Source organism: Nycticebus coucang, chromosome 16 (genome assembly GCF_027406575.1).
Source record: "Nycticebus coucang isolate mNycCou1 chromosome 16, mNycCou1.pri, whole genome shotgun sequence".
Lineage (NCBI taxonomy): Eukaryota > Metazoa > Chordata > Mammalia > Primates > Lorisidae > Nycticebus > Nycticebus coucang.
In genome coordinates, this window is record NC_069795.1 from 3679354 (window position 1) to 3791023 (window position 111670).

At 47.8% G+C, this 111670-nt stretch overlaps 2 protein-coding genes across 4 annotated transcripts; one reads left to right on the forward strand and one right to left on the reverse strand.

Annotated features, from left to right (window-relative positions):
• Positions 1-12295: 12295 nt before the first annotated feature.
• Positions 12296-77684, reverse strand: SLC37A1 (solute carrier family 37 member 1). Its single transcript, XM_053564386.1, has 20 exons — positions 77391-77684; positions 73749-73982; positions 66980-67061; positions 60519-60651; positions 59832-59910; positions 57687-57822; positions 55725-55801; positions 55192-55358; positions 50294-50331; positions 46258-46338; positions 32064-32195; positions 29469-29559; positions 27822-27884; positions 27288-27373; positions 26275-26323; positions 25088-25161; positions 23379-23457; positions 17766-17863; positions 12849-12913; positions 12296-12349 (listed from the first exon to the last, which is right to left on the reverse strand). The coding sequence occupies exons 2-20, from the start codon at positions 73802-73804 to the stop codon at positions 12334-12336; spliced, it is 1602 nt and encodes a 533-aa protein (XP_053420361.1). The 5' UTR covers positions 73805-73982; positions 77391-77684; the 3' UTR covers positions 12296-12333.
• A 14139-nt stretch (positions 77685-91823) lies between these two features.
• RSPH1 (radial spoke head component 1) lies at positions 91824-108540 on the forward strand. Of its 3 annotated transcripts, XM_053564394.1 has the most exons (9): positions 91824-91958; positions 94244-94357; positions 94460-94565; positions 100680-100770; positions 101274-101409; positions 104321-104392; positions 105019-105178; positions 106034-106183; positions 108420-108540. In XM_053564394.1, exons 1-9 carry the CDS (start codon positions 91905-91907, stop codon positions 108452-108454), a joined length of 918 nt encoding a protein of 305 aa, XP_053420369.1. In that variant the 5' UTR covers positions 91824-91904; the 3' UTR covers positions 108455-108540. The 3 variants fall into 3 exon arrangements, with proteins under 3 accessions (XP_053420369.1, XP_053420368.1, XP_053420370.1); XM_053564393.1 differs by lacking the exon at positions 108420-108540 and having other exon boundaries at positions 106034-107761; XM_053564395.1 differs by lacking the exon at positions 108420-108540 and having other exon boundaries at positions 106040-107761.
• Positions 108541-111670: the final 3130 nt, after the last annotated feature.

Consider the following 111670-nt stretch of genomic DNA (forward strand, 5'->3'; position numbering starts at 1 on the left):
AGGTAAGTGTTTGTGGAAAAAATACCAGCTTCGTCCACTAAGTAATGGTAACGGTTTGTGGCAAAAAATGGCAGCCTGCTGTGCAAGCCACGGGCTTCGAGGAGTTGTTGGAGCTGATGTGTCTTGTGAACCAGCGGCGACGTGCACATGGGCAGCGGCTCGGGACGGTCCCTCTCCCCTCTGCTACAGCCAACAGCACGTTACTTTTTCCAGACGACATGATAATCAATTAAAAGAAGGCCCCTATGTGACAAAGGTCTCTTCCATGTCCACTGGGGAGTAACAGAAATTGACCCTGGTCTTAAGGTTGGTTTGAAGCCTAGAAATTGAAGCAGACCCGCCTATTTTAGCGTGTCGGTGAGACTGTGCCCATGAAGAGAGGGCCCTAGTCAGGGAATCGGCTGCTGGGACAGTCTGCAGTGACAAGTGCTTATACACTAGGTGTCCATAAACCTGGGGTTCTCTGGAGTCATGTTTTTTAAGATTTCTACCTCAAATAAATAAGAACCCCCCCCTTTTTTTGACACAGAATCTTACTCTGTTGCCTTGGGTAGAGTGCCATGGCGTCACAGCTCACAGCTACCTCAGACTCTTAGGTTTAAGTGGTCCCCTTGCCTCGGGGTCCTGAGTAGCTGAGTCTATAGGTGCCTGCCACAACGCCTGGCTAGTTTCTCTGTTTTTAGGAGAGTCAGGGTCTTACTTTTGCTCAGGCTGGTCTTGAACTCCTGAGCTCAAGCAGTCCACCTGCCTCAGCCTCCCAGAGTGCTGGGATCTCAGGTGTGGCCACTGAGCCTGGCTAAGGCATCCCTTAATGTAAGCTGAGGACCAAGAACAGCTAAGTAACTATCTTGTTAGAGGCTGAGAATGTGGTCTAAATAGGAGGCTTTTGATAGCATAGCATGATTTAGGAGTTAAAAGCATGGATGTCTAGAGAGAAACATGAATTTCATTTTTTCAAAACAATTCCCAGAAATAAAATTCTTTTCGAATGGCTTCTGATAGAGTGATCCAGCTAATAGTTTGGAAGTGTCTCTGGCAAGGAAAAATTTCTTGATTAAGAGCAGACTCTGTATTTTAAAAATCAACCAACTGAATAGCAGGGTTAACACTCCTGGGAAAATTAGACCAAAAATCAACACTACTTATTGAACAGACGGACACCCAGTCTCCACGCTGACACAGGTCAATAGACCAGGCAGGTCTGAGAGTTCTCTGAACCATTTTTTAGCATCTGGGGCAGATTTTGAAGTGGAAAAGGAATGGATCCTAAAGGAGGCTTGAAAATTTGCAGATGGCCTTCATCGCTAAAATGAAAAATACCCCATGGGGAGCATAGCTGGGTCTGCAGCTGATTCCGACTGGGATTGTGACGACCAATCTCAATGGTAGGAATGGGATCATGTGTAAAATATGGTCTATGCATGGCTAGAAAGTCGTTAATCATGGAGCAGTGGCTGCTGTCACACAGACCTTGGAAGAAAATCCTGTTACTTTCCTTCAGTGTCTTAAAGACGCGCTGGCCAAGCGTACTATGCTAGACCTGAGAGTTCAGAGGGGAAGGCCACTGTAAGAGACAGGTTTTTAACTCAGCCTCAGACACCAGGAGGAAATGCCAAAAGCTCTTGTCTCAAGATAATGAGGCGCCTGCACTGGAGGGCCCAGGTGGGAGCGAGAATCCATCCTTTGGGCCAAGGTAAGTGGTGCACAGTGGTCCAGCTGTTCATGGGGGTTAGTTTCATACACAAGGGCAGCTTTCTGTTGTGAATCCTGATCCCAGGGGTAACCAGCATCTGCAAGCTGACAGCCTCACCGTGGGGGGGAGGAATCTTATTCAATTGAAAACACACTAATTCTAACTTTTGGCTCCTGTAAGTATAATCATAGGGGTCACAATTTTTCATAGGAGTTGAAGATGTTTCAAAGGTTCTCAAGAGTCAGCAGGAGCTTGTTTGTGGTCTTCAGCAGGGGACAGTGTGGCCCCAGGCTGCCCTCAGGAGCGCTGCGTCCTGAAGGAGGCTCCAGGCAGCTTAACCACAGTGGGAGCAGACATCACAGCGGAAAGGCCCCCTCCCAACTGAGGTTGGGGATTATTATCTCTGTGGGTTTGTATAAGAACCTGGCTGCCTGGAGGATAAAAGGAGTTTCTATTGTACTTGGTCTAGAAACTACAAGGTTGGAAGCGGCTTGGCGGAGCATCTGAGGAGGAGCAGAAGCCCGTTAGACAGCCAGTGACTCAGGAGCTGTTAGAGGGTGTCCTGAGAGGATCTCAGGTGTGCTGTGAAAATGTTTTAAAGATCATTAATTAAATTTCTTTTGAAGGAAGTTCAAAGCACAGTAAGTATATTCTTTTTTTAATACTCTTTTTGTGATCAACATAATTTAAGTGTGCCATGAGATAAAAAAGTTGAAAAACACCGTATTAGAGAATGCCATGGGAAAAAGAGCGGTCTGTACAAAATTTCAAAGGGGCCGAAAGTTGGAGCCTGTTGGGGTACAGTCCTGGTTCTCAGTATGGCAACAGGTATCACCTGGAAAGTGAAGACACGTGTCTGCTCTCTGCTCTGAGGGGGAGCTGTCGGGCCATAATGGTATGATCCAAGCATCTGCTTAAAAATACACCGTGTGTTAAAATAAATCGAAGGCTCACGTGGGGCAGGGTGGAGACAAGAAGTGCGTATTGTGGAATTCACTGAGGCTGGGGAGGGACACGGGGGGCTAGGTGACTGTCTATGTTTGTGTGCCCTTGAGAATACCACAATCCATAGAGCACCATCACATCACAGGGAAGCCTGGTCTGCTGCAGCCTCATCTGGGTTGGACTCGGCGAGTCTGGCCTTCCAGCCTGCTGGACAAAAGGGCAGGGGTGTCTACTCAGGGCCTGAACCCTGACCCTGAGCCCTGTGGACTCAGGCGAGGGCCTGAGCACGTGGCACTCTCTGGGCCGCAGTTTCTCCATTCTTATTAGGAGGGTGACAGAGCTGCCATAGTCCTGGGGGAGTAGGTGGCACACTAATGGGAGTGCTCTCCATGTGGGGTCCAGTGGCTGTCCCTGGTCTGGGTCTCTGCCCCAGCTGCCTGGTAACCCCACCCCCCTTCACTTCTGCCCCAGGCCTGGCCCATCCCACTGCCCAGGCTGGCTCCCCAGACATAAGATTTCTCCTTAAATGAGACGAGTGAAGCCAGTGGACCCTCCGACACCCAGACCATGTGTGCAACTCCAGAAGGGTCTGCCGGGAGAGGATGAGGCTGGGGTGGGGGCTTCCGGAGCACCAGTGTTTGGGACTGCGCTCTTCCACCTGGAGGGCCTTCCCTGATCGGGGCTGGGAGGCCCTCTGGTGGCAGCTAAGAATCAGAGTTGTATGAAACAAAACAAAACAAAACAAAACAAAAGCCAGGTCCTAAGGCCGCCAGCCCACAGGCTGCAGGGGAGCCCCTCTCCACGGTACAGCCCCTGACTAGACACTGTGGCACCAGCCAGTGTCCACTCTGCAGTCTATGGCGATAGCTGAGGTCAGAGGAGCAGGGCCAGCTTGCCTCGTTTTGGAGGGTGCAGTAGCACAGCCAGTGTTCTAGCTGAGGCTCTCTGATGACCACACGCCTTGTTCTGGGGTCCTGGCAGTTGAGCAGAATGGGCAGCTGCAGACCATGGCTGCCTCTGGGAGAAAGCACGGAGCAGTGGCCGAGCCCCTGCGGGTCTCCACTGTTTCCTTATCTGTCAAGTGGCCTCTGAAGACACCCTCAGCTCTTAAACTCACTTGCCCCAAATTGGACCAGGTTTTCTTCTACCGAGAGCTTCTACCTGCTGGCCCCACGCTCCTGACTTCTCTCATTTCCTCTAGCTCCACAACTTTCCAGCTTCCCCTCCCTGCACCGTTGTCAATTCCTTGTCACCAAGTCATACCCTAGAGCAGGGGTCCTCAAACTGCGGCCCATGGGCCACATGCGGCAGTATGATTGTATTTGTTCCCATTTTGTTTTTTTACTTCAAAATAAGATATGTGCAGTGTGCATAGGAATTTGTTCATAGTTTTTTTTTTTAAACTATAGTCCGGCCGGTGGTGCCTGTGGCTCAAGGAGTAGGGCGCCGGTCCCATATACCGGAGGTGGCGGGTTCAAACACAGCCCTGGCCAAAATAAATTAAAAAAAATAAAATAAAAAATAAATAAATAAAAAAAACTATAGTCCGGCCCTCCAACAGTCTGAGGGACAGTGAATTGGTCCTCTGTTTAAAAAGTTTGAGGACGCCTGCCCTAGAGCCTACCATCAGCAACACCCGTGGTGTTGTCTCCAGAACCTCTGCTCTGAGACCCCCATGGCAACCACCTCCTGTCTCCCCAGGTGGGCCCCGACCCTCCCTTCCCATTCCACCCTCCGCCTCTTCACCAATGTCCCTGGCATCCCTGGGACATCGCCCCCCCCACCTCTGCCCACCTTTCCTTGCTCTCCTTTTTCTCTGGTCCCTTCTTCCTACAGCCCCACTTGTCAAAAAAGCCCAATTCCAATTAAATTGTTGACCCTGTATGGCCCATGCTTGCTGAACACACCTGGATCTGCCCCTCACACCACCGAGATCTCTGCTGGACCACCCCTTCCGAGGGATGGCCATCAGTATACAGAAACGCAGTCCCCGCTCCTGCCCCCTTGCTGGCTTAATTTCTTGGTGGAACTTGCCTCTGTGACCCCATGAGGGCAGACTGGGCTTGCCTGTTCATCACCTAACCCCTGTATCTGTCCTTGGTGACAAGTGTGCTGAATGAATTTGTGAACGAATGGATTTTTGAATGAATGAATGACACTGTTCCACAGTCAGGGTTGAAGTCATGACTCTGCCTCTGGATTTGGGTAAATTTTATGACGCCAGACACCCGAGAGGTATCTTCCTGAGGCTGGGCTTCAGTGTGGGTGTCTGAAGGCAGAACTGCTAGAGGTGGTGACATTTGATGTCACCAAAGGTGTGACAGGATGCTGGGCTCAATATAGAGGTCCTATCGCATCATCTCTTGGAAAAATGTGCTCCAAACACACCTGTCTCAAGAAGCAATAGGCCCTGGTAGAGAGTGTCCACTCTCCAGTATCACCCCAACTCGTAACATTGACTTTGTCACACCGAGTAACATAGACAGTACAGAAAGGTGGTGCCGGGGCCCCCAGGGGACAGGACCTGTAGAAGATGTCTCTCCCGGGCTGTCTCTCACGTATCCTCACACACACATTCACATATACACACCACACACACTCACATACATGTATACTCACCCACACACACACTCTCACACACAGATTTGTTTCAGGGAAGCATCCTCCACCCCATGGTGCTGGGTGGGGAAGTCTGACGCCGGCAGGGTGGACAGCACATGGGCCCGTCAGGCCGGAGCCGAGGCTGAGTCCAGGAAGGTGGGATTTCTCCTTTCTCAGGGAAACCTGAGTTTTGCTCTAAAGGCCTCTGATTCTGGAACCAGGCCCTACCCCAGCTCTGTTGTGACTCTCCTTTACTTATAGCCAACAGACCGAAGTGTCACACACATTTATAAAATTGCTTCACAGCGACAGCAGAGTCAGTGTTAGATGAAACCTTCAGGTGCTGCAGCCCGGCCGGGCCAACACCCACAGCTAACCTCAGGTCAGTCACAAGGGGACACACAGCCCATAGGAAAATGGGCAAAGGCTGTGAGGAGGAATCTGCGTGGCCAGAGGAGTGGGGAGACACGTGCTGGGTGACACTCAGCAAACCAGTTAAAGCCACCAGCGCCAGAAAGTTCCTAGTCATAGGGGCTGTTTCCTGAGTGCTGGGGACTTCCATTTCAGCCATGGCCACACGGCCATGCAGGTCACAATTAGCTGTTTAGTTAACTGGCTACGCAGGCTGCAAGGGCATCCCAGGACGGGAGCAGGCAGGGCCAGCACTCGCCCTCTGGGCAGACCCATGGCATGGCGGGGAGCAAGGACTTTGCCCTCGTAACAAGCTGCCTATTCTCAGGGTTTGCCAAAGTACGTGGGGTTTGCGGCCCAAACACAACTGATACAAGTGACACTGGTGACTGGTGCCAATGGCCAAACCTGCCAACCAAGGCCAAGGCCAAAAGTACCTTCGGCAAGGCGGGAAGGCGTCTGTGCCGGGGGCCAGGGTTGTCAGTGTCAGCATGCCTCAGGTCATGAGCTTATCTTAACTGGAAGCAGTCAAATTAGAGTCTGTTTTTAATTCTAGTGGACTCACGTGCACCAATGCACATGACTACATCAGAGCTGTAACTGAGCCGCTCGGTGCTGCCAGGAAGTCATCGATAAATAAATCCAAAGAGAAGAGGAAAGGAAAGGACGCTCAGGCCTCTGAAGGGAAAAGGGAAGCAGGAGAATGAATGTACAAACTTAAACAGGACGGGGAGGGTGTACGCAGGCACCTGTTTGTCAGCTTGTCCTGTGGGCTATCCCTACTCAACCCAGGCCAGCTTATCCTGTGAGCTATCCCTGCCCCGACACAGGTCAATGTGCTGAGCTTGTCACACACATTGTGTGTGACCCATCCTTTTCCGCTGCTGTCAATGGCAAAGTCTAGCATCAGTTCAGATCCTCCCATTGGGGCCCAAATCACCTCCTGGTACCCCAGTATCCCATTTACTGGGAGGTGCTACTCCCATAGCTGCCTTGTGAAAGAACCATAAGGTTTGCCAAGTGCTGCGACCAGTGCAGGAAGACTCTTAAGGCCCTCGGATTCCCTGTCGGACTCCGTGTCAGCATGTTTGGAAAGATGTGCCCCCTCCAAGTGGCTGTCCGATGCCTGACGGCTCCTGGTGCAGCCAAGGCTGAAGCCAAGGTCTCTGCCCTCACCAGACGTAACTGCAAAGGACTTCTAGTAACCTGCTGGGAACCCAGGATGATGACCGTCAGCAATGTGCCTGTTCCTGCCCATCTGTGGATGTGTGTGTGGCACACCACAGGACCCCCACCCCCCGATCTGCTGCCAAGAGCAGGTGGATGTGGAAGGGGACATGGGGACGTGGAGGCAGCAGAAGAAAGCCACACGGGAGGCTGGTGGGAAAGGAAGAGAGAAACCAAAGCTGACCCCACACGGCCTGCCGGCAGGGAGACCCGCACTGTGGTCTGGTGGCTCTGGGACAGACCCAGGCTTAGTCGTCTCCAGACTACTGAGTCCTGGAAGACTTCCTGGAGGTGTGGTCCCTGGCGTGGTGGCTCTGTGACGATTTGCAATCCGCAGGCTTGCTTCTATCTCAGACATGCCGGTTCCCTCATGCCTCTGCTGAGAAAATGAATCACACGCAGTAGAACAGCTGCCAGTTTTCACTGAGGACGGCATGCAGTGCTGCCCGACACCCTCATTCTAAATGGAAGGCCTTTGTGTGGAGGGTGATTCAGCAGTGGGTGAGGGGGCTTCTGGGGTGAAGAGAAAGTGTTGACCTAGGGGTGGTGGCCACATGGTGTTGTGACGCACCAAGTGCCACTGAGTGCACACTCTAAATGGCTAATGGTGTGTTTTGTAAATTTCACCTTGATTTACAAAATGAAGCCCTTGTGAATAGGAGAAGCTGCTCCTCTGGGGCCAGCCAGCATTGTGGGGATCAAGGACATTTTGGGATGTAGCAGCCACATCCGAGGACCCTGAACCTCTTGGAGATGCAGGGTGCAGCGACTCCTTATAAGCATATCCCACTTCTCGGCTTCTCTACCCAAAGTGCTGTATAGGGACAGAAGGGGTATGAATTGGACCAATAATAGAATGTCCAATCCATGCCTCATGTTAGAACTTCAAAAGACAGGACTGTCTTGGTTACTGACAAGTCAGGGAGGAAGGTAATAGTCAGCTTGGGTGCAGGAAGCTACCGAGCCAGTGTCTGTTGTAAGTAAGTTACATGTGGTGACCTTCACACAACCTTGTTAACTGTCTTCTGAAGGGTGTTGCCGAACACCAGTCCAATGCCAGCGACCAGGAATTCTCCCCGACAGGCATCCCATTGCCTCTGCCTTTCCTCCCATGGGTACTGGAGCAGTCTGGGCCACAGCAGGGCGACGGTGTCAGGACCGTGGTGCTCACTCTGTCCCTCACTCTTTGGACCTTCCCTGCTGTCCGGGAGTGGCCTGCTTTGCCCGCAGTACCTTTGCTGCCACAGTGGCCCAAGCCCCACACCTACCCACTGCCCTGGAGCGCACAGGCCCCTGGAGTGGGGTCAGCAACGAGAAACACCTGGTCCAGGCTATGTCCTCAGGCTGGCCCTGTGTGTGGAGATGGCACACGCCAGTTCTCGGGGGTGGGGTGTGTTGGAACGCACTGGACAAGGAGGCCCAGGTAGTGGGAGTTAACCCAAGCTGAGTGGGGGCACTGCTGGGGAAGGGGGATGCTCAGCTGGGCCGTCAGCTCCCACCTCAATCCTTGATGGAGGGACTGGCTCCAGGGCTGCATGACCAGTGCTGTCACTTGGGCCTGCACTCAGAGGGCCAGCGTGGGTTTAGGGCTGCAGTGATGACATTCTGAGTGGTGCCATCTTTGCACCTATGGTTTGTACGAGACACCCAGGTAACGTTGGAGCTGGTACTGCAGGGCCAAAACCTCAGCTCTCAAGTGACACTGACCCCACTGCCTCCCTGGGCACCTTGCTGTCACTCCCACCCTGGCATCCCAGCCCCTATAGCTTCCCTCTCCCCACCCTGCCCCCTACCTGGGGAAGCAGCTGGTGGGGAGGTGAAGGTGGGGGAGGAGGGAGAAGCGCTCTGCCCCCAGGTGGCCTGAAGAGAACAGGAGAGATCGGGCCCAGCCAGGTGGGACCCAGTGGGTGTTTCTTTTGCTTGGGGACAGAGCCAGGCACCTGTGCACAGCTGAGTGGACGTCCCTAGGCCTGAGGGAGACAACCTGCACAGCAGAGAGAAAGACAGCAGAGGAAGAGGAAATGTTTTATGTTTTAGCACCTTTAACAGCACTTTTTAATGGGGTTTGAACAGGCCCCACCTTTTCCAGGCCCTGGGCCCAGCTGGAGACAGAAATCTGTGAGTGGGTCAGCCCAGGGCGCTCAGAGCCAGGCTGTGGGGGCACAGTGCAGGCTCCTGCCCCCCTGCTGGTGCAGCCCCACCCACCCCGGTGACCCCTTATGCCTGTGTGGCCTACACAGGCGGTGCGGGGGCTGAGCAGCAGTGTTTATACACTCTTGCCTCCTCGGCGGAGTGGTTCTATGTCTGCTGAATCCAACACTAAAAGTTGGGGCTTATATCTTTTCACTTTATCTTTTCGAGCAGTTTAGCCTTCTTAGATCTTATAAGCTGGCAGTGGGAAGGCTGGTCTGGACCCTCCATGGGTATTTGGAGTGACACTTACAGGACAAAAGCTACCGGGCACCTTGGCACCTGTTGGTGGCTCTTTGTCTCCGAGGGGCTTTACTTGAGGCGTCCAGGAGAGGTTCTTCTGCCTCTGGGAATGGACAGCCAGAGTCCTGTGTGGCCTTTTTCACTGACCCTGCCATGAGCTTGTGTCCCATCATCCCGGCCTTTCTTGATTCTCAGGGACTTTCCTGTGTGTCCTGAGGGTGCAGCTGCACTGCCAGAAGCAGGCAAGTGTGCGAGCATCAGAGCCAGCTGTCTGCAGGTGATGACCTTAGTCACCGCTCCAATGAGGCGAGGCTGTGCTTTCACAATGACATCATACACTTTTTCCCTAAATGGCATGATGAAATCTTCCATTCAATAATCGAGATGTGTTTCAGCTAAACTGTTTAAAAAATAGCTGTGTGTATATTCTTCATTTTCAAAAATATCAATTATCCATCTCAAAAGGCGCTATCAGTGTTTAGCTCAGAAACACAAACCTGTTCTTTCTTTCTGATTTTCTCCTAAGAGCTCAGGTCCCCCAGTAGGGAAACCCACACTGCCCTCTTCAAGGCTGCTGCTGAGCACTGGACGGTGGCTGTGGGGTGGGGGTGCTCTGGGGACCACCTCCTTGGGAGTCTGACTAGATGAGGCCCCAGACAGAGCAGCTCTGGAGGGAGGGGAAGGCCAAAGCTGGGTACATGTATGTCCTCTGTGCAGGGACACATTTCTTTCTGCCCTGTCCCTCCACTTGTCCAGGTGAATATAAAAGTGCACACTTGGCTTGGCGCCTGTGGCTTAAGCAGCTAAGGTGCCAGCCACATACACCTGAGTTGGCAGGTTCAAATCCAGCCCGGGCCTGTCGAACAATGACAACTGCAACCCCCAAATGGCCAGGCCCTGTGGCAGGCGCCTGTAGTCCCAGCTACTTGGGAGGTAGAGACAGGAGAATCGCTTTCCCAGGAGTTGGAGGTTGCTGTGACCTGTGATGCCACGGCACTCTACGCAGGGCGACAGCTTGAGGCTCTGTCTCAAAAAAAAAAAAAGTGCACACCTGCTAGAAAGAGGTGACGTGTGGCAGGCAAGGGGCATGCCCATCTTTAGGGATGGCAGCCTGCAGGGTGAGGAGCGTGGGGTGAGAGGCCACCCAGGCCATTGCAGGTCTGGGGAGGGAGGAAAAGAGGCGGCTCCCTTGGCATGTGGGCTCTGGCAGGAAGCGGAGGAGGTGGGAGGAGGAGGAAAAAGAGACAGCAAGAGCTGAGGAGACCGCATCTGTGGGAAGCATAGATGGCCACGTGGTGCTTACAGGACCCCGTGTGTAGTAATGGAAAAAAATTGTAAGTAAATGTGTAAATAACTGTCATTAAAAAGAAAAGGAGGCAGATCTGGTGAGGAGGTGGGTGTGCAGAAGCCCCCGCAGCCAGTCTGCCTCCTGTTTGTCCCTCCTCCTGGGCACTGGGGGCAGGACCTGGGCCTCCTGAGACGCCTGGCGGGCCGTGTTTCTGACTGCTGCCAGCGGCTGTGAAGGAGCCCCCACCCGACCGGCTTTTCAGGACACACGGTACTCCATCTCTGGGGAAACTCAACGCCACGCAACTTGCAATGTCTCTGTGCCTAAGGAGCAAGCTTGGAACCTGGACGTCCCCTCCCTGGGAACTCCCAACTGCAGCATCTAACCTGCCCCCAACCCCTGCTTTGTGTGACATTTCCCAGGCAAGGACAGATCTTGGAATAGTCATTGCAAGATACATAAAATATCCAGACTGCTCTTTTTGCTAGGGCCTAGGCCTGGCCCTTCATGTAATGGAGGGGTCCCTGCTCAAGAGGGAGGCCCCTTTTCTGCTGAAATTGGTCTCAGCTTCCAGCTGCAAGACACCAAATGTGTCCCATCTTGAGAAAAACCAAAAACATTCAACTCTATTTGAAAATTTCCTTTGTTTAACAAATTGGAAACACGAGCAGAAATAACTGGCATTCTCTGAGCGTTCTGCTTGAGTTTTTTAAGAAAACAATTTATTTCAAAGGGCAGATAAATGTTTTCCCTCAGAGACAACTGAGAAAAATGGCCGGAGAACAACTAGAGTTTGTTTAATAAATAATAAAACGCATTTATATTTCTTATACTTCATATAACACATCACACGTTTTAAATAAATAATCCATTCCGCTACTGTGTGTCTGGACAGGGTGTAGACACCTGTAGACACGCTACAGGTGTCTGTGTGTGGTGCAGTGACTCGCTGGGCTGGAGACCAGCCACTCCCAGCACCAAGGTGAGGCCCTCCGCCTCTGGACCCAGCAGTGGACCAGGAGTGTCTTGGCCCTGGAGGACAGCAGGGACAGCAGGCACTGGGGTGACAGGGGCCACGGGGTGTCCTGGGGCTGGCTCTCCAGGTGCCCCCATCCGTGGGCAGGTTTATTGCTTCACGGCCACACACTACTTGCTATTAGTTCTGAGGTCAGTACAGAATCCGGGAAGTGCTGGAAGAGTCTCTGGGATGGTGTGACGGGTCTGCGTTCTGTCTTGGTTTCTGACCCAGCTGTTACGTGGAGGCTGCCTCCTTGCTTGCTGGCATCACCTCCTATGTTCCAGTGTCCTGTTTCTTCACGTAGTACAGTCAGGTTCTCTGGAAACAGCAGCACGCTGCTGCCAGAGGTCCTGCCAGCAAGGCCCTGGGACACATTAACGTTCTGTTGCTGAAGTACCTGAGAGAGACGGGGGCTGCCTAGGCACCACGTGCACCTGAGTGGCCAGCTGGGCACACGCCGTTGAGCCTCGTCTGGCTCAGTCAGGCAGCTAGACAGCAGTTCCCAGGGGAGTTTTCTATTTCTGCCCTGAATCCCACATCTCGTTTAAACTGTAATAGTACCAGAAATTTTCATGTTGGATTTTGTGTCTTTTCCAGGTGTGTGTGCAAAAGGCAAGGGTAAATCATTCTTTTCAACATGGATCCTTTATTTGAACTTTTCCTTGAAGGACAGTGTGTGAAGGATGTGCCCAGACTCCCTCCATGGGGCTCGAGCGGTCATTGTTCCTTAAACCTGCAAGACAGGATAAAATAACAGCTGGTTCAATAGCTGGCAGCAGTTTAAAGAGAGCCGCTGAATTTCAAACATGGTGAACAGTCCCAGGAGAGCCAGCAGACTCTCCCCCTGCACAGAGGAGGGTTTCTTTCCTGCAGGGGACCTGGAAGGTGGGTGAGCCTCAGGGTGACCAGCAAGGAGAGAGGGGAGGGAGGGAGGGAGCTAGGGGATGAGGAGAGGAGGGAGAGCTCTTGGAGCTGCAGCTCACAAAGCACAGCAAAGGAGGTGATGTCCTCACATTTTTCTGATATGAGGAGAGATTTTACCACCAGCATATCCACACAGAGGCATTTATTAGAAAAGAAAAAAAGGAGCGTGAAGGAGGGAGAGTGAAGGAGGTGTGCCTTGGAAGGGCAATGAGTTTCTTCCTCCTCTAGGGAAAGGCAGGCAAGCAGGCTGGAAGGGCGCTCCAGGCCGAGCAGTGACTGTGAGTGGAGAGGGCCCGGGTGGGACTTACGGAACTTGGTCCCCTGCCACTGACCCCGCACAGCTCAGCTCCTTGTGGATGAGGCGGATCAGGAACTGCACCCAAAACAGACAAGATCGCCAGTCACTGCCGGTGGAGACCAAGCTGACACATGCTGTGGTCACTGTGAGGCTGGCCAGTGACTCCCCCACAGCACCTGCCGGGTGTCCATCCACTGGCAGGTCTCTCCTTGCAAAAGCTCCAGGCTGAGACTGCACCCCTGCCTGAGGGCTCGGTCTCCATGGGCAGGGTTGATGTGCTCCTGAAAACAGGCTTTCATGACAGATTTAGGTTGCCTCAATTACCTCCAGGGTCCAAGTCACATTTAAAATAACATTAATCCAATCATAAATGTCCAAACTGGACAAAAGACAGAAAATAAATACAAGGTGCCCCCAAATCCTAGTGACTTTGGGGGAGGACTAACAGCTCTTGTGGGGACGAAGTGTTCGTGCCACAGCCTTCCCAGCAGCGCTGCCTTCCCCGGCTCCCCTCCCCCAAGGCTTTCACTGGTGCCTTTGCAGATCAAAGGGCTAAAAGTCAGCTTACAAATTCAGACTCACAATCAAGGGGCACGCCACATTTAAACTAACGCTTTTTGAACTGTCAAGTGTGGATCTAGAGAGGAAAAGAGGGGCTGCGCCTGACCACACACACAGGTGCACCACCGACTTTGGGTCAGAGTGTCAAGAAGCAGAAACAGCTTTATTTTCTTAGATGCTTACGGCTGAAGTGGGAGCCTAGAAGGCTCTTGTACGATATGAGTTAAAGCTAAAAAGAATAGGTATTCCTCCTATAGGTAAAATGGAAAGCAGCTGCTTTGCTTGGTCCATGAACAGTGTTTGCTGCACTTAGGTGGTCAAAGTGGGGGTGGGGAGGATGGGGGGTAGGGCAGGTGCTAACAATGGTGCTGGTGGCAACAGCAGGACTTTTGCTAAATAAATTTATCACCATGACTTTGAATCTCTAGCTCCAACTACTAGTACAGGCTTGACAAGTTCAAGCCAGTACCTTACCAATATCTAAATCTCACCAAGCGCAATGTGTGAAAAGTGTTAGGAGGCCTAGGATTATGAAAAGCAGATCATTCAGAGTAGCGGTTCTCAACCTGTGGGTCGCGACACACGGGAACTGTATTAAAGGGCTGTGGCATTAGGAAGGTTGAGAACCACTGATTTAAAGAAAAGAAAAAGAGGAATAAAATAGCAAGTGTCACCTATGGGAATGGGATTAATTTTAAATAGTGGTAACAATTCTGAAAGGCAGAGATCAAACTCAAAACAGTTCTGAAAGGCAGAGATCAAACTCTAAAACAAAAGTGCTGTGCCCGTGCACGGCACCAGTGTAACAAGTATTGGAGAGGGTGGAAACCCCGGATGTGAGGCCAGGGCCCCTGCACTTTGCTAGCCTGCATAGCCAGTCCCTGGGGGCCCAGAGCTACCCACAGCGGTGTGGGTGGCGAGGCAGGGAGTGTGGCTCCTGCCAGGTCTCCTGCTTTAACTCATATACAAGAGACGTCTAGGCTCCTACTTCAACCATAAGCATCTAAGAAAATAAAGCTGTTTCTGCTTCATGAAGCTGTTTCTGCATCCTGAGAGACTTGCTCACATCACTGAGGTTCTCAGTCCCAGACATGGGAGAAGAAACTGGTCTATTTTGGGGAAAAGGTGGCATAAAGCACATTAATCAAAAAAGAGAAACAGGTTTATCTGCTACCTATGTCTGAAAAGACATCTCGGCCACCAGCGGTCTTGCTGTCCTGCCTGATGACTATTCCTCTTCCACCAGAGCAAACCTCCCTCTCCCACTGAGCTTGGGTTTTAGGTCCCTTTCCTCCAACACAGCCAGTCCAGCTTCCTCTGGTTATTATTTACCTGTTACGTATGCATTTTCCTATTCTTTTACTTTTGTCATTTCTGAATTCTTACATATTAGGAACATTTCTTATAAATAATCAGAGTCTAGATTTTTAAAGCCAGCCTGACAATCTCTGCTCTTAACTGGTAAATCTAGTCCATTTATAGTTACCATGGTTACTGGTATGCTGGGATCATTTCCATCTGTGTCACTCTCTGTTTCATATTTGCCCTGTTTTGTCCGCACTGCAGCTGGTTCTTCCTGCCCTCGGTTCTCTGAGATTGATTAGGTCTTTACGTCTCCATACTGCTCTGAAAGCCACACACTGTACTTGTATTGACAAGATGAAAGCTGTGAAGTTCATTGATGTCCCACTTGTGCCTTATATTTTGGTTCTTTTTTATAATGCTAAAAATAGTTACTATTGTTTAAACCAAGAGTCAAGCTTTTTCTGTAAAGGTCCAAATAGCAAATATTTCAGGCTTTGCAGCCATACAGTCTCTGTTACATAGAGCCCAGATACCACAATGGTAAAACAAAGCAATAAAGTTCTACGCAACAGGATGAACAGAACTATGTACCATTTACCAACTGTCTCAATAAATCTGAATGGTTTACGCTCCCCATTGAAGAGACACAGGCTGGCTGAATGGATAAGAAAATATAAGCCAAGTATCTGCTGTCTCTAGGAAACACATCTAACCCACAAAGACTCACTGAGACTTAAGGCAAAGGGTTGGAAAGCAATATTCGTATAAATGGAAACCAAAAGAAAGCTGGTGTAGCCATTCTCACATCAGATAACACAAACTTCAACTCATCAAAAGTAAAGAAAGATAAAGACAGTCATTATAAAATACTGAAGGTAACAAGTCAACAAGATACAACAATCCTAAATTTCTATGCACCTGACACAGGGGCACCCAGAGTCATAAACCAAATTCTACTTGATCTAAAGAAAACATCAGTGTTGTAGCAGCTGGGGCTTCAGCATCCACTGACAGAATGGGACAGGTCCTTCAAGCAGGAAATGCAGAGAATATACAAAGAAACGACAGACTTAAACAGGACTCTAGAACAAATAGGCCTATGGGCCTTTACAAAACATTCTACTCCCAAACTACTGAACATACATTCTCATCAGCTTACAGAACATTCTCTAAGACGGATCACATCCTAGACCACAAAACTTGTCTCCACAATTTAAAAAAGTAGAAATTATACCATGTGTCTTGTCAGACTACAGTGGAATAAAATTAGAAAGCAATTCCAACAGAAACATTCCTCCACACACAGTCTTGGAAACTAAATAACCTATTGCTAAGTGATAGTTTGGCCAAGGAGGAGATCAAGAGGGAAATCAAAAGATTCTTTGAGCTAAATGATAATGGGAACACACGTTATCAAAATCTGTGGGATATAGCAAAAGCAGTGCTGAGAGGAAAACTCATAGCCTTAAATGCTCATGTCCAAAAGACAGAAAGATCACAAATCAACAATCTAACTGGAAAAAGAAGAGCAAACCAATTCTAAACCCAACAGCAGAAGAGAAATAACCAAGATCAGAGCAGAACTAAATGAAATAGAGAATGAAAGAATTATACAGAAGATTAATGAAACAAAAAGTTGGCTCTTGAAAAGATAAACAAAATCGACAAACCTCTTGCTGGATTAACCAGAAACATAAAAGACAAGAATCTAATAAGTTCAATCAAAAATGAAAAAGGAGAAATCACAACTGATGTCATGGAAATACGAAACATAATCTTTGAATACTATAAAAATCTCTATGCTCATAAACTTGAAAACATGGAGGAAGCAGACAAATTCTTAGAAATGCACAACTTCCCTAGGCTCAGTCAGGAAGAAACAGAACTCCTGAACAGATCAATATCAAGTACCAAAATTGAAGCAGCAATAAAAAAATATTCTGCCAAAAAAAAGTCCTGGACCAGATGGTTTCATATCTGAATTTTAGCAAACCTACAAAGAACTTATACCTATACTCCAGAATATTTCATAGCATTCCCCATTTTGTCCTATGAAGTCAGTATCACCTTGATGCCAAAGCTAGGAAAGGACACATCACAAAAAAACTACACACCAATATCCCTTATGAATACAGATACAAACATTCTCAATAAAATCTCAGCTAACAATTCAGCTGCACATTGAAAAACAGAATTCACCACAACCAAGTGGACTGCATCCCAGAGATGCAAGGATGGCTTACCATATGCAAATCTGTAAATGTAATTCACTGCCTAAACAACAAACAAAATCCCAGTCTATCCTCTTCTGGGACTCCTATTAGATATTATTAGGACATCTCATTTGTTCCTCCATTTAATATTTAGTTTCTCTTTGTAGATAAAGCTAATTTATTCATACCTATATTCTACTTCAGTAATTGTCTCTTTAGCTGTATCTAATCTGCTTTTATCTTTTCAACCTATTCACTGAGCTTTTTCCAGCTAAACACACTTTTCATTTCTAGAACTTCCACTTGGTTATTTACAACCTGCTCTGTCTTTCTTCATGGGTCAGCTCCCTTTTTTACATTTTCAGTAATGTTGAACACATTTATTTTTAGTTAAATTGATAACCTCTATCTGCAGTTTTTTTGGGGTCCAATTCTGCTATTTGTTATGTCTGTACTGTCATTCAAAGTAGATTATTTGCCTATGTTTCAGAATTTGGAACTGTGAGCTCATCTTCACTAGGGTGTTAGCTATAGGAATCTCATGCAGCTGTGTGAAGACTGTTTCTATTTGCTTTTTGCCTAAGAACCAGGTATATTATCATCTAAGAATCAATTGTATTTATTTTTGTATTTATATAAGTTCAAAAATTGAAGCTCACTGTGGGAAGGTCTATGGCTAAAAACACTCAGGGAAGATTTTCCCCCCATAGGTATATTTAGGAAAAATAAGAGGACCCAAACCTCCCTGACAACTGCAAGAGTCAACAGGAAAAAGTTTTTCCAGTGTTTTGTCAACAACCACAGAGATGCTCATTAAAAGAGGCTTATATGAAAAACAGACAACTTACCAATAAGGCACAGGCATCTGCAAACATCAGCATGTAAAATACATTGCTCCATCCAGAGGGGGAGATGAGCCCAGCCAGCAAAGGGCCCAAGGCTGCTCCTGAAACAAGGCAAATGGATATACTTGGTGCTGTTCAGGAAAACTCTGGCAAATAAGTATTTAATAAGTGTATATAACAATGCCCAACATCTCTCTCTCATAATTGAAGGAAAACACACATAACAATATTACCTCCTTCTTGCTTATCATATTGGTAAGGAGTAAAAAGCTTAGAACAGGGTGAGCATCTTAAGTCCAAAAGTCTGAAATTCAAAATTCTCCAAAATTGGAAACTTCTTGACTACTGACACAACACTCAAAGAAAATGCTCACTGGAGCATTTTGGACTTTGAACTTATGACCCTCCACTGGTGTAATGCAAATATCCGAAAATCAAAAGAAAAATCTGAAATCCAAAACACTTGTGGTCCCAATCATTTGAGACCAGGACACTGAGTCATAGCCTGTACTACTTAGTACTGGGGGTAGAGTGGGCACAGCCTTTTTCTGGAACTAATCCTAAAAATACATGTTGACATTTGAAATGCTCTTTCTTTTGATCCAATATTCCTATTATTTTTTGAAGTTTTTGTAAAGAAATCTGAATCTGGTGCACAATCTTAGATATCTTTGTGTGATAAAAACTGTTACTGGGTAAAATCTGAGTGAGATTTGTAGAGACTAATACTCTGCTGGTGCTTGTTCGCTTGTTCCCATCACTGTACTGTGGCTCTATGGGGAGCACATGCCAAATGGTTAGAAGTAAAGGGGCAACTCATCTGAATTTCATTCTTCAGTGGTTCAGATTAACACGCACACGTGTATGCCTAGTTACGCGTGCACAGGTGTGTGTAAGACATACGGGAGGTACAGGATGGAGTGCAGGTACTAGAATGGCTGCATTTTTTGTACTAGTTTTGCAACTTTTCTGAAAGACTAAAATTTGTCAAAATAATTTTTTAAAACTATAAAAACAAAAATATCCCCCCAATACCCCAAGATAGCCACATAAAAATGTGTGTTACAGCAGTTTGGTATATTTTACTAACAGGAATTGGAATAAATTCTGATACATGTATAGGAGGTTTGTTCTGATAGATGCATGGAAAAAGCATATATACTGTCACAAAGTTCTTAAGCGAAATTCAGTCTCTGAGAGGTGGGCTTACTAGGGTCTTTCAGACCCTACAGGTACTGATTTTGCTTCGAGTGTTTGAAAACACACTCACTACTCTTACACTCTGAGAAGCAACTGAAGGATTTTTTTTAATTCTCAGAAGAACTTCCAGGTAAACATGGCAGACTGCTCCCAAACACCATGAAATGGGCCATAATTGCATTTTTAAAATGGTAAATCACAAACAGAAGTGTCGATGGGAGAAGGCACACACTTTTGAAAGAAGGAGTTAAAAGAGCTGAAACTGACACAGGCGCCAATATCACCTGCAAGTTAAGTGTCCTCAGAGGGAGGTGGCACAAGAATGCCCTGGGCAGAGCCAGGCCAGCCAAGCACATGAGGAAGAGGGGGGAGGGGGAAGCCAGAAACAGGGGTAGCAGAAGAGAAAGGGGCTGTGGTTGAATCTTTAAACATGCTGTTATCCTTCCTCTGGTCTCAGGGATCCAATAGCCCCACCCCACCCCAGCCCAGCCCCCACCAAAGACAGCAGCAGCTTAACCTTTGGTGACACTAGACCTAGGGCAGGGAAAGGCACCAGCTTCCACCACAGTTCCGTGCATTGACCAGAGGGAACATTGGGGCACACAGCCCCCAAGGGCACTGAAGGCAACCCCAGCCGCCCCTACCACTGGGAACTCTGGGGACCAGCACCAACACACTCTCCGTGAGGAAAGGACTTCAGATAACTGCTCAGCGGCTCATGCTTATATGCAAAGACTTGAGAATGGCCAAGATTTACCATGTCAACATGGAAGAAAAGTGGGAGGAGGGGGGGCCTAGACAAAATCAACATACGATACAGAAGAAATCTTCTAGGAAATTCTAACACCTTCAGAGAACTAATAGAACATTAGGTTGAACTGGATGGCACTCTCAATTTCTGTAGCTGAAACCATGCTCAGCATGCTGCTCAGCAGCAGCAGCTCTGCATGGTTCCACCTCACATACAGGGCATCCAGGAAGTGAGGCAGGATGCATTGAAAGGACAGAAAAACAATGAAAATATGATCAGAAAAGTAAAAAGGTCAATGCAGAGGTGGAAAATAAGGTCAAACAGGTCTGAGAAAATAGAAGAATAAGGAGAGAGGAGGGAAGGGAACAAAAGAAAGAAAAGAAAATTCAAGGGTTAAGCCAGGAAGTCCAACATCTGAGTAGTAAGTCTTCCAGAAAGAAAAATCAGGAAATGGTGGGGAAAACTTATCAAAGAAATAACAGAGCTCAATTCCCGTAGGGGGAAGGGCAGGTGTTTCCAGGCTGAGCCAGCTCACCAGGCCCCGGGCACCAGGGATAGAGAGGGCTCCAGGACATGGTGATCCCCTCCAGGGGTCTGGAGTTTCCCAAGAGAAAAAAGAAAAGGCAGAATGAAGGACAGGGTAAGAAAGACAACAGATTTCTCAGGATGGCAATGGAAGCCAGAGGTGTTGAGATTCTGGAGGAGAAGGCATTTCTATATCCAAACTGCCTCAACTGAGAGAGACCTGCAAGCTCTCAGAATTTACCTCCTGAACTCAGGAAGCGACTAGAATACGTTCTGCCAGAGAAAAGTAAACAGGGTCTAGAAACCAGGGGTTCTGATGCAGGCAAGAAATGGAAGCAATCATGGGATGATGGTGAGAGTTCCCGGATAAGACCGGGTAGAAGGCAGCAGGAGGTGACATCTTGATGGCCCAGGAGGGCCGGTGGAGTGGGAGCCTGGTGGTGATGGTGCAGAGGGAACAAACAGCTGTGTGGGAAACTCAGACAAAGGACAAGATGAGGCACCTGTTAGCTCAGGGACAAAACACAACATGTACACTGAGGATGCATGATGAAAGCTTGTTCCCTGGCTATGATGTGACTGTCATCAGTACAGCATTGCTGAGGAGGACGAGAGCAGGGAGCATGGAGGGTGAAGAAGCCAAGCCTGTCTTCCGGGAGGGCAGCAGGTGAGTGGGGGAGCAGCAGGGGAGAGGAGGGGAAGCAGCTGCCAGTGACGGGGGGCGGGGGGGGTGAGGGGTGAGGGGTGGTGGTGCATTGTGCATTATCATGAGCGAGTAGGGCTGTGTGGCGTCTAAGGCTCTGGTTATGTTTTACTTTGATAAAACGAAAATTAACCTGAACAATGCAAGGTTGTATTTAATTTCTCTGCATACAGAAATGGCAAGCTTGTGTCCCATGTAAAGTAACTCTGAGCAGCGTGAACCCACAGACACGCAAACTTGGGTCATTTGAGCCATGTGGCTGACCTACAATTAATCTAGCTCTGCCTTGGCCTCCACAGTGCCAGGCAGGGGCCACTGGCACGAAACACCCCAAGGAGGGCCCTGGGATGGACTCTGCAGGGTAGCTTGCCTTCCCACTAGGGTTTCATGCTGCTCCTTTGGTCAGGAAGAGTGGCCCCTTCACCATCTCACCTCCACAGATGTGAGACACCAAGGTGGGTGATGTGGCTCTGACTTGGTGGAAGGTCAGGGATGGTCCCTAATGGCCCCTAGATCCTCCTGAGCCAGGCAGAAGCACTCGGGGCCATGCCTGCTTCCTCCCCACTCAGAAGCAGGGTGATGGCCTCCATTTGCAGATGTGCTCCCATCCTCAACCCCAGGCTTCCACTTCCCTCTCATTTTGAGAAGAATATAAAGAATTCTTTTAAACCTAATTCATAATTTCATAAGTTTTTAAAACCTAATTTATAATTTTAAACTCTGATTCTCTGGTTTGAATTAGCAATCAGGGCATCCAGCAGAGTTCCAAGCCAGTGTATAAAGAGTTTCACAGTGGAAGTCAGATGGAGCCACAAACCCCCTGGACAAAAGCTCAGTCACGAGCTGATGGACGTGCCCCGACCCAGTGCCTCTGCCTGGCTGCTGAGCATGTTCTCAAGTCCCCCATGTGTTATGAAGGCAGGAGAACATGGCCTACTCCATGTGGGACCCGGCATTACTCTGCTCCTCTTCTCTTTCCCTAAACATGGTCCCAGGTCTCAAAAAGAAGCAGCAGAGGGTGGACCACTAACACTCTTAACGCAGTCAAAGTCACAGGGCTGGTCTCCCTTACGCAAACAGCAAAGGCCAAAGCCCGGCTCTCTGAACGACAGTGGCCTTGCTTGGTGCTTCTCCATCACATGAAGTAAAACAAAGTCCCGTCTCCACAGGGCCCCATCGAGGGGAGGGCAGACAGTGCAGAGCAAAGGGGCCAACCACACACTGCCTGGGACATGGAAGTGCTCTGGGGAAGGAGACCTCAGGAGAGAGGCTGGAGCAGGAGGCCAGGGGTCATGCATTCTCAATGGGGTAGTGAGAGGGTCTCAGGGAGGAAGACATCTGAGCAAAGCCTCCAGGGCACAAGCCCAGTATGGCCTGAGATCACCTGGGGACGTTTCCAGGGACAAGGCAGGGTTTGTGCCAAGAGCTGTGAGGGGGAACGCCTGGTGTCCTGGGAGTAGCCGTGTGGTGGGAAGACTTGGATTCTGCACTGATGAGACAGGAGTGGGAGCCCAGAAATGTGCTGACCAAGGCCCCGTGCGCAGCCAAGAAGAAAACAGCAGCTCCCTACACAGGTGGCCAGAAAGCCCAGGGCTGGGCTCCAGCTGAGCCGCATTTCCTGAGCTGCCTTCATTCGGCACCCACTTGCCTTTACTGCTGAGACCCCTGGCCCCTCACACCCATGGCCCTTGCTCACTTTGTCTCTGGGTTGGAAGCCCGGATAGCAGGTGACACACCAGGCCACTGCCCACGACCCTATGACAACCTGCAGGAGCCACATTAGGCGGTCTCCGAAGCCCTGACCTCCCACATAGAGAAAGAGGCAATCAAAGGTTCTTCAGCACCTGGCAGGCTTGTGTGGCCGTGAGTGCCCAGGGAAGCCAGCTCCCCAGCCTTCATTAGGCAGGGGGCCATCACTTGTGTGGTCTTAAGAAAAGCACAGGCACTGCTGCCAGTGCTGACCGCTGGTAAGCAGAGGCTCCATGCCCCACCTTGCCTGCACCTGGGGCAAGCTGCCTACTCTGCTGCCTATCTTTACTCCAGTATATGCCACTGACGTCTCTTCAAGAAACTCTAAAGCTGGTAACATTCAGTCTCGTATGTATTTGGACCCCTTAGTTTTCCTAGAATTTAAATTTAAGTAAGATTCTGTCCTTCTTCGAATGACAGTGGATAGTGGACCACATTTGGCCTGTGGCCACTTCCACAGGTTAAGTTTGGACACATATCCTCTCACACATGCCCCTCTCTGCAAAGCCACCAACCGCACACAGCAGTCTGCACCAATGTCCCCTGGGGATCTGCTCACGGTAGGGGCGGCCAGCTGATCCTGGCATTACCAAAGCAACTGGGATCCTGGGCACCTATAATCAGGATGTGACAACAGAGTTCTCCTAGAACCACAAAGGCTCTCTTGGAGCTAAGCATTTCTGCGCACCTACAGACCCGGTTCCGTCAATGATGGCGGTCACAGTGGACAGGGCGTGGGCATTTCCTTTCAGACTCTTGTGAGTCCCCTAGAAGAGAAAAAAATACAAAGGTGAGTCACAGCTCAGCAGCGCTGGCAGTAAGAAGCAGACCTGTGCCTCCACGTGGCGACTCCCTCAAGCTGCTCTGTGGACCATTCACCATGCCAGTTATTCTCCATTAGAAACTTTAAACTCCACTTCACCCCAAGCTTCTCCCCATTAGGGAAGTAAACAAAATTTTAAGAGTCAAAAACCACCAGAAATACATGTATAAACATATTCTAGCTAAAAGAACACTTAGGTCTCCTCAAAGAAGTATTTATTCAGCACATCACAGCCTTTAAGGAAGCAGCGTGGCAGCCAGCATGAAAGATAGAGATGGTGACACATATGCCTGTCCCTCATCTGTGGCAGCGGGAGCAGCCACCGAGTTCCCCAGTGGCCAGGGTCTTCCTGCGGCATGTGCCAGACACCTCTGCAGTATGTAAAAATAAACGTGCGTAAGAGCAGACACTACGGGAGGGTAGGAAGCAGGGGGAATGCAAGGAACCAACCAGGGCAGGGTGCAGGGGTACAGGGTGCATGGGTATGGGGTGTAGGGTGCAGGGGTACGGGGTGCTGGGGTATGGGGTGTAAGGGGCATGGGTATGGGGTGTAGGGTGCAGGGGTATGGGGTGCAGGGGTATGGGGTGTAAGGTGCAGGGGTATGGGATGTAGGGTCAGGGGCATGGGGTGCAGGAGTACGGGGTGCTGGGGTATGAGATATAGGGTGCAGTGGTACGGGGTGCAGGGTGCAGGGGTACGGGGTATAGGGGTATGGGGTGTAGGGTACAGGGGTACGGGGTGCAGGGTGCAGGGGTACAGGATGTAGGGTGCAGGGGTATGGGGTGCAGAGTTCAGGGGTACGGGGTGCAGGTCCTAACTACCAGCCCGCCAAGCTCCGGCTGTTTGGAAGGTTGGGGGGAAAAGCACAACCTAAGGACAAGAAAAGGGGAAAAAAATCAGGAAAAGAATACCTGGAAGCCTAAAACTGTAAAAATAAACTCAAGCTGGAAAAATTAAATGCCTGTGTGTGTAATATACATGTACTATGAAGTGCTAGTACATATATATTACACAGCATGAAAATCACCCATAATCTACTTTTTCTAGTCTAAAAAGAAATGAGTGAGTCTTCTGCCTCTAGGCTATGGGGGCTGGGCACTGCTAATGGGCTGCTGTGGATCCTGCAGGGCTTTCCATGGCCACACAGACAGTCTGCAGTCTCACGTGCACCCAAGCCTGTGCTTCACACAGGCAGTCTCAGGGCACACCCAACACAAAGGGGCCGGGCAGGGCTTGGTCCTTGCTGCTCTTGCTCCGGGACATGGGCCCATGGAGAGGAGAAAGCTCCTTCCCTGTGCCTCTCGCTGCTGAGCCACCGAGGAGCAACTGCCACTTCTCTCAGAAGGAGACTGTGATGACGTGGGCAGAGTAGCGGAGCTGCTGTTTTGAACCACTCTCAGGCTAACCAACCTGCCTGGGAGTGGGACAGGTGTGGGAAGACCCCTGAGACCACACACAGGTTGTCTGGTTAAGAAGGCACTTATACATGCACAGTTTTACTAAGGGAGTCTATTCCTGTCATGAATGATGGGGGTGATGACAGGGCCAGCACGTCCCCTGCAGCTCCACTTACCAGGTCGGCGGAGACTGCAGTGGTGATGAGAGCGTAGGGCCCGCTGACCAGAGCCCCACTGAGCAGCAGCATTGCTGTGGGAACAGAAGGGGGCTGAGATGGACCTGCATCCTCCAAGAGGGCCCTGGCGTCTCAGCACCTGAGTGCCTGAATGCAGGCGAGAAGGAAGGGCGGCCCATTGATCTCGGGAGGGGGTGCAGCAGAAATGTTGTCCTCAGAACTTGGCTAGGGAGGCCTGTGCTAAGTCTGGCTGCACTCCCCAGACTCAGGGGCCTGGACTCAATGGGCAGCAGCTGCTCCCCACCAGAAGGAGCAAGAACTCTGCTGGTAGCTAGCACCGCACTGAGCCAGTCTCTGTACTCAGAGGACGCTAATGCCAGCCACAGCTTTATCTGTAACAGAAAGGACTTCCTCTCATCATTGACAGCTGCTCGGCGCACTTGCCATATACAGGATAACCCCACTGTCTATGAACTGCAAGGTCATTTCCCAATCCAGCCTTCAGGTTCATTCCTGACAGGAAGCTTCTGGCCTGAGGGTCACGGGAGACTCCATCTGCCCTTGCACAGGCAGCTGCTTTCTGGATAACATGTAATGTGACTGCAGACACCCCCATTACACGGACTGTCCTGGAGTACTCTTCAACAGTGCTGCCTGCAGGAAAGTAATGGTCCAATACTATGCGGCCACTCGGGGAATGGGGGCTGATAGAAACCAGGTGGGCAGAGGTGGTCTTGGAACCTGTCTCTGCCCTGGCTCCTGCTCAAGTCACACTACTATGTCCCTGGCCACCTGCCATGGCTCAAGAGCCAGTCTGGGAGGCTCTCACCCCCACGGGCACAGGCCTCAGGCTGCTGAAGCCCTGCCAGCTCCACAGAGGCTGCGGGTGGCTGTCCTCCAGGTTACGCATGCTCCTTCGAGTGGCTCCTCCCCTGGGCACCCTGGGGCCACACTGTCCCACACCCAGGCTCTCACCTGCAGAACGATGGGCCTTTCCCCTGGGAGCAGGAGTCCCCGGCCTCTTCTGGTGGCCGCACCCAGAGAGGGACATGGGGACACTTTTAGCCACACTGCATGTTGGAGTCATACCAGCCCAAGGCTGTTCTGTTGATTTTCATGTTTCACCTCAATGAATTGTGCAAAGAGAAAGTGAGCAGGAAAGAAAGGAGAAAGGCCTCCAGACTCACCTATGGTAGCTTCTAGTCCCATCTTGCTGATGGTGGAGAAGACGTAGAGCTGAGAGGAGAGCAAGAACAGGGTGAGACGTGCTCACGGCCCAGAAACCCACCCTCCGGAGGGCCGGGCAGGTTCCCCGGCAGCCACCCTGACAAAGAGCGTGGACCACACTCTCTACCTCGTCTGCCTGAACACAGCACCTAGGCGTGCTGGGCAAACAGGCTGCAACCCTTGTTTCAGCCATGTGGGGTCTCCAGGTGACTTCGAAAAACCCTGCAGGGTGGTCCCACCACACTGATGGATTAGGTGGGGCAGCCTTCCCTATGCCCCTAATGTGAGAGTCCGCACAGCAAGAGGCCTATTCATTCCTCACTCAAATGTTGAGTGAGTGTTTTGGGGTGTCCAAGGCCTCAAAGATGACTGAAAATTGGGCCTTGTTCTGGGGACAGCCACAGCCTAGTGGAGAGACAGATGTGCAAACAATTATTAGACAAGCTGGGGTGGGCAAGAGTCCCTGGCACACTCCTATAATAAAGGCAGCGGTATGTTGACATTTAGGTTAACCGTCACGGTCACACTATGAGGTGGTGCTACTGTCATTCTCCTTTTCATATGAGGAAACTGAGGCACAGGCAGGGGAAGTCACTTGCCCAAGGTCACGAGCTACTAAACAGCTGGAAGGTACTAGGAACCAGTGTTATGGTGGGAGGTGCTGACGAGCCTGAGGGCCGGGCAGGTGTCAGGCAACCCACAAGATGGCGGGAGCTTGAGCTTATCTGGGAGGGGAGTGCCCCAAAGAGAGGAGTAGCTTGTGCACAGCCTATAGGACCAGTGCACCTGTGCAACAGGGAGGGGTGCAGAGTGCAGGGAGCCCCTCCAGGCCCAGGCAGTGACTTGGAGGCCAGGAGGCAGGAGCCGCCAGGAAAGCGGAGTGTAGGCCAGATAGAAGAGGGTGCTACTTGGCAAGGAGTACAGTGAAGAGGCCATGTGCAGGTGCGGGGGCCCAGGTGGGCATGGGGCTGACCGTGGGGGCTGCAAGTAGCAGCATGAGGCCGCAGGTAGAGGCTCTCTTCTCCAGTCGGTCTGAGATCACACCTGCCAGGATTCCACCTGCAAGGGAGGGGCTGGCTTCAGGGACCGCATTCGAGGGAGCCCATCAGGAGGAAACCGTTACAGGGGTAGGGGGCAGTACCAGCAGGCAGCATTCTTGAGGCCTGATCTCCAACAGGCCTCCCTAGTGGTGCTCAGATGTTAGGGGCTGGGGCAGCCTTGAGGTTTGGATTTCAGGCCAGCCCTGAAGCTCCTTCACCTGCTAGGGTCTGAACAACCAGCCTGTCACTGGTATGCTGGGTATGCTGTTCCTGAGGGGAGCCACCAAATGCAGACTCAGAGCCCAGGATGAAAAAGAGGAGGCCCCCAGCAGGATGGCTGGACACTGCTGGGCTGAGTCCACTAAGGGAGCATGAGACCTCAGGGAACACCGTTCCCCCCGCCCCAGTGAAGATAACAGAGCTGGGGGGCCGCGGGTGTTCAGAGTAGCAGTTGGTAGTGAACTCACCAAAGATCCCACCCACGTCAAACAAGGTGGAGAGTTCCCCTGCTTTTTTGGCATCAAGGTGATCTGTTAAAAACAGCAGCAGAGTGTGAATTTATCTCTCCGCAGAAGGAGACTTCCATAAGCTTCATTTATACCAAGTAGCCATTATTAATTAACTCACATTAGAAAAAAAGAAACAGAAAAAAGGCAAACACTCTGAATCCAAACTGGGGAGTTTCCCTGCACAGGCTAGTAACTGTCTTGCCTTTGGCTCAGTGGTCCCGTGGGGCAGCCTCACAGACGAGCATAAGACAGAAGTGGGGCTGCGGGGGTGCTGGAGACAGCCTGGCACCTTGACACAAGGGTGCCCCTTACACACGAGTGCACCCAGGAGGCTTGAAACACGGGAGGGACCGGAACCTTCTCACTTCAGACAGAGAAACCGAGGACTGGGTAAACCCATCCAGGATTCTTCCCACTAGATGAGGTGCAGTCCTGAGCTGAGGTGGATCGATGGTGGCTAGGACATGAGAGCTGAGATTTGGGGAGTACTGGGTTGTCACACGAACCAGCTTTTCCTAAACCTCAACAGCATATTCAGGGAACTTGACTTCCTTCAAACAGTCACTCAGACTAAAATGCTGGTGATTTGAGACCCAAGTCCTAAAAATGTCATCCCTTTTACCCTCCCTGGGGAACAAAGAGAGAACGAATGCACACCGCCTGTCCGCCACGCCTGCCCTGCTCAGACTACTGCAGCCCACCTGCCAAAGTGAGGGGGCTGCTGCATAGGGAAGGGACCTTGAACACCGGGTGATCCTTGCCGTCCACCTGCACACCCTATCCCTGCTAGGGGGCCCGTAGGGGGTGCCCTCACTACCTCCTCAACTTCCCCCCGAGGTGTCCAGCCCGCAGCTCGGGTACCTGTGAATCCCACTCACCCTCACATTCCCGGGTGGAATGTGGCTATTGTGCTCTTCCTGGCTGCATCACCAGAGCCTGTACCTGACCCTGGTCCCCTTCTCCTAGCTGTTTCTGACTCCCTGGGCCAGGAGGCTCCCGAGTGCTCCCTGCCCATCTCCACCCTCAGCCGTCTCCGCTCACACCCCCCTCCCATAAGAACCCCCATATCCTCTTGTCTTTCTTGTTGTGGCCACACACAGTAAAGGGCATGCATGTCATTATTTCACTAGTACATTCTGTCATAATCTATAGCTGCAGCCCCTGTGGCACATTCGAAACATAAGACAACCCATCAGCCCTCCCTAAAATTAGAACACACTTCCCAGAAGCAATTTCTAGGTCAGATTATTAACGACTGATTAGCCCAGACCTCCAGAGGCCCTGGTCTGCTATGACCCAGAGTCCAACACAGCTCAAATGTAAACGCAGCCATCACCATCTGGGAGCACCCCAGGGAGTTGGTAGCTGTGGTCGGGATGTAATAGTCAGCCTTCAGACCCATAAAGGTTATTACTATGGCAATAAAACTTGCATACCCCAATTGTCTTTTGTCTATGTTTAATCATGTTAATTCCAAGTGTGCCTCTCAAGTCACCAGGTGTGGCCTGGTGTTTCTAACACTATAGCAACCAGCAGATAGGAGAGAGCTCAGGTCATAGTCATTGACTGACACTTGCCAGGTGTGTCTCAGCAGCTGTCACTCACCCACATTTGTGATGTACAGCGGGAGCCAGAAGAGAAATGTGTAGCTGACCAGCTTGGCAAACAGCAGACATAGCGAGAACTCGATCACGCCCTGGAAGACAGAGCTGGTGTTGCCCCAGACATGCACTTGGCAGGTGTATGTGAGTACCCCGTTTTCCCGAAAATAAGACAGTGTCTTATTTTAAGGTGTGCTCCCAAAGATGCGCTATGTCTTATTTTCAGGGGACGTCTTATCTTTCCTGTAAGTAGGTCTTATTTTCAGAGGATGTCTTATTTTCGGGGAAACAGGGTATCAGCATGATATATGACTCCATCCCCGTAAGAATATCCGGGGTCTGTGGTTTGGCTTTAGCACCTCCAGACGCGCAGGGGGAGGGAGGAACTGCTGTGTAACATGCTGAACATGGTGGAGGAACTGATAGGCAGAGACCCACTCCTGCAAGGGCCATTAGGAGGCGTGGGGATCATGGCCTTAGCTCCCACTGCCATGCAGGCTGTCAACCCAGTGAAGCCAGATTTTCTATTTTGTAAGTGAAGATAGGAAGCCTCATTTGTCTAAGAAATCACTGAATGGTGACTACCCAATGTCTTTACTACAACCCTTGGAAATATTTGCTATTAGGTGAGTTTGCATTCAATAGCTATTCCCCTCAAAAAACTGAAATTGCAAATTATACAGTGACCAGGAAACACACAGAGCAGCCCACCCTGGCCGTGGCCAGCCGTCAGACACACAGGCCTGCAGGGCATGGCCTCCCAAGTGCAACATAAGCCAGGGGGAGCTGGGAAGCAATGGAGAGAGAAAACAGAGATTAAGAAGGAAATGGAGGTTTAGAGTTTGGTGGGTTCAATGAAATGCCTGTTTGTTTTATTTTTTGTCTACTTTTACAAAGACAAGGCACTCATAAGATAATAATTCCATCTGGAAAATTTGAGTAAAAAACCCATGACACCAAGGCATTGACGCCTCCTCTCTCCTCTCATAAGAACTTGCTGCAAGTGGGCCGAGAACATAGCACTCAACCCATGTCACTTTCAGATGAAGTGAGCTGATGCTTTCACAGCTGACATGAGCGTGAAGTGTGTCCGTGTGACAGCCATATGCTCAGCGTGGTAACACCACACTTCGCCTCAGAACAACATAAATTGTGTCACACCAGGTGTGGGGGGTGCCCTGCAGCATAGTGCAGATGAGGACACGGGGCTCCCAGCCTCTCTGTGCTGGTCTGGAACCCCCAGCTCATAGTGGCAGGGTGCCGGTGGAGCCAGGCCAGGCTTCTGAACACAGGTTGCTGTAGAATGTGCATTTACATAACCAGGGGGCACCTTGCTTTAGCACAAGGATTGGGGAAGCTACAGAGAGAGGGACAGCAGAAAGATTACCAGTTGTTATAAGAACACAATTTTAAAAATAACTTTTAATTTAAAGCTGGCAGCTTCCATAGCCCAGCCTGCAGTGACCTGGGGCCCAGGCCTGGATTTGATGGCTCCAGGGGTGGTCTCTGGAGACAGTCTTTTTTGGGCACTGAAGATACTTTCTGTTCTGACACAGACGTTCTTAGTCCTTTTATTTCCATGAGGCTATTTTAATGTTTACACTTCCAGGACAACCTGATGAGCAGCTTTGTACCGGCTCATCAGTGAATGAGAGCCAGGCCCGGCTGTTGGTGCCCACAGGCACAAGCCTGGCAGCATAGTGGCCTGGACAGCCCAGCCCACACAGCACTGGATTCTGCTCTTGGCTTTCTGCCTTGGTCACCCTCATGGCTCACCCAGTCAGAACACTGTGTTTCCCATCCTGTGTACAGCTTGGGTCTCTGCTGAGGGAGTCTAAGAATTTAGTAAGAGAAAAATCAAAAGCAGCAAGGCTTTCACCATTGCCCTCCCTCTCACACACTCCAAAGAACCTTCCCTTGGCCCCCTTGTGTACTGATCACTCACCATGGGCACTAGGTGAACCTTTCCCATGTGGGGGCAGGGCCAGAATACCAAATTTCTAGCCAGAGCCAAGACCCAATTCTGAGGACCCTGAGGCCTCCCTCCTGTGTTGCTTCTTATTTTCCTTTGGTCTCTGCACTGCCCCCTTCCCTCCTTGAGTTCCGGCCAACATGTCCAGGGTGATGAGACCCCAGTTTGTGTAACTGGAGGCTCTACAGGGAAGACAGAACTGAGCTGGGCTTACCTAAGGCCACAGAGGAGGACAGGGCCAGGGCCTCCCAAGGCTCACACTCAGGGCCTTCAGAAAGACAAGCACCCCAGGGAGAGCTGGGGCCACAGGGAGGCCTGGGGGTTGCAGCCTCAGCTCCCCACTGGTCAGGCCCAGTGCAGCCCGTTTGTTTGTTTTTCAGGTGAGGACAGGTAGTCCTATTTGTCTATGAATCTTCTGAATTTCTAAACGAAGAAAGTAAACCTAGTACGAGGCAAACAGAACGCCACAGCTGCCATGTCAGGTCCTGATGGTGTGTGCTGCACACTTCTATCTATGGGGTCTACAATCATGGATTTCTGTTTTTAAGTTTAGTTATCAATAGAGCAAACTTCTTAGAGTCAGTGCCAACAGCCCCTCTGAAACTCTACAGAGGCACATTTACTCACCGGAATTTTCAAGGCCCCTGTGAAGCTGATGGCAGCTGTGCCACTCCCACTATCACCCCGGACGATGACGACGTGGTTTGGGTGGACAGAGCCCTTCCCATCGGACAGCAGCAGGCACTGCATCTCAGGGTCCTGGGGGTGAGTCCCATTGAAAAGGAAAGAGATGTGTTACTGGCTGGACAATTGGTTAACATGAGACCAGAATTCCTGATAACTAAGTTGCTGGATGATACTGTTTTCCACTAAAATCTTGGGGATCTTGGATAAAGTTCTCACCACAGTCACTGCTTTATAATCATTAGCATTCATGTGCTTTTGCGAAATCACATTAACACACAAAACCCTCTGATCTAGAAATTTTAGGAATCTATTTACAAAAATAATTTATAAAGTGAAAAAATACAATAAAATGGATGCCACATCACCACTGAGAAACATTGGTACATTAAAGTACATCTGTATAAATGACATGCTGCAGTTATAAAAAATGTTTGGAATATATATATATATATTTGAGACAGAGTCTCAAGCTGTCACTCTCAGTAGAATGCTATGGCATTACAGCTCACAGCAACCTCAAAGTCTTGGGCTTAAGCGATTTTCTTGCCTCAAGCTCCCAAGTTGCTGGGACTACAGGCACCTGGCACAACGCCTGGCTACTTTTTTCTTGCAGTTATCACTGTTGTTTAGCAGGCCTGGGCTGGGTTTGAACCCAACAGCCTCGGTGTATGTGGCTGGCACCCTAAGCACTGAGCTACGGGCGCCGCCATGTTTGGACTATTTTTTTTTTCTTTTTTTTTTTTAATTGTTGGGGATTCATTGAGGGTACAATAAGCCAGGTTACACTGATTGCAATTGTTAGGTAAAGTCCCTCTTGCAATCATGTCTTGCCCCCATAAAGTGTGACACACACCAAGGCCCCACCCACCTCCCTCCTTCCCTCTGTTTCCCCCCCATAACCATAATTGTCATTAATTGTCCTCATATCAAAATTGAGTACATAGGATTCATGCTTCTCCATTCTTGTGATGCTTTACTAAGAATAATGTCTTCCACGTCCATCCAGGTTAATACGAAGGATGTAAAGTCTCCATTTTTTTTAATGGCTGAATAGTATTCCATGGTATACATATACCACAGCTTGTTAATCCATTCCTGGGTTGGTGGGCATTTAGGCTGTTTCCACATTTTGGTGATTGTAAATTGAGCTGCAATAAACAGTCTAGTACAAGTGTCCTTATGATAAAAGGATTTCTTTCCTTCTGGGTAGATGCCCAGTAATGGGATTGCAGGATCAAATGGGAGGTCTAGCTTGAGTGCTTTGAGGTTTCTCCATACTTCCTTCCAGAAAGGTTGTACTAGTTTGCAGTCCCACCAGCAGTGTAAAAGTGTTCCCTTCTTTCCACATCCACGCCAGCATCTGCAGTTTTGAGATTTTGTGATGTGGGCCATACCCACTGGGGTTAGATGATATCTCAGGGTTGTTTTATTTGCATTTCTCTAATATATAGAGATGACGAACATTTTTTCATGTGTTTGTTAGCCATTCGTCTGTCGTCTTTAGAGAAAGTTCTATTCATGTCTCTTGCCCATTGATATAAGGGATTGTTGGCTTTTTTCATGTGGATTAATTTGAGTTCTGTATAGATCCTAGTTATCAAGCTTTTGTCTGATTGAAAATATGCAAATATCCTTTCCCATTGTGTAGGTTGTCTCTTTGCTTTGGTTATTGTCTCCTTAGCTGTACAGAAGCTTTTCAGTTTAATGAAGTCCCATTTGTGTATTTTTGTTGTTGTTGCAATTGCCATGGCAGTCTTCTTCATGAAGTCTTTCCCCAGGCCAATATCTTCCAGTGTTTTTCCTACGCTTTCTTGGAGGATTTTTATTGTTTCATGCCTTAAGTTTAAGTCCTTTATCCATCTTGAATCAATTTTTGTGAGTGGGGAAAGGTGTGGGTCCAGTTTCAGTCTTTTACATGTAGACATCCAGTTCTCCCAACACCATTTATTGAATAGGGAGTCTTTCCCCCAAGGTATGTTCTTGTTTGGTTTATCGAAGATTAGGTGGTTGTAAAATGTTAGTTTCATTTCTTGGTTTTCAATTCGATTCCAAGTGTCTATGTCTCTGTTTTTGTGCCAGTACCATGCTGTCTTAAGCACTATGGCTTTGTAGTACAGACTAAAATCTGGTATGCTGATGCCCCCAGCTTTATTTTTGTTACAGAGAACTGCCTTAGCTATACGGGGTTTTTTCCGGTTCCATACAAAACGCAGAATCATTTTTTCCAAATCTTGAAAGTACGATGTTGGTATTTTGATAGGAATGGCATTGAATAGGTAGATTGCTTTGGGAAGTATAGACATTTTAACAATGTTGATTCTTCCCATCCATGAGTATGGTATGTTCTTCCATTTGTTAATATCCTCTGCTATTTCCTTTCTGAGGATTTCATAGTTTTCTTTATAGAGGTCCTTCACCTCCTTCGTTAGGTATATTCCTAGGTATTTCATTTTCTTTGAGACTATGGTGAAGGGAGTTGTGTCCTTAATTAGCTTCTCATCCTGACTGTTATTGGTGTACACAAAGGCTACTGACTTGTGGACATTGATTTTATATCCTGAAACATTACTGTATTTTTTGATGACTTCTAGGAGTCTTGTGGTTGAGACTTTGGGGTTCTCTAAGTATAAGATCATGTCGTCAGCAAAGAGGGAGAGTTTGACCTCCTCTGCTCCCATTTGGATTCCCTTTATTTCCTTGTCTTGCCTAATTGTATTGGCTAGAACTTCCAGCACTACGTTGAATAGTAAAGGTGACAGAGGACAACCTTGTCTGGTTCCAGTTCTAAGAGGAAAAGCTTTCAGTTTTACTCCATTCAGTAAAATATTGGCTGTGGGTTTGTCATAGATAGCTTCAATCAGTTTTAGAAATGTGCCACCTATGCCTATACTCTTCAGTGTTCTAATTAGAAAAGGATGCTGGATTTTATCAAATGCTTTTTCTGCATCTATTGAGAGGATCATGTGATCTTTATTTTTGCCTCTGTTAATATGGTGGATAACGTTTATGGACTTGCGTATGTTAAACCAGCCTTGCATCCCTGGGATGAAGCCTACTTGATCATGATGAATGACTTTTTTGATGACAAGCTGTAATCTATTGGCTAGGATTTTGTTGAGAATTTTTGCGTCTATATTCATGAGTGAGATTCGTCTGAAATTCTCCTTTTTGTTTGGGTCTTTTCCTGGTTTGGGTATCAGGGTGATGTTTGCTTCATAGAATGTGTTGGGGAAGATTCCTCCTTCCTCAATTTTTTGGAATAATTTCTGCAGTACAGGAATAAGCTCTTCCTTGAAGGTTTGATAGAATTCTGGAGTGAAGCCATCTGGACCAGGGCATTTTTTGGTTGGAAGATTTTTTATTGTTTCTTTGATCTCGGTGCTTGAAATTGGTCTGTTCAGGAGCTCTATTTCTTCCTGGCTGAGTCTAAGGAGAGGGTGTGATTCCAAATATTGATCCATTTCTTTCACATTGTCAAATTTCTGGGCATACAGTTTCTGGTAGTATTCAGAGATGATCTCTTGTATCTCTGTGGGATCAGTTGTTATTTCCCCTTTATCGTTTCTGATTGAGGTTACTAGAGATTTTACTTTTCTATTCCTCGTTAGTCTGGCCAATGGTTTATCTATTTTATTTATTTTTTCAAAAAACCAACTCCTTGTTTCATTAATTTTCTGAATGATTCTTTTGTTTTCAATTTCATTGATCTCTGATTTGATTTTGGATATTTCTTTTCTTCTACTGAGTTTAGGCTTAGATTGTTCTTCTTTTTCCAAATCCATAAGATCTCTTGTGAGATTGCTGATGTGCTCTCTTTCTGTTTTTCGAATGTAGGCATCTAAAGCGATGAATTTTCCTCTCAAAACTGCTTTTGCAGTATCCCACAGGTTTTGGTAGCTTGTGTCTTCATTGTTGTTATGCTCAAGGAAGTTAATGATTTCCTGTTTTATTTCTCCCTTCACCCATTTGTTATTCAACAGAAGATTGTTTAATTTCCATGCCTTTGGGTGGGGTCGAGCATTTTTGTTAGAGTTGAGTTCCACCTTTAGTGCCTTATGGTCTGAGAAGATACAAGGTAAAATTTCAGTTCTTTTGATTCTGTTGATATTTGTTTTGTGTCCCAGGATATGATCAATTTTGGAGAATCTTCCATGGGGTGATGAGAAGAATGTATATTCTTTATCTTTGGGATGGAGTGTTCTATATGCGTCTATCAAGCACAGTTGTTCTAGGGTCTCATTTAAATCTCTTATATCCTTGTTTAATTTCTGTTTAGAGGATCTGTCTAGCTCTGTAAGAGGAGTGTTAAGGTCCCCTGTTATTATGGTATTATCAGATATCATATTGCTCAGACTAAGGTCTGTTTCAAGAATCTGGGAGCATTTAAATTGGGTGCATAGATATTTAGAATTGAAATGTCTTCTTGTTGTATTTTTCCCTTGACCAATATAAAGTGACCATCTTTGTCTTTTTTGACTTTAGTTGCTTTAAATCCACATGTATCTGAAAATAAGATTGCAACTCCTCTTTTCTTCTGAATTCCATTTGCCTGAAAAATTGTCTTCCAACCCTTGACTCAGAGCTTTAATTTGTCTTTTGTAGCCAGGTGTGTTTCTTGCAGACAGCAAATGGATGGCTTGTGTTTTTTAATCCAGTCAGCCAATCTATGTCTCTTCAGTGGGGAATTCAAGCCATTAACATTTATTGAGATAATTGATAAGTGTGGTAGTATTCTATTCATCTTATTTGGTGAGAGTCCATTGCTTAGTTTTATCTTTTGCATCAGTGTGGAGGTTAGGTTCTGTCCTTTAATTTCTGAGTTCTTACTTTGCTGCTGATCCATTGTGGTGGTCAGTGTGCAGAACAGGTTGAAGTATTTCCTGTAGAGCTGGTCTTGTTGTGGCGAATTTCCTCAATGTTTGTATATCCGTAAATGATTTGATTTCTCCATCAATTTTGAAGCTTAGCTTAGCAGGGTACAGAATTCTGGGCTGGAAATTGTTCTGTTTAAGTAGATTAAAGGTAGATGACCATTGTCTTCTTGCTTGGAAAGTTTCATTAGAGAAGTCTGCGGTCACTCTGATGGATTTGCCCCTGTAGGTCAACTGGCGCTTACTCCAGGCAGCTTGCAGAATCTTTTCTTTTGTCTTGACTTTGGACAGGTTCATCACAATGTGTCTTGGAGAAGCTCGGTTAGAGTTGAGGCGACCTGGGGTCCGATATCCCTCTGAAAGCAGTGTGTCAGAATCTTTGGTGATATTTGGGAAATTTTCTTTTATAATATTCTCTAGTATGGCTTCCATTCCTCTGGGGCATTCTTCTTCCCCTTCTGGAATTCCTATAACTTGTATGTTGGAATGCTTCATAAAGTCCAATAATTCTGACAGTGAACGTTCTGCTTTCTCTCTCTTCTTTTCTGCCTCTTTTACTATCTGAGTTATCTCAAAAACTTTGTCTTCTACCTCTGAAATTCTTTCTTCTGCATGGTCTAACCTGTTGGTGATACTTTCCATTGCATCTTTAAGTTCCCTGATTGACTGTTTCATTTCCTTCAGCTCTGCTATATCCTTTTTATTTTCTTCATATCGTTCATCTCTGATTTGATTCTGTTTTTGGATTTCCTTTTCATTATTTTCCACTTTATTAGCAGTTTCCTTCATTGTTTCCATCATTTCTTTCATTGTTTTCAACATGTGTATTCTAAATTCCCTTTCTGTCATTCCTAACATTTCTGTATAGGTGGAATCCTCTGCAGTAGCTACTTCATGGTCCCTTGGCGGGGTTGTTCTGGACTGGTTCTTCATGTTGCCTGGAGTTTTCTGCTGATTCTTCCTCATGGGTGATTTCTTTTATCTGTTTCCTTGCCCTAATTTTCCTTTCACTTCCTCTTGCTCTTTAAGTTCTCGTGCCTGTGGAAGTTGCGGGCGGGTTTAGACGGATCGAACAGACGCGACCACTTGCCAGTTTTCCACTGTTTTAGTCCTCCTCTTGGGGTCCAGAAGTCTCTCGTTGACTCCCTGTATCCTCTCAGGGGTGATGATAGGCAGATCCCACCAGCCAGAGATGCCTGGAGTCCTATATCCCCAGACTCACCGTGTCCAGATGCAAGGAAGCTGTTACTCGGCTGCCATCTTGCTCCGCCTCCCATGTTTGGACTATTTTAATGACATAGGCAAATGCTCATGACGCACCAAATAACATCATTCAAAATTGCATGTTCATTATAACCTCAAAAAATGTTTAAATTCTACCTATACCTAGAAAGGGGCAAATCTAAACTGACAGTGGTTACAACTGAATGGTGGAATTATATGTAATTTTTATGGAAATTCAAATAGGAAATTCTTTACATGATCTTGTATTTTTTAGGCGTTCACAACAGATATACATTATGGGAAATAATAACATTATTTAAAAAATTCATCAACAAATTCTGATTATTTGTGAATTCTGGCAATCTGGACACTCCAAGAGGACAAAGTTTTCATTCATTAAAAAAAGAACAGTAACTAGTGTATGGTGCCCCATGATCACATTAATGTACATAGCTATGATTTAATTAAAAAAAATTAAAAAAATATATGTTATTAAATGTTAGCTCTGTTAGACATTTTTAAGTATATACATTAACAAAAATCACTGGGTTTAAATAGTCCTTAAGCATGAATGAAATAAAATATAAATGTCTTAACACAATAACAAAAGAAAATGCGGTAAAAGCTATGTTAACCAGTTTGATGAAAAAAGTTCAAATTGTATATAAAACCAGCACATTGTACCCCATGACTGCATTGATGTACACAGGTATAATTTAAAAATAAAAAAAAAAAAGAACAGTGATCCTCAAGTCAGAGTAGGGTTTCAAGTTAGAACAGTATTCTTTATGGATGAACTATTTCAAGAACTTAAGGTCAAGGACTTAAAAAGAAATGCTTCTATGTATTTCAGACTTTCCACTGTTAGAGCTTACACTTTGTAAACAACAAGACTTCCTGCCACTAAAATTACACACACAAACAAAAGTAAACACACTGCAGCATGGGGGGTTGTTAACAGTGACCACACTAACCTAGACATGCCACGCTTACCCTCTACCCCATGCTGTCTATAGAGGCACTTCGGGAAAAGCCATCCCAGACAAGACACATGGATTCTCACTTGGCACGCAAGGTGGAACAACCTTTCCTATCAAAATACCCACTCAGTGTTCATTCAGTGTGTGGTGGGGCTATGAGGTGTTGAGCCACAGGAGAAGCTGAGGAGGACAAGTAACTACAGGGATGGGAAATACGACCATCTCAAGGCAACTGCCTAAAATCCCACGAGGACTTGAGAGGGTTCACTACTGGGCAAGTGCTATCAGAACCTTGTCTCCTTGAATTTGCTTCTTCTCTCCCTTTCTTTATATATTTCTTCACTAAGCCATTCAGAAACATACCAAGTACATAACAGAATTCAGCAGCCCTGTCTGAAGAGCAGGGGGAGGGGTAACACCCTACTCTGAGCCCAGTGGATTTGAGCTGGGTCAGTCTGGGAAAGGGGACAATCAGAGAGTCTGGCCAAACTCATGGGATATTCCATGTTGACCTTGACCAAAGAGAAAGGGCAAGGGGCAGGGGCCTTCTGAAAAGGCTCCAGGGAGCAAGGCAGCACCCATCTGATCCTGGCTGTCCCAAACAAGACCCAGGGGGCCTCCAAACAGCAGCCTAACTATTTGAGGCTTTCATGCAAGGGACAGAAGAGGAGAGAGGGAAGCTATACTCAGAAGCAAGGGCTAGGTTCTGGGTCAGTAACCACACCAGGGCAAAGAAGCTGTAGTGATGACTCAGAAGAAAAAGTAAGCTTCACAATTGTCAGACTGGGGTCATAGCCATGTGAACACTGATTAAGAAATGCTTTAAAAAAAAAAAAGTAGGGCGGCGCCTGTAGCTCAACAGAGTAGGGCCCTGGCCCTATGTATCGGAAGTGGCAGGTTCAAACACAGGCCCGGCCAAAAACTGCAAAAAAAAAAAAAGTAAACTCAGAACAGAGTCCAGATTTCAAAGCATTTGAGTTGAATCAGATATTGCCTACGTTCTCTCTAAAATTTAAGGACCTACATGTGGTATTTCAAATATCACACATGAATTTCCCTAGGTCATAGAAAAAAAATGTCAGAAGCATGTTTAAGACATTTATCCTTTCAGCGATCTGATATAAAGAAAAAAGAAAATAGGCGACTCTGTGCCTTGACTTACTTGTCTGTCAAACAGCGAGTAGAGGTCGACTCTGTATCTTCATTTCCTTCTCTGCCAGAGGGTGGGAAGAGGTCGACTGCATGCCTTGACTTCCATCTCTGTCACAAGATGGCTAAGGGTTGACTCTGTGCCTTGAAATCTTCCTTTGTCACAGGGTGGGCAGAGATCGATTCTGTGCCTTGACTTCCTCCTCTGTCAGAGGGTGGCAGAGGTCGACTCTGTGCCTTGACTTCCTCCTCTGTCAGAGGGTGGCAGAGGTCGACTCTGTGCCTTGACTTACTCCTCTGTCAGAGGGTGGCAGAGGTCGACTCTGTGCCTTGATTTCTGCTCTGTCGAAGGGTGGCAGAGGTCGACTCTGTGCCTTGACTTCCTCCTCTGTCACAAGGTGGCTAAGGGTTGACTCTGTGCCTTGAAATCTTCCTTTGTCACAGGGTGGGCAGAGATTGACTCTGTGCCTTGACTTCCTCCTCTGTCAGAGGGTGGCAGAGGTCGACTCTGTGCCTTCACTTCCTCCTCTGCCAGAGGGTGGGCAGAGGTCGACTCTGTGCCTTGACTTCCTCCTCTGTCAGAGGGCGGGCAGAGGTCGATCTGTGCCTTGACTTCCTCCTCTGTCAGAGGGCGGGCAGAGGTCGACTCTGTGCCTTGACTTCCTCCTCTGTCAGAGGGTGGGCAGAGGTCGACTCTGTGCCTGGACTTCCTCCTCTGTCAGAGGGCGGGCAGAGGTAGACTCTGTGCCGAGACTTCCTCCTCTGTCAGAGGGATGGCAGAGATTGACTCTGTGCCTTGACTTCCTCCTCTGTCACAGGGTGGGCAGAGCTCCACTCTGTGTCTAGTCTTCCTCCTCTGTCAGAGGGTGGGCAGAGGTCGACTCTGTGCCTTGACTTCCTCCTCTGTCAGAGGGCGGGCAGAGGTCGACTCTGTGCCTTGACTTCCTCCTCTGTCAGAGGGGTGGCAGAGATCGACTCCGTGCCTTGACTTCCTCCTCTGTCAGAGGGATGGTAGAGATCGACTCTGTGCCTTGACTTCCTCCTCTGTCAGAGGGGTGGGCAGAAATTGACACTGTGCCTTGATTTCCTCCTCTGTCAGAGGGGTGGGCAGAGGTCGACTCTGTGCCTTGACTTCCTCCTCTGTCAGAGGGCGGGCAGAGATTGACTCTGTGCCTTGACTTCCTCCTCTGTCAGAGGGGTGGGCAGAAATCGACACTGTGCCTTGACTTCCTCCTCTGTCAGAGGGTGGGCAGAGTTCGACTCTGTGCCTTGACTTCCTCCTCTGTCAGAGGGTGGGCAGAGGTCGACTCGGTGCCTTGATTTCCTCCTCTGTCAGAGGGCGGGCAGAGGTCGACTCCGTGCCTTGACTTCCTCCTCTTTCAGAGGGCGGGCAGAGATCGACTCCGTGCCCCGACTTCCTCCTCTGTCAGAGGGGTGGCAGAGATCGACTCCGTGCCTTCACTTCCTCCTCTGTCAGAGGGATGGTAGAGATCGACTCTGTGCCTTGACTTCCTCACTGTCAGAGGGGTGGGCAGAAATCCACACTGTGCCTTGATTTCCTCCTCTGTCAGAGGGCGGGCAGTGGTCGACTCTGTGCCTTGACTTCCTCCTCTGTCAGAGGGTGGGCAGAGCTCCACTCTGTGTCTTGACTTCCTCCTCTGTCAGAGGGCGGGCAGAGGTAGACTCTGTGCCTTGACTTCCTCCTCTGTCAGAGGGCGGACAGAGATCAACTCTGTGCCTTGATTTACTCCTCTGTCAGAGGGCAGGCGGAGATCGACTCTGTGCCTTGACTTCCTCCTCTGTCAGAGGGTGGCAGAGGTCGACTCTGTGCCTTGACTTACTCCTCTGTCAGAGGGTGGCAGAGGTCGACTCTGTGCCTTGATTTCTGCTCTGTCGAAGGGTGGCAGAGGTCGACTCTGTGCCTTGACTTCCTCCTCTGTCAGAGGGTGGCAGAGATCGACTCTGTGCCTTGACTTCCTCCTCTGTCACAAGGTGGCTAAGGGTTGACTCTGTGCCTTGAAATCTTCCTTTGTCACAGGGTGGGCAGAGATCGACTCTGTGCCTTGACTTCCTCCTCTGTCAGAGGGCGGGCAGAGGTCGACTCTGTGCCTTGACTTCCTCCTCTGTCAGAGGGCGGGCAGAGGTCGACTCTGTGCCTTGACTTCCTCCTCTGTCAGAGGGGTGGCAGAGATCGACTCCGTGCCTTGACTTCCTCCTCTGTCAGAGGGATGGTAGAGATCAACTCTGTGCCTTGACTTCCTCCTCTGTCAGAGGGGTGGGCAGAAATTGACACTGTGCCTTGATTTCCTCCTCTGTCAGAGGGGTGGGCAGAGGTCGACTCTGTGCCTTGACTTCCTCCTCTGTCAGAGGGCGGGCAGAGATTGACTCTGTGCCTTGACTTCCTCCTCTGTCAGAGGGGTGGGCAGAAATCGACACTGTGCCTTGACTTCCTCCTCTGTCAGAGGGCGGGCAGAGTTCGACTCTGTGCCTTGACTTCCTCCTCTGTCAGAGGGTGGGCAGAGGTCGACTCGGTGCCTTGACTTCCTCCTCTGTCAGAGGGCGGGCAGAGGTCGACTCCGTGCCTTGACTTCCTCCTCTTTCAGAGGGCGGGCAGAGATCGACTCCGTGCCCCGACTTCCTCCTCTGTCAGAGGGGTGGCAGAGATCGACTCCGTGCCTTCACTTCCTCCTCTGTCAGAGGGATGGTAGAGATCGACTCTGTGCCTTGACTTCCTCACTGTCAGAGGGGTGGGCAGAAATCCACACTGTGCCTTGATTTCCTCCTCTGTCAGAGGGCGGGCAGTGGTCGACTCTGTGCCTTGACTTCCTCCTCTGTCAGAGGGTGGGCAGAGCTCCACTCTGTGTCTTAACTTCCTCCTCTGTCAGAGGGCGGGCAGAGGTAGACTCTGTGCCTTGACTTCCTCCTCTGTCAGAGGGCGGACAGAGATCAACTCTGTGCCTTGATTTACTCCTCTGTCAGAGGGCAGGCGGAGATCGACTCTGTGCCTTGACTTCCTCCTCTGTCAGAGGGTGGCAGAGGTCGACTCTGTGCCTTGACTTCCTCCTCTGTCACAAGGTGGCTAAGGGTTGACTCTGTGCCTTGAAATCTTCCTTTGTCACAGGGTGGGCAGAGATCGACTCTGTGCCTTGACTTCCTCCTCTGTCAGAGGGTGGCAGAGGTCGACTCTGTGCCTTGACTTCCTCCTCTGTCAGAGGGGTGGGAGAGGTCGACTCTGTGCCTTGACTTTCCCCTCTGTCAGAAGGCGGGCAGTGGTCGACTCTGTGCCTTGACTTCCTCCTCTGTCAGAGGGCGGGTAGAGGTCGACTTTGTGCCTTGACTTGCCCCTCTGTCAGAGGGCGGGCAGTGGTTGACTCTGTGCCTTGACTTCTTCCTCTGTCAGAGGGTGTGCAGAGCTCCACTCTGTGTCTTGACTTCCTCCTCTGTCAGAGGGCGGGCAGAGGTCGACTCTGTGCCTTGACTTGCCCCTCTGTCAGAGGGGTGGCAGAGGTCGACTCTGTGCCTTGACTTTCCCCTGTCTGAGGGCGGGCAATGGTCGACTCTGTGCCTTGACTTCCTCCTCTGTCAGAGGGTGGGCAGAGCTCCACTCTGTGTCTTGACTTCCTCCTCTGTCAGAGGGCGGGCAGAGGTCGACTCTGTGCCTTGACTTCCTCCTCTGTCAGAGGGGTGGCAGAGATCGACTCCATGCTTTGACTTCCTCCTCTGTCGGAGGGATGGCAGAGATCGACTCTGTGCCTTGACTTCCTCCTCTGTCAGAGGGGTGGGCAGAAATTGACACTGTGCCTTGATTTCCTCCTCTGTCAGAGGGGTGAGCAGAAATCAACACTGTGCCTTGAATTCCTCCTCTGTCAGAGGGATAGCAGAGATCGACTCTGTGCCTTGACTTCCTCCTCTGTCAGAGGGGTGGGCAGAAATCGACAGTGTGCCTTGACTTCCTCCTCTGTCAGAGGGCGGGCAGAGTTCGACTCTGTGCCTTGACTTCCTCCTCTGTCAGAGGGGTGGGCAGAAATCGACAGTGTGCCTTGACTTCCTCCTCTGTCAGAGGGCGGGCAGAGGTCGACTCTGTGCCTTGACTTCCTCCTCTGTCAGAGGGCAGGCAGAAGTCGACTCTGTGCCTTGACTTCCTCCTCTGTCAGAGGGCGGGCAGAAGTCGACTCTGTGCCTTGACTTCCTCCTCTGACAGAGGGCGGGCAGAAGTCGACTCTGTGCCTTGAGTTCCTCCTCTGTCAGAGGGCGGGCAGAGGTCGACTCTGTGCCTTGACTTCCTCCTCTGTCAGAGGGTGGGCAGAAGTCGACTCTGTGCCTTGACTTCCTTCTCTGACAGAGGGCGGGCAGAAGTTGACTCTGTGCCTTGACTTCCTCCTCTGTCAGAGGGCGGGCAGAGGTCGACTCTGTGCCTTGACTTCCTCCTCTTGTCAGAGGGCGGGCAGAGGTCGACTCTGTGCCTTGACTTCCTCCTCTGTCAGAGGGGTGGGCAGAAATCGACACTGTGCCTTGATTTCCTCCTCTGTCAAAGGGTGGGCAGAGATCGACTCTGTGCCTTGACTTCCTCCTCTGTCAGAGGGCGGGCAGAGGTCGACTCTGTGCCTTGACTTCCTCCTCTGTCAGAGGGTGGGCAGAGGTCGACTCTGTGCCTTGACTTCCTCCTCTGTCAGAGGGTGGCAGAGATCGACTCTGTGCCTTGACTTCCTCCTGTTCAGAGGGCGAGCAGAGGTCGACTCTGTGCCTTGAGTTCCTCCTCTGTCAGAGGGCGGGCAGAGGTCGACTCTGTGCCTTGACTTCCTCCTCTGTCAGAGGGCGGGCAGAGATCGACTCTGTGCCTTGACTTCCTCCTCTGTCAGAGGGCGGGTAGAGGTCGACTCTGTGCCTTGACTTCTTCCTCTGTCAGAGGGTGGGCGGAGGTCGACTCTGTGCCTTGACTTCCTCCTCTGTCAGAGGGCGGGCAGAGGTCGACTCTGTGCCTTGACTTCCTTTTCTGTCAGAGGGTGGGTGGAGGTCGACTCTGTGCCTTGACTTCCTCCTCTGTGAGAGGGTGGGCGGAGGTCGACTCTGCTCCTTTACTTTCTCTGTCAGAGGGTGAGTTGAAGTCCACTCCATGCTTTGACATCTTCCTGTGTCAGAGGGCAGGCAGAGGTCGACTCTGTGCCTTGACTTCCTCCACTGTCTGAGGGTGGGGAGAAGTTGACTCTCTCCCTTGATTTCCTCTGCTATCAGAGGTTGGGTATAGGTCGAGTCTGTGCCTTTATTTCCTCCTCTGTCAGAGGGTGGGCAGAGATCGACTCTGTGCCTTGACTTTCCCCTGTGTCAGAGATGGGGTAGAGTTCAATTCTCTGCTTTCTGTGGCTCCCTCACCTGTTTGTGGTCCTTGACATGTATTCTGTGTGCACCTCCTACCCTAGCCTTTTGCCTTTGCCTAGCACTTGCTCTGTCCTGGCCCATGCAGATGGCCCTCTGCCCTTCACAGCTTTGTTCTAAAGCCATCAGCTTAGGTAAGCCTCCCAGGAGAGCAGGCCTGCAAGAGTGCCTTCTCACCCCATATTCCTGGCACTTGTGCCATTTGACGATCTCTGTTGGTCATTTTCCGTCCGTACCTGCTTCTTGACCCCCACCAAGGTGGATGAGTGCTTGGCACACTGGATGCTGCAAATCATTGTTAAATGAATGAATCGCTTTCAAATTTGATTACAAAACATAAAATAAGTTATCTTACTATCCACAGAATGTTAATAAGGGCATACTCAATTTTTCTAAAGAACTACAAGACTTAAGTTTTTTAAGACCCTGGATGTCTGTGACATTTCACCAAGGCAGAGGGACAGATGGTCGATGTTGCATGAAAGGCTTTTCCTGCTGCTTTGGCACTCTAGCAAGTGGAAGTCACGTATAACTTACCAGAGGCTTGTTCTTTTCGTTGTTTAAGGTTTGCTTCTGGAGTTTAAATCTGTTTGTACCATTCTCATAGCCTTTTGAATGCTGGGAGAAAAATATTAATTAATTAATATTAATTATAATTCAGAACAATTACTGAATCCACAGCCAGAATATAAAACTAATTCTACTGCATCAAAGATACTATCTTCACAAAAAAGCTACCACAAGGAAATAAGACAAATAATTTCAATAAAATAATGGGCTGTAATCTTAAGGCTCCAGACTTTCAGGTAACAGAATGTTACCTGTCAGAGCCTCTTCTTTTTTTTAATTTTTATTTTTTTATAAAGTCTTTTCTTAACCAAATAGCCAAGACCAAGTTATAACAAAATGCAAAAATGCCAATTAAGGCAATGTAACTTTCCTTAATAGCTTGGACATTTCTTAATGGTTTTAAAATGAAAGGCATTTGAAAATAGTACAGTCCAACACACTAGTGTAACAAGCGAAGAACAAAGACCTTCCATGTCAGGCAATTGATGCAGACAGGAAAACACCCCACAGGGGGAAAGAGTAGTCAGGAGCTCCCTGAAGGCAGCTCTGCCACTGGCTGGAGAGAGGAAGCATGAAAGGATTACACTGTTGCCTTCAAAACTCAGAATCATTTCAAAAATTATCTCTCATTTCCAAGTGAAAAGATGGAGAAATGAAGGCAGTTTCTTGGGCACTAAGATAAAGGTGTCATTTCCTGATCATTATTTCTAAAAGTCTTGATGTTGAAAGCCCTTTGAAGATAATTAATGGTGTCAAAAATAATTCTTGAAATTCTCTAACAATAAAAATTCATTGTGCTTTGTTTCTGAAACAGTCTAAATGAAATTTCTTTAAAATAAATATTTAATCTATACACAGAAAGACATTATTTATTCACACCATTCTAAACCAAACCAAATAATCTCTACAAGAGGCCCAGGGTATTCAGATTCCTGACACTAGTTCTGGGCTTAGTTTGGGAAGAAAACACCACCAGACTTGGAAGTCAGACCCACAGGGCATCTGAAATGCCCGGAAACTGGGGAAAACAGTGCGTTTGTTAAATGCCGTTCAGATTAACAGTTAGACACACCCTTTTACATCTAGAGGCCTCTGAAAGGTATTTGGAAGTTAAAGAAAAATTATTGATCATATTACTTGAAAATAAAGCAAAGTGCTTTAAAAAAATGTTTGTGTTTTGTGCGCCGAAGAGCCTGGTGTCTGTGGGCATGAAGGCAGAGCCTCCTGGACTTGGGGAAGAGATCTTGCTGGTGGTCCCCGGCCATTCCAGGCAGAAGCAAAGATGCTTTCCCGCTCCCCAGGAGTCAGTCACACCACACTGTGCAGAGCGCACCAGCATTCTCTGGGTCCTTTTCTTCCTTGTCAATAGAGCCAGGGATATGGGTGTGCAAGACCAAGCCTATTTTACAACTCCTTTGCAGCTTGGTGTGGCTGGCTAAGCAGAAGTGAAGAACTTCCAGGAAATATCCTGAAAGAGAAGCGGCCTGCCCTTAATTTCCCTGTCCTTGCTGCTCACTGGAACACATGTAATGGCTGGAGCTCCAGCAGCCATCAAGACCAATCATTCACTCATGCATTCAACAAATAATTATTAAGAATCTACTGTGTACCAGGCACTGTTGCAATTGCTTGGGCTGTGTCACCTTGGAAATGAAAGCTATGCACAGGGGGCAACATAAAGACAGGAGGAGCCTGGTCTCTGATACTGGGACACAGCACACCACCCTGGGCCAGCTATGTGCATTTCTTGAATAGGTAAATACAATTCTATCTCATTTTAGCCACAGCTTACAGGCTTTCCTATTAGCTGCTACTGAACCTAACCCCAAATAATATGGAGATAAAGGCATTACATTTGGCAAAATCCCTAATACAGGATTTTAGACCCAATATAGGTCCTAGGTTAGGCCCAAAATAAATATCTTTTTTTTTTTTTGTAGAGACAGAGTCTCACTTTATGGCCCTCGGTAGAGTGCCGTGGCCTCACACAGCTCACAGCAACCTCCAACTCCTGGGCTTAGGCGATTCTCCTGCCTCAGCCTCCTGAGTAGCTGGGACTACAGGTGCCCGCCATAACGCCCGGCTATTTTTTTGGTTGCAGTTTGGCCGGGGCTGGGTTTGAACCCACCACCCTCGGTATATGGGGCCGGCACCTTACCAACTGAGCCACAGGCGCCACCCTCAAAATAAATATCTTAAACTCAAGTAATCTAGAGGTAAAACACAAATCAGAAGGACACACCCTCACAGCAGGAAGGAGGCCTAGATGGGCTCCTAGACGGGCCATGGGCTGCATGTGGAGAAGATCCACCCACTTCCTGAAGCCCCTGTATGCCTGCTTCCTGCCCTCAGGCCTGGCCACCCCTGGGGGAGGGCCCTTCTCCAGGGCAGAAGGTCAGTTTCAGAGTTCCTTTGCCTCGAGGCTGGGCAGTCCGGGCAGTGGCACACAGCACCAGGAAGGCACCACCAGCTTGTGCATGCTTACAGACCGAAATGCATGTTGTGGCAGGAACATAGCTTTAGACACATTTTAAATATCAACGATAGTAGTGAAAAAAATCACATGGTGTTTGACCTTCCTTCCTGAAGGCAGTGGTTTTCAAAATTAAATTAGTTTCCTTATTTTGTTTTTGATAAAGCACCAGAATCCTCTTTCCAAATGAATGTCAGCTGAAAGCACGGCATCCGCAACAGCCAGGAGAGCTCTCCGCTCCCTCTGGTTCAGCGCCGACCCAGACAGGAGTCGCCTCGCTGGCCTTTGCACTTCAGTGGGGCAAACAGTAAGCAGGTCAAGGGGACTTTATACAGAATGAAATGGGAGCTGCTGGGTGACATGAAGGTTAAACAAGGTGGGGCCACAGTCTGACTTCTGTGTCAAGAAGGTCTTTGTATGTGATGTGTGAAGAGGAGGTTTGAGAAGGGCAAAAGTAGATTGTCCCAGGAGGCTGCTGATGGTGGCTCAGAGAGATGAAGGTGGTATCTGGGACCACAGTCGGGGAGGTGAGAGGGTCTCCATTCCATACCCCCCCCCCCCCAATATACACGCAGAAGGAACCTGGCCAGGCATGGGGTGCCAGAGGAGCTGAGGCGACCCCTGCAGGTCTGGCCTGTCCATGGTTGCCAGTGGCTCCTTGTCTAAAATGGGGAATACCAGGGGACCAGTGGATTTAGGGGTGAAATCAAAGGGGCTCCTCTGGTTGTGTTAAGTTTGAGACAAGCAGACATGCCATGGGAAGGTGAAGTGATCACGCACCTGTGACCCTGGGGCTGGGGGCAGAAAGCCAAGCCGACTGAAATGCTAAAAGCCCCAGGCCTGGGGCCCCACGGCAGCATGCTAGCCAAGGGAGGGAGTATCTCCTGGAGGGAGGGAACCCGGCGTCAGTGCAGATGGCAGGTTGAATGGGGCGAGGCTGGGGAGCTGACCACGTCATGTGGCCACATGACATTGCTGGGGACCTAGACAGGCTGTTTCAGGGGATGGAGGAGGCCCAACGAGAGGAGGGTGCTGCAGTGGGGAGAGTGTAAGGGCAGACAGACTTTCTTCCAAGACAGTGGTTAATGCCCCTGCATGTGCCTGGTATGTTGCTGGGGACAGCGGAAGAGTGGAGGTGACTGTCAGACCTTGGGCTGAGAGAGGGGAGGGGACTGGGGCTGAGTGGAGGACTGGCCATGGGTGGAGGCGTGCAGGGCGGGAGCTCTGCACAATCCTGACCGTGGGGGCCTTTGCCAGCTGAGCATGAGCAGATGGAACAGGAGAGAAGGGACAGGTGCTGGGCACCTGTCCTAGATGGCTGCCATCTAAGGTGACAGCAACTAGCTCACCTGCACCTTTTATCCAGTCACCCTGGGGCCCTAGAACTGCCAACAATTTGAGGGTGGGACTCTTGTCCTTACTTTTTTTCCACTGACACTGCACAGGTAAAATCGAGCTAGCGAAGGGACCAGAACACCCAGCAGTCAGCACCCCATTCTAGAAGACAAGGGCTGGGGAAGAAGTCCTTACCGTAGACAGGGTAGAGGAGCACCTGACGTCCTTGGGATCTGAAAGAGAGAACAGGAGGGCTGTGTGGAACATGTGCCCGAGGCCTGCAGACCAACAGCACCGTGTACAGAGACAGCGCTGCACTGGGAGCCGGCAGATGGGCACAGCAGCTGCTCTTGCCACGCAAGTGAACAGAGGTAACCACATGCGGATATGTTAGTTTGCGTCACTGGAGAAGCCATCTTTTCACTACCTGCCCTGTAACACCGTGCTGTTCACCTAAATAAACACACAATTTACTTCAAGAAAAACACCTTATATTTTTACTAAATAGGCATACATTTAAGAAAAAGCCATCAGCATGACAGGTGAGCTGGGCCACCCCACAGAAGAAGGAGGTCACAGCAGGTCATATCTACATGTGTCAAACAGGAAAGTGTATCAGAGCAGTAAGGTTAAGCAACATTTGTATGCTACGGAATTCATTAGAAATGAAAATGAGTAGAGACAAAGCATCTATCTTGATAAAAAATAAAAGGTTTTTACGCAAATCAAAGGAGGGAGGAAATGTAGAAAGAAACAAGTGGAGCCAGTGCGAGACCGCCAAGGTGCGACAGCACCCAGGCAGCAAGGTGCAGAGCTGGGGTGGCCACTGGTCCTCCGGACTTGCTTTGCCCCATCCCCTCAGCACCCAGAATCCTCGTCTTTTTACAGCCTTTGCTAAAATCATTTACTGCCTTGAAATTCTGTATTTTGAGCGTCCTGTCTCACAGTTCTTCCCTGCTCAGCATGGGTGACAACCCTCGGCTGAACTTGCCAAGGGTCAGTGACGAGGGACAAGGGGGGAGCAAAAATAAAGCAGTGCACCTGACTGATGCCTTCTCCCCAACTGCAGAGAGCTGCTCAGCGCAGCTAGTTGTTACAAGACTCAGACACCAGGAGGGAATATACGCTAACATGGTGGCAGGAGGCGCTCGTGGGTGTTCTGTCCTGCTACAGAAGACAGTACACAGCCCTCCAATCCATCAGTGTGCTCTGTGGCCAGAGCAGACCAGGGGACAAAGGACATCTGGATCATAGCACCTGCCCCAGGTGGACCCAGGAGGCCTCATTTATAAGAGTCCAGCTCAGGCCTGAGGGAGTGGCAGGAGTCTGGATCTGCAGACCAAGCTCTTCTTGGGGACAGAAGGAGTGAGCAAGACCTTGGCCGGCCAGAGGCCCAGAGTGAGGGGAGGCTCTTGCAGGGAGGCCGGCTGGCTCTCCAGTTGAGGGGCTGCTCAAAAGGGAAGTTTCAGAGGCAAAATACACAGACAAGGAATAGGGAGTCCTTATCAAAGTCAGGAAGGTGGATGGAGAAGCCCCTCAATCCCATGGCCCCAGAGCAGAGGACCTGTGGCAGGGTCTCCCTGAAGGTTCTGGGCTCCCCTCACCGTGGGGTGGATCTGAGCAGTGTGGGATGGGGCCTCCCTGCAGAGAGGTGGGAGCCAACATGGGATACAAGCCTTTCCAGAATCCGACCTCCCAAGAGACGGGAGGTTGTAAGCCTGGCCAACTTCCTTCGGGCTCCTGGGGGCCTTGCCAGTGCCCTGGAGTCCTAGGCAGGAAAGAGAGGGCGCTGGAATGCAGGGCATGTCCATGTCGTCTCCCATGGATGCTTGGCATGCAGGCAAGGGAGGGTGGGCGGGGGTGGAGGACAAGAGTGTCCAGACTGGGCTGAGATGCAGCCCGGTGGCTGTGGCTGGGAAGAGACACTCCCTGTGGTCGGATACTTATTTATTTATTTATTTTTGAGACAGAGTCTCATTTCGTCAACCCTAGTAGAGTGCCGGGCATCATAGTTCACAGCAACCTCCAACTCTTGGGCTCAAGTGATTCTCTTGCCTCAGCCTCCGAAGTAGCTGGGACTATAGGCACCTGCCATAATGCCTGGCTGTTTTTAGAGACAGCATCTCGCTCTGGCTCAGACTGGTCTCGAACCCATGAGCTCAGGCAATCCACCTGCCTTGGCCTTCCAGAGTGCGGGGATTACAGGCATGAGCCACTGCACCCAGCCTACCCATCCATTTAATTGGCAGGGACAGAAGGGAAAGGCTTGTAGGACAGAGTGACACTGATAGGCAGTATTTCTCAAACTGAGTAATGTTCGGGTGCTTTTGAAAGAAAGAGTTCTTACAGTTTGCAAAAAACCTCTCAACCGTTAGGGTTCCAGGGACCCAGATTTGAGAAACAAGGATTTAAGACATTAAATTCCTATTGTAGAAAAATATCTTTCAAATGATATTATCTCTGTAAGAGAAGACAGCATTTATAAACATATTTTGTTAAGATAATTGTATAAATTTGAATAATTTTTAATTGAACCCTCAAGACACATTCAAGGACCCAAGGTGTCAAGGGCCAAAGTCCGAGATCATCCGAGTAGGGGAGCCAGCACCAGCCACACCCCAGACTACCACATCCTAACCACGGTCAGGCCTTGGGCAGGTCTCCTCAGCCCCGTAACTGGGACCAGCCCTCCAGGCCTAGCACAGCACGTGGCCCTCCAAGGGTGGGGGTCCCTGGGAGAAGCCATTCACTGCCTGGCCACCCCAGGAAACATCTCAGTGTAACAGTGCAGAGGCAGTGGCATAGGGCAGGTGTTCACTGGTTCCCCCAAGAATGTGAAAAATGTCTCAACTCACAGCAGGTAGCAAGGGCACCTGCAGACTGTAACACCAAAGGGTGACTTCGGCCTTCAGAGTGTGGCTGACACCCAGCAGGAGAACATGAGGCAGAGAGAGGTGCCAAGCTGGGCCCTGCAGACAGGCTTAGTGGGAGCTCAGGGGTGAGGGTGGAGCGGTCAGGGGGGCCCAACATGGACGCTGGGCTCTGCAGGGGGTGGAAATGACCAGCTGTCCAGCACATGCCTGAGGAGAGCAAATGGGGGAGTGAGGACCGTGAGTGGCTGAGTGAGGATGGTGCAAACTGGGGACCTTGACTCCCAGAACATGAGGAAAGAGGTCAAGTGTGGGCTGGGGACAAAAAGAGGAGTGGGGAGAAATCTGTCCCATCCCATGAGAACAGGAACAATCTTAAATACATTTATTAGCAATGACTAAAGGCTAATACTCTACTACAGGTAGGAACTGCCAGGACTGCAGGGATGGGGGCAAAGGAGGACAGCCCTGAGCACGTGTGCCTTTGGTCAGAGCTGGGGGCACACGGGAAGCCGGTGGGACGCTGCGTGGGCTCCCCCGCCCGGGTCCTGTGTCAGTCTAGTGATACCTCCTAGACTTCCAGGCATGCTCTGCTGGCTTCCAGGCCTGGGGGCCCCGAGAAGCTGAGACTGCACTCCCGTCCCAGAGTGGATCTGGAGGAGGGAGACAGTGCCTGAGGCCACAACTGCAGGGTGCCCTACGAACAGGAGGGGGGCATATTTCTGAACATTACCCCCACTCCCCATTTCCCTCAGAAGCCACTAGAGTGGTGGTTGGAGGAAGGAGGCTCTGATTTTATCATGAAATGCCAGAGCTTTGTTGTTCTTGAAAACCCTGCACTGCGTGGGGACAATGCCCTATCCTGAGCTGAATGGCAACAGGGCTGGGATGCTGCAGGGAGCAGGCTATCCTGAGCCCAAGCCCTGTTCTCACCTCATTTCCTCTTCCCCACAGCCAACCCTTCACCAGTTGAGGAGGAAAATGAGTCACTGTGGACTCTAGACCTCAGGCAGGACACACCCAGGGGCACCTGAGCACCAGGAAGAGGAAGCACCTAGTTCTCCAGGTAGCTATTGTGTAAGATACCTGGAGACAGGTGGCAGGTGACACCTTCCCAGAATTCCAGTGACACACCAGCTAGGGCTGAAAGCCACATGTGGCACGTTGGCAAAGGAGCCCCCCACCTGTCCGAGAATCCCCTTGCTCAAGCCACTCTGAGATGCTGCTGAGTGGTAACCTGGCTTCTGGAGAACACAGCGACAGGGGGCTGAGCACCAGGGAGTGCCTGTGAATTCCTCATCTGAATGTTTATTTCTGCTTGTGCCAACACAGAAGACTGGTCCGACAGCCTCCGACCTCACAGCTGGCTGGATGCAGTTCTTTTAAAAATTAAAAGGTTAGCTTTATCAAAAAGGAAAAGGTGAGGAATTAAATAGAACAAGCACTCCTTCCCCTCCCGGATAATGAGGCTGCAGCTCTGAACACGGAGCTGAGTCTCGTTACCGCCTGGTACAGAGGGAGGGCTAATTACTGAGCACCCCTTCCTGGTAGCCGGAGGCAGGGAGTTACCTGATACCACTGTGTTTTGCTTCTAGCCCAGTCTTCCTGGAACACCATTTCCAGAACAGCTTGTGGGTCAGCACCCTGGCACAAAATGTCTGGGCAGCACTGGCTGCTCTGCCATCATGTAACTGCTCAGAACACCTCAACTTTACACACTAATGTCAAATTCAATTAAATCAAAGGTTTGGTATTGAATCTGAAATGCTTTTCTGGTAGACACTCTTTACCTAATTAGATGTTAATCAAGTCTTAAGTCATGCCATGGTTTTATGACATCGTTCAAGATAGATCTTTGCAGGAAGCAAATAAGCCAGCAGGTGCAGCCAACAGGCTGGGCCTGTGTCCTGCATGTGTGCCCCAAGGAGCACACAGAATGAGATTCCCCAACAGAATGCCGAATGCTTTGGGTAAGGGTGGGGCAGGATGATGGGAGAGAAGGAATCTGGATCCTGATCACTCCAGAAATCAGGAAAGAACTGAAAATCTGGTAGGACCAGGAGAGAGTGGGCTGCCTAGGGGCGCAGGTCCAGGAACAAGGACACCTCCCCGGTGAGGTGGGACAGAGCAGCCCTCCTCCCCTGCTCTCGAACATGCACTCACAGCTCTCCCCAGCAACCAAGGCTTCCTGCAGAGGGTCATCTCCAAGCCTCATATACTCACGTTCAATGAGGAAGAGAAAGCACACGATCCCCATCGCTGCCACAATGGCCCCCGGCACGATGAAGGACAGGCCCCAGCACGTGGACACCCAGTAGCCAGCAATCAACGACCCCAAAATGTTGCCCACGGAGGTATGGGAATTCCAGACCCCCATAATCAAACCTCGTCTGCAACACAACAAGACATACAGCAAAGTGGTGCTGAGAAGCCTCACCGAGTGGGTTACTGCAGGGCACAGTGGAGCCTGGAGGTCAGGAGAGACGGGTGCAGCTGTCATGGGTACAGCTGAGCCACACAGACCCAACTCTGCCCATAACACAAAGGGCTGGGAAATGCTGCCTCACAGGACACAGGCCAGCCAAATGTCACAACTTTAAGCCCTAGAAGTTTCCATCATCTTAATTTAAAGAGGAGCCTAGTTGAAGTGTTTTTGCTATAATGAGTCTAAAGAAAAACTAAAAGTAAAGTGGTCTCATTTTCATCAGAATCTTTTTAGAAAACAAATGCTGTTGGAGGCAGGGCCCCTCTCTCACCTTCCTTTTCCAAACCAGTTGCCGAGACAGGTGACGACACTGGGCCAGCCCGTGGTCTGCACCAGTCCATTGATGACCTATAAGAGAGGCCGGAAAGAAATTCGCCAAGAGCGGAAACACACTCCAGAGCGCACAATACAGGCCAGGCCCACAGGGCTGTTCTCTGTCATTTCCACCTTGGGAGCAGGGCTGGGACTCTCTCAGAAGGGGCACAGCTTTGCTCATGTGAGCCTCAGCTGCCAAAGATGGAATCTAAGCTGTACATTTATGCATAATTTGAACTATATTTACAGTTTCCAACTATGTATGCAGGTGTATATATACTTTCAAAATAAAATTTACACATGCCTGTTGTGGAGATTTCAGAATAAGTAGAGAAGGGCAAGAAAAGAGCCCAGGCAGCCCACTCTGGGGGATGGTGCCTGGCAGCGGCTGGGCACAGGCCTTTCCGGTCTCTTCTGAGTCTAAAGACTTCACAGAGAGAAAGTCTCCTTTCACGGACGTGTTTGCAGAACTGTCCTGTGAATGGCGGTTCTCTCTCACAGTGGCATGGAGAAGGCACAGCTGGTAATCATCGTCTGAAATGACTACAATCTTCACCTAACCCTGGGCAGAGGGCTCCTGTACTTTTTAAGAATGTCTTAAGTTTCAAGAGGGACTCAGAGGGTGTACAGGTGACTGAGTCTGCTTTAGTGTCCTGAGAATCAGGGACAACTCCTACAAGATGTATGAAACGAGGGCCAGCTCAGCCCTTACTCTCGAACATGCGCCCACAGCTCTCACTGAACTGGGCAGTCACCTGCTGCTGCCTCTGGTCGGACCACACTTGGCCATCGCTTTGGGAATATGCCAGAACTCTGGGAAATTATTTCTGTCTTCCTTCGCATTTTCTATGTTACTTTTATAATTGAATCAGCTAACTTTTTTAAGTGATATAGGAAAATCTTAAAACGCAAAACTGAATACAATTTGCTCTGATGATTTTGTATCTCCCCAGTCCAGGCTATCTGGAGAACCCCAGAAGCTGCACAAACTGGAGCTGAGCATCATCACGTCTGGTTGCTTTCCGCGGCTGTCAGTATTTGTCCATAGGAAGGGTAAAAGCTGAGGGATGCCAGCGGGCTGGGCCAGCTTGAAGGGCAAAGCAGGGCTCTCTCAGACCTTCCTGCCTTCCAGCACCTTCAACTTCTCTCCATTCCTCCCCACGGACTGCCAAGGACTCCAAAGTAGCTCCCCTGCACCCTTGCCACACCCACTTCCCTCTGCAGGGCCCCCCACATTTCTGTCTGTCCCGACCACTTTGAGACCCAGCCAACTGTATGTTTTCTCTGCAGGCTTGAACCCAAGCTTCCCTTGCACATTCCCAGGCACCAGTAAGGGTATTTATGCTGTTGCCCAGAACACTGACAGAGCCCTGGGCCTTCCTGTACACCCCGCCTCGCTGCAGACAGCCCTGCTGGACCTCTCTGTCCTGCTTCCTGTCAACCCCTCTGTCTGGGCGCTCTCCTAATAATTAGTGCTTCTTTCTTTGGAATCCCAACCAGCCCCATCTCAGGACAGTTTGGGGCACTCCCTGGTGGGAACCACAGCTGCCACAGCTTTGGGGGCAACTAACTCGAGCTGGGGGACGATAGCTCCTAACTCCTGAGGGATCAGATCTGTTGTCAGACAGTGTTTCAAACTCATCCAAATGAAGTCAGAGTGAGAGCCTCATGCTTCACCTGGGCACTGACAGATGTGATTCTTCAATAGGCAACTCCTGAAACGGAGAGAAACTTCCTGGCAGAAACCTCCAGAGCAGAATAAAAAGGAAGAACTTCATGCCTCAGCTGCCCCTGACCTCAGACATGACAGTGTTGCTCCTACCACCACCTTGGCAGAGGCGGGGTTCCTCATCATAAATACCCCATCCTACCTACCACAAAAACCCCACCAGGGTGAGCCATGGATCCAAACCCTTACCTGAGTCACCACGTAGAATCCCAAACTATGGATGTCATAGAAATATCCTACCCCGAACAGGGCAGTGAAGGCTCCGCTGGCAAGCATGCCGAATGTGAGGTAGTACCGGGTGGGCAGGCGCTCCCCTAGGATGCCACTGTGGGGAGAGGGGATCGGGGGAGGGGGACAAGAAGGATGGCGTGGTGAGCGAACACCCAGAACGGAAATGGCCTGGCGTGTCTTTCCAGATGCTTTCATTCTGTTCTCTGAGCTTTGAGAACTCTAAGTTCTGATAATTTCCAGGCAGGTTCGACACTACTATTTCCCTGCAGAGTGTCTACTCACCATAAACCAGCAATTGGTAACATTTACAAGACTTTTTATTTTTAATAAAAGTAACTAGAAACAAGATTAAACACTATGAATTACATGTGACAGTTGTCAATTACTGAAAACAAGAACTTTTCCTGCTAGTTAATCCTGCTTTAATGTAAATGTATGTAGTATTCACATTTCAACTGACAGACTACAGAGGGATGTCTTACAAGCTTGGGCAATCACTTACAAAAGGGAGCACTTTACAGGCTTGGGCAATTCACCACCCCATGTGCTATGATTAAGTCATCTGTGTTTAAAATGCCCAACTAGATGGCAACACCTGGGGAAATGATAACCACCCTCTGCCGGCCACCATCTCCTGCCACAATTACTTTCCCTGGTTTAGTTTTAAAACTGGAAACTTTGTTTTTAAGAGAAGGCCTGAAGCACTGGGTGGAGTCCCTCGGATGAGTTGGGACCTCTTTGAAGTCTTGCCTTCTAGAGATGTGCAGGGCTGCCTCATGGGGCTGTGCTCACTCTCTCCAGACTGATTAGTCACCGTGAGCAGGGGTCGTTACGAAGCCAAGTCACCCCTATGTTCTATCTCTTCTGCGTGCCCCTGTGCACACTGGCCCACACAGTCCTGTGCGTGATGCCCTCTGCCACGTTACAATGCAGCATGAGGCCCCTGCCAGATGTAACCACCTGATCTTGGTCTTGAGCTAAATAAAGCTTTTTTCTTTATAAATTATCCAATCTCAGGTATTCCATTATAGTAACAAAACAACTGAGCATCTCTATGATGCTCTTTAAAAAAAATCCCTGCTGGGGCGGCGCTGTGGCTCAGTGAGCAGGGCGCCGGCCCCATATGCCGAGGGTGGTGGGCTCAAACCCGGCCCCGGCCAAACTGCAACCAAAAAATAGCTGGGTGTTGTGGCAGACGCCTGTAGTCCCAGCTGCTCGGGAGGCTGAGGCAAGAGAATCGCGTAAGCCCAAGAGTTAGAGGTTGCTGTGAGCCGTGTGACGCCACAGCACTCTACCCGAGGGCGGTACAATGAGACTCTGTCTCTACAAAAAAAAAAAAAAATCCCTGCTGGACTGACATGATACCATTTTTAATTCACTAACCCCAACTTCTATCACCCATGTAACATTTGGCACCTACCTACTTCAATTCAAGAGTGGGGTCAAGAGTGGCTGGGTGTGTACCACGTGCCAGGCAGTTCTGAGCCTCTGCACACATGGACTCAGTTAATCCTCACCACAATCCTGTGTCACGAGAACTATGGTTTCTCCCATCTTGGAAAGGGGACACTGAGGCCAAAAGAGGTACAGTAGCTTATCCAAGGCCAGACAGGTGGTAGGTCAGAGATTCAAATCCAAGCAGCCTGGGCCTGGAGTTCTGGCCCCTCCTGCCACTCAGTGCCGTGCTGCTGCTCTCAGAGCTCTGCTTGGGGCCAAGGCGGTATCAGGTAGCAAAGTCCAGCACATACTGTTTCAATTGTTCTGACCACCAGCTAGTTACTGGGACGTGTAAACAGATGGGGGCTGTTGCAACTGCGGACAGAGGGGGCTCTGACCTCCACATACAGTCTCTCGTCCCCTATTCCTAAATGACCACGGCCCAGGACCCCAGGGCCAGGGGTGCTGTGGCCAGCCTGTGACCAGCCCAGAATACCCGGGATGTCTAACTCCTCCGCTTCCAAGTCCTACGTGTGGACACAGAGCAGCATGGGAAGATCCCCAGGGGCAAGCAGCCCGCAAGCAGGCCCTGGTCTTGCATTCCTGTGTGCTCAGCACTGAATGGACTTAGGACCAGGAAGGATCTGGACACTCAAGCAGACCTACCTCAGGTACATCCCAATGGCATACGCACACAGGAAGGAGTAATCCAGGGCGCCAAGCAGCTGTTGATAGTTGCTCTTATCTACAGGGAGTGGAAAATCAACAAAGTTCAGTACTGTTGAGCTTGTCTCTGCAGCAGGGCTGTGAACTGAAAACATCTGTTCTCTAAACTGGGGTGCACTCAGGAAGCTAAAAGAGGTGGCTGTGAACACAGTACAGGCAGCACATCTTCTGTTCAGCTTCTCGCAGAGGACAACAAAGTCATCATATTTTCAAATAATCACTAAATATGCACATCGTTCCGATTAGATAAGGTCCCATTGTTCACGGGGGTGGGCATGTGCTGATAAACTTGTTTTACATGTATGCTGGCTTTGTTGCAGCGTGCCTGCCTGGCCAGCCCCGCACATAGTCCCTGCAAGCTCTCTTCCTCCCACCCAACTTCCAGATCTGAAATAAAGAATGCGAATCAACTTCTGCAGATTCCCCCATAAGAGAACCTATTTCATGTGGCACCAGCCCTGCCAACAGGCATGGTCATTGCCTGATAGGAGAGCCTTGTCATGGAAATGTAGGTACATCTGCGGCCAGTGGAACGGCTGCTAGAATTAGCAAGGCTGGAAGAACACCGAAAGGGTGGCCGCTTCAGTGCCCAGACGAGCACAGACGGCCTGATGACAACAAACTCACCGAACGGAGCCCAGCCACAGTCGGTCTCGTTGTCTGGGAGCTGGCCAGGGAGAATGTACCCGGCTTTGTGGCTCTGGCTGTGGAATCTGACTTCGGCCTCATCCCAAGCAGCGCAGTACTTGTGGAGCTCACCCTAGGACATGCGGAACAGAAGCAATGAGGCTCTACTGGGGAGGTAGAGAGCGCTGCCCTCCTCCCCCTAGAGGGTACAAATTGCGTGACTCCATTCACAATAAGTTCAAGAATGGGCCAACAAATCCATGCTGACATGTTACCCCATCATCTATGGGGTAACAACAGGGCATAGGGGTCTTCTGGGAGCTGGAATTGTCTACACCTTCACCTGGCTGATGGTGCACATACAGATTTGTCACCCTGGGCATTTAGGACTTGTGTACTAAGTGCAAATTATTCCTGAATTTAAGTATCAGTACATGGGGCAGGAGATCACCAGCTCACCAAGTTTACAGAACCAGCTATAGCAAGGCCAGGGTTGGAGGAATTCATCTGAGAGGCGTGGAAGGAAAATCCTGGGGCCAGGAGCTGGATGACTGTGCAAGAGATTTACTCATGGTCCTTGCCTCAGTCTCCCCACCTGTGACAGGGCTGCTTTTCACTTACAGAACAGTCACTGGGACCTGTAATGCTGAGGACCAGGCTTTCTCCACAGTGCTTGGGACAGGGCAACCCTCAAGAAACAGACACCAGGCAGAGAGGCAAGCCCTCTGTCGGGATGTGGCAGCGAGGGGAGCAGAGTGCGCTCTTCCTTAGGAAGAGGGGGGCTTCCAGAAAAGTGCCACATGATGGCGGGGCCCATCCTGCTGCAGGGGAACTGAGGGACAGGGAGCTTGCTCATAACACCTGCTCCCATTCCTCTCCCGCTCTGAGGTTTCTTTAACAAAGGTTTAGTAACACGCAGATGAGCTGACCCTTCAGGTGTGAACCAGGGTGCAAAGTAGGGGTTCTTGTGCTCAGGAGTGTCCCTCAGTCATTTTTATAATGTTTTCCATGGATGGTTCTTCCTCAGAAATATTAAAGGATGAGAGAGGTTGTGAAAATCTATGCAGAATTCCCTTTTCCTTGCTCCTATCTGAAGCTACTGCTGGAAACCTCAGTTTAGGTGGTGTCCTTGGGACCAGAGGGCATCCTTAGTGAGCTGGACTCTGAGGACAGCCAGAGGCCTGGACAGCATGTGGGAAGCTGGCTCCAGGGTCAGCGCACAGCACAATGGTCAAGGAGCCACCCCATTCACCAGGAGGACCAAGGTTATAAGTCCTGTCCCTTCTTCAGGAGGAAGTGGCCAAGAGACTGGCCACCTCCAAAAGGCTGTCCTTGGTAGGGCCCTGGTGAGCCCGGAATGGCAACCTGGCTCACAGCTGGATGCATTTGGGTACATGTCCCTGAGTCCTGGCATGGCACACAGGACACAGCTGCTCTGCAGTCACACAACTTCATTGTCATCACTGGCTGTTCTGCTATAATTAAACACTGTTCTTAAAACCCAGCCAAGGGTTCTGCTTTACAACGCAAAGTCATTATCTGCTTCCTCCCCATCCCCGCTGGCTCCTCAGCAAAGTTGTCCTCCTGGGAGGCTCTGTGATGGTCTCTTGGCAGTTTGGGAAGTGAGTGCTGTCATGTGCCCCTGGCTGCTCAGAGCCCCGGCTCCTGCAACCTACATTCATGTTCTGGGGTGACCATGAGACTGGGGAGCCTGGGAAGGGTGCCTGCAGCCTGACCTCTCTGTACAGTTGGCATCTGCAGGCTTTCCCAGCCAGCTACCACCTGATTACACACTTCTCTCCTTCTTGGCACTTGTGGCAGCCTGGGCATTTCTGCCCACCCCCTTGCTGCCACCCGGGGAAGCCAGCCTGGCCACACCCAGCAGGCTTCGGTGTTCCCACCCATCCTTCACCAAAGAAAGCCACAGGCAAGATGGGAAAGGACCCCTGGCCAAGAGGGAGCTGTTGGTGGGGCTAAACTGAGGTTTCCAGCAGTAGCTTCACATAGGAGCAAGGAAAAAGGGAATTCTACACAGAGTTTTACAACCTCTCTCATTGTTTAATATTTCTGAGGAAGAATCATCCATGGAAAACATTATAAAAATAATTTTTTTCCCAAAAAGAAGCAGAAAAGGTTTTCCCATTTTGTTGCATGAGTGGGACCCAGTGCCCTGTTTAGGGACACAGGCAATTGCTACAGACAGGCCCGAGCTGGGATCTTGGTGCGGCTGTGTGGCTTGCGACCTTGGCACCATCACTCCTACTCCCCGGCCGTCAGTCATGAAGTCGGCACTAAGATGCCTGAGTCACAGGATTGCTGTAGGTACCCACTGACACAACGAGTGCCTTGAAAGGGTTCAAGGACTGGTAGCCATGAGGGTAAGGAGCTCACCCATTGCGCTCCCTGGGTGCCTCTGCTGAGCCGAGTCTCACTCAGCCCCGCCATCCCCCACGTGCCCCACGGAAGGCTGCAGCCAAAGCAGTGAGGGACCTCATGCTACGCTAGCAGAAAGGGCTCTGAGGCATTCAGATAACAGGTTAGTTTTCAGCGCTTTAGTTTGTGTGGGTTCACGTCCTCTAACTAGCCCTGCATGTTCCTCTTACAAAGACTAAATGATTCTCCAAACCATTATCCAAAAGAAGTCCTGGGAGAGAAATTAAATTTTGGTAACAAAAGTGGGAAGACCAGACAAGCTATGCCCATTTATGACGGCACCTGAATGTGGCCAGTTTGCCGGAATAATCACAGGAGCCACATAAAAGTGGACCACACACACCTGAGCATGTGCCAGCATGGACTCCACTCACACAGGTGAGCAGAAGGATACAGGAACTTCCTGGTCGCTGTTTTCAAAAATGGAATCATTCCACATATACTTATGAACATCTTAACTTTTTACACAAAATACCTCCTAGAGATCTTTCTGCGTCAACTGGTTTGGCTTGAAATCATTCCCTTAGGTGGCTGCACATTCCAGAACACTGACTGGTCATAATTTGTTCAAACTTTCAGCTGCTGATTAGGTTCATGTGATAGCCAGTATTTTTCTCCTTTTTCCTTTTTGGGTCACTATAATGCTACAGTCAAGGTGCTCACGCAGATATCCCAGGCATGGTACCTCACTGATGAAATCCCCAGAAGTAGGGTGGGAGGTCATCTGCGCTCTATCTCACCAGGGGTTACAGAGTCCCTTCTAGAAGCCACTGACATGCGGCCTCCCATCACGGACGCCTGCAAAGCCTTTCCCCCAGGGCCGCCAGTCGAAGGACATGCTCTACCTTAATTTGCCGTTGCGGGTATGGGGACTAGTCAACTTGAACACAGCTCACACACCTCTTGGAAACCTGGACATCTTGTCTGTGAACAGCCGATCTGTCCACTTTGTCCACTGTCTCTCTGTATTTCCTAACTTTACACTTCTCCGATGAACATGATTGATTCTTGGGTTTTTACTTTCTATTTTTTTACACTTAAATCTTTAATCCATCCATTTTTTAATAATATAGGCATTGAACCTTTATTTCTTCTAGATAACCAGTTATACCAACACCATTTATTAAATAAGGTATATTTTTTCAATTATCTCTGTCAAATATTCTATATTTTCTGTTCTATTCTACTGAACCTCTGATCTTTTTGTCTATTCTCATGCAATATTGTAATTTGATTCTGATATTTAAACATACATTAATCTTTTCATATTTTTTTTTCCTTTTATATCACAAAATACTACCTTTTTTACACTTTCCTTGATAATTTCAGGATAGTCTTTCATGTAAACTTTAAGATTATTTAATAAAAAAGAAAACCTGGTGAGATCTTCATTGAAGCTGCATTCTATTTAAATATTAAGGCTGGGAGCACTGGAACGTTACAAATAATAAGTTTCCTGCTCATAGTACATAGTTCCAGATTTTCAGACCTTGTTTGCTGTCTGCCCCAGGACTGTGTGTCCAGAGAGGGTCAGGATACTCATACTCAGGTCAGTCAGTGCTGCCATCCCTCCCGGTTCCACAGACCCCTGGCAGATTAAGCTCTTTCTGAGAAGCCACTGCTTTCAGGTTTTCTTCTCTGGCTCAGAGCAGTAAAGTCCCCCAAAGGTCTCCCCTAGGAGGACACAGACCCCCTGGAGAGATGCTGCTGTAGTTTGGGCAGCAGGCAGAATGGAAAAGGGTTGCACTTAAAACACAACCATCCTCCCAGGCCTGGCTTTACCATAATCTTTTAAAAATACACATTTTGTTAATGAGAGTAATATAAAATTAGCCAGTATTGATTAAAGGTAAACTGAAACAGTTCCAGAGTGACAGACATCTGCTCTGCCTCTGCATGCTGTTCTCTGAACAACACTGTAGAACGGGAATCACTTTATAATTCACAGGCCTGGTGATTGATTTCCAAAGAGCAAATGTATTTTGCTTTTGCTTTACTTATAACATCCCAGGAAATACAAGCTATAGGTAATTATCAAACTATTCCTTAGGTTAATAGAAACATAAAATGATTCTACTTGCATTAGAATGCAATCCCAGTCTCATTTGCATTATTTATAACATGAGCTAAAGCACGTGAAAGCTTTGTCAGGCGTTATAAAGTTTATCATATGTTCTGTGATGTTCTAATCTACCTTAAAAGGCAAAGAAAACTGCAGGATTCACCGTAAGGCCAATCATACCCGGGCACATCTAGGGAACTAAATCAGCAAACCCATGTGTTAAGGGACTCTTGGGTGTGGGTGCTGTGACTGTGCTCGAGTGAGTAAATGCCTGAGACACTGCGAGGTAAAGAGGTAAAGAGCCGATGTACCGAGTACCAGCCCGGGGTGCTGTCAGGATCACGTCAAATCACAAACGCAAGCACTTTGTCACAGCTCAGGGCTCAGGGAATGGCAGTTACTGTTACTGAGGACACTGAAATCAGAGCTGACTCTGAGGCCTCCTCTTCAGTGAGACCTACACCCTAGTGGCATGGACACTTCCACACAAGGGGTGGGGGATGAGGGCCACCAAGGAAGCTGGGAGGGTGATCTGGAAAAATGCTCACATCCTCGCTGGCTAATGGAGACCCTTGTGGTTGTCAGATGACTCCAGGGGCTGGGTCATGCTGCAGGGACGCCCCAGGGCCAGCCCACCTTACACCTCACATGTTCCGACAGCCTCTTACTCCATCAGGTGGCAGCTTCATGGTGATGCCCGTCCCTCCATCTCATACTTGAGGGAGACCTCCACCTGGACCCAATTGTGCCAGGTCAGTCTTGAACCCCTGGGCAGGCTCTCCTGAGCACACTAGGTCTTTCAATCCCAAGGTGCTCACTAAGTCTCTTCTATTTGAATAATCTGCCATTTCCTTGAGCCGTTTGCGTATTCCTCTAATCAGGATAACAGGGACAGTAATAACCAAATTTACAGTGGCTGGTCATTGGTCCTGACTTAGAGCCTTGTTGAGTGACTGAGTGCTTATTAAGGCCTGCCACCTGTTGTCCTATTTTTATCTCTTTTTTGCAAACCACATTTTTAAAGGTCTGCAAACATTTTCAGAGTCAGCAACTTGAAGTGCATGAAAACTTCCTGCTCATACCAGGGGTCATGATGGAAGAATTTTAGATTATTCTGTGTAAATGAATGTTTAACACCCACTGGAAGTTTGTGGGGGACAGGAAACCTGGAACTAGTCACAGAAGCGAAAACATCTATGTTTCTTCCCCATGACAGCTGTCCAGCGCTCAGCCACCACTAGGAGAGGAAGAAGCCTGGCTACAGAGATCAAGTGCTGCAGCCCTGCATCTGTGTCCCTGCCAACTACTGGAAAGCAAGTGAGGGCCAACCAAGCTGTAAATGAGTTATCCTTGGCAATGGACAATTTCCTTGTTCATTCTATGATAAAGAGCCAAATGCCATTCAAGCCTGCTAACAGTCTACAGGCGAGATGATGCAATTCCAAAGAGGGTAAGAAAATTATCCTGCTTTTTTCCCCCAAGTTATAATTGGTTATTATGTGGGAATGTCTACTTTAATCTTCTTTTCTCAATGTCTAGTAAAAAACACACGTTAACCCACTTCCTGCCCACCCATCACTCAGACAGAAACTCAGCCTTCTAAGAATAATGAAGAACCATCTCCTCATCCACAGTGAGGCTTAGGGTCAAAGCCATGAAGAGCTCAAATGATCTGAGGAATGATTTAAGATTGGATACAACTGGAAGAAAGATTCATACAAGATAAAATATTTAAGTAAGCCTTAGAATTCTGGAACTGGGGAAAGTATACTACTCTGACATTATTAAAAAGCTGTAATTTCAAAAAAGAGAAACTAAAAAAACAAAGCTACAAAATAACTTGTTTCTAAACAATCTTTTTTCCCACTTTTCTTGCCACTGTCCCTACCTTCTTCCCCAAAGGTTCTTAAAGCAAATCATTCCTATAGGCAGGACATAAAATTGAGTGCTTTTTATAACTTCTTACCTTAACTATGCTGATAGGTTTCCGAGATAAGTGAAAACTTGCATACAGGAGAAATGTCAAAATGAAAATGAAGGCTCTGTACCTGAAACACAAAACAGAGGTAGAATATAAAATAGCAGAGGCTACGTTAATACATTATCACTGTGTTCTTAAAGTTTTTAGATTGTACACTATTCATTCAGTCCTATATTAATTACCAATCTTATATTATCACTATAATATTAGAACATTAAAAAATGTTGCTACTTCTGCTTTGTCCAAACTGAAACTCTTTTAACATCGTAAGAGATAAGAGAAATCAAACTACCCTCACTCACAACATACAAAACTTTTGACACCAAGTGTGGGTCTCCCTCCCACACACACACAACAAGCAGTTCTCCAGCAGATAGCAATCGAATGTCCTCTAATTCAATTTATCCTGACACTGTCTGCCTGGATGGAGTGTCAGGTCTCACGGGCTGAGGGAACGCCGCACCACAAGGCTGTGCCCCCACTTCAGATGCCAATGGCAAGCCTCAGGCTGTGTCTGGGCTATAAATCAGGATCCCCCCAGTGCCCTCCTCAGGTTTAATTTGCTAGGACAGCTTACAGAACGCAGGCATACACTATGTTTACTGGTTTAACACAAAGGATGTTACAAGGATATAGACAAAGAGATGTGTGGTATGGGGGGTGGAGCGTCCATACCCTCCCAGGGCCACTTCCAGGAACCTCCACGTGTCCAGCAAAGTTGGAGCTCTTGCCCACCCTGCCGCTTTGGGTTTTCATGAAGGCTGCATTATGTGGGCACAGCTGGTTACATCGCAGACCACTGGTGATCACCTCAACATTTGGGGGCTCCTTTCCTCTCTCCAGAAGTGGAGGGTGAGGCCAAAAATTAATTTCCAGTGCCCACCCTGAGTGTCTGGAGCTACAACCACTACCTATCTCATTAGCATACAAACAGACACCACTTCAGAAAGTGTAAGGTTTTTGGAGCTGTGTGCCAGAAACCAGGGCAAAGACTAAATTTGTATTATATCACATTATCACAGTCATCTTAGCAAACTGTAGACAAAGAGAAACTTGGGACTCAAGAGGTATAAGTGTTTACAAAGCAGACAAAAAGGGATGTTTATTTAGTTTACAACAAAATTAACTGCAAGCTTTTTGTGTAGCCTGCTATCCTGGGTGTTTAAGATCATATTTATTTTTGGATTTTTAGTTTCTATGCAACTTTTCAGAAGAACACAATCAAGGCAGACATATAAATATTTCACTGACCTCAATGAGAAAAAGTCAGTGACGCTGGCCAGTGCTGAATAGGGCCGATGACATAGAAAGCCCTGGCACACGGCCCTGGGCTCTGCGTGGCTGTGGGCAAAGCAGCTCCCGGCTAAGTATGAGACAAGCAGGGGGCTGAGGAAAAGCCGCCACTCGAGTAAGAAGGTAAAGTTAATTCCAGTCTAGAACTCTGGTCCACAGCATAGAAAAATATTTCTTAGGGCAACAAAAGAAGGTCGAAGGAACAAGTATTTGAAGAGAGATTTAGAAGAGAGACTAACCAGGAAGGCAGCTCTTCTGTGCCCTGGTCCTAAAGAACCTGCACTGTTTCTGGCCTGGATTGGACATCAAAACGTCTGATGCTTGAATCAAAAGTTACTTGAAGTTACTGAAGTTACTTGAATCAAAAGCTTAACTGGACAGAGGAGCCGCTGGGAGGGCCCACAAGGATAATGCATTTTAATGCTGAGATTTACTCCTCCAAGGAAGCTTTCTGTGAGTAACACACAGAATCCTAGAACCCTAAAATCCTACAGGTGCCTGCCTCTCTGGCCACCAGCAAAAGTAAGGGTCAAATAAATATTTTCCTATTACTTAAGAAAGACCATATTTCAGGTGGGAAAAGGGGTTGGTAGTACGGCAGACTCATTCCCACGACCTCTGGAATGCCTGTGCCTTAGGGGGAAACCTCCAACTCACTGAGTCCTTGCCACATGAACAGACAAATGCCCCATGGTCTCTTCTTCATCCGGAAGCTTTTCTGGATTCTTCCTCTCCAAGCCCATGCCAATGACCAGACAGGAAGAAAGTGAAACTCTAAAAAGTGAGTATATAATTCATCCCAAAGCCAAAGAACAAGGGCTGTGTGGCACACTGCTAGAAAAGCCCAGACCTTTGTCCTTGTGTTTCTGAAAATCACCTCTCCCTTCTCTGGCTGAAGCTCTCTGTTATGGCTCAGCCACTCCTGTGTGCCTTAGGTTGCCAGTGCAGGAAGACCCCAGGCCACCAGAGCTTTATCAGCCCCAATACCCAAATCTCCAGGCCACAGCTGGACATGCTGGTCACTTATATCCCCTCCGGTATAAAGGAGTAGAGCTACTGTAGCCTACGGTGACCCTGCTCTGCTCCCACATGGGGGACTTTTCCTAGTCTCTGCAAGTAGAACAAAGTCCTCCAGTGCTTCCCGAATCTGCCTGAGAGAGGAATGTGGAGCATCCTGCAGCCTTGAGGATTCTGCAGAGGCCTCACATTTTCACAGGGAGTGTATCCCTGGGAGAATGAATTTCACAGTCACCTAGCTAAGAAGGATTTTGAGAAGAGCAGCCCTTGCTTTCCCCTCTCAGTCTAGACAGGGCCCTAACATGCTTTGCCCTGGCCTGGCAAGGCCACATGGGAGATCCTGCCTACCTCAGGCCCTGCCCTCCTGTGCAGATGGGTCCCAGGCGGTGTGCAGCAGGCAAAAGTGGCGCCCATGAGCCTCTCACTGGTGAGGCTGAGCTGCAGCACACCCAGGGAGACCCCATAAACACCAAGCACCATGCAGGGGTGGAGCATACACCTTCGGAATGTCGTTCAGTTTTGTGTGCAAGTATGAGACCTAAATGGACTTGCCCCTTTGGGCAGAGTAATCGCCTGCAAGTTAGCGGGGCTCTGAGAAAAGCCCCCTATAGAATGAGGGCAAAGGGTCCATTTGAACAGCACGCTGTTATTTTCCCAGAGCCTGGGGAGGAAACCCTAGCTTTATTTAGCTGCTATCAGGCCAACTCTCCTTCCTCTATTTCCAAATTTGTCCTTCCTCATTTTCCTCATCTTCTTTGCACAGGTCTTAGGCAGAGGAAGGAGCCCACAGCTGGAGGTTGGGTTTTCCCTCAGCTCCGACCAGGCATAGTTACACCGCAGGTCCCAAACTGCCTGGCTTCCAGGGCAAGTGGACATTCTGTTTTTTTCCTGGCTTAGGGGGTCAAGGTTCCAGGTAATCCTCCCGAAGCCCTTTCCCTATTTTGTAATTCCATCTTCATTTTCCGTGTTCTTTATGAAGCAAGGCTTTAGATGATATTTGTTTCTGTTTATCCATCCCCTGCTGGGTTGAACAGGGTCCCCTAAAAATCCATGTCTACCCCAAACCTCAGAATGTGACCTTATTTGGAAATAGGGGTCTTGTAGACAAAATTAGTAAAGGTGAGGCCATACTATATTGGATGGACCCTAATTCCAAGGATGGTGTCCCATACAAAGGCCATGTGAAAACACAGAGAAGGGCAGGGAGGAAGGCCACATGACACTGAAGCCAGAGCCTGGTAGGAGGCCGCTGCAAGCCAGGGACCTCAGCCAACTGCCGGAGCTGGATGAGGTAAGGAAGGATCTTCCCGAGGTCATCAGAGGGCGGTGGCCCTGTCAACACCTTGACTTTGAACTTCTGAACCTCAGGACTGTGAGAAAATCAATTTCTGTTGTTTAAATATATTGGTCTGTGGTACTTTGTTACAGTAGCTCTAGGAAAGTAATATTTTTATTTTTGTTTTGTGTTATTTTTATAAAAAAGAAATTAAAAGTAAATTATAAAAGTTAAATTCATCAGTATCCCCCTTATTTTTGCAGCTCTGACTGTGGCACTCTTTGCATCCACCCACACAAGCAGAACAGTGCCTGGGCTGGCCACAACTTTCCAGCAATAAAGCAAGTCTCAACAGTGCCAACACAGGACAGGCGTCCCTCCAAATCCCCCTAGAAATATTCTCGAACACCAGTTGCTGCTCATTCTCAGATGAGCAGCAACTTCCTCTAGGGCAGGAGTTTCTTGCAGAGTATCTGTCTCCTTGTTGGGGCCTCAGGTCTCAGTCATACGCAAATAAGGAATAAACAGATGCTCTGGGGAATTACTGGGCCCCATGACTGGGTGCTGAAATTAGTCCAGAGATACCCTCAACTTTGGAACCAGAGATGTGAGGCCATATCTTTTTCTGAGCATCCTGTCAGGAGGCACATGATGTTGGTGACATTAACGCTGGTCACCGGTTAAGGTGCCATCTGCCACACTGTCCCTCGGGGAAATAACTTTTCTAAGTAATGATTAAGGAGCATGTGGGGACGTACTTTGAGATATGGTGGAGACCCTGCTCCTCAGACCCTCCCCCGATGGTATGTGCCCACTGATGCCCCACTAAGCACTCCTCACGGCTCCTGGTGATGGCTCCTCACTCCATCACCACCCACATCCTAGCAGCTGGCCTCGGCTGCAAGCATGAGGCCTCCTGTTGTCCAGTTGTTTAGCTACATTGGCACAGGCTCACTAGATGGTTCTGGTGTTCAATGAGCTATAATACATTATTAGTATTGTTTATTTTAAATCCCAAACTGTCCTGGATTTGGACAGGGTAAGACGCCCTTCGCTTTTAAGCACTTTCTTGTTTTCTGGCACAAGACATTTCAGGCCCATCCTCTACTTTCTCTGCCCCAGTCCTGGTGTCAGCCCTGTCTCCAAGGACCAAGGTCAGGGAGTTAGGCTTGCTCTCTGTGGGGTGGTGCTGCCCCCCATCTACCTGCCTCTACTACTCAGCAGGTGTGTCTCTAGCCACCCTCTCAGTTCATCCTGAGAACTTTAACTCCAATCCAACCCCACACAATGAATTTGAGTTCCCATATTCATAGCTCCTTCTTTACAATGAGAAAGCTGTCTCTTTTCTGTGGGATTTCGTCAAAAATGTATAATCTGAATCTAATCGTAATAACAGACATGCCCCAAATGAAGATATTCTATATAATAAATGGCTCGCACCCTTCAAGGCCATGAAAAATAAAAAAAGGACGAGGAACAGTTTTAGATCCCAAAAGACTAAACCCACAGGATATCTAAATGCAATGCGTGAACCCAGACTGAATTCTGGACAGAGAAAATGCCATAAAAGCATTATTGGACAGTTGATATGGTTTTTAGTATGGGCTCTGGATTAATGACAGTCTCTTACCAATGTCAGATCTCCTGATTTTGATCTTTATGCTGTGGTTATAGAAGAGAATGTCTATTCACAGGAAAGACATACAGAAGTATTTAAAAATAAAAGGGCATGGTGTCAGCAACTGACTCTTATTTATTTATTTCAGGCTAATCTCAAATTACTCTTAAATGGGTCAGAACGCTCTGTGTGTGTGTGTATAAACATCTACACACACGGTCAGGGCCAGTCAGGCCGCATCTTAACAAGCTGACAGACAGCAGGTCCATGGGAGTTCACTGTAACACTCTTACAAATGTTAGTAAGTTCTGTGAGTTTGAAATTATATCAAAATAAAGTTATAAAACAAAGACCCTAAAAACTCACTAAGGCACTTGGGGATACACGCCCAGTGGAGTCAAGAAGGGAACCCAGTGCAGATGTTCTCAAGGCAACTGAGAAGCCAGGGAAACTCCACCACCCGCAGGGGCTGAGAAACTGCCAAGGGGATGGAGGCCACACCAGGCTGGGCTGGTGGGAGTAGGCAAGCAGGCCCAGAACAGCCACTGTGGCATCAACACCATTTGTTAACCAGTGTGATGAAAATGTGTCAAACCGTCTATAAAACCAGTGTATGGTGTCCATGATCGCATTAATGTACACAGCTATGATTTAATAAAAAAATAAAATAAAATAAAAAACATCAGATTTAAAAAAAACAAAACAAAACACCATTTTGAGCAAGAGTTCCTGAACTCTCTTAAGTGCCTAATAGCAGAGCCTACCAAAAGACTCAACTGTCATAAATTCTCTCCCTGGGAGAATAACTCTTACCAGTGAGTCTCTCACCCATTCTTTTACTGGCCCTTTTATCTTTCCAAAGAAGCCCTTTGTTTTCCCTTAAGTGCCCTTCCCTCACTCCCCTTCCCCTGTTCAAGATTCCACATTTTCCTATGCCCTTGGTACACAGTCATTAAATTTGTCCTTCCTTTTGCTAATTTATCTTTCCTCAGTTTAATTTACAGGCTCTCAAATACTGAACCTAACAGAAAAACAAACTTTCCTTTCCCAGCAAAGGCCAGCATGGTGGGTTAGAGGCCAGAGCCCAGGTGCAGGCTGTGCCCCCCACTCTATTCAGGTCCACCTGGGCAGGTCCTCAGTGTGAGCAAGGAGAGTGCTGTCTGAACACAAAGTGCTGTCTGGTTGCCTCTAATTTTGCTTCAATTTCTCTTTGAAAGTTCTGCCCCAGCTAGGCCACATTTGGGCTCAGAGTTACATACTTATTTCCCCACAACTTTTTATTAATATAATCCTGCTGATTGCCAGTAGTCATTTTTCTGAAACTATTGGAGAAGACCACACCAAAGTCCAAACTGTATCAGTTGATACCAAAGGCTGGGCAGTGGTCCAGGTCACAGCTTCCACCACCAATAAGCAATTTGACAGTCACGAGGAGGCCACTGATCCAACTTTTGTGTGTTTTATAATAGCATGGGGACAGGAAAACCCCCTGCACAGTAGCCCTCACCTACAAACAGCCCGGGCCAAAGGACTGACCTGCCATGACTTACCACTGATCCCTGGAGAATGAGGCGAGAAAGTGAATGCCCATGGGGAGTTGAGCCATTTATGTCGTCACTGACCACAGGACTTGGTCACAAAATAAGATGTTTCATAAATAGTTTCTTAATCCTGGCTCCAGGTTCTCTTTCAACTGCCCTTGCTGCTTACACAGGCTGGAAACGTGTAGAGAAAGGGTCCTGCTGGGGCTCGTCCCCTCTTCCTTCTGGCAGTGGCTCTGCTCTCTAAAAGAAGGGGAGGTATCCGGTCAGTGTTCTGACAATGACACCTTCAGAGTCACTGGTACCACAGTGGATCTCTGATACGAGAAGGAGCTCCCACCACAAGTGCTACCAGCATGTATGTCCTCAGGGCAATTTGCTCAAAAGTCCTGGGACTGAATTTCAAATGATGTTCTGCTGGTGCACAGAAGTACACAGTAGAACAGAGGACACTAGAGCCTGGGAAGGGGAAGGGAAGGGAGGGATTGTGCAAGATTGGTTAAAGGACACAGAGTTAGAGCCCCCAGACAGGAGGAGTAAATTCCAGTGTCCTATAGCACTGCAGGCTAACTAGTTAACAGTAATGTACCACAGAGCTTCAGATGGCTAGAGGAGGATGCTGAATGTTCCCAGCACAAAGAAATGGCCAATGTGTGGATATGCTGATACTCTGATTAATATAATGTACACTGTGCATATTAATATGTATCAGAACATTGCTATGTACCCCACGAATATGTACTATTATTTGTCAACTTAAAAATTTTTTTAATTAAAAAAAATACCATGGAGCTTATCTGGTAGGCATCTAGAGACTAACCCATTTACTCTTAACCACAATACTCTACAGAACTGACAACATTCGCACAAAACCAAGTCTGTGTCCGCTGGTTACATTATGTGCCCAATTATCAGAGCATGCCAGACTTGCTCAATTTCATCTGGTATGGACCAGGCTACCTTTGAGTCATAGAAACAAAGGAACATTGGATCGAAATACCCCTGATGCTGAGGGAGTGAACTTCGCTTCTATCTGTCTCATTTTTCATCTCCAGTGGTCTCCACAGAGGTCATGAACAGTTTCTTCATTATGAAGTCAGGGATGAAGGCACAGCAGTACAGGGAGGAGTGGACAGAGAGGCCGAAGAAATGAGAAGGGCCCGGCACATCAGGCAGGCCTGATCTCCTGTTCCAAAGCCAACTTCATGATTATATTCCTATATCTCTGTTTCCCAAAGTAGAATCGGTTCTCCATACTCACTTTGCCCTCCTTCCAGAGTGAGCTTTCAAAAAAAGCACACACCGCAATGATTTTCCTTTATACAACCCTCCACAAAGACTCAAAATCTTGGCTAAGCTTTCAGCCCAGAAGGCTCCCCCACCTCCTCTTTCTCTGTTCCAGCCAGAACACCTTTCTCCCGAGCCCCACAGGCCTTAACAGGTGTGACTCTGTTACCTAGAATGTCTCTGGCCCTTAAGGCAGACCTTGGGCTGAGTAGGCCCAGGCAACTCGCAAGTTTCTGCTCCCTCATATCCCAGACTAAATGATGAGAATGATGGCACCTAGGTGGTTATACGTATGAGATGAAATAATCCACTGAAAGCACTCAGGGACCCTGGTACGCAGTAATGCTCAGTCAAAAACAGCTGATACTATTGGAATTGTAAATTCAAGACAGGAAGACCTGGGGCTATAGGTGACCGTCCTATTCTTATTTCCTGGTTTGGAATCTAGCACAGAACAACTTGCTCAAGAAACTTGTGTTGAACAAATGGCCCCCTAAAATGTTTTAAAACTATGTTTGCTCAAACCTCTAGATTTAAAAAATATTTTGCTAAAATTCTGCTCAAATAAGGACTCTGGTTTGAGCTCAGATATACTATTTTGTGATGACTTTAGAGTAAAGGATTTGGCTTAAATTTTATAAGGCCTAAAAATGTGTGGTCAGAATCAAATTTCTTCCTTCCAAAAGCTGCTTCTCAGTGTCCAACCTGTCTGGAAACATTCTATTGCCATTTACTAAATAAATAAAAACCTCAATTCACCTTGGGTAAAACCTGTAACAACAATAAAGACCCAGAAGAGACTGGCAAATCAGCAGGGGGAAAACAACAACAAAAACTCCCTGATTTTCGTGTAAAACAATGACTTGCTCTTTCCCATGTAACACAGGTGAAAGTAAAGTGCTATAAATTCTCCTAACAAGAGCAATTAAGAAGGGTTAAGATAAGAGACTTTGCATTTGGGATATTGAAGAGCTCAGTTTAATGAGGTCCCTCCTAGCTAGCCTGTGCAACACCCACTTCATTTTGGGCTGGTCATGGAGGAGAAAAATGAGGCAAGATGGCCTCCCAGTCATCTCCATCCTGTGGGCAAAGTCCAGTCTGTTTTGTTTCCCTCAGTCACCTCCTCTTCCAGCCACGCTTCCTGCTCCCCATCCCCTGCAAAGTGAGGGCAGCAGAGCTGGAGCAAGTCACTGGGTTTTAAAAACCCTGATTTTGGCTCAGTGCCTGTAGCTCAGTGGCTAGGGCGCCGGTCACATACACAGGGCTGAACCAGCCCTGGCCTGCTAAACAACAATGACAACTACAACAAGAACAAAAAATAGCCAGGCCTTGTGGCAGATGCCTGTAGTCCCAGTTACTTGGGAGGCTGAGGCAAGAGAATTGCTTAAGCCCAAGAGTTTGAGGTTGCTGTGAGCTGTGATGCCCTGGCACTCTACCGAGGGCGACATAGTGAGACTCTGTCTCAAAATAAATAAATAAATACATACACACAAAAATAAAAATAAAATTTAAAAAACCCCAATTTTGGCATACAGCCCAAATACAATTTTAAAAAGACATACTTTTTTAAAAAAGGACATACTTTTAAAAAAGTCACTCTTAATAGGCTCCCTACTAGAGAACTTACCACCCCACTAGGGAAAGGTATCAGAATGTCCCATTTCACTGTACTGTCAAAGACAGTGACTTAGGAAGCATCTTGTTAGAGCATCTCTATCAAATTTGTAAACACATGATTTTGCACGTATCCCTTTAAAAGCCCAGCCTAGGCAGCCAGAACAGTGAATGAGCAGAGGGATTTACACCCAGCCTCAGACCCACCAGTGCTCATCTGGGCCCCCTAGACAAAACCTCAAATTCTGCAGAGAGTCTAATAAGGAGGCTAAAAAGTGAGTAAACAGCAAGAGTAATGCGGAAAAGGTCTTTTCAGGGCCAAAGTGCCTTTGCATGTCATTGAAGCAGCCCCACAGATATTTTTAACAATCTACTTAATGGCAAAATTTTTAAACAGGGTCTCATCTTCAAGGCAAAGATGAGAAATGCATGACCCCCCAAAAAAAGTTTCCATTCATTTTTCTTTGTTGTAATCAAGAGATAGAATAAAACTCCTTCTCCAGAGTAAGCAAATGGCCACTCTTTCCTTTAGCTTAAGTACAACAAGGAATCTGAATTTTATTCACACCACCTTCTTCGCCCCCCACCCCCACCCCCACACTCCAAACAGAACATCTACCCCGGTCTGCCCAAAACAACCTACAAAAGCAGCTCTCAAACTATAAGGTGAAGGGTCTAGAGCCCAGGGTTTTCCAGCTACTCTGAAAGGGGATTTATGAAATGACAATGGCCAAAGTCTACTATATTTACCTGCTCACACAACTTCAGACAATTCAAGCTCAAGGGCAGGCAGGCACCTTCCTGGTGGCAGGGCAGGGGCTTTCGTTACCCTCCGTTCAAATGCAAACGTGGCCTCTTCAGTCTCCAGGATCAGACCAGGGCTGCAGGGATTGAGGGAGCTGGATTGCTGGTGGCCAGCGGTGGGGTACGTTCCGGCGTTTTAAGCCCTTAATTGTAAACCCAGAGAAGGTCGCTGTCACTCACGTTGGCCCGGAGGCCCACGGGCTCCGGGAACCAGCTGCTCAGCAGACAAACAACCCAAAGGCCCAGGGTGCTGGCGCTCCCAGCCTACCGGAGGACGCTTTGCGGCTGCTCCTCCCAGGGCGGCTGGTCCCAGGAGGAGGTGAATTCTGCGGGCACGCCCACGTCCCAGTCTGAACAGACAATGCGCGGGGTCTCCTCCAGCCGGCTCTCCAGACTCCCAGCTGTCACCGCCGGTCGGCCGGGGTGGGGAGGAGACCCCGCAGGGCACCTAAGCTCGCCCCTGCTAGGGGCTTCGATGAGCGGCTGCCAGTCCAGAACCGTTCCCTCTGCCTCCACGTGCCCGGAATCCCAGCGTTGCCCGGTCGGGAACGCCAGGCATTGTTGCCCAGTGCCACTCTTCTAGATCCTGAATTTCCCAAAGACGCCCCTCAGCAAAAGCAGCTTGAGACTGGCTCCCGCCCCTCCAAAACCACAAACCAAACCAAACAAAAAGGGCTGAGAGGGGCCAATCGCGGAGTGCGCAGGGTCCGCTGCGGCTCCCCGCGGGGGCGGCGCGGAGGCAGCAGGTGCGGCGCCCGAGCGCGCTGCAGGTGCGGGCGGTGGGGGGCCGCGCCGCCTGGCAGTCTCCCGGCCCCGCCCGCGGCTCACCTGCGCCCCCGTGGCCGGCGCACCGAGCCCGACCCGGCCACCGCGGGCGCTTCCTGCTCGCTACTTCCTGGAGCGGCGCGCTGGAGGCCCCGCCGCCCTTTCACTTTCCTTGGCCCCCTGGGCGCTTCTCGCCCTCCCACTCGCCCGCACCCGCGTCCGCCGGGACCCCCGCGCCCAGGGTCGCAGACCGCTCCGGGAACGCCGTGCGGGGTCACCCCCAGGTCATCGCCCGCGCCTTCCCGGCTCCCCAGAGCGCATGGGCATTTCCTGATTTCCTGGCGTGTACCCCAACTGTCGCCGGAGAGCTCCCCAAGCACCCTCAGCACCGCCGGCCCTTTGTCCTCAAGGCAGGTCTTACCCAGCGGCAAAGAGCAACACGTCCCTGAGAAAGGACCGGCTCCCACCACGGCGCTGAAAAAGCCCTTTCCTGGCCTCCAGGCTTTGGGCCTTACAGTGTCTTGTCAAGGATCAAAAGCGCGAAGACCAGCATTCCATAGAGTAAAATGGGGCACAAGGATGTGGCTATGTCGAACCAACTTGCATCACACCTGTACTCCTGTGACACACCAGCTCACACAGTTAAGCTGGAGAAGCCCAGCATGGGGGCACCACTTCCCCCCAGGAAGACCTGTTCTCCAAATCCCACCCTCACCTCCTCAAAAAGTGACCTTGGGCAGCTCCAGGTAGGGCCTGATTATTTTCCTAGGGGCTGCTGCAGAACACCACAGCAGGCACAGGACATAGCAGCCAAAGCCGGCCAGGTGCCCAGGCCCTCCTCCCAGAAGCCCAGGCCTGGGAAGAGCACAGTGAGGTAGAAAGGGAATTTTCCAGGAAGAAGCTGCCCCTGGTTAAAACAATGCACAAGGATGAAACCAGTCCAAGGCTTGGCTGTAAATGTCAAACAGGTCTGTCTGGACAGTGCTCACAGCCCTCCCCCTGGGCACCCTGAGCCTCCCTCTTCAGGAAGGGCTGGAGACCTCTCAGCTTCCCTGGGGCCCTACTCTGTTTCTGGGCGGCTCTGATAGCCTGCCCGTTTGCTGAGCTAGGTAGTGCCAAGTCTGAGGCTTCACTAAACTTTTGAGAGGCATTCTGCATCTGAAAGGAACCTGCTACTTCACTGCTGTGTGTCCAGCCCCAGGAAGTCTACTGGCCCTGGGTCTGATAAGTCTTCCCTCTCCTGTCCTCTGCTTTCTGACTCTCCATTCCTGGTGATGGCAGACCAGTTCAGCCTGGCCCTATCTCTCTCTCCAAGTCATCACCCTCTTCTGAGCACTGGTGCTGCTTGAGGGTACTTCGTTCTCACCCAGCTGGTACTACAACCTTCTGGAGTCCATGCTGTCCCTCCTGCAGTCACTCCTGGAGCTGCCTCAAATGTAGCCTGAAGCCAAATCTGATTTTGTCATTCCCGATGAAAACCTCAGGACATCCTTGTCACCTCATCTCACAGGAATGAGACCAAATTTCTGGTAGCTAAAAGTCCTGAAACCTGGCAGTGGCATCTCTCCCTGGGACAGAGCTGCTCAGGTAATGTTCACTGCACTTCTGTATCAGCCCCTTTACCCGGACGGGCTGCAGGACATGCAGCTGGAGGGCTTTCTGCATCCTGTCGGGACCCAGCCTCACCCCGATTCTTGTAGGTGACAGCACAGAGTTACCCTCATGCTCTTCACAACATTTTGTCACATAGTATCTGTATGGCCCACTGGGCTAGACCAGAGGGGACCTGAATGGGCTCTATATAGATTTGCTAAGAATGTTAGTGTTTGAATTTTATAAGATGTATAAAGATTCAATAGTGATCATTATAAATACTAATCTTTTATATGATTATAACATTTAAAAATCTATTAAAGAAGTTAAAAAATCTGTATAAAACTTCCATGTAAAACACATGGAAGTGAAAACTCGGGTTTGCTTCTGTGAACATGTCAGGGGTGTGCTTGAAAGGCTGTCACATAAACTCAGGACAGCTGGGACACCATCACTGACAGTTTCGTCTTTTATCCAGCTTTACTGATGTATGACTGACAAAAATGGAGTATCTTTATGGTGTACAATGTGAAGTTTTGATATATGTGGATCACTACAAAAGTTCTGAGACAGGCTGTGTTACGGTCCATTATTTCACTTCCAAGAAATACAGTCAACAAAGTCTTTTCAGATTCACCTCTGTGAGTTTCAACTTGCTTGGCTTATCGGTGTTGCTTCCATCTGTGTGGATTTTACATTTCTTGATGTTTGTCTCTCTTAAAACTTTCATAATGACCCATGTATGTATACACTGTGAAGTGATAATCAAGCTAATCGATATGTCCATCACTTTGCAGGTTTCCCCCCCCCAAAAAATGCCATTCTTTGTTCTGTTTCTATGAGTTTGATTTTTTCAGAGTCTGCAAGTAAGGTTGTACAGCATCTAATTTTCTGTGCCTGGCTTATTTCACTTAGCATTATGTCCTTCAGGTTCATCTATGTTGTTGCAAATGACAGGATTTCCTTCTTTTGTAAGGCTAAATAGTATTCCATTTTGTAACATGAATTCTGACAATTAAGTTTGCAAACTTGCCACTGTGTGCTTACACTAGCAGGACTGAACAAAACAGTCAGTATGGTTTCATAACCTCAGAATCTCAGTGTTTCACAGCTGTGTTCGTGGCCATGTGTGGCACTGTCTTGCTGAGTGGTGTTCATTACTGTTGTTGCATGTTTTCGTGTGCCATAGTGAGAATGTTGGAGCTTGAATTAGAGCAACTGAGAAATGTTAAATTTGGGCGGCGCCTGTGGCTCAGTCGGTAGGGCACCGGCCCCATATACCAAGGGTGGCGGGTTCAAACCCAGCCCCGGCCAAACTGCAACCAAAAAATAGCCGGGCGTTGTGGCGGGCGCCTGTAGTCCCAGCTACTTGGGAGGCTGAGGCAAGAGAATCGCTTAAGCCCAGGAGTTGGAGGTTGCTGTGAGCTGTGTGAGGCCACGGCACTCTACCGAGGGCCATAAAGTGAGACTCCGTCTCTACAAAAAAAAAAAAAAAAAAATAATAATAAAAAAAAAAATTCTTGCTATACTTGGCAAGAGTAGAAGTAAAATTAGGGACATGTTAGTCCAAGTCTATGGAGATAATGCAGTGAAGAAAATGGCAGTGTACAAATGGATGATACGTTTTTCTAAGGAGAGAAAAGTGTCACTGAAGAAGAGAGGTCAGGGTGGCCAATAACGAGCAGAACTGTTGAAAACATTGCAAAAATTCATCAAATTGGGCATCAAAATCTTTGGGTGACTATGAGAAGCATAGCAGATCAAGTAAACATCTAAAGAAAAACAGGAATATCTTAAATGAAAATCTTGGCCAACAACTCATGGCTCTCTTATCATGACAACACACCAGCTCACAAGGCACTGTCTGAGAGGGAGTTTATAGCCAGTAAAAAAATAACTATATTGTAACACTCTCCCTACTCAACTGATCTGGCCCCCAATGGCTATTTTTTCTTTTTTACTTGAAGATAAAAGAAATGTTGAAAGGAAGACATTTTGATGATATTCAGGACACTGAGGATAATATAAAGACAGCTTTGATGACCATTCCAGAAAAAGAGTTCCAAAAATTGCTTTGAGGGGTGGATTGTGTCCTGACATCAATGCATAGCTTCCCAGGTAGGGTACTTTGAAAGTGACCCTAGTGATATTCAGCAATGAGATATGTAGCACTTTTTCTAGGATGAGTTCACTAACTTAATTATCAGACCTAAACAAACCGCATTTTCTTTACAAACTTCCCTTTTGCAGTGTTGTTTCCCTTTTCATTTGTTTCAAGATATTTTCAAATTGATTTCTCCTTTGGCCCAGTGTTTGTTCAGAAGTATGTTGTTTAATTTCTGCATATTTCTGAACTTTCCAATTTTCCTCCTGTTATTAACTTCTAGTTTCAGACTATTGTGGCTGGAAAAGATACTTGATATGACTTCGATATTCCTAAATTTGTTAAAACTTGTTTTATGGCCTAACATATGATCCATCTGGAGAATGTTGTGTGTGCTTGAATATGTTTTCTGCTGCTGCTGAATGGAATGTTCTATAAATGTGTCTTAGGTCCATTTGGTCTATGATGTTGAGTCCACTATTTCTTTATTGATTTTTCTGTCTGGATGATCCATCCGTGATTAAAATGAAGTGTTGGAATTCGCTGCTATTATTTTATTGCTTTCTATCTTTTCCTTGAATTAATTTTAATATTTTCTTTATATTTGGGTCCTCTAATATTAGGTGCATGTACATTTATAATTGTTGTATCCTCTTGGTGAAGTCACCCTTTTATCATTTCATAGTAACCTCTTTTGTTTCTTGTAACAATTGCTGACTTAAAATCCTCTCTTTGGCTACCATTTTCATGGAATATCGTTTTATATCCCTTCACTTACAGCCTGTGTGAATCCTTAAAGCTAAGGTGAATCTCTTATAGGTAGCATACAGTTAGATATCGTTTTTTAAATTTTGTAATCCATTCATCCACTTTTATTTTTTGATTGGAAAGTTTAGATTTGAAGTAATTATTGATAGGTAAGGACTTCTGCCATTTAAAAAATCATTTTCTGGCTATTTTGTTGTATCTTTGTTGCTTTTTCTTCTTTTGCTCTCTTCCTTTCTGATGTGATAATTTTTTTGTACTAGTAGTATGCTTTGATCTCTTCCTCTTTATCTTTTGCGTATATACTACAGGTTTTTGTTTTGTGGTTACCATGATGCTTATATAAAACATCTTATATCAGGTCAGTTTTAAGCTGATGAAAACTTTGACCATGTACAGAATCTCCATAACTTCTCTCCCAACTCTATGTCATCAGTCTTATGGGGTGACAAATTGATTTTCTCTTGCTGCTTTCAAAATTCTCTCTTTGCCCTTGACTTTTGAGAGTTTGATTATAATGTGTCTTGGTTTTCTTTTTTTTTTTTTAGACAGAGTCTTGCTTTGTTGTCCAGGCTAGAGTACAATGGTTCATCATAGCTCACTGCAATCTCAAACTCCTAGGCTCAGTCAATCTTCCTGTCTCAGCTCCTGAGTAGCTCTAACCATAGGTGCATACCGTCATGCCTAATTTTTTCTATTTTTTGTACAGATGGGATCTTAGGCTAATCTCAAACTTCTGGTTCTCTGCTTAGACTTCCCAAAGTTCCAGGATTATAGGTGTGAGCCCCTGCACCCAGCCAAGTTCTCTTTATATTTATTTTACTTCTGGTTCTTCGGGACTCATTAATCTGGATGTTTATTTCCCTTTCTAGATTTGGGAAATTTTATGTCATTATTTCTTTAAATAAACTTTCTGCTACATTTTCTTTTTCTGTTCCTTCTTGGAATCCCATAATGCCTATCTTGGTTCACTTGATAACACTCTTTTCACCAAGAACATAGTGAATATGCCACCAAGGTGAGGAACAGACACCCCAAGAGAAGGCCAGGCAAGGTCAATAGCAGGTCCTGTTTCACAAGAAACTGAGGTTTCCTTGAAGGATGCTTTGAAGACACTGGATTTCAGCATTTCAGAAAATGTCTCATGCTTAGAAAGCACAAAAGCATTAAACATTATTAGAGAGATGAGGAAAGGGAAAATCAGAACCTGACTACTTAGCATGGAGAAAAGAAGCCCATTTCTTTTTATCAACCCTAATCAAAAAGTAAGAATTCTGGCAGTATGCTGCACGAACTGGTGAGCAAGGAAGACTTACATTCAATTACCAGGGTTACTGCTAGTGAATAGAATGAAAAAGCCTCCCATTATTATGCATGCTCTGTACTCCTGGCATTGTGCTTGGCCTGTCCATAGAAGACTGACAGTGCCCACATACCAAGGAACCACAGCCCACTCCAGCAAACGTGATGCCACGTGTAGCAGCAGGCCTTCTTGGTCCCAAAGGAACCCAGAGAAGAGACTGGCCAGGCCCCCATGCCACACCTCCGGTTGCAATACTCTTAATTTGCCCCCTAGTTGATTCATGTATGAAAGCTCTGTTTACCCTAAAGCATTGCCTTTCTGATTAGAAGGAAAAGGCAGTGGCTACAAGCAATCAAAGAGTCATCGTAAGTGGGATATATCTGTCGGTCCCACTGGGTCAGGGTAAGTGGCAGGGGATATAAGAGAGCTAGGTCTCATTTCTAAAACAAGTGGTCCATAGAACTGATCTAAAATTGTACATGAAAATCACAGTATGTGGTGTATTCCTATTGTTTACAAGTATATGGAATTACCAGAAGGGTAAAAGTAGAAAATAATTGGAAAATGAGAAGAGTTGAATGGAGGAATACAGGCCCAGCCGTCTGCAGTTATTTACCCTTTAGTACCATGTGATTTTTAAAACTATAGGCATGTGTTTTTAAATAAAATAAAGAAATAATGCAAAAAATGAAGGCAGGCTGTTCTTAATTTAGTTAACAGCTTTTTAGTGGTAGAATTTTAGACACTATAACACCTGAATTATTTGGGGGAGAAGAGCTTTACAAGTGTCTTGAAATAATGAGACAACCACCAACAACCAACAAATATAGCCACCATAAACTACCTGTACATAACGGGCTAGACAGATTTTCCTGCTCCTAAGACCCCTTGGCAATATTTCCTAGCAGAGTATCTTTCTTGCTTTTATTCTCTGTGTGGTAAAGTAAGTAGTCACTGAAAGAGTACTATCTTTGGGAAGTAGTTGGATCCTAACTAAAGTGGGCTTATATAAAGACTTGAATCAAATTCAGAGACTTGTATTTCTCTCAGTGAAGAGTTCCTCTGCAGTCAAGCTCCCCTCAGGGACTAACTTATTTCCCTGAGCCTATCTACTGTAAATTCTTCTTAATTTTAGGCCTGTTGGTAGTATGAGGTCAAGTTCATGGAAATTGGAAATTTCTCATCAACTAAGAAATAATTCCTGCAGCTGAGCTAGTGCAGATAAATGTGATAAGCAAGTTGAAAATTTTTATGTGGTTTTTAAAAACAGTCAACACTCTTCAACCCTGACTTGGTAAAATATGTGGCTGAAATCAAGGGGCTATACTTTAAAGTTCCTTCTGGGCATGTATTTGATGATTTATGAAAGGAGGGTACTATTTTAAACAGTACTAATAGCCTGGTAGAGAATGGAATTACTGGCTCTGCACCTATAGCTCAGTGTCTAGGGCAGCAGCCACATACTACAGGACTGGCAAATTTGAACCCGGCCCAGGCCTGCCAAACAACAATGACAACTACAATAAAAAATAGCCAGGAGTTGTGGTGGGCGCCTGTAGTCCCATACTTGGGAGGCTGAAGCAAGAGAATCGCTTAAGCCCAAGAGTTGGAGGTTGCTGTGAGCTGTGACGCCATAGCACTCTACTGAGGGCGACATAGTGAGACTCTGTCTCAAAAAAACAAAGAGAATGGAATTACTTATGTCTTCTGTACCTTACTGTATGTGCCCAGTTTTCTAAGCATATTCAGAATATTTAATAATTTGAGCATCTGCTATGTGTCAGGCTCTGCATCAGACTGTGGGGAAGAGACCCTGAGAAGTGTTTAAGGAAGCTGATCTGGAAACACAGTCACAATTGTGTAGGGAGAACAGAAGCACAACCAGAGAGATGGTAGGAGGAGGTTGGAAACACTTACAGCAGGCATCCCTGTGAAGGTTACATCTGGGTAAGGTATTAAAGTTCAAGAATTGTTCACCAGATAGGAAAAGAACAACATACACAAATCTGTGGGGGTGTCCTAAAGAAAAATAACCTAAATAACTGACAATAGTTACCATAGGTGAAAAATAAGCATTTGAGGAAATATGCTTATCCTCACAATCAAGGAAATACAAACTAAAGCCACTATGAGATACTGGTTTGCCCAACAAATTAGAAAAGAAAAAATAATGACTTACAGTGGGAGAGTCACACACTCTCTGCTGGTGACAGTGGGATGGTCGCAGCCATTCTAGGAGGCAATGCAGTAACATGTATTTAGAATCTTAATTTTTCTCCCCACTTGCCCAGTAACTCTCAATTCTATAAAGCTGAATTATACAGAGTTGAATTTGGGACATGGATAAAGATGTATGCATTTAGATGTTCATGATGATTTTATTCATTCATTCATCTACTTATTTGGGGCAATGGGTTCACAGGCATTCATTGCATTACTTTGCCACACTGCTGGCGTATGCGTCCAACACTATAGTATAATTAAAGACTTAAAAACTTTGAATTAAATCACATTTCTACAGCACTTGGTGCTTCCACATCCTCATGAACTTGTCAGTTGAGCAGGGTAAGCTTTGTTCTGTGAAAATAGTGGACATGTTGCTCAGTTGCTCTTTTGCTGCCCCTTTCTCAGAGAACCTGATCCATCCTTAGGTCCGGAAGGGTGCAGCTTCACACCCTGCATGATCTCCCACCCCCACTGCTGGCCAAACTGAAGTTATCTGCAGCATCAAAACCGCAGGGCATTCCAAAAGTCTCCATACATAGGAAAAATACATGACAATGGATATCTTGGAACTTGTTTGCCATGAGTAGGAAAGACCTCATGTGTGTTTAAAAAAGAGGTGGCCTACATGTAGGGAATATTTTGTAAATAAAGGTATATTTAGCTATAATTTCCCATTTCCCTATGTATGACAACTTTTGGGACACCCTGTAGAACCAACCTTACATATCCACCAGTAGGGAAGAGTGACATTCATTTTAGAATGAAGGACAAACACATAGCCAGAAGGCATCATAATTCTGATAATTTTGCTCATGGTGTGGATTAATGTAGAATTTCCCCCAACTGGGTCTGTAATTTCTTTTTCATTTCCTCATAATAGTATATGACCCAGCAGACACTCAGATATAGTTAAGCAGCTGACATACTAGGAGAGCCCCTGAAAGATAGAATCCGATTTAACAGGCTTAAAATATTGAAGAAAAAAAGATATATTTTAATTTTTTTCCTGTTTCTACATAAAGCACAACTTTGTCGTAAAACAATCCAACATTCAGTTTGATAAAGCTGCTGTGATTGAGCACTTACAATTTGCCACACACCATGCAAGTGCTATGTCCTTGAGTGCTACCCAATGTGAAATTCAAGTCTGCCCAATTTTCTGACGTCTCATTTCCACATTGGCTGACTTCCATGAAATTGTTTGCCTTACTGGTTGTGAAGCACTACTGAATAATCCCACTTCCTGGATTGAAAATAATTTACATTTCTCTCTTGACAACCATATTTCAATATCCTTCTATTAAACTGCAAACCTCAGGAAGGGGTAGGATTGTGTTTTCCTCCTTGTTAGTTGCCAATTTTATAAGATGTAACCATCAAACAGTTGAAATACCTACTTACACTTAAGAATCTACATTTATACATTTCTAGAAGTTTCAGTCTCCCCTCATTCTTATGTATAAGTTCAAATGGATGAGCATTACAAATAATATGTTCATCACAGACCAGATTGTCGCAATTACTCGGCTGAATCATCACTAGCAGTTTGATACTCTTCGAGAAGAAAAAAACATGATTGAAAACGAAGTAAGATAAACTGGAGTTAAAACTTCCCCAAAGACCTTATTGCTAGACAAAATGTTACTAAGGTCTTTACGGTGTGCTAGGGACTGTGCTACTCTTACTATCATTATGAATACCTCATTTGACCTCTTGATAATCCTACAAGGGCTTATCCCATTACCCCCATTTTACAGATGAGTTAACTGACTTCAGAAAAAAGTAAATAGACCTGGACTCCAACTCTGGGTGTGACTGCTACTCATGAAATGCCAATGTGTTAATACTACAAAAACTGTTTTGTGAAAGGAAGCTTTCAATTCTATATATAGATATGATTTTTTGTAACCATACATCCTAATAGCTATAACACATAAAATTGTTAAATTTACAAGAGTACAGTTTTTTTTTTTTGAGACAGAGTCTCACTATGTCGCCCTTGGTAGAGTGCTGTGGTGTCACAGCTCATAGCAACCTCCAACTCCTGGGCTCAAGCGATTCTCTTGCTTCAGCCTCCCAAGCAGCTGGGACTACAGGCACCTGCCACAATGCCCGACTATTTTTTGTTGCAGTTGTCACTGTTGTTTGGCTGGCTTGGGCTGGGTTCGAACTTGCCAGCCTCGATGTATGAGGCCGACGTCATAACCACTGTGCTATGGGCGCCGAGCCAAGAGCACAATAATTTTAATAACCTCTATACTTAGGATGGGCTTGAACTCATTTTATTAACGTCGTTTTTATCTGAGCAGTGGCTACAAACTTTAAAAAAGTCTGTTTCCATTTTACTGAACCCCCTCAGTTCCGTTTTCTCCAAGTTGTTCTGGAGAGCTCAGGCAGTTGCCATGGCAACGGCCAGAGCTGGCCTCCCGCCCGGAGGTGGGCAGAAAGGTTGTGGAAAAGTCAGATGCGCAGCCCCAGGGTGGTTTCAAGGACTTGCCCTGAGCAATCCCATCTACAAGCACACACCCTCAGCAGCCGCTCTGTAGAAATGAACATGGACAGCCTGGGACCCGTTTTGTTTCTTTTTTTGAAACGTGGGTGAGTGGGTAGAGATGATTCTCTCCATTTGTAATTAAGAAGGACAAAAAGAAATTTCATACTGGGGAAAATGAAGCGCAGAGTTACTGCGGGCACCTAAACTCACCCTAGAGCCTGCCACCGGTCCGCGCTTCTTCCTGAGGGGCAGCAGCAGCTCGAGTTTGCCACTGGGGATGATGGGAGTGCGTCCTGGGGGATGATGGGAGTGCCTCCTAGGGGATGATGGGAGTGCGTCCTGGGGGATGATGGGAGTGCCTCCTAGGGGATGATGGGAGTGCGTCCTAGGGGATGACGGGAGTGCCTCCTAGGGGATGATGGGAGCGCCTCCTAGGGGATGATGGTAGTGCACCCCCACTGATGGGCCATGAGAAGGATTCTTGGTAAACCCTTTTGGTGCACCATGGGTGGTCGTCCCAGATGAGGTTTTTAAGAGGTAAAGAGGATTTCCTCCCTTTTTCTAGTGAAGGAAAAACCTTCTGGTGATGTTCTAACCCTTCTGCCTCTCTTCCATGAAAGAAAAAGAGAGTGGGCTGAGCAACCACTGGCCTTCAGAGTGTGAAAGCCTGTGTCTGTGATCAAGCATTTCCAGGTCAGGGGAGTGGGGGTGTTATGGGTCAGGGATTCTGGGGCTCTGAGTGAGTCTATAGCTTGGCCTAATGAAGTCTTCCTGGGGCTCCCTGGGAGTGCAGACCCAGAGGTGCCTAGCACCCTGGCTGCCTCTTGGGGGCTAAGGCTGAGGCTTTTGGCCAGACCTGAGTTAGGGAGCAGCTTCTTTCTAGAAAGATGAATTTAGAATCTGGTCCAGCTGTTGCTGTGGGTGTGAGGGACTGCTGCTGGGAGGCTCATCCTGTTGTTTACCCCATCTTGCCTTTGATATTCATTATTTGGATACTTGCTGAACCTACAGTACAGTGAAATTACTATAGACTAAAATATTTGTACAGTGAAGTTACTGTAGACTAAAATTACAATTTGACATAAATTGTAAACCTTAGGATTTAATAGCACTGTAGTTAGGTGCCCAGGTGCTAATGATATGACACACAACAGGTTTTGTTTAACCCCGACGTTTTCTTAAGCCACTTTCTAGTGTTTGCAATGGAAGTTTCATTGAACCAATGATTCTCTGATTGGTAGATTTTTTACATTCACTATCAGAAAACTATTGGTACCCTTTAATTCACAGATCTGGGAGACAGTGTAGTGATGAGCATCAGTTGCTTATGGGTCAGGTGGCTTGATTTGAATTCCTCTAGCTGTATAATCTTAGGCAATGATATTACCTCTCTGGAGCTTCCTTTCCTTAAAGGTGCATTGGGAAAATGATAGTGAGGATTTGCACTCTTTTTTTTTTTGTAGAGACAGAGTTTCACTTTACCGCCCTTGGTAGAGTGCCATGATGTCACAAGACTCACAGCAACCTCCAGCCCTTGGGCTTCCACAATTCTCCTGTCTCAGCCTCCCAAGCATCTGGGACTACAGGCGCCCGCCACAATGCCCGGCTATATTTTTGTTGCAGTTCGGACGGGGCTGGGTTTGAACCCGCCACCCTTGGTATATGGGGCCAGCGCCCTACTCACTGAGCCACAGGTGCCACCCAGGATTTGCACTCTTAAAAGAGTGCCAGAACAATGTCAGAACTTAGCATACACGAGTTACTGTCATTGTTAGGGCAAATTTGAAAGTTAAATTTCTACTTCTTTTTATGTGTAAAAATGCTAATATTCATTTGTATATACTTGATTGCATTACCATTTCTATATTTCTGACATTTAAAAACTTTTGATATTTTATTATCAAAATAAGACATGCTTAATTGTAATAAGTGTGAAAACTGCCCAAAATAAAGAACATAATGATCATCCATTACCCCAAACTTCCCACTTTTCCTCACAAGAAAAACTGTTAAATTTTGGTGTTTACAATCTTTTTATCTTCGCAAATAAAAACAATATAGTTTTAGGATCGCGTGTGTTGATTTGCTTATAACTTGTTTATTTGTTAAGTGATATAGTCAGTCCTGAGGATTGTACAGGTAACCTTCTTATAGCATTGTTTTTGAGGCAAAAGTCTGCAGGGGACGTGTGGGCTATTCACCCCAAGGATTTGTGATATTGCCAACAAGACCAAATCCTATGATTTAGTCAGCCATTCTTCCCCAGCCCCCTTTGACAACAACCAATAACACACCTTTGTAGACTGAGGAAAAGCGAAGGAGGCAAGGAGGCGAAGGAGATCACGCGGGCCTGGAGCAACTGGGATGTTTCAGGGGACTGGAGGGAAGCCGGGAGGCGGGCCCACCCGCAAGTGTGAGTGTGACCGTGTGGGCGCCAGAGAGTAGAGAGGTGCCAGGAGCGAGAGGAGGGGAGTGGAGCTCTGTGTGGGACACCTCTGAGTAAGAGGCCTGGAGGGATATCAAACTTGGACTGATATCAGTGTGGACTGCGACAGCGCAGGGCCAGAGCTGTCTCCAGAGAGGAGGAGATATTTACAAACGAGAGAAAAGATGTCGGCAGACAAGTATCTGTGAACAGCCAACACCAAAGGGTAGTAGGAGCTCAAAAAGGCGAGAAGGGGAGGGCAGCACCCCCAGAGGGGCCGAGAGGCTAAGCAGAGGGGTCGGAGGAGGCAGTGCCCGGAGACGCCTTCTGCACCCTTCCTCAGGTTCCAAGGTGACAACTGGTTGCTGAGCAGCCGCCCTAAACGCTTTCCAGGGGTCGGAGACGTGGTGTCCAGGTTAAGGAGCCTTGGGGCAGCCAGGGGCACAGACCGCTCCAAGTCCCGCCCCTTCCTCTTCCCAAGCAGCGATTGGCCGAAGAGAGGCCAGCAGGCTCGGTTCCCGTTTTTCGCCCCGCCCCCTGTCCCGCTCCTCCCCCTTTCCGGGCGGCGATTGGTCGAGGCTTCTTCTCGTTGCCCTGACTGGACTCGAAGGCTTCCAGTGGCTCCGCCCCGCGCCGTCCGCCCCGCCCCTTCTCACCCCACCCTGGGGACCCGCGGGGGGGAGGCGGCTGCCCCGTCTCCATGGCGACGACGGACGCGGCGGTGAAGACGGCTGGTACTTACCTGCTAGAGACGCTGCGGCCGGGATCCAGGCCCAGGCGAAACCATGTCGGACCTGGGGTCTGAGGAGTTGGAGGAGGAGGGAGAGAACGATCTTGGGGTGAGAGTGCCTGGCGAGGGAGGGCCTTGCCGGGGTGCGCGGCGCGGGGAATCGCCGGAGATCGGAGGTGGGTGAGGCGTGCGGAGGCGTGGAGAAGCAGGAGTGAGCCGCAGCCCCGCAGGAGGCCCAGCCAGGGACCTCAGCCACGCCGGCCACTCCGGGCGCCGCGTCCTGGAAGTCGAAAGTGAAAGATGAAACGCTATGACGTCTAGTTACCACATCCCTCCGCGCTCTCCGCCCACTCCCATCCCGCCTCCCATCGAAGGTGAAGATTTCCATGGGAAGGCTTTGAAAGTTTCCTCCTCCTTGTGTTAGCCCCCACTGAGGCGGTTTCCTTGGATGGTCTCAGCTGCCACACCCTGAGTAAGCCATTTTGTAAGTGAGCCTTGCTCCCCCCAAATTAAGAGGGGTGGAGGAAGGCTGCCTGCTGGCGGCCTCCGACCTCTGGCCTCAGGCAGGGTTCCCAGAGATGTTGCTACCTGGCCCTGCACTCCCATGTGCTTTCTTTGCCTCCTCTGCACTGGCCCAGGTCGTTGGAGCCATTTCCTGGCTTAGGCAGCAGGAGGAGGTAAGGCACGTCCATCCAGTGATGTGAGCTGGCTCTGTGTGGGCACGTTTGTACCACCCAGAGAACAGTTCCTCCCTAAGGCGGACCGTGACCACTACCTGGCTGACAAGTTGGGAACCTCAGCTTTGCTCTGTGCCCAGTACAGAGCTGAGATACTTTCAGAATTAACAGAGAAATCTAGCATCTGTCCTGTGATGCTGTCAATGCCTGCTCAGACCTTTTGGGTCACTCTGGGCACTCATCTCCCGTTTCTGCCAGATTTGCTGCTCAGGGGTAGCACTTCTGTGCAGTGGGACCACTTGGCCAGGATGGAGAGCCAGAAGTGCCTGGCATTCACAGCCTCTCCTGACAGCCAGTGGCTAGTGCAGAAAGCAGGATGAACTTTGCAGGGCAGTTTATGCTCAGAGTCCCTGTGAGATTGGGCTGAAATTGGGTTGAGTCTGGGACTTCACCTGAAATTGTGCCCTTGCTTAGTCACCACCTCTTTCCTATCTCCCAGGAGAGTAGGGTCTGCTTCTGGGAGAACTCAACCTGTAACACTACCCAGCAAGCTTTCCGGTTTGTCTTTCTAGATGGCCCTCCTGATTTGTAATGGCCCATAATTTTTAGGTTCAGATCACATTTGAGCTCATTTTAAAGGATTTCTTTCTTTTGTAGCCACCCTAGTGGCTCAGTATTGGGTGTACTTGGAGGTCTTTTGGATGGAAGTTGGGGGCTTTTTATACATTTTGATTTATACCAACTCTCAAACAAATCTGTAAGATCACAAATTTCTGGATCCAAATAGTGCTAGAAAAGGGCAAGAATTGAAAAGATGTTTATATCTGAAGTCCTCAATGTAGTGTGTCTGTACTTGTGTTATAGTAAGTCTAGATAGAGCCAGTTTCATAGTTTAATTTTTTATAAATTTTGTTGCATACATTTAAAATATATAACTTGGTGTTATGAGATACCCATATTAAATCATTACTGTATGCTTTGGCCATTTTATTATTATTATATGGCCTCCATACTCATGTAGTAGTTGCTAAGAAACATTTATTCTATGAAGGATAGGAAAAATAGGGAAATTTTTCCCTATAGAAAAATAGAGAATTCTGCCACATTGTTTATTGATTTACTTTTAAGACAGATAGGTAATCATTTCAGTATTGGGTTGTGAGTGTTTGAACCTTACTGCTGAGTGGGAGTTTCATAACAAAATAAAGTAAGTGGACTTAGTAGAGAGTGGAGGCCCATGTACTCCTCGGTGCCTTCCCACTCCCCTCCCTCTGGAAATTCCTTGCAGAGCAAAGGTCTTTTCCTCCCCCAGACACTATTTTCTCACAGCATCTGCCTTCTAAGTTCTGGATTATTGAAGAAAGCAAATGGAGAGGTATTTCTGGGGGCTTGACTGTGTCCCCATGTATGCTATTTCAGCAGAGTCCTATAAAGAACACAAATTAGTTGGTTTTGTTTGCAGTGTAAAAGTTCATGGTAATAAATTGCAAGCTCAGATGATAGAAGGAGGGGTAAGGCTTCCACCGTGAACAGGTACTAGTGTGTGACCTTGGACCAGTGCTTTGTCTTGCCCAGGCTTGGTTACCCACCTCACCTGCAAGATGGGACAATTTAGCATAATATCTAGGATTAAGAGGGTCCAATGGCATCATATTTATATTAATAAAATGCTTAGCACTGAATGCGTGGAAGCTGTAATTATCTCAGTGTCTTTCAGGAATATGAGGGGGACCGGAATGAGGCAGGTGAACGGCACGGGCACGGGAAAGCCAGGCTGCCCAACGGGGACACCTACGAAGGGAGCTACGAATTTGGGAAGAGACACGGCCAGGTCAGGATCTGTAACTTGACTGGATCATTTTCTTTATTTAATACTCTGTTGGCAAATATTACGTTCAGGAATGATTTGAGTTGTATAATTAATATGTTTCAGGGGATCTACAGATTTAAAAATGGTGCTCGATACACTGGAGACTACGTTAGAAATAAAAAGCATGGTCAAGGCACTTTTATATATCCAGATGGATCAAAATATGAAGGTAAAATGTTCTGACAAAGTGGAGTTTTGTGTTGCAGAGGGTTTTTTTTGAAAGCTGAGAGTTCTCCAGATTAGTCAGTCATTCAACAAACACAAATTATATTCCTGTGTTCACAGTGTTGACACAGAAACCAGAAAGCCTTGTAATTAATTGACAATCGATTAATTCATCATTTGTGTGGGAGCAAATGAAAGGAGACTGGGTGAGCACAGACCTCGGCACTGGTGGGACCCCTGGCAGTATCCACCTCCCTGGAGTTGTCGTTACTGTCTCTCTCTTCTGACCACCCTCTTGTGGTGGGCACTTTGTTTCTTTAGACCTAGTGGTTTCTTCAGTGACAGCTTCTGGTCCTGTCTCTGCCATTATTCCTTATCTGCCCATGTCACATCTCAGGAAGATCTTTGCTACTTTATTCCCAGGAACCTCACTGCTGCTGCCAGGTACCATTGTCACCTAGTGTGACTACAGTGTCTGGGAAGAGAGACAGATAGGGAGTTGTAAGCCTTTGGAAACTATGCAAAATTCTTTTCCCTGGGCTTTTTTCCCCTGGAAAAAGTTATCTAGTGTTCACCAGATTTCCAAAAAGATCTGTGACCCGCAACCCTGGACAGTGGTGACAATCAGTGTGGCCTCACATACATGACTTCACCCCTCTTTGCCTCAGCGTCTCATCTGTAGTATGAGGAACACTTAACCATGCCTGGCTCATGGTAAGTGCTCAGTAAATGCCAGCTAGGACCATGATGTACCATGGTGAGGATGAGGATGGCACATTCTTGAAATGCAAGCTATAGTAATGTGATTAGTTCCTAGATACAAAAGAACCAGAGGAAGGGAGCTCTGTCTAATTCTGAGATCAAGATTGAGAGTGTTGGTACCATTCCTGTTAGAAATAGAATTTATTTTGTTTCATAAGTCTTAGAAGGCTTGTTGCAGAAGAAGCACCATCTGGTTTTTAAGTTAACTTTAAACAATTTAATGTAGGGCTTAATTTCATTCTTTCCAAATCCTTATGAGCCTAATCTCATTGTAGTCACTTCTGATTTCAGTGTAGATGGTGATACAATTTGAACAACATACATATGACAACCCAAAATAAGTGACTGAGGCCAAAGTTTGAGGAAGTGTCCAGGAAAACCATGAACCACAGATGTATCTGCACCAATTTTTCTGAAGTGGGATTTGGAAACTCAGTTTTTAAAGGAGATAGGGCACACAGAAAGAGAAAAAGAGGTCGGGGTGGGCAGTGAAACTAATGGTTGTGTTCTTGTGAGACCCAGGAAATCTGTGTTTTATCTAATGTAAGGTGAATGTTAGAAAAAGGAGCGAAGGAAGCATCCGTTGTGCAGATGCCCCTGGGTAGGTGGAAGAATGTTTGATCATGTCTTGTCTCTGTTCTGCACCTGGGAAAATAAACCTGTAACCAACATTATTAGTGTGACATCAAACAGACTTAGTTTTAGGTGCTAGACACAGTCTGTGGACTTAAAGCTACAATCCGTATGTCCTTGTTTGTGGGAGGCCAGCAAGGAATCTCCTTAGAGATGATCTGTGGGGCTCCTCGTCATGCCCGAGGCCTTCCACTTTTTCTGGGGATCTGGGGTCTTGCTGATGTCATTCATCATGTCATAGGATTAAGAGTGGTAGTGGCAGTGCTCATGTGGAGGGAGTGTCACATGACTCACTCTCCAGGCTTTGACCTTTCACGCGAAGAGTTTGGGAGGAGGGGTCCTGAGATTTTTATTTTCCTTTACATATTCCTGATAAATGTATACGTGATATTCAGAAGGTTAACTAAAGGGAAAATTGTTCCCTACTCACAGCCACTGAGTGAGTATGCCATGTGAAAATCATATTACATTTTCCATACCATTTTCACCTCATCCCCACTTATCTGTGGATAACAACTGGGTTTCCAACAATTCAACTAACTCTTGACAGTACCCAGAATGAATGTCAGACCCCGCTGGTTGAGGGCTCAGTCTCACTAACTGGGTGTTCCTATAGCTCCCTCTCAGGTTGGATAACTTGCTGTAATGGCTCACGGAACTCAGGGAAACACTTGCTTACACTTGCCAATTTATCATAATGGTATGATAACACAGGTAAATGGCCAGATGAAGAGGTATCCTAGGTCCAGATCCAGAAGGTTCCCTGGCACAGGAGCTACTATCCCTGTGGAGCTGGGGTGTACCACCCTGTTGGCACCTGCTGCCTTTACCAACCCAGAAGCTCATCAGAACTCATCGCTCAAGGGTTTTACAAAGTGTAATTTCCAGTCCCTCTACCCTTTCCAGAGGTTGGTGAGTATGTCTGGAAGTTCTCACCCTCCCATCACTTGGTCTCTCTGGTGACCAGTCCCACCTTGAGGCTGTCCTGGGGTGGCACCGTAAGTCACCTCATCTATAAAAACTCAGGGAGGATCACTGCTATCACTCAGGAAATTTCAAAAGTTTGAGGAGCTCTGTGCCAGGAATCATAAATAAAAACGAAACATATTTCTAATTATACCACACTAACATAAAAGCTCATTTCAAAACAGTTGGGAATTTTTGTTTTTCCAGATGGCATTGTATCTTAAAGGGTGCAAGGTGTAATCACTATTCAGAAATTTCTTCTCTGATAAAAAATTAAATGTATTTTATTTTCACTAAGGCAGCAATGGAAACTGAGGCCAGAAGTTCCAGCGTTGATTTTAGGTTAGCAAGTCAACTGCCTGCCAATCCCAAAGTCTATAGCTACCATGTAGCTGAATTATTCACCACAGTATGTTTTGGGCAACTGCATGAATGGCCTCACGCAGGGTAGTGTGTTCAGCCTCAAGACCCCAGGGCTAAGGGCCAGGATGGGCCTCCCAGATCCACTTGGAGCCCGGAGCATGCAGAAGGCTACGGTGCTACCAGGGAGGGGGCTGGCAGGTGCTTTTGGGTTGGTGGGTGACTTGAGCAGGGCCAGGGAAGTGGAGGTGTTTAGGGTAGTGGGAGACGAGGGCGGAGGAGTGAGAGGTGCCGGATTTTGGAGAGGCCCTTGGATCACATACGCAGTTCTGAAGTTAGGGCCGTGAAGTTGGGGAAGGAGGGAGCATCACTTTCTGGTCTTGTTGCCTGCCGAATACCAATAGAACTATCGGAAATGAAGAAGTTCAGTAATGAAATTGTGGATGATTTGAAGTTGGTTTTTCTGGAAGCTTCCACATGGCAGGAGCTGGAGGAAACTGTCAGGCTGCTCATGGAGGACAGGTGTGACGTGGGATCAGACAAGCCAGCTGTGTGACCTTGGCCAGTGCACGTCATTGCTGTGCTTCTCAGGGTCTGCCTCGCAGTTACACATGTGAAATGAGGTGGCAAGTGCCTGGGACCTGCTGCGGCGCTTCCCACAAGTGCTAGCTCCTTCTCTTCCGTGTTTGGCTGACCCAGCAGTGGAGGGAGCCAGCCTGGCAAGCCTAGCAACCAGCAAGGCCAGGCAGCGACTCACCAGCATCGGGCAGGAGGGCTTTTCACTTTAAATTGTCTTCCTTCCCCATGGAATGCTTTACAGGGGACACAGTGCCCTCCCCAGGAGCACTCAGCCCCACACCACCCACCCACCTATCTTTCGGTTTTCCTCCTGAAAAGAAATGTACTTGGAAGAAACTCCAGTTGACAAGATCAAGAATGATGAGAAAGTATCATGATGAGAAAGGATTGAGGGTAGAAAGAGTTTTTAAAAAAGTTAAGTGCGAATTTATAGCAACCACAAAGGGACAGGTGGCTCACGGCCTTTACAGACTTGCCTCACTCAGTAGGTGACTTTTCCCTGGATTACCTCCCTCAGTTGGGCAGGGTCCCCTGTGGTGGCATTATAATCTCCAGGACAGAGTCTCTGGCAGGTTTTTTAACTAGACCACCTTCAAAAAATTGGCTCACCAGCCCTCACTGGTGTGAAATTCAGTGTTGTTGTAACTTAATTGTTCTCTATAATTTTTGAAAATTTTCTGTAAAATATGTAATACATGTTTCTTGCTCACAGCCCTGAAGACCAGCTCACATGCTCAAAAGAAGAGGGTTATATTAATTTTGTCACTGTCTTTTGTTGGGAAGAACCTAAAAGATACACGTGTTTCAGCTGAGCTCTTTTTCCCGGGGGGGGGGGAGGGGGTGGTGGTGGTGGGGTAGGGTGGGCAGGGGATGGGGAGGAAGGGGGTGGGGTGGGGTGGGGGTGATGGTGGTGTGTGTTTGCGTGTGTATGTATAGGAGCCAGCTCCTAAAAGCTCACAGAAGCCAGTTCTACACTTCTTTCCCAGCTCCACATGTAGCTTGAGAATGGCTCTATTGAGAATATTTACACCACGGAGATCAGCAAATGCTACAAATCTGGGCACATCACTGCCCCCCGAGATCCAGACAAATCCTCTGAGATATCTCTCTGCACATTCTGCACATCCTCATAGTCACTGTAGGTTCAGGCACATAAAATATTTTTTACTGAATTATCTCAACTTTGGGATTCGCCATCTCTCCAGTTCACATTGTCCCTGTCAGACATCACGCCATGGGCACTTTAAATGTTAAAATGGCCACTTTCTTTTCTTGATGAACTTTTGGTAAACGGCTCTTTTCTGAGCTCTCATCCACCTTTTGAAGCCTGGCACAGCAGCTCTGGCCGCGTTCCTCCCTGTCCTCAGCGGGCTGCGCACCTGCTGGCCTCCTGCCTAAGCTCGTCGAGCCTCTCCCGGGTGTCTGTACAGCTGCTCATCTTACTCTCTCACAGTGCTCGGAACATTAGCTGAGCACTGAAACAAAGAAATATGTAGACATTCCTTTTGTAGATGAATTCTGGGGTTTATTCACATAAACCCAGATCACTTGGATAATTAACATTTATTAGCATATTGGATATTCTTTATCTTTGTGTGGAAGTAGAACCAGTTTTTGTATAAGGCAGAAGCCTATGTAAATTTGGGGACCACTTTAAGAAAAAAAAGTATCAAGTTTGTATAAAAGTTAATTTTCATTTGTAATGAGAAATCGTAACTAATTAAAAATCTTAAAGTACCACAACATTGCAGAATCCAAGGAAGTAGTGCTAGTTTTTGAAATTAATATCCGACACACTTCTTGAACAGTTTTCCTTGCCTCTGTTGGCTAGTGCTCTTTGAATGCCTCTCTGTTCAGAGAGCACAGTTTTGTAATATTTTCTATAGAGAGAATAGAAAGGTAATTTCTCCTTTTTAATCAACAAACTGATCAAAATTTGCTTTTTATTATCAGTCTAGAAAAGTGTTCGTCAGCTTAATGACTTGTTATTTGGTAATATGTAAAATTTTGGGGTGGTTGATTCTTTCCTACGTGAGCTGTAGTATTTGAGGGCATTGGATTTTTCTAGTGCAGGAGTGAACACTGGATACCACTGATTGACACTAGTGTGCCGTTGTCTTCACTGTACAGTTATGATATGAATTTTATGATCTCTTTGCCGATTTCAGTATTCCTCACCCAGAACTTATATGGAGGTGAGCAGGCAGGGACACTGAGGTGAGGGGAGAGCCCACGCAGAGGCCTGGGCCAGCCATGTCATGGCACCAAGTGGTATTAGCTACTGTGCCAGCCGGGCAGCGTGGCGGCTGGGCTGGAATGATGCATGGAGCCAGGTTGCTTGGTGGGAAAGGGGCAGACGTCTCCAGGGGCCAGGGCTAGACTATCAAGGTTTGGAGTTGCTGGGTCCCTAAGCACTTGCAAAGTCAACCAAGAGAGTATGGTGTTGGGAGCACAGGTGGTGAATCAGACAGTGTTGGCTGGAAGGCTGACTGTGCCCCTGACCAGCTGGGAGGCCCACTTGCCGTACGTGGAGGTGACCGTGGGCTGCACACACACACCTCACCCTGCCCAAACGGAGGGTCCTCTGACACTGCTCAGCCATTCTAGGAGGAAGGAGGTGGAGGGAGTCAGTGGAAAGTCATGGCGGCCTCAGCCAGTGTAGTGAGGTGTATCCGGACTGTAGCATTTCCTGAGCACGCTGGGAGAGTCCTGGGCCTAGGAAGGGACCTCGGTGTGCCTGGGCGTTGTTAGCAGTTTGAAGAGGTGGTAAAGCATGTCCCCTCCTCTCACCCAGACTGGCCCTGTGTTGTCCTTTCAGGGGAGTGGGCAGATGACCAGAAGCACGGCCACGGCGTGTACTACTACGTCAACAACGACACCTACACTGGGGAGTGGTTTGCTCACCAAAGGTTTGGCCTCCGCCTTTAGTCCTCAGATGTGTTTATGTGATGCGAATGTGATGACACCTTCATATTGTTCACACTTACTGAGGAATAGAAAGAACCATGGCAGACGCCCCTTTACCACTGCAGCGGGCAGTTGAGAACTTTGTGTGGCTTTAAGGCCAGTGCCACAGAGGGCACCTTACTGAGCAGGTGCAGACTCATGTACCTGATCCTCTCCTCAGAAGGGCCATTGGTCAAGGTCCCCTGGGAGTGGAGGGCACAGAAGAAGCCCCTGAGGGCCCCAGCCACAGCTGAAGCCCAGGAAACTGGCTCTGCCTGGCGGCCGTCCCTTCTCTGCGTTTGTTAATATCACGTGCGTGGGGCCTGCTGAGCTGGAGGTGTCATTTGACTGGGCACAGACATGAGTGTGCATCATCCTAGGCCACCCTCACTCAGCGTCTATTATGAACCTGGCTTTTCCCCGTGTCAGAAAAAAATGCAGTGTGTCCTTGTCTCCCCTCCCCCAGGCACGGGCAAGGCACCTACTTCTACGCGGAAACGGGCAGCAAATACGTGGGTACCTGGGTGAACGGACAGCAGGAGGGTGCGGCTGAGCTCATTCACCTGAACCATAGGTACCAGGGCAAGTTCTTGAACAAAAACGTAAGTCAGTGGGAAGCGACATTTGTCAGTGGAATGCACAATAATCCCCTCCCCCAGCCTGTGCACATAAGGAAGCAGAAAATACTAAAACTCAGGGAAACCCTCCATCCCGCCCTGATGTGGTCTCTTGCATCCTTGAAATACCAGGAAGGCACTTAACCTCTTGTTCCTTGTCATCCATAAATCGGAGACAAACATTCATTTCCTGCAGGTCAGGGCCTGGTGTCTGGCTGTTTCCCTGGGAGGGGTGCTGGAGCCCCACCTTCTGCTGCAGGCGCCCCCAGTGCCTGCGGGGTGGGGGTGGGGGTGGGGGAGAGGGGCTGGAGGTGGCCTCCTCTCAGCACCCCCGTGGGCCCAGGCTGTTTTCCGTTTGTGACGGCTCAGGCAGTCGGGGAAGCCTTGATCAGGTCTGGAGCAGAAACTTACCCCAAGGAGAGAGTTTGTTGAGTGTGAGAGGTTGACCCAAGGAACAATTCCCTGATTTAGTGAAGTTTCTTGACTCTCTGGAAACCCAGTTTGTGTTTGTGTAGAATTCATGCCCTAACCACAGATTTCACTCTTAGTGAAAATCTATGTGTCGTTGGTGTAATTCTCAGTGAAATTGCCCTGGGTTTTTTCTAGAAGGAAAGGTGGGTGCAGAGGAGAGACAAACTCTAATCTGGAAGAATTGATAAACTTGAACAGTCCCTAGGCCGATCTGAAAAAGAAGGGTGAAAATGGGGGCTTTGTTCTGCCAGTTAGTAAACAATTTTAAAGTTGCACAGATAGCAGCAGAGTTTGTCCCGTCTGGGAAGCACTCAGACGTGGGACCGTCCCCCTCTTGTGTCATGGGCACACACTGGGCACACACTGTGATGCAGGCGATACTGAATTATAGTTTCGGGGTTTTCATTACATAAGTAGGATTACTTACATAAGTATGTCAGGACACAAAAATATACCTAATTTTGCCCATTCTAGAGTGGTTATGTAGGTAACATCATGAAATTGCTGGGCTGGCTGAACCGTAGGACTGACATTTTAAATTATGATTATCTGTCAATTGTCTCAACAAGCTGTGTCAATTTATACTCCGGCCAACAGAATATGAGTCTATCTATCATACAGTCTCACCAACACTGCCTATTGTCAGTCTTAAGCTTTTTCCCCTAAAGCTCATTGTTTCAATGTGCATTCCCCCAGTGGGTAGTGAGGCCGACTGTCTAGTTCTGCTTCCATTGTTGGTTTGTATTTCTTCCTCAAAAAACCACCTGTCCATGGCCTTGTAGACAAGTTGTCACAACACACTATAAATTACTGAAGTAATTAAAGCAGTATGGTACCAGGTTAATTATATTCAGACCAATGAAGCAGATTAGAAAGTCTAGAGACAGATCCAAGTGGATAAAATAATTTAAGGCTTGATAAGAATATCATTTCAAACTAATGACTATGTGTTCCTATCAAGGAACAGTGGGGGACAACTTGGTCATTTGGGAGAAAATTACAGGCTTTCCTCCAGCATGTAGGTGAGGGTGCTTTATAGAAAAAATAAAAATGGAAATGTAACCAAGAAAATCACATGTGAAAAAATACAGACAAATGTTTATTAACTTTGAAATGAGGAAAGAGGACTTTTCCAAAGAGAAACATAAAGAGAAACCTAATAGGTTCAACTTTATAAAAATAACCCCTAATAGATTAAAAAAACACTATAAAGAAAATTTAAAAGATGATTGTCAACAATCAGTGTAACCTGGTTTCTTATACCCTCAATGAGTCCCCAACAATAAAAAAAAAAATTTTTTTTAAAGATGACTGTCAAATGCAAAGAGGATATTTATTTGGAACATTTAATATATAAAACATGTTTATCAATCTGTGCGATTAAATGACCAACAATCTTGGGAAAAAAATTCAACCTTACTAATAACTTGCGAATAAGATGTGAATTAAAATGGAGAGATCTCATTTTGTATATAAAAATGTAACAGCGGAACAAAATGTCAGTGGTCCAAATAACAAAGGTGTAAGGACATGGGGGCTCTAAGGTGTTGCTGTGGGAATGGAAATTGTAAGAGCCGCATTCTAGTCAAAATACATGTATACTTTTGTCCAGTATTTCTGACCATTTATCATAAGAAAAATATGAAGGTTATGAATAAAATTTAACTCAAAGTATGTTTACTACAGCATTCTAAAAAATCAGCATCCCAATACCAACAATAGTAAATGAGCAAAATAAATTATAACCCACGGGGAAACAAAATGCCAGGTTGACAATTGGCATGTGAAATAATGTTGGTAAACTTGAGAGGTAGTTTATGTCGTATTTCCAAGTAAAAATAGAACATGAGTTAGTATGCATATTATCATATGTTTGTAAAAAAAAATGTAGTGGGAATGACATTAAAAAGAATCCTTCAGAATAGCAGTAGTTCTATCCCCAGCTAATCTTCCTAAGGGTATTGGCCTATTTAAGTTTGTGTAGTAAATGTAGCACTCTTTAAAATGTGGTTAAAGTTTTAAAAAATAAAATAGGGCATTTACTTTGCAGTTTCCCTACTATTAGTTTATAAAAGCATTCTTTAACTCATGTTGGACTTTACCCGAGTTTATGGTGCAGGATAGGGTGTATGGTGATAACGTTTCTAAAGCATTCTGTATTTTCTATGGGGAGTTGATATTTCACAGTCCAGATCAACACCCAAAGCACAATTGGTGGCCTTAGACAAAGGTCCTCAAGTTGTGTACATTATTTCATGGATAGTTTTTCCTGAATAGCAATAGTATTTGAGGCTTACATTAATATTTTCTCCCTTAGATGTTGTTAATGTTCTTTGGACTTTCTTCTTATCATCCCGAAATACTGGTTTCTGGTAATTTTTGTCAGTAGAGTCTAAAGTACTCTTTGGTTTCTCTTTGCTCACAGCCTGTTGGCCCTGGAAAGTATGTATTTGACATTGGATGTGAACAGCATGGGGAATATCGCTTAACAGACATGGTAAGTTGCAGAGAATGTGCTGTCTTCTACATCCACAGGCAAAGGGGTTACCCAGGCATCTAGATCCTACAAAGTTAGAGGTGATTTGCCTAAAAAGTTTTGCCAATCCTTGGAAATGCTCACAATTCATTTTCTTTATTAGCATGTGTTACTATAGAACTAAATCGCCAAAAGATATGCCTGTAAACAGTATCATTTCACAGCTACCACAGAAGTCTAGACCTAGTTTTGTCAGTAGGAACCAGCTAATCCTGGGCAAGAGAGTTCTAGACAGGGTCAGGCCCCAGAAATGACAACTGATACCTGTAACTGGTATCACCGTAATTTGTCCCATGATGACTGTTAGCATGTTGGGTGTATCAACTTGCCCCTCTTGAAGCAGGCTGGGTAAATAATTCTCTCTTTTTTTCTTTCCAATATTTAACATTAATATTAATACCAAATTGATATTCCCTGGTTAATATTAACATTAGCTAGCTAATATTAGGCACAGCCTTGTGCAGTAGACTTTGTTTCTCATCCTAGTCAAACCTGTCTTTCCTTCCCTCATTTTTAATATCCCAGACCAAGATGACAAAAATGTTGGTCAATTTATTAATACATTTAATTTTTTGCGTTTAAAATAGGAAAGAGGAGAAGAGGAAGAGGAGGAAGAGACATTACTAAATGTTGTTCCCAAATGGAAAGCTACCAAAATCACGGAACTGGCCCTGTGGACTCCGACCCTCCCCAAGGACGTGCCCCCTGTGGATGGGCCTGGCCGAGAAGAGGCCGCTGGAGCTGAAGGTGTGGGGCACCCCGGGCTGTCAGGCCTGCACTGTTCCCGGGAAATTCTGCTCTCAGCTCGATTGTAGGCTGGACTCTCTGGAACCAGGCTCTGAGTCAGTTTAGTATGCAGGGTGTGACTAGGGAGAGCCTTTGGGATCAGATACCCATGGAATAGAGAGCAGACTTCCTGGAGGGAGACACAGGCCCTCAACAATCTTGGCTGATTGTGTGGGAGTTGAACATCCATTATGTCCTTCCTGTGGGGCCTATATCCTGTCACCTTGGTTGTGGGTGTGACCTCAGGCAGGCACTGGCCAGGGAGACAAGTCTTTCCTTAAAGAGGGATCTGGCCGGGTCTAGCTGGGAAGTCATTAATGTGCCATAGCAAGTTGAAGAAAGTTCTACTGGGTGAGATTTTTCTCCCAGTGCAGATGAAGGCCAAGGCAGATTGGCTTGAGTGAAATAGCACTCATGCTCCTAGTAACTTTTTGGTTCCTGTAACAGGAAAGCTCCAGGGTAGAGGCGCAGAGACTCAGCCTCTGGCATGGCTGGGTGGGTCTCCTGGCCAGCATTCTCTTCCCTTTGGAGACTAAAGTTCACCAACCTTACCAAATTATCATCCAGTCAACTCAAGAACTGGGGGTGGTGGTGGGGAGGAACAGAAGTTCCTCTTCCTCAGAGTTCCCACCAAACCAAACCCTCAGGAATTAGTTGCAGAGCAGCTGCGCCCAGCTCTGAACCGTTCCGGGCTGGGACACAGCTGCTCTGTTGGCCAGGCCTGGGCTGGGTGGGTGCACTCGGAGTAGGGAGGGTGAGGTGCTGCCCTGGGTTGGGGCGTGCGCGGGCACAGGCCTCAGTTTCTATTACCCCTAGGTGCAGGAGAGGCCAGGGAGGACGCCCAGGCTCTGCTGGAGGGCTCCGAGGGCGAGCTGGATGCGAGGCCCGGGGATGAAGAAGCAGACGCGTTCAGGGACGCCAGCCGGGAGTACAGCCGAGACGAGTTCCGCTACGAGGCGGAGCAGGGTGAGGACGCCTCCCCTGCACAGGAGGGCACAGGGTAAAAGTCAGGGCCCCACACTCCGGAATGAGCTGTGGGACTCCAGGAGGGGCCCAGAAGCCTCACCCTGGCTCCTGTGGAAGTTGTGGTGGAACGTCGTCCCCTTCTGGGCCTTCTCAAGAGCCTGGCGGGAGCAGGGAGCAGATGAACAGGGGTCCTCCTGCTGGCTGTCACAGGAGGGCAGGCCACGGCCACGGGGCCCTGTTAGAGACAGGGAACTAAATTTATGTTAGTAGATGGCTTTGCCACGGCTGAGGCACAGGGCTAACAGTGTTGGGAACTTGCTCTTTTAAAGTGGTCTCGGATATTAGATTAATATAGAAGGTTCTGTTTCTGCCAGGTCACAGGGCAGGGGTTCGGCCTCAAATCTGACTGAGGCTTTAGACTCCTGAGATCTTTGAAAATCTTTCCCCGAGAGCTTGTGGGCACTGCAGAAAGCTCAGAGGGAGGAGCCCTGGGCGAGAGGGAAGGGCCTACCAGCAACCCGCACCTGCCCGCTGCAGACCGCAGTTGCCGGTCTGGGCCCCGTTCAATTTAGCTTGTCTTTGCTGTAAGTTAATAGTAAAAACAGTTCCCGTTCACTTGAAATAAATATCTGAAATAATTAAATCATGTAAAATAGTTTGCTATTTAAATGCCTCAAACACACTTAGTTGACTCTTTCGCAATCATTACCCTAAATACTGAGCTGCATCACGGAAGCATCATTTGGCTGCGTGGAGTGGTGGGTGCACGTGGGGACGGGGAATCCTGCCTCCATGAGCTGTGTGACTGCGCATGCTCCGCACTCTAATTTGCATAAGGCGGGGAACAGCTCTCCCACGCAGCTGGGGTGGATTGCGGCCTGGAAACCGCACACAGCCCACAGCCGCGCTCTGGATGCAGGTGGAGCTGCCCTGGGCCACCGCACCGGGTTTGGCTGGCAGGTGGGGAACCGAGAGGCGGGGCTTCAGCCTGCGGAGCTGGAACACAAAAGGCAGGGGTTCCCCTGTGGTGTGATGGGGCACAGTCTCCGTGGCCAAGAAAGGTGATGACTCACCTGGGGCAGGGAAACTCCAGGCTGAGAAGGGACAAGCAGTGGGCGAAACCAGGAAGGAAATTCCAAGCTGAGGGCAGAGTGTGGCACGGGGAGAGGGTGGAGGGAGGTCAGCCTCTTTCCTATGGGCCCTCTCTTGACATCACATGACGGCGTTTGCCCTTGATTCTGAGCACAAGGGTGTGTGGGCAGCCTGCGCCAGGTTCGCCTTCGCGCTCCTCTAGGGCTGGTGGAGGATGGGTGACCTTTACCCACCCAGAGATTATAGTGGGAAGAGGAGGGAGGGGGCAGGTGTAAGGAGGGACCATACCTAGCACCCCATTGGGGGAGTCCTGGGCACTGTCACCTGAGACCACCTTGGACCAAAAGCATCACCTTAGCTCAGTGGTCTTGGCCTCTAGGGGACTTTTGGCCATGCCTGGGACTTGGTGAGGCTGGTGGTGGTGGTGGCGGCGGGGTGCGCCGGGAAGCTGCTGCTGAACACCCTATAATGGGGGTACAGCACCTGCAACCAAGTGGCCCCCATTCCGAGGTGTCAGCAGTGCCTTAAGAGAAATGGACTAAATAAAAAAATGGGTTTAGTAGATGAGTGTTTTATCAAAGTAATAAAAATTTAATATCTATTTGTCATGAATCTCATGTTCCATCAGAGATTTACCTTACTAATTTCTTTTTTAACTTTGCCAACAGGAAGTTATACAGTTCACTTAACTACAAAAAATATTTTTAGATTTTATGAAAATTTATGTTGAACATCTAATAAGAATGTGGTCATTTTCAGTTTTTCTCTTAATTAATGTAAGGACCAAGCAATTACATGTTCATATATAAAGCTGGCTGTTTTGGACTGTGTATACAGCTATAAGATGATTACCAATATTACATAGATATTTTTGTCTTAATATTTACTTTGTGTTAGTGTGTCTTTTGCTTATTTTATTAATAGTACCAGAAGAAAAGCTCTAAAAGTCTGTATAAGGTAAAATTTAACTTTCCTTTTTACATGATGAATACTTAGTATTTGTCATAATTTTTATTGCAAAAGATGTTAGTGAATAAAGATTTACAGACTAGAACAAAGCAGACATGAAATATGTTTACCAGAAGAACATGCAAGAAAAAAAATAAAAAAAGAAATGAATTTGTGTTTCCTTTTTGTTTTGAAGAAGAAGAAGCTCGACAATCGGATCTACCAGAGTGAGATGAAGCTGAAAGAACAGGGTGTTGTGAAGATGCTTCTGTTGCTCTGGTTGTTAATAATCTTTATTCTAGAGTTGTCAATTTTTCTTACTTAGTTTAAGTTGGTTTACAATTGAAAATAAATCTCTTTATTCTTTGTTTCTGAAACAGCCTCTGCTTCAAGTTCTTTTTTCTGTTTGAGACAGTCTCACTTTGTTGCCCTGGGTAGTGTGCGGTGGCGTTATAGCTTACAGTGACCTCAAAGTCTTGGGCTCAAGAGATCCTCTAGCCTCAGTCTCCTGAGTAGGTGGGACTACAAGTACCCATCACAATGCCCTTTTCAGTAGAGATGGGGTCTCGCTCTTGCTCAGGCTGGTCTTGAACTCCTGAGCTCAGGTGATTGACCCGCCTCGGCCTCCCAGAGTACTGGAATTACAGGCGTGAGCCACTGTGCCTGGCCAGCTTCATATTCTTTAAACTGGAAGTCATTATGTTGTTCTGCCATGGTTTTTAGTGGTATTTTCTATTAGGATACATTGCGACTCTGCAGAAGATATTTAATGGAAGGAGGTTTCTGGATGAGCTGGGAGAGTAATTAGATACTAAAACTCCCTAGAAATCTCAGGAGAGCTTGGAAATGCCTAGAAAATAAGGATTACTGTGAGAAACTCACAGAACACAAAGTGATAAATACCTGCAGGGGTGTGAGCTATCCCCTCCTTCACCAGCTGAGTGTGATCTGTCTTAGGACTCCCTATAGGGTCCCCGCAGATGGCTGAGGAGGGGCGGCCCCCAGGGAGGCTTTGGCCTGCCATGGATGTTCAGGTCCCTCAGCAGGGCTGACACCCAGGCATGCTCTTGCTTCCTGGTTCTGTCCGAAGGTGGTCTTTCCTATCCTTCCCGACTGCCAGGACAGTCATGACCTCCGTCAGCTTTGCCAGCTTCCTCTCCCCTGAGTTACTTGGAGGGCAAGTATCTTCACTTTAGCCCACAATGTCCTTTGTTCTGCCCAATTCAAGGTCATGCTTTGCTCCTGGCAGTTATGCACCTAAATATGGGGCCTCCATAAGCAGAACCTAATGAATATAATCTCCAGGCCTCTTTAAGGGAAAGCATATAAGCTGGGTCTAGCAACGTGGGAGGCTGTGGCCAGAAGATCCCTTGAGGTCAAGAGCTCAAGTCCAGCCTTGGTAACAGAGCAAGACCCCATCTCTAATAAACAAAAAAATAAAATTTAAAAAGTTTTGAAAGAAAGGGCACACAGCATTATGAATATACAATAATGTTAAAACAAAAATTTAGAATAAAAATAAATTTCAATAAAATTACAAATTAAAAGTTTACAAACAGAACAAAATATAGAAAACTATCAGAATATTGCTATTCACTGCCTAATACAGCTCTCTGATACTTTTTCTATATTTTTTTGGCCTACATTCTCTTTGAACACCTTTTTTGTGGGGATATTAGTGAGATATTTCACTGTTGCTTTTCAATGGTTTATCAGTTACTGATAATTGAGGGGCATAAAACCTTTACCTTCACATGCAGACAACCACTGTCCCCAAAGCTGCCTCAGGACCATGTATCCCAACAGGTGTTGGCAAGTCTAATTCCATATGGTTCCTATCAAAACTTACATGTGCCACATCCTTGTGTCCTGGGCAGGAGAGATGTGGTTTGATGGGGCATCAGTGAGAATCTTCTCGTACAATTTTATATGTCTGATGGTTGAGATAATTTCCCATGGGCGACCTTTTGACCCCACCCACTTCAAGCTTAATTTCTCCCCGACACGGTGGTGTCAGATCAGCAGGACAAGCTCACGCCTGCACCTATGTGTCATCATGCTAGGGGCATTTCTGGAATGAGTCCTACTTCAGAACAGCCAGCAATAACAACCACACGTGAACATCACTGCAGACCACTAACATACACAAACGTTCTACCAAACCCAAACCACACAAAATCTGCCCCTACTCAGTTTAATCATTGCTCTCTGAAAATGGCCTTTTTAATGCCATCCAATCAGACACATGCCAAGGGGACATGTGTCTGATTGAAATCAGGGGGGAAAGTGGCCGAGGCATGATTATGGTTCAAATGCTTCACTTCTGCAAGACAGAATCCAGGACCGAGTGCACACCTTGTCAGGGCCGTGGAAGGGACCAGAGCAAGCACAGGCTCTGAGTCTTGAGGCTGGGGACTTTCACCCTCACTCTCGCTCTCTTATTTTTTCTGTGAAGTCCCTTTTTCGTTGCTGACTGTGAAGAGACTGGGCTGGCTGTGGCAGAGTAGCTCACCCTCTGGGTTTGTCTGGGCCCCCTTAGCTTGAGCTTCTAGTTCCCGTGTGTTTCTTATTAAATTATAGCCAGAGGGTTGTGGGACTCGTGGCCACGTTCTCGCCTGGCATCCACATTCGTGGTGGTTATATACGTCCTGCTTCCCTGCAGCAGAAGAAATAGCCGCCTGGCTGATCTGTGAGTGGTTAACTCAGGCAGCGATTGGGGCCTGCTATCTTTGGGGCCATCCTCTAGCCCACTATAATCCTGGTTTGAGAAATGACATCTTCCTAGCTCAGCTGTTCCTTCTGCATTTTTTGGGCTGGATTATGTGGTTTCCTCCCAGACAGACAGAATAAAGCCTAATTACCAATTTCACAAATAAGGTGTTGGTTTAACAGATGCTTCAAATGGTGGCAGATTAGTTCCGGATCTTTTTCAGAGTAGTCATCATGGGCTCAGGGATCCCTGTGAGTCACCGGGTTTCAGTCCGCCACAGTCAATGTGCTTTCCAGGCTTGGCTTTTAGAGCAGATGTTTAGGGGAGGTCTGACAGATAAGGGTACAGGGGCATGGATTGGATGCTTGGTAACTTCCAGAGGAAGTCAGCAGGGGTCAGACTCGGCTCAGAAATACTGAGGGCCAGCCCAGCATGAGGATTTGTTATTACCAAACCTTACACCCAGTAGTGAGCAGAGGATTTGTTATTCCCCAAACCTTACACCCAATATGATAAACTTCCACGAGCCATTTCCGCCCCTGCCTTCTCCAGCACAGGTCCAGGGCTCATTCTGAAAGCTAAGAATGGCAGAACGGGGCGGGGGTGGGGGGAGGTGTCCTCTGCTGTAGCAGTCAGGGGCCTAGTCAGAGCCAGAGCTATGAAATATAAGGAAAATGGTGTTTCTTGCACATTAGGCCTTGTGATCTGAGATCCAAACCTACCTTGCTCTCCTTGCG

Coding starts and splice junctions, on each gene's coding strand:
- RSPH1 (XM_053564393.1), top strand. CDS start 91,905: ATGTCGGACCTGGGGTCTGAGGAGTTGGAGGAGGAGGGAGAGAACGAT. Junction 91,959..94,243: donor AGGGAGAGAACGATCTTGGG/GTGAGAGTGCCT, acceptor AGTGTCTTTCAG/GAATATGAGGGGGACCGGAA. Junction 94,566..100,679: donor AGATGGATCAAAATATGAAG/GTAAAATGTTCT, acceptor TTGTCCTTTCAG/GGGAGTGGGCAGATGACCAG.
- SLC37A1 (XM_053564386.1), bottom strand. CDS start 73,804: ATGGCTCAACTCCCCATGGGCATTCACTTTCTCGCCTCATTCTCCAGG. Junction 67,062..73,748: donor TCATTCTCCAGGGATCAGTG/GTAAGTCATGGC, acceptor TTTGTGTTTCAG/GTACAGAGCCTTCATTTTCA. Junction 27,374..27,821: donor TGACGTGGGTGGGATCTTTG/GTGAGTTCACTA, acceptor CCTCCCTTGCAG/GTGGAATCCTGGCAGGTGTG.